This window comes from Macaca nemestrina, chromosome 1 (genome assembly GCF_043159975.1).
Source record: "Macaca nemestrina isolate mMacNem1 chromosome 1, mMacNem.hap1, whole genome shotgun sequence".
Classification (NCBI taxonomy): domain Eukaryota; kingdom Metazoa; phylum Chordata; class Mammalia; order Primates; family Cercopithecidae; genus Macaca; species Macaca nemestrina.
The window spans coordinates 300171-444349 of NC_092125.1; the positions used below are offsets into that span (position 1 = coordinate 300171).

The following is a 144179-nucleotide window of genomic DNA, read 5'->3' on the forward strand; positions in this document are numbered from 1 at the left end:
TTTTCTGTTCTTGCGATAGTTTGCTGACAATGATGGTTTCCAGCTGCATCCATGTCCCTACAAAGGACATGAACTCATCCTTTTTTAATGGCTGCATAGTATTCCATGGTGTATATGTGCCACATTTTCTTAATCCAGTCTGTCACTGATGGACATTTGGGTTGATTCCAAGTCTTTACTATTGTGAATAGTGCCGCAATAAACATACGTGTGCATGTGTCTTTATAGCAGCATGACTTATAATCCTTTGGGTATATCCCCAGTAATGGGATGGCTGGGTCAAATGGTATTTCCAGTTCTAGATCCTTGAGGAATCGCCATACACACAGTGCAATTTCTAAATCTCTGAACACCTGTCCTGGAACTGAATATGACATTACTCAGGCTCTAACTCCCAATCCAATTGTCTCCAACATTCCTAACCCCTACTCCCATGGCAGCCTATTATAGTCTATAGTGTCTCAACTGTTTTTCATCAATTCTCCCAGAGAAGTTTTTAAAATATATTCTTTTCCCAATTGACCTCTCCTCCATTAAATTGTAACACTGCTGATAAACTGTTTATTTTGTTTGTACATTGTGATCTCTCAGAGGACCACAAACCATTGTAATACCTAAGATTTCTCCCTACCTCTCCCCCTTAAAAAACTCCAATTTTTGCCCTCTTAGGGATGATATTGTCCCCATTGAGAATGCATGCCCTAACCCAGTGATTCTCAACAGGAAATGATATTGTACTCTGGGCTACATTTGGCAATATATTGAGGCATTTCTGGTTATCACACTGGAAGAGGAAGTGGTGTGCTACTGACGACTAGTGGGTAAAGGCCAGCAATGCCGCTAAACATCTTATAATACAACCTTCCCCCAACCACAGCAAAGAATTATTTAGCATAAAATGTCAATAGTGCTGAGGCTGAGAAACCCTGTGTTAGCCTAGGCAACTAAAGGCCATCAAGGACAAATCTGTAGTTTGATATATCAAAATTTCTCATTTTGTGGAACTGTGGGGCATCACACCAAGGACTTATAGGATTTAGGGGAAGGGTAAATCATAGATTCTCCTACTCTTCTCAGGAGAAACTTAAATGAAACTCAAAGCAAAGCACAGATGTATGTAAATAAAACCATGTCGAGTCTGAACTGTCAGGTACAGTTTCCTAATGAAAAAGTTTAGACACAAATGTTCCTGGAAACTCCTTGTCTGTACCTCTGCTCCTGGGTTGGAAAGCAAGGCTGCTTTTCTGACAACATGTCTGATTCTCTAGGCAGGTTCACAGTGAGTAAGAAGGCAGTAGTCAAAGAAGGGGACCATTAAGACATTTTACAACTCAAGACTGCTCTTGGGAGAAACACTGTTTCTTGTTAACTCTGCAAGGAGAGTTATCTGGTGTCTGTTCTCCCAGCTTGACCAATGTCAGAAAAAATTAGAGCTCATATTTAAAGCCCCATCAATAACTCAACTTGTTTGAACCTTTTTATAACTTCCACTGAGTAGTCCTTTTTTTTTTTTTTGAGACGGAGTCTCTCTCTGTCGCCCAGGCTGGAGTGCAGTGGAACGATCTTGGCTCACTGCAAGCTCTGCCTCCCGGGTTCACACCATTCTCCTGCCTTAGCCTCCCGAGTAGCTGGGACTACAGGCGCCCACCACCATGCCAGGCTAATTTTTTTGTGTTTTTTTTTTTTTTGGTAGAAATGGGGTTTCACCGTGTTAGCCAGGATGGTCTCTATCTTGTGACCTCGTGATCCTCCCAAAGTGCTGGGATTACAGGCGTGAGCCACCGCGCCTGGACTTTCACTGAGTAGTCCTTTTATTTTCTCCAATGATTGCTGATCTGGTCTAGACTCCAGTTACTATCCCGTGTACCCTTGCTGCTTTAGTGTTCTTCTCCTGTCAACTGACTTGAAAACATTTGACTCTGGAGCCATACAGACATTCAAACAGAATTGACAAAATAAAACAGACAAAAATCATGCAAGCAAGCAGGGAAAAAAATATCTCACCCGTGTAGCTACATGCTACAACAACTTTATGCTTGTTACCCTCATTTGAGCTCCAAGTTAGCTCAGCAATCTTTTTACTCCTCTTCCTCTATTCCCTTCTGAGAGACTTCTCTGCCCAAAAGGCACAGCCACCTGCTATGAGATGCACACACTCATTCACTTATTATATTCAGTCTCCAAGTATTTGTTAACGTCTTACTATGTGTCAAATCCTCTGGCAGTGTGCAGAAATGAAAAGCACACAGTTTCTGCCCTTGAACAGTCCAGTGCGAGAGAGAGATTTATTAGTAAACCAACAATTACTATATAGCAACACACATGTTTGTAAATGTCTGGGTGATCTAGGTGGCTCCTGGCTTCGATTACCAATGATAGAGTATGCATCAGGCAGGATGAGTCTGGGTTTGTTGTAGTAACAAACCTCATTCTCTCTGTCGCCAGAAGGTGGCAGAAGCTCTGGTCCAATCAGAAACCAAGGCTGCTAGAAGCTGTAATCTCAACAAGAGCTTTCCTTGCCACCATATCAGGGAAGAGGATGTGGCAAATCATGTACTGGTGCTTCAGTGTTCCTCAGGTCACATTCCACTGAGTGGTTGAAACAGCTGTGCTGACTATGCCTAACTTCAAAGGGATGGGGCAGAGTGATCCTACCGTGTGCCTTGAAGGAGAAGAGTATTTGTGTAGAGACCTAAAGACTAACACACACTAATATCTCGTAACATCAGTAATGATTTGAACACTGAGATCCCTTTGTTTCCTCCCTCTAGAAAGAAAGGAGAGCTTTAAACTTTGTTTAAAAAGAAAATAAAAATGAGGATAAATAAACTGATAAGCAAAAAAAAAATAGTGTACCACTTTACAAGGAAGAAAATATAAAACATTTAAGGTAAATATCTTACTGGACTATCGATAATCTACACCAGTGCTATTCAATAGAAATTCGATGTGAGCCAAATTTGTATTTTTTATTTCTTTGGCAGTCTCATTATGAAAAGTAAAAAGAAACAGGTGAAATTAACTTTCGTAATATATTTTATTTCACCCTATACACCCAAAGTATTACCATTTCAATATGTAATCAAATACAAAATATTAATGAAATAGTTTACGTTTTCTTGCTCTTTTTTTGTGCCAAGTCCTCAACATTGAGAATGTATTTTATTCTGCCTCAAAAACAACAAAAAAGAGAATATATTTTATACTTTTGGTACATCTTGATTTGGATATTAAGTTTTCATTGGAAATCCCAGATCTGTATTTTGATTTCACAAAATATATAGTTGAAAAAGGGGAATAACATGTCCAACTTGTTCCAAACATATTAAAAAGTCTTCCAATAACTGACTCAAGCATCGATTTTAAAAATTAAATTAATTAAAATAAAGTTAAATTAAAAGTCCAGCTCCTCAGTCGCACTAGCCACATGTGGCTAATAGTTGCCATATCGGGCAGCTCTGCTCTACGTTGGCAGTTTGTGGGTAGAAATTCCGTAGGTAATCAATAAAAAGTGGAAATACAAACATCACCTGGAGAGACTGGGATTAAATAATTTATGGAGACTAGAAGGCCACAGTTGGGGCAGTGGGGCCACAGTGTCACCCCAGCTTCCACATCCCTGCTGGATTCATCCCCATAGGAGGAGACCAGGGATCATGCCTTCATCCCAGCTTGAAGTCTGAGCATCACATTGACTCTGGTTGAAGAGTATGATGGTTGGCTCCATTTATCCCACTGGATGTGTCTTCTCTTGACCTGTGATTGTCCTTACTTCTTTCCAACTCCCCAGTAAATCTGAGATTAACCCTAAATAAGATTTTAGTGTCTATGTTCCCTATTCCTCACCATTTCATAGTCTCATAATCCTGGCTTTAACTGAGAAAACCCAGGTAATACACTGCACTCTGGGTACGGTTCTTCAAGACATAGGTGACGCTTGAACTCAAGCATCAGGATATTAGGGGGAAAATATGAATTGAAACGAAACCTACAGATTGTCAAAATGGACTGTGCTATGACTTGCAAAGCGGATACACTATACCAAAACATTACGTCCATCGGAGACTATCCAGGCCCAGTCTTTTAACATCACTTAGTTCAGACCCATATGTTTCAAGATAACATACCAGATAAACAGATTGAAGAGTCACTGTATTCAGATGTTCTAAACATATGACCATTTACTGTTTTAGCAATTCTCTGGTTTACAAGCTCTGACCAATCTCAGGCAGCACTATCCTATGACTAACTCCAGCCCTCAAACTATTAATACTCTGTCCTTAGTTCATCCTTTTCGAGACTTCCCATGGTTCCTTATGGCGGCTGTCTTCCTTGTTGCAGGAAGTAATAAATAAACGTATCTCTGTTGGCTCCCAATGTGTCCTGGTGATCTGTGGCCGACGGACATCAAATTAGCTTTCCAACTGCCATGTTCCTCCTGAAGTGCCCCACAGCCTCTGAGCACACTTCTGCTGGACCCTTTCTGATAATAACAAATGCCTTAAATATCGTAGTTCTATTCAAACCAAGAACAATCACATTGAATGATTCTCATTGTATTACAGGTAGCATGCACACTATTCCATTTGAGGATATTTAATTCGTTTAAAACAGGACCAAGAATTGTGATTGAACATCTCTATTGGCAAGTCAGACAACTCATCAGGTGATCTATGGCCTTCTGAGAAGGGAGACTGTTCCCTGGTTTTCTTCATAGGTAGACAGGTAGTCCACTGTGAGTTCACCTCTCCAGCCCTCTTGCCCTTATTCTTTTTTGCTTTATGTCCCATCTGAGATTCTCTTAGGCACTTAATTGAACAAGGTTAATCTTTTATTCAAAAAACATTGAGGACCTAAAAAATGTGCCCAACTTGGAAGCAACTTGCATCCCGTGGATCTTGGTAGTAGTAATTTCACTGGTCCAGTGCTGCCAATACTTAATTGTTGTGTGTTAAAAACTGCAAGCTAGTCGAGGAAGTAGAGGCTGTTAATGTAGGTAAACCGGTGCTTCTCAATCCGTTTATCTCGCTGAGAATGAAGTATGGATGAGAGGAGATACTGACCTTTCTCCTCACCTCAGTGCTGATTCTCAAACTTAAGTGTACATCAGAATCCCATGAAGGGCTTCTTAAACATGAATTATTGGGCCCTGCTCCCAGAGTTTTACTCAGTAGTTCTGGGTTGGGTCCACAGAGCCTGCATTTTTAACAAGTTTCCAGGTGACCCTGATGTTTCTGGTCCAGGGAACACACATTGAGAACCACTGCCATGGAGTGTGTGGAGCACCCAAACTAGTTGTCTGTATCTGTGAACAGCCCCAAACCTTATCTCAGTATATACCAAACAAATTCTTTAACTTTATACACGTTTCACGATGGGGAAGATGTTGACTCTATACTGCCGAAATTTAGGAATCTTGAAAAAAATGGGATTGAAGTAGTTTTGTGTTGAAGTGCAGAAAATGGTGTTATGTTTAAATATTTGTCTGAGAAAACCTATGAGAAGTATGGAAAGAAACATACCTTTTATTATAGCAGGAGTATGGGGTTAAGGGAGGAAAACCAAGAGACTGAAGTTGAAAGTTTAGTGAGAAAAAGTAAAAGAGATTCCTGTTTCTGTAGACTACATTCTGTAAAGCAGAAGGTATGTCTTCTGTTCTAGTTTTCTATTAATGTGTAAAAGTTGCCAAAAAATTATTGGCTTAAAGCAACACACGCTTATTATCTCATAATCTCCATGGGTTGGGATTTTAGCATGAGTTAACTGGGTCCTCTGCTCAGGGGCTCACCAGGGTAAAACACAGGTGTTGGCCAGGGCCTTAAACTCATCTGAGGCTCTAGGTTCTTTTCCAGGCTAATTCAGGTCGTTGTCAGAAATCAGTTTCTTGCTGGGTCTGAGGCCCATTTTCTTGCTGACTGATGGTTAGGGGTTGCTTTCGGCTCCTGGAGACCACGCTGATGTCCTACCTGTGTGGCCCTCTCAAAAATGGCAACTACTTCTTCAGAGACAGCAGGAGAATCTCTTTTCTGCTATGATAAAGTCTTATAAAGTGTCACATAATCACCTTGCTCAAATAACAAAACCTAATCAAGGTATTGACTGCCACATCCAATTCAAAGGTGCCGTCTGCACTCAAGGGGAGGGTATTTGGCAGGGTGTATATACAGGGGTGTAGGAATCTCGGGACCATGTTTTACAGGGAGCTGGGAGATGGTGGAGTTGAAGGTTTAAGTAGGGTATCAATGAGTCAAAACAGCCCCCCTGTAGAATGGGAGAGAAAGCTAAGAAAATCCAGAAGCCCCATGAAGCAATGTTAGATTCCCATTTGAAGTTTCATGCTATGGCTATTTAATGCTCCAGTCCAGAAATCTGTGTGGCTTTTCTCCAGTGGAACTCAGCATCCAGGTGAAGTCAGTAGGAAGGTTAGCACGTTGTTTGATTCAGGGTTGCAGTTTTCCCGGATGTGTGTAACTTAAAGGCCACCAGTCAATGTTGTCTATGATATGACCTAGAGAACTAATGGAAGGATTGGCTTATGGGGTCTAAACTGAGTAGGTAAATACAAGAAGCAAGAACAGTGGGGAGGGAGAACGTTTCTGAAAACACCATGTCTTTGGACAGATAGGTGAGGTGTCTGAAGTAAAGATTTCATAAGGAAATAATTCTTGGTGATGACACAATTCTTAGCATGACCACAGAAGAGGACAGCTGAAATGAACTATAAAGATCATTTGGGATTAAATTGAGATGTTTGATGGAACATTTAAAAGGACCCTAAATCAGATTTCTAGAATCACTGTAGGACTTTGGGTGGAAAGGAAAAGCATAAGCAGGTGCTGTGGCTATCAGTAAATTAGGTCAATAACTGATATTGACAAGGGTTTGCAGAGGGTGGAAGAGTCAATCACTACAGTCTCAAAAAAAAAAAATCACAATTTTACACAAGTGGAGGAAAGACGTTATGGTCTAGGAGTATCCCTGGGGAACATGTTGCAAGATGACCCACTCTCCTATCCAGGTGCTCAGAGCCTTCCCCAAAGCTAACCTCTTTTGATCTCTCCTCTCCACAGCAGGCTGGGTATAGGGGGAGATATTATTCTCTTTTGTTCATTTTGACTACTTATCTTCAGTAAGTGCATCTATTTTCATAACTAGCCTCATGTGCAACATGCGGAAAAGTCACAGAAGTGCAAGTCACGTTCACTGAGTCTTGCCTTTTCTCCTCAACTAGACTGTGAACCTCTTAAGTTTCTTTGATATTCTCCCAAATTTAACCTACATGGCAGTATTTCTCAAATGCAAGGTCAAGACCCAGTAGATGGCTGAGAAATCTATTGAATGCATTGAGGTCAACATTTTTTTTCAGTAAAAGAGAAGAAGATAACAGAAGAGTATACATTTAAAGGGTAAAGATTGTTATGTAAAATTTTCATTTTTGCCATATATAAAATATACAAACACAAATATATGAAAACAAATATATAAGCACAAACATACACTATATATGTATACTATACAGACACGTATATATGTATATGTATATGTATATAAATGAAAGATACACTCATCTACATCGATGTGCTGGATTGCAAGGTAAAATATACTGACTGAGATTTGGTCAAAAAATTATGAAACACATTGCTCCTTGATATGGAACATATGCTAGGTGCTCACCACTGGCCAACTAGACATGTAAGATGAATGAACAATAGAATTGGACAATTTCAAGAACTTATGAACCAAAGATCGAAAGATACCCACATACACACACATAGAGTAAGAGAGAGAGAGTCTAGGTGGGTGACTCTGTGTTGGCCTCTGAATTTGAGACTGCGCTAAATCCTTTCATCGTGACTCTAAGAGAGCAACCCTGCATGTACAGGAAGCTTTGTTAAAACATTCTTTAACAGCACATCTCTTATAAGCAAGATTCAAAACATCCCTGCCTACAGAGAGGGAAGGAAATGAAAACATTTCTGAGAGTTTTCCTGTATAACAAGTCCCCTGACCTGCAGCAAGGTCTGTATGAGAGTATAACTGGAGCTTCACAGGGGAAGAGTAGACCACATTTCCTTGGTAGAGAGAGGTCATGTGTGTAAAAGATTTGAGAATCCCTAAACCCTCTAGGTGGATCTAAAATCCTGCTGAAATCTATTTCTATTCTTTCTGGGCCTACTTGAGGGATCCTGAGTTTTAAGTTAAAAGCTACCTCTTTTAATAAGTAAGGAGAACTCCCAGGTTTAGCATCCTGGAATATGCCGACTAAGTCTGCGACCCTCATCGCACATGCTCACATGCTTATGGGTCTGTGTTTTCTAGCTATCAGCGGCAGAAAAGGACCAGGCCCGAAAGATTTAGCCAGTCAAGAAACAGGCCTTTTAAAATTCAGTGTATGACCTACAGAGACAGCAAGAAGGTGAGCCAAAGGTGTTGGCTCCCTGTGGTCCTTCCAAAGGTGAAGAGGCAACAAGAAAAGCCAGAGAACCGCAACATGAATAACAGACACTCCTTTCTGCTGAGGAGTCAGCTCCATCCTGCAGACAAGCAGTTTTACAGCCTGCAGCCATGCTGTAAAGAGGGTAAGATAGAAAGCCTTAGGTCTCATCAGCACTCAGAAGGTGATAAGAAATTATCACCTTCCAGAAGAGACGAGGTGAGGTGAGGTGAGGTGAGGTGAGGCCTCCAAGGAGAGATGAGGTGAGGCGAGGTGAGGCCTCCAGGAGAGACGAGGTGAGGTGAGGTGAGGTGAGGTGAGGTGAGGTGAGGTGAGGCCTCCAAGGAGAGACGAGGTGAGGCGAGGTGAGGTGAGGTGAGGTGAGGTGAGGTGAGGCCTCCAAGCAGCTCCCTGTAGGTCTTTCATGCTTTCATGTCCCAGGACGATGAAAAGGAATTCAGTCGAAACTCAGCTCCAGGATGTTATGTGGCCTATGTGGATACAGGCAAGGTGGCCAGGACATCATGGCAGAGCCACACCCTACACACACGAGGTGTCATCTCAGTACTCCCCATGCTACTGCTCTCCCTGGTCTTCTTGAAATATAACCACCATCTGCCATGGCCCACGGTCCCTCTTCTTACCTCACTGGAAATACAAACCAAATTCAAACACCGCCTGCTATGGTTTGGGTAGGGTTTGCTTGACTCCTCCAAACCTCCTGTTGAAATATGATTCTCGGTGTTGGAGGGGTGGCCTCATGGGAGGTGTGTGGGTCACACGAGTGGATCCCTCATGAATGGCTTGGTGCCATCCTCATGGTAATGAGTTTTCACTCTATTAGTTCCCATGAGAGCTGATTGTTAAAAGGAGCCCAGCACCTCTCCGTTCTCTTTCTCTTGCTTCCTTCCTTGCCATGTGATCTCTGCACAGCTGGCTCTCCTTTGCCTTCCTCCATGAGTGGAAGCATCGTGAAGCCCTCACCAGAAGCAGATGCTGGCACCATGCTTTTTGTGCAGCCTACAGAACTGTGAGCTAAATAAACCTCTGTTCTCAATAAATTACCCAGCCTCAACTATTTCTTTTTTAAATTTATTTATTATTATTATACTTTAAGTTGTAGGGTACATATGCATAACGTGCAGGTTTGTTACATATGTATACTTGTGCCATGTGGGTGTGCTGCACCCATCAACTCATCATTTACATCAGGTATAACTCCCAATGCAATCCCTCCCCCCTCCCCCCTCCCCATGATAGGCCCCTGTGTGTGATGTTCCCCTTCCAGACAGCAACACTGAACAGACTGAGACACCGCCCTAGCCCTCTTTACAATTCTCCTCTTAAATGTAACCTATGGATCGGAAACAGAAACCTTTATTTCTTTTTAAATTTGTAATAGCATTTATCCTATCCAAACTATTATTGTTAATTATATAAGTAAATATACACTTTTTTTTTAATGCTTCCACTAGACACAAGGCTCTAAACCATGAGGGAAAATGCTGGGTTTGTGTCCATCTTTCTCTGTCCCTGAAAACAGTTTGGTGCTGCTGGATGCACAAGCATGGTGCTGGCATCTGGCAAGGCCCCAGGGAGCTTTACTGATTGCAGAACGTGAAGCAGGAGCAGGCACATCACAGAGCCAGAGCAGGAGAAGAAAAGCTTTCTCAATAACAGAAGCTTCCTCCTAATAGAGGAAAACACCATATCTGAATGTTCTGGAAGTGAAGAATCCCTGTTAGAATGTACAGCATTCTCACATTCCCTACAGGTAAGAAACATCCTAGTGTGATGAAACACCTCAGGACTGAGCCTCAAGAGAAATACATTTTCACCCAAGTATTGCTGCCTACTTAATGGGTGGCACTAGAAGGCAATGACTGTTTTAAGCCTGTTTCCATAACTGTAAATGGAAGTACAAAGCTGTCTTTAACATGTGTGATACCCTATTATTATGAACTTTCCCTGACAACAATCATGAATAAGGCTGATTTCAAGAAGGGAGAATGAGACAAAGGGATACCTAGGGATGATTTCTGAAGCATTATTTCCTGCAGATAAAAACCTAAATTTCAGATTAAAATAATGCAATTGCTATCAAAATCCCTATGGTAACTTTTTTTTTTTTTTTGCAGAAATATAAAAACCTAATCTAAAATCCATATGGAATTTCAAATGACCCCGAGGAGTCAAAACAATCTTGAAAAAGGACTAAGTTGGAGATCTCTCATTTCCTGATGTCAAAACTTACTAAAAAACTGCAATAATCAGTGTGTGGCACTGCCATAATGACAGATATATAGACCAATGGAATAGAATAGAGAGCCTGGTACAATTGTGTACATGGTCAATTGATTTTTGACAAGAATATAAAGAGTATTCAAAGGGAAAGGAATAGTCTTTACGACAAATGGCATGGAGAAAACTGGATATCCATCTCAAAGGAATGAAGTTGAACCTTTACTTTACCTCATGTACAAAAATTGACTCAACATGGATCAATGACCTAAACATAAGAGCTAAAATGATAAATCTTTTAGAAGAAAACATAGAGAGGCTGGGCGCGGTGGCTCACACCTGTAATCCCAGCACTTTGAGAGGCTGAGGTGGGTGGATCATGAGGTCAAGAGATCGAGACCATCCTGGCTAACACGGCGAAACCCCGTTTCTACTAAAAATACAAAAACTAGCCGGGCGAGGTGGCGGCGCCTGTAGTCCCAGCTACTCGGGAGGCTGAGGCAGGAGAACTGCTTGAACCTGGGAGGTGGAGGTTGCAGTGAGCCGAGATCGTGCCACTGCACTCCAGCCTGGGCGACAGAGTGAGACTCCATCTCAAAATAAAACAAACAAACAAACAAAAAAAAACAACAAAACAAAAACAAACAAACACATAGGGAGAAATGTTCATAACATTAGCTTTGGCAATGAGTTCTTGCACATGACACCAAATATACAGACAACAAAAGAAAAAATAGATAAATTGGACTTCATCAAAATTGAAAACATTTGTGCATCAGAAAACATTATTGTCAGAGTAAAAAGAAAACCCATGGAATAGGAGAAAGTATTTGCCTGTAATATATCAGGATCAATATCTATAATATGTAAATAAGTTCAACTCAGCAACCACAACAATAAAACAACCTAATTAAAAATGGGTGAAGGACCTGAATAGATATTTCTGCAAAGAAGATGTGTAAGAATAAATACACGAAGAGATGCTCATCATTAATCATCAGGGAAATGCAAATCAAAACCACAATGAGATACTACTCATTGGATGACTCTTCAAAAAAATAGAAAATAACAAATGTTGTCAAGGATGTGGAGAAATTGGAACCTTTGTGCATTGCTAGTGGAAAAGTGAAATGGTACACCTACTGTAGAAAACAGTTAGCCAGCTCCTCAAACAGTTAACATAGAATTACCATATCATGTAGCAATTCCACTTTTGGCTATATATCCCAAGGAACTGAAAGCAGGGATTCAAACACATATGTGTATGCTAATGTTCACAGTAGCATTACTCACAATAGCTAAAAGGTTGAAACAACCCAAATGTCCATCCATGGATGAAAGGATAAATGAAATGTGGTATATACATACAATGACATATTATTTTGCCTTAAGAGTGAAATGCTAGTATATGCCACAACATGAATGAACCTTGAAAACTTTATGCTAAGTGAACTAAACCAGACACAAAAGGACAAATATTATAGAATTCCATTTATATCAACAATCTAGAGTACTGACAAATTCACAGAGATAAAAAGTCGAACGGTGGTTGCCAGGGGCTAGGGAGTGAGGGAATCAGGAATTATTGTTTAAGGGGTGGAGATTCTATTTGAACGATGAAGTAGTTCTGGAAATGAATAGTGGTGATAGTTACAACATTTTTGAATATACTTAATGCCACTAAATTGTGCTTGCAATGGTTAAAAGGGTAAATCTTATATATATTTCACCACGATTTAAAAAAACCTTTTAAATATGTGACAGAGGAGTTTTGAGATAATGTGATAAAGACAGCTCTGTAATGTAGATATGCAAAAATCTATGAATATTAAAAAATTCTCACATAAAAGGCAAATGGTCTAAAAATTGGAGAGCAATGTAGATTTTCTACTTTGAAAAGTTCCCAACCCTTCTGAGAGAAGAGAGATCCACAGTTCCTGTTCCACCACTGGCCAAGAGCCTTCTGTGCATCTTAAGTGATCTAGAACTTAGCCCATATCAATTTGGCTCCCAACTGATGTTTGATTCACATCCACACAGAATGGAGAGGAGAAAGTCCTGAACCTATTCTCGTTGCGACTCACTGATTGAATAAGATAAAGGATCAGTTCTCTAAACTAAACTGAGAGGAATCTGGTATTCACTATTCGCAAAAAAAGAAATAAAAATAAGCTTCCAGGGTTGACTTGACCCATTGACTGGAGGACAGTAAACATCTAGACACCTCTTTCTTTAGAAAGTGTAAGGATATTTTTGCTCTTATCTGGTCACTGCCATCTCCACCCCAGAATGTTCATCTTCTGTTGTTCTCCTTGGAAAGCTCATCCAGTTGTAACTTTAGATTGTTCTATTCAATTGTACCTTTTAAATAAAGTATAAAAAATACCCAATGTTATACTGCCAATGAAGAGTACATAGCACATATTATGTTTGGGTGGACAGTGGTTGAGTTTTTCTAGGCAGCTGTCTACTCCTAAGACTTTGCAGAAAAGGCATCATTTGCCATTGGACATTTCTTTGGGTACATCCACTTTGCCTTCAAATAAAGGGAAGGTAGATGATTGTGTTGTTATAATAAAATAAACAAGAATAAGATCCTGTGGTAAAACTGGTGCTTGGGTACGATCATGTGAGGAATTTGAGTCTATTCCTGTTGCTTTTGGGTTCTTGGTCATGTAGTCTTTGCTTAAGCCAATGGCTAGAAGGGTTTTTCCTATGTTATCATCTAGAATTTTCATGGTTTCAGGTCTCAGATCAATTTAATCTCTATAAATTATACAAATGTATTAAATTGTCACATGTGCCCACCAAATATATATATCTATTATATATTAATTTAAAAAATGTATACAGAAAACTTCTGATGAGGATAAAATTAAATAAAGAGCAAGTTTGTAATATGTTAGGGATAAGGTAATTTAATCTTGGGAAGTCTTCTGTAATTGTTCAAGAATTTGTCATTTTTTCCCAGTTTGTCATTATTCCTCCCTCATTTTCTCCTCAGGCAAAAGTATATTCCCTGAAGCTTGAGGTCTGTCCTTAAGTTTTTCCTGAAATTTAGCTTTGTGCTTCCACACTTTACCTTGAAATGTTCCATGTACAAGAGAGCTAGTCTTCGTCATGTCACCTGGCAAATATCACCTAATTACTTGGTTTTTACATCTTTCCATTTTCATGTTCTATTAAAAGACAAAAAGCAAATGGCCTACATTATAAATTGTACATAGTGGAAATACTATGACATATTTCTTAAGTGAAGGTCAAGTCTAATCAGGGCCGGCCACTTTTTCCATGTGGACATTAAATTCTCACAGCTACTGATTTTCTTACAGTCCCCACATTGCTTTCTGATGTGTGTTTTCTAGTGCGGTTCATCTACTTTTCAGCAAGGTTTTCCTGGCATTCTACCGCATGAATGATATAGTTATTCTTCCCGTGCCTTGAAAGGGGGTCTGCTCTCTATCCATCACTTCTTGGTGTGAAAGGATGTAGGTAAAATTAGGTTCACTGCAAATGCCCAGCAAGGCAAGTGGCTGTGATTTACTCCATGGTTTCAGAAGCTTCCTTTTATATTTGCTTCACATTCTCATTTCCTGGCTTCTGCCTCATGCTGCAAGATGTCTGCTGAAGCTCCAGCCGCCATGACTACACACCAGCCAGCAAGAAAGGCGGGTGATGTCGAGAGGCATGTGATATTACCCTGGCTTCTGAGGAACTGCTGGAAAGCACAAACCTTTATACCTGTAGTCCACTTGCCAGAGCTTACCTAGCTGCGAGAGTAACTGGGACACCTGTTCTTGTTTTTCATTTTAACATTTAAATTTTACTTTATTTTAAAATGTATTTTTAATTGATATATAAAATTATATGTATTCATCATGTACAGCATGATGTTTTGAAGTATATTAAAATATACATACATTGTGGCATGATTAAATCAATCTGTTTAACAAATGCATTACCTCACATAGTTATCACTGTTATAATAAAAACACAATGTCTACTTTCTTAGCATTTTTCAAGAATACAATATATTGTCAGTAACGGAAATATGTTCTTTACTCCAGTTAGTATCTGCTCAGATGAAATTGGAGTATAAAGAAGGTGAGGAATATAAATTATTCTACCATACAGACACAAGCACGCATATGCTCATTGCAGCACTATTCACAATAGCAAAGACATGGAATCAACCTAAATGCCCATCAAAGGTAGACTAAACAAAATATGATACACCATGGAATACTATGCAGCCATAAAAAAGAATAAGATCATATCCTTTGCAGCAACATGGATGGAGCTGGAGGCCATTATCCTAAGCAAACTAACACAGGAGCAGAAAACTAAATACTGCATGTTCTCACTTATAAGTAGAAGCTAACCTTTGAGTACATATGGACGCAAAGAAGGGAACACGAGCGTGGTGGCTGGGAGGAGCAAGCAGCATCTCAACTAGCAGAATAGCTCCAGAATGGGAAGCAGGAAGGTGCAGGAGTAGAGTATTAAGGAGGAGAGTGAAATGAGACAAAGAATGTTGGACTTTGTAGAACTTTGAAGGCAACGAAAAAGTTTGTTTTATCCAAAGAACTATTCAATAACAAATAGTTATTCAATATTTAATAAATGTCTACTATGTGCCAAGTGCAAGGACAAAAACATCTGCCCTCATGGAGCTTAATTTGTGGTAGGAGAAGACACATAGTAAGCAATGTAAGTTATTAAAATATATCACGTTAGATGGCTATATGTGTTAACAGCAATTAATATGTGTAATGAGAACTGCTAAGGGGATTGCAGGGGACTTTCGGGAGTGGGGTTGCTATATGTAGTTAGATTTGTGTTTAGAGATCCCTTTGGCTACATCTTGGAACATAAGTTGTGAATGTATATGTGGGGGTGGGGCAAGAAAGGGGACAGGGAGGTCTGTTTGAAAATTCCTGCATCGTCCAGGTGAGAATAATTTAGGTATGTTTGGACCACAGTAGTGGTGGCAGTGGTGACCCAGAGGCCATCTTGTGGAGAGGTGAGGCAGGAACTGGTGAGGGACTGGATATGGGTGGTGACAAAGACTCATTGTTCTCGTGTGACAACACTCAGTTACCAGCCCTGGAAGAAGCTCAGGCTTCAGGGTGAGATTATGACTTTGTTTCCTGACATGGTGAATTTGAGGTGCCTTTGAAACATCCAGTGGGAGTACTGAGGTGGCCCTGGGTATGTGGTGAGGAGCTTGGAAGAGACATCTGAGTGGCCTATAGTTATGTATCTCAGGCTTTGGTATCAAATGGTAACCGAAGCCAAGAATGGGAGTAACTAGGGAGTGTAGACTGAGAAGAGAAGTATCTAGCCGCACTGGGTTTTGAGGGCCTTCATCACTTAGTAGGAAAAAGTGCACCAGAAGCAGGAGGAAAACAAGGAACATGGTATTATTGCCCAGGGAAGGAAGATTTTCAAGAAGGAGGAACTAGAAAAGGGAACAACACTGTTGTGATTAGACAAGAAAATGTTCTTTGGATTTAATTGTTCATCCAAAAGTTATTTTTTGATTGACTCGATATGCCAGGAACTCTTCTTGGAGCTGAGAATACATTAAAGAGGAAATTCTGTGCTCTCCTGAACTACACATTCTAATACACAAATGGGATTAGAGCAAGATGGTGAGGGGGGGTGGGAATGCTATTTTGGAAAGGGTAATCAGTGCAGGTGTCTTTGATATGGTCACATGTGAAAGGCAAGGAGAACTCCATGTAAAAATGTGAGGAAAGCCCCCAGGCATCGGGAACTCAGCATTGAAGGATGCTGAGGTGGGATTGTGCTTGGGAATTTTGAACAAGGGGGCCAGTGTGGCTGGAGCAGAGTGAAGAAAAAGAGGTATGTCAACACAGAAGATTGGAGAAATAGTCAGGTATCAAGGGCTTGGTGGGACCTTTGGCTTTTACTGGGTAAGAAGGGAAGCCCTAAGACATTCAGTGACACAGAGAGGATGGTTTATCGCTGCACTGCCCAGTGGATGGCTGAAGAAAAAGCCTGACTAGAGTTTGTTGAGATGGACAGGGGGAATGATGAGTGGAATCAGATGTTCTGGACACCTCTCTGAAAAAGTAGAAGTGTGGTGGCTTGAGGGGAATCATTTCACTTCCTTGCATGTGGATTTGGGACTCTTCCTCTCATCCCAGAAGGGAATCCTAGAACAGGATCCTGGAGCCATAAACACATCCCAGATATGGAAGGTCATATGCAATAGATGTCTGTCTATCTTCAGACTCAATGCCTATGAGTGAACTCAGATCTCATACGTGTGTCTCCTAGCCCTCTCTCCTGGGTCTCAAGCATTCCTACAGACACCACACTCTCCTATGACCTTCTTCATTGCCCCAGTCACTTCCTTGTTTCTGAGGCTGTAGATGACAGGGTTGAGCAAGGGTGTGAGAACAGTATAGAAGACAGATACGACATCATCCTGGCCAGGAGAGTGGTAGGATGCAGGTAACATGTAGGTGTAGACAAGGGGCCCATAGAAGAGGTTGACTACTGTCAAGTGGGAGGAACAGGTGGCCAGGGCCTTCTGACGCCCCTCCACAGAGCGCATCTGGAGCACAGCCACCAAAATGAAGGCGTAGGAGGTGGTGATGAAGGCAATGGGCACCAAGAGGACCACCACACCTGTCACAAAGAGCACCTGCTTATAGGCCTCTGTGTCTGCACAGGCCAGCATCAGCAGCGAAGGCACTTCGCAGAAGAAGTGGGTGACCTTTCGTGAGCCACAGTAGGGGAACTGCAGGGTTAGCGAGGTCTGGATGGAGGCATTGAGGGACCCTCCCAGCCAGGAGCTCACAACCATGAGCAGGCAGACGCGACGGCTCATAAGCACTGGGTAACGCAGAGGGTTGCAGATGGCTACATAGCGGTCATAGGCCACGAGGGCCAGCAGGAGACACTCTGCAGCTCCCAGGAACATGAAGAAAAACATTTGTGCCCCACAGCCCCCAAAAGAGATGCTCGTCCAATCAAAGAGGAAGGCCACTATCATCTTGGGGACAGTGACTGAAGAAAAGAAGATGTCCAGGAAGGACAGCTGGCTGAGGAGGAAGTACATGGGCTTGTGGAGCTGGGCGTCGGCCCAGATCAGGAGGACCATGGTGGCATTGCCAGCCATGGCGAGGATGTAGACCAGCACCACCATGCTGAAGAGGAACAGGTGCATCTGGCTGTCATTGAAAAGTCTAGTGAGGACAAAGCCAGTGGTGGAGGGGTGGTTCCAAGGCCCTCTGCCTGCCTCCTGCCGAGCCTCACTGTGGAGAGGAAAGCGAACCGGCTCACCAGGGGCTCAGATACATTCACTCAGAGACGGAAATGGGGCAAAGATGGCAAAAGGGCAACAACTAGGAAGGTCGGTGAAGAGGCAGCTGATGAGCTTTGCAGTGTCCTTATAAATTTTTTGTAGGGTCAACATTATTTCACAATGAAAAATTATTACAAAAAGCATGGTGTGCAGCCAAAGTAGTACTCAGAGGGAAACTCATAACTCAAAATACATGTGCTAGAAAAGAGAAAAGTGTAAAAACTAGTGATCTAATTTCTGTTTCAAAAAGGTAGGAAAAGAACAACAGCAGATTACAACGTCCCATGTTTTTGAAAAATGCATAGTTAACAATATTCTTAACACTTCAACAAACAAATATGTGCACAGGAAAACATTGAAAACAAAACCATTTATTCTTATGCCTAACTTGAGGACTAGACCTACCAATACGTGAATTACGTGGTTCAAAGTCCTTACTTGAGCATCCACGTGATATATTTCTTTGAGAAATAGGTTAGAGTCGCTGGGTACAGTGGCTCGCGCCTATAATCCCAGCACTTTGGGAGGCCGAGCCGGGTGGATCACCTGAGGTCGGCAGTTTGAGACTAGCCTGACCAACATGGAGAAACCCCATCTCTACTAAAAATACAAAATTAGCCGGGCGTGGTGGCACATGCCTGTAGTCCCAGCTACTCAGGAGGCTGAGGCAGGAGAATGGTGTGAACCCGGGAGGCGGAGCTTGCAGTGAGCCGAGATCGCCCCACTGCGCTACAGCCTGGGCAACAGAGTGAGACTCTGTCTCAAAAAAATCCAAAAAACAAAAACAAAAAAACCTAAAACAACAACAACAACAAAAGAAATAGGTCAGAGCCCGTGTCTGTTGCTGACGTGTTGCATTTTATTAACTAGTGGAGCTGTGCAGGCATCACAGTCTTTTGTTACCTTGGCCCTAAGGAATTCCAGACTTGGCACCTTTGCTCTTCTGGAATTTTGACACTATGTTCTCATTCCCTTACTGTTGTTCTCTTATCTTGATTTCAATAGTTTCATGATAGCTGAGTCCCATTATGTTAATTAAGAAGATTTTTAAATAAACTTCTTGATAAAGATTGGGCCTCTTTTAAAATATAAATCTATGGAGTACGTGTTAGGAGTACGTAAGCCAGGTCAGTAGTTTCCTTTGGGAGGGATCTGCACCCCTAAAGGGCTCCCTTCTGAAATTATATTTATTCAGGTAAAGTCAAATCTCAAGGAATTATGAGGTAAGCGATGATAGGAAATAAGTCACCCAAAGGCAGTTTTAGGAGCTGAGGATGAGGGACAAATTAGGATTAACGACGCTGCTCCAAGGATGAGGTTGTGCTGGACGTGGTGAAGACCCGTTACCTGGCAAGTTCCCTGAGCCAGGAAGCTCTGCGGAAACCCTGGTCCCAGACTCCTGAATCCTAGGGAATGCCTTCAATTTTAGCTTTTATTTCTGCGTATGTCTGATGGCAAATGGCTTAAATGGAGGGATTGAAGGGAAATAAAATGAACTTCCCAGTATGGTATTAAGGAGTCGAGAATATGAGAGAATAATGGAGCTGGGGGATACCACAGGGTCACCGGGACAGAGTGCGAGGGGCAGCAAGTGTCCCAGAGGGACAGCACATCAGAGAGGTGACAAGGCTGTACAATCTATGGATTTCTCCATGGGTGCCTGTGCTTTTCAAAGCTCGAGCTCCCACTGTTCTGAAGTGTGGTACAAGCTGACACTCACTGACTAGTCTACTGCCCACATCTCACCACTGTATGGTCAAAGGTCAAAGGATCTTAGAAACTGGAACTTGCCGAGAGAGCAGAGAGAGCTGTGCCAGGAAGTGGCTCTCTCGGCGCTTGTCCTGGTTCTTCTTGCTATGCCAAGGGGCCTCCCTCATCTATGGCCTTAAACTCCACCACTCTGAGGCTGCTCACAGCAGACACACAGATCCCTTAGATGTGAGTCAGACGTGTTCGCGGTGCGTAGCAGGGCCCACTCCAAAAGCCTGTCTCTGGAGCGGAGCACAGAAATTAACGTGGTTAAACTCAAACTTTTGAGACATGACTTTGAGTGGAGCTAAAATATACACTGCACCTATTTTCTGTATTGTATGATGCGTTGCCATCTTGAGGACTCGTGGACCTGGGGAGGGACTGCACTTCCCAGGGTTAGCTAATTCCTAGAGATGGTGAATACCTTGCTTGTGAGCATGCCTTTGAGAAGCAAATCAACCAATTCCCGAGTCTACAGCCCCACCCACCTCCTTTTATGAGGTTCCCACAGTCAGGGACACCTTCCTGTGCTCAGTTATGATTCACCAGGTCCAGCTCCGGGGCAGTTAGAGACCACCCATAGAGCCCAGAGCCCACCCAAATTATTCACACTTTCCAGTCCTGAGCCTGCTCAGCTGTTTACCCCGTTTCTTCCCAGGGAAGACACAGCGAAGGCTTGGTCTCTGTTTCCTGCTCACTCCTTCTGCCTTCCCCGTGTGGCCCTGCGTGGTGTGTGTGCTCCTCCCGGGGACGTGACAAGCCACCGTTTCAATGCCAATCACTTCCCGATCCACTGGCCTTGCCATACACGAATTAAAACGAAGCCTCGGGTACATTTAAAAGCTTTCCTCTAAAGATAGTTTTCTCACACGGTCCCTGTTTCGGTGTCCTGTAAGCTCAGCTTGTCTTGTTTGGTGTCTCAAATGTCTCAGACCACCGTATTTTACATCTGGAAGGAGCTTAGTCCAATATCTGTTATTGGTGAGAAGTGACAGCCTTGATCAAAAATCTCTTTTCTAAAGTTTACTTAATTATTTTGATGCTTATTTTTGGTTAACAAATACTTGATCTTCTAGGCCAGGTCCAAAATAACTCGTAACTGTTCTGAAGTGGTTTTTCTCAGCCTCGGCACGGTTGGTATTTTGGAATGGATACTTCCTTACTGTGGGGCACGGTTTTGTGCATTGCAGGACATTTAGCAGCATGCCTGTACCTGACCCTGCAGATGCCATGGCAACCCCCTTCAGTTGCAAAAACCAAACGTATCTCCAGACATTGCCAGATGCAGGGACACAGTCACCCCCAACTGAGAACCCCTGCAGTAGAAACTTATCATCAGTTACCGTTTTTCCCCTTCCCTCGCTCTCCACCAAGGCAAATGAAAAAGGACAAGAACCTACATGTTTAAAATCTGCGATAATTTGACTCTGACTTGGCTGAATGTTCTTGTCTGGTTTTATCCAGTATAAGGCATGTGGTTGAGTACCTGGTCTCTGGAGCCAGGCTGCTTGGGTTCAAGCCCCAGCTCCACAGTTTCCCAGCTATGTAACTGGGACAGGCTACTCAGCCTCAGGTTCCTCATTTCAAAAATTATTGGGACTGTTTGGAGCATTAAGTGGTTTTAAATGTAGAGTGCTTAGAACAGAGTTGGCCCAAGGAATGTGACATTTTGAGTTCAGCTGCTACTAACATCAGCACTGTTACCACTTTTATAACCTCAGACCTCTGCTCCCCTCTGTAACTTAGGATTATCATGCCCACTTCCCAGGGTTATTGTGAGTGTGGAGTAACGAAAATGGTGAGATCATGCCTTTTCCAGAGGAGGTATTCAGTGAATGTTAGCTGTCTTCTTCCTTCACTTAAGCAAATCAGTTTTGCAAAATCATCAGAGTTAACTCTGGTACTCACCGGCAGGAGCTCCTAGTCCCTCCCACTCAGAGGTTCCCCTTACATGCGCTTCGTATTGTGAAACCTTGCAGGCGGATGCATTTGTTGTAGTTAAGTGAACTCCTCTGTCACACTCCAGATCTCTCCACCTAGACTGAAAATTACCTGTGACCAGGGACTGTGCCCTTTCTGTTCTATTTCATGACGGATTGTGGTTCATGATGGCCCTTGGTCAATGCTGGTGGGCCAAAGGAACGTGTATAATGGATAGATGAAAGAAGCATATGCTTGCTCAAGAAAACACTGCTATCCCCACGCCACCTTCCATCACGGCCATCTGAAGTCGACATCCCTCCGGCTGGTGGGGCTGTGCATGAGTGCCTGCTCCCCGGAATGCATCCTCGGTTGTCTGGGCACTGCTGATTTATCTTCTCAGGCAGTTTCTCAACATGGCAATGAATGCAGCACGTGCATGTGTGTATGTGTGTCTCAGAGTAATATTCAGGGAGATTTATTTCCTTTCACCCTGTTTCCCAGGAGAAACAGATCTATTTTTCTATTCCGTCCACCATACCTAGATCATAAGTGGTACACAACAGGTCTTAAAGAACTACTAGAATGAATGAAAAACGAAATCCTGGATGCAACTGACACATTTTGTGTTGTGGGCTACATCTAGCCCAAGTTTTTGTTTTGTTGTGTTTTTATTCTCATTGGTTTTTTGGTACTGATGTGACTTTTTAACTTCCCCTACAGTTTTACAGATTTTTTTGTTTTTACACAGCCTTGGTTTTTGCCATCTAAGATAGGCAACTTATGGAGAAGGCCAGTGTTAATTCCAAAAGTATGAATGCTTATGTGCTTTGCTGGGGACTGTGTGTATGATAGTAAAACAATAAATTATATTATCTCATTTAAAATGACAGTAAAAATAATAAATTATATTATCTCATTTTGTTTTAAAAAAGCAAAATTCCAGATCGTTGAAAATCTTAAATGTGGGAAAGTTTGACAGAGAAGTTATGGAATTGTGTTTTTGTGACTTTTCATAATAAGCTTATTGTAATAAGCTAGCTGGGGCTGCATGGATGGGTGGAGGGTTTAAATTATTTCCTCTTATACTTCACATTGCATACTCACCTCGAATTGCCCTGATCCACAGTCTCCATGGGCGTCTCGGTCTCTTGTTGACTTTTTTCCTTCTTCCTTGTCCTTCCTGGGCTCCAGGCTGTGGCTCAGAGCCTGAAGCAGGTCCCTTTGGGTGTCTACATGAGGGGTCATGAAAGCTGAGGTGTAAAATTTGTCTCTTTTCACACAGGGCACTCCTAAAGGCTCCCCATTTTCCCATAGGGCCCCTTTTTCTAAAGTATACTTTATCCACCTTTACCGCAATGAGGGTGAATTGCTGCCTATTCTTGGTGCTCTTCCAACTTCAGAATGCTGTGATTGCAAAGCTTCTGTCATTGAATTTTGCCCCATATTCCTACCCACAGAGACTCAGATTGCACAGTCCTGTGTAGCACTTAGGAATTAGTTGTGCTGTTGAGACTTATAGGACACGTATGCTGGGAGGACATAAATTGCTCAGCCCCAAGCCTTCAAATTACAGATGAGATAATGGCATTTAGAGCAAGGTCTCCAGATTTGCCTGCATACTGGAATGATCTGATGAGTTTCAAAAAAGACTAATGCCCGTGCCTCACCCCCGAAGTAGTGATTGAATTGATCAGGGATATAGCCTGGTCTTTGGAAGGTTTAAAAGACTTTCAAGTGATTCTACTCTGCAGAAAAATCTGGGAACCGACGACTTAGGGATTTCACAGACAGAGGAAAGACAGATATGCCAACTGCTCACACCCCCAGGGCTCCTTAGGCCAAAGGGTCGTCTCTGGATCGGCAACGCCAGCTACTTGTTCAATGTGCAAAATCTCAGGCTCCACTTTGGACCCATCAAATCAGAAACTCTTTGGAGGGCTCAGAAGTCTCTTCTGACAAACCCTCCGGGTGATCCGCTGTTCTCAGCCAGCAGTGATTTTGCTTCCAAGGGGACATTTGTCAATGTCTGAAGATATTTTTGGTTGTCACAATGAGGAGGTGAAGGTAATAATGGTACCAAGTGGGAAGAGGCCAGGGATGCTGTTTAACATCCTACAGTGCACAGAACAGACCCCCACAAAAAAATTAACCAGAACAAAATATCCACAGTGCCAAGATCGGAAAAGCCTACTCTCAACATGCTTGTTTCCTGTGGTAAATCCGATTCTCCCAGACACGGCAGAGTGGTGGGTTCAAACTCATTCTCAGGCAAAGCTCATACTTATTTTGACAACATTTCAACTGTTCTCCAAAATCTCACATCTCCAAAATTAATGAATAATTAGTCACTAAGTCTAGTTAAAATAATTAAACACATTACAGTTAGTATACCTACTTCCATGCCACATAATTTATATGTGCTGCTCAAATAAAACCTACATAGAAACCTCTAAAGAAACAGCATACATACTGACAAGGGAAAAACAGGTGTCTCTCTAGCCCCGCAGACTAAACCCTTGGACAAAGGTCCGTGGTTAGCGAATGTAAAGTGAGACGGGTTTACTGGGACAAGAACATCCTGGCAGAGGCAGAGGGTGTTGTCTGTCTCTAAAAAACTGATTGAGGAAGAGCGTGGCTCTTTAGGATTCTTTACAGTTGGGAATGGGGTGGTCTATACTTGTGCAGACACCTGAGGCTCTGTACTTGTACACGATACATTTTCCAAAACTAAAAGTCAGTGATTCTCTATCTGCCAGCTCCTAAGTATTTTCCAGGTTTTCTGTGCAGGCAGTCAAGTGACTTCAGAAAGAAGACACAATCTAGATTTTAATGAATTCTATATAAGAGCAAGTGTCAAGGTCTGCGATAAAGCTTCTTGTTTCCAGAAAGCGGGGACTGCTCCAAAAATCACCTACATGCTTCCTCAGCTGTAATGCAGTGTATTCAGGGGCTCCAGGGCCCCCAGACTATTGTTCCAAACCATTATATACACAAGGTACTTAATTGTGGGGCAGGCTTGGGCATAGACAAATCAACACAGCGTCATCTTGGTGTCTGGGGAAACTTGGCAATTAGAGACATGGAGGTCCTTTCTTTCCTCCCTCCCTCTCTTCTTTCGTAACATCTATTAAAGTTGGTTTCACTTCTAGCTTTTTGTTTCGGTCCTATTGTTCTAATGAGCTTTTATTCCTTAATTTGAATGGAATCAGAATGAGAAGCAAATGAATATTTCTTATCTCCCATTTTATGTTAGACATGTATGATATTATCTCATCTTATCATGATAATATATAATTGATTATGATTTTACACATGAAGAAACAGAAGTTCAGAAGGTTAACCAGCTTAGTGCTCAAGGTCACCTGCCAAGCAGATGGCAGATCTGAGATGTGAGCCACGTCTGGGTCACTACAAAGCCTATGGGCTCCCTGGTCTACCATGTAGCCAGTGTGTACGACACCAGCTCTAGATTCATGCTTGGGAATTTAGGTCATGCCAACATGCACAGGTGCCCACAACGTGACTATTTGGTGGTTATATATACACAGGTCTAATAAACTGTTAGTTTGGATTGAGTCAAACAGTTAATTCAGTGAAAACTATGACCTATTTCTTAACAAGATATGCCTAATTGTTTTATAAATAATAAGTCACATCTTACATTTGAATGGTATAAAAAATTACAAAATGTGGCCTACTTTCAATATCTCATTACTTGATCAGTTCACTCATTCTTTAGGCAACTGTACATAAGACAGGCAAATTTTTATTGCTACTGGGTGAATACACCCAGATCACCAGGATAAGACTGTTGTGCTCTCAGAATTTATAATCTCAATTAACACTCACAGCAATGGTGTGAGGTGAATATTGTTATCTTATTTTGCAGAGGTGGAAATTGAGATTCCAAGAGGAAATAATTTTGTCCAGGAACACTAAATTTGGAACCACTAATGATTCCCACATCAGCCAAGTATATTCATTTTTTGAAAAAATTTTAACATGTTTGGTTGCTGTAGAATTTTTATTCATTCATTCGTATTTGTACTCACTTGGTGTTTATTTATTTTTGATACGTAATATTTTACATATTTACTGAGCATCTGTGATATTTTGTTGCTTGCATAGGTTTTATAGTGACCAAGTCAGGGTATGTGGGGTATCCATCATCCTGAGTATCATTTGTATGTGTTGGGAATATTTCAGATTCTCTTTTCCAGCTACTTTGAAATGTATAATACATTGTTGCTGACTATAGTCACCCTACTCTGCTATCAAACATTTGAACTTATATTTAGCTCCCACATATGAGTGAGACATGTGAAATTTGTTTCTGTGTCTGGCTTATTTCCTTTAACATAATGACCTTCAGTTTCATTCGTGTTGTGGCAAATGACATTATTTCATTCTTTTTTAGGGCTGAATAGTATTTCAATGTCAATACATATTTATTGACCACTGTCCTTATGCTGTGTGATGTTGAACTTCTGACTCTTAGAGCAGGAAGCTGCTTATGGAACTCTCTCCTTTTGATTCCATGCAATCTGTTAATAACCATCTTGTTTCTCTTCTCACATTCGTTTACAGAGATCCCTGTCTTGATTCCATGCAATCTGTTAATAACCATCTTGTTTCTCTTCTCACATTCGTTTACAGAGATCCCTGTCTTGATTCCATGCAATCTGTTAATAACCATCTTGTTTCTCTTCTCACATTTGTTTACAGAGATCCCTGTCTTCTCCAAGGTTCCAGGTGCCCAAACAATCCTGGAAAATGTGTAAGCCGAAGGCCAGGGAGAAAGAACCTCTCCTCCTCACCGAGCATGGACTTGACCAGGGCTGCCTTCTGTAGTTCACTGACCACCATGGTACTGTTCTGTCGGAAAGAGTAAAACCAACTTGTGTTGCATCTGTGCACACTGATGTCATGAATTCAGAGTGATAAATGAAAGGAGTTTCTTTTTAAAATGTGTATTATGGCCTTCTGTTCAATCTATTTGTCAAAATTTCCTTTATATTTAAAATGCTATATATTTAAAGGCAAGACCAGTAAGTCTGATTTTTTTATTTCTTTTTTCTTTTCTATTTCCTCAATTTTCTTCTGATCCTCACTAGTTCTATATTCAGCTCTCAGCTATCTTCAGTCTCTGTCATCATTACCTAGTTTCAGATCCCAGGAACTGAGGTGACCAGCAGGGCTGCACAGACACCCTGTGTTCAGGAGTGTGGCGTGTGCACCACAGTCAACCCCACTGAGTCGTCCACCTGCACTCGACTTATGTGTAGGGTGGCCTGCTGTGAAAGCGAGGGAGATCTCTGGTTGCTGCTTTGTACTTGATTGTCTGTGTTTCTTTGTTAATTATGTATGATCTCACTCTTTGTCCAGCCAACAATACATGCCATAAATATGAGACTGGAGAATGTCTTAGGGATTTATCAATGGGTTTACATTTACTAAACAAAATAGAAAAACATTCACACACCACCACCACCACCACCACCACCACCAGTGAAATAAATTTATTCAAACCACCAGGGAGGAACCTGGAGTTCTCAAGAACGATTCTTCTTGTATTTCGACTGCAGCTGGCTAGGTTAAGAACTAGCGTGATCAGATCCAGCAAAGCCACTTGTGCCAGAGAGCTAAATGTGTTGGAAGTCCTGATTTTTCAAATAAGCCCACAGATAGCTTCCTTTTTAACTACTGGTTTATTTTATTTTTTAAGAACATGAAACTACAAATTGTGCATACACAAATTTTGTGTCCACATTCAAACTTGTAGCTATATAAATTTAGACAACATTTAGAAAACATTTTGACCCTGGAGCTTAATTTTTGGAAATTTACGCTAAAGCAATTGTTAACAAGGATAGTAAAGATGTACACACAAATATCTTCCATGCAGCTTGGAGGCTACATTAATACAAAGAGGGGAAAGAAACCAAATGTCTAGCTGTAGGGAAATAGGTTAAATTTTACTAGGTCCACCTGAAAGAGAATCGTTAATCCTTTGAAAATGATGCAAAATTAAAATATGTAGCAACATGGAGGAATGCATATGAAAATAATAAAACCATAAAGCAGAATATAAGACTATACCATGATTACAATAATAAAAAGTGTACATTTTATACATATGGAGAGTAAATGGAAGAATATTTGAAGCTTGAGATGGTGGATAAGGGGTGATTCTTTTACTTTTTATTTGTATTCTTAATTACCATAGTAATTCTTGAATAATATATATGATAACATTAAATTGATTATCTACAGTCAATAAACTGTTGACAAAATTCAAAATGTCAGACTGTTTAGTTGGACTTAACTAATGTTGTAATCTACCTAAAAACGTGTTTTGCTCTAACTCATTCTTAAGAAAATGAAGAAAACTTAAAGCTTGTTTCCATATTCCCACATTGGTGAGAGCAGAGGCAATTATTTTTGTTTATTTGTATGAAATCATTCTCCGCACTTTGAATTAATAGTAGGGAGGACCCAGTCCCAGAAGGGTAATGCAACTTTCCACAGATGGTTCAGACTATTTCTAGAGAGAACTGAGAACCCATCACTTTCGTCTGGTCTCTGCTGAACTGAGTGAAGGAAGATAAACCAAACTACGGACCACATAGACCTGTGGACATGTCCCACTTTTCTCAACCATGTGCTCTTGGGGGAAGTCGTGAGGTGACTTCAGGACTGTCTGCCCCGGACACTCCCTGCCAGAGCCACATTTGGTGGGCAGCCCTGAGCAACAGGAATGGTCCCGAGGCGCACAGCACCGCTTGGAGGTAGTCACCTCCAGTTGATAATCGTGCTGTTGGTGGGGTTGTTAGGGTGAGCCCTTGGGATCTGCCACCATCAGAGACTGTGGGGATCCCAATGCAGAACTCCAGGGCCCCCTGGGGTATCTGCGCAATTGCAGAACTCGCTCCATGTCAGCACTTGCATATAGATAATTAAGTGATCTTTCTTAAAAAATAGTCCCTTAGATGGAACTAGAGGTCATTATATTAAGTGAAATAAACCAGGCACAGAAAGACAAATACTGCGTGTTCTCACTCATATGCAGCAACTAAAACATTGATCTCATAGAGGTAGAGAGTAGAATAATAGACACCAGAGGCCAAGAAGGGTGCGTAGGGGTTGGGAGGTGGGAGTGAAGTGATTTTGGTTAATGAGTACAAACATACAGTTAGACAGAAGGAGTAAGTTCTAGTTTGATAGCAGGGTAGGATGCTATAGTTCACAACATATTGTATATTTAACTAGAAAAGAAGACTTGAATGTTCCCAGTACGCAGGAATAATAAATAGTCAACGTGATGGGTATCTTAAATACCATGGCTTGATCACTGCACACTCAATCCATGTAACAAAACATCACTTGTGCCCCATAAATATGTACAGATATTATGTATCAATTAAAAACTGTTTAAAAACAACAACAACAAAAAACCCAAACCAAAACAAACGTTCCTTAACTTGATTCTCACAGAGACACCCATTTTGCCTTTGGAGGTTTCCATTTTCAGGCTCTCTCTGCCTTGGATGGAGTGGTGTAACTCATGGCTGGCCAGAGCATACCCAGGGATCTCAAAGCAGGACACCCAGAATAATTCCGCATTCTTTACTGGTCTGCTGCTTTCTTCCTGCATGTTTAGTTTTTCAGACCTGTTATCCCGCTTTACTTGCTAAATATTTCCCTGTAAAGACAAGAAACAGACAGTATTACATGTTTCTAGAAGACTGGAGAATTTATGCAATTTGTCCTGGCAACGCAAATTGTTTCAAGGATTTCTAGGGTGACATTTATTTGTTTGGCTTAATAACACTTCCTTCTGCAGAGTTTAATAAACTTGTTGCATGTCTCACTTTGTCCTAACTCCATCAAATGCCTGTGAATTGCTTTGTGTGTTTTCTTCTTGGTATAAGCTAGATGAGAATTTAAGTCTACTAAATCTGATCATTTTTCCTTCTAGCAAAATATCACCTTCAACCCTCTAAAAAGTCTTAGTTCTTCATCGCTTGTTTAGTTACATAAAGTTCTTGTAGTTTACCAGTAAGTTTTTGATTTACTAAATTATGTATAACCTTCTCTATCTACTACTCTGAATGGCTTTCCTGAGAGATTCAGCTCTCTGTGAGTGACAGATAATCATCTTTTGTTGGAATACAGTTTGGGATAAAATTAGATATTTGGATAATTTTTATGAAAATTACGTATATTATCTTCCTTGATTCCTACTCAGTGATGTGTGTGACGTGCTGTTCTGAGTGGGTGGCATTCAGATTGCGTGGATGAGAGGAGATATGAGAAATGTGAGATCATATAGAACACATGAATACATTACTTTATAAAGCATTTTGCAAATTAAATAATGGGATTTAATGCTTTAAGGTTTTGTCTAAATGATGCAAAATCCTTGAGTAAAATTAGGCAATTAATATGGATCATCTAGAAGCTACTGCTCTACTTAGACTCACTCTTTGTTTGTTCCACTCTTCCTATTCCCTTTAATGAAAATCCAGGTCTTTTGGAATTATGCAGGAATTTCACAGGTGACAAACCAAATGCTGATGAGCACCTAGACTGACTCCTCCTCATAGTAGCACCTTAAATACTTGGTACATATGCAAATGATTGGGTTTCCAGAACATTTCATTGTGGTCTGACTGAATTTACGTTCTTTATATGACATAAACAAGATTTACGTAAACTGAATCTAAGAAAGTTGAGGCAGAGTTGTCTGCAACTCCTGGGCTGGAAATCTCAGGTACACGTATAATGAGGAATGACCGTCCCATTCCCTCCATGCCAAATGCAAGTGCATTGAGAAGAAGATTGCCTGTTTGATTTTCTGTGGGAATTACACGGAGTGAGTATCGTAGTATTGTAAATCTCAGGTGTAAGGATGCTATTGAGTGTAACAGTCCAAAGAATCTTTTCTTAAATGGTTGCTGCTTGTTTTTTAAAAGATAATTTAAGCAAACCTTAGTCTTATGAATTAGATAGGATAAGGACAATACTGTTTGAAAGGCGCGAAGCCCTAAAGGAAACACCTGTACTTACTCTTAGTTTCTAAAGTGTAGATTACGAACCAGGCTTCCTGAATCTCTGAGTGGTGCATTGTCTTTGTCTTCGTGCCTTCCTTTTACAGAGAAGAACACTGATGACTGGAGAGTCGAAGGTGCTTGCATGAAAGACACAGAGCTGACATAAGGCAGACTCCTACAGGCATTCTCGTCTCAAACATAGACTTGTTGCCTGACTGTCAAACGTGCAAGCATTTTAAAAATCCTTTCTTCCACAATGATTTCAAAGAATGTGCAGACACCTGGATTTCTCAGGTCCACTTTGCCAGTGATTCACAAGCAATATTTTAGTGTCCACCACACGAAGGCATAAAATAAACTCTCATCAGGGATAACAGGTCTCTCTAGTTGAGGGTTTCTAGTGTGTAGTCTCTCTCCAGGTCTTGTCAGGAGGTGTGTGTGAGTTGAGGAATGTGGTTCTTACTCTAAAATTGTCAGAGTACATTAGTGCTTTATTGTCTAATAATTGTATGATTATTCTTTCAATATGAGTTCATTCTTAATGATTCCAACTTTTTGAGATACTAAACAGAATTTAGGAACACAGAGAAAAATTAGGAACATATATTTTTGTATTTAGTCTCAAAATTGCACAACGCTGTATTGACCTGTCTTGAGAACTTCTCATGTGAAAAGATAACTGTAAGTTTGAGTGTGTATATAATGAGTCAAAGTGTCTGGGATAACAACAGAAAAGTAATGTTGCCAGTGTATTCTGTACAGGAAAAACTGCACCTAGAGTAATCTGTTGAAATTGAGGTATTATATTCTAAAATAGACCTTGCAAAAGCTATCCCAGGTAAATACCTGGAAGTGGAGCACTTTGGAAAATTCTTACATGAATGCATAAAATAACTGGAGAAGTGTGACTGGTACAGAGAAGGAGGAAAGACAAGCTTGCAGTCATATTCACATTATGAAATGTTGAATGTTGCCAAGAGAGAAAACTGGTTCCAAGCAGGTTCAGAGGGCAAGGAAGGAAACCGCATGAAGCAGCTTTAATCGAAGCTATGGCAGAGCTTCCTGACAACAGGCTGCTGCTTGAAGGAGCGTGGAGCAAGCTCTTTTCTTTGGCAAAATCTTCACCAGTGGTCACACGGAAGCAGGCAAAGGCTGCAGCTTACAACTTAGGGATTACCTCGTCCCTCGATTTAAAGGATAGGCTGGGTGATCATCACAGTCCTGGGCAAGCGTTGTGTCCTATGTTCCAATAGTAGTGATGTGGGAGGAAAATATTTGCAGCCATCCCTACTCAACCAACACGTACCCCTTATAAAATAGTAGAGAATATTTACAAATGTCAGGATAACATAAAAGTGTTGATTTATCCCTTGGTGTATTGTATTGTATTATGCAATAAAAAATAGTGTAAGTAAGCCTAGAAAATTTTATTCACTAAAATTATGTCTATTTTATCGATTAACTTTTTTTTCTAATTTTCTCAAAATTTGCAGGCTAAGCATACTCCTGCTCTTCAAAGGTGTTTAGATTTTCTGCAAGCTTAATTGCGATGCACACCTTTTTCTGAGAATTTCTACTAAGTAACGTTTCTTTCAAGTCAAAGGACATCTGGGGGAAAAGACAGACTTTAACTGCTGATGTAACTTCACTGGGAGCGCCTGGGTTTACAGACCTTTTCTGAAGATCAGGAGGTATTTGCAATTTAAATTCATAGATTTTAGTTTAATATGTATATTGCTTAAATGAGAGATTGAGAATTCGTACCAATAGTTTACCAATAGTTTTGAAATAATTTGCGGTATCTTACGTTTTGCCTTGTATTATATAAAATATTTTTACTTGTAACTATACATTTCTTATTTGATTCTTAAAGTAACCCTGAATGTTTCATTATCTCAATTAATACAAGCAGATACTGAGGCTCAGGGTGTTTAGGAAGAGAATCCAAGGTCACAGAATTAATTAATGTCCTGACCAGAGGAAAAACTCCATTCATTTAATTCTAAATTTTGTTTTACAGTATGTTGCCTTCATCATTTCAGAAACAAATGCCTATATAAAGTCACAGAATCATTCCAGACATTTTCTGATTATTTTTACGTGTACTAAACCATAGCAAAGCTGTGTGATCTATGCCCAGGAGAAATTCAACAAGTATAGTTACTGTGCTCACTCTAGTGAGAGAGCAGATAATAAATTTAACAAAACGTTTACTTAAAATCATAATGTACTTTGAGGAGGGCTTGTTCTCTGATAAATTAGAACTTTTGTTGGCAGACGGGAAAAGTAAGGCCAGTTGGCTGCAAAATGGAGTTGACTTTAGAATTTCCCTTTGTATTGCTAGGTCTACAGGGCTAGCTGGCCATAGAAAAAGCTAAAACCACCGAAGAATTACATACATACATATTTAAATCTATAGGAGGAGATTATGAATATATATACATATATATATATAAAATGGATAAAAGATCATCCTTTATGTTCTTGAAGTTTGTTGTGGATTTTATTGTAACCTGAAATTGTGTAAAACAGTCACTCAGTTTTTCTTAATTAGCAGAACTATGGAAAAATTCCAATTTCCAAAAATAATCGGTGAGTTATAGCTCAATATGTACGTCCCTGTGCTATTGCATATATGTGAGTGTGTGTATAAAATGGGAGTAAGCATGAACAGAGAGCAGAGACCACTATTACATATACGTGTGTGTATATAAAATGGGAGTGAGTGTGAACAGAGCAGAGACCACTATTACCTATACGTTGTGTGTGTAAAATGGGAGTGAGCGTGAACAGAGAGCAGAGACTGCTATTACATATACGTGTGTGTGTGTAACATGGGAGTGAGCGTGAACAGAGAGCAGAGACTGCTATTACATATACGTGTGTGTGTGTAACATGGGAGTGAGCGTGAACAGAGAGCAGAGACTGCTATTACATATACGTGTGTGTGTAACATGGGAGTGAGCGTGAACAGAGAGCAGAGACCACTATTACATATACATGTGTGTGTAACATGGGAGTGAGAGTGAACAGAGAGCAGAGACCACTATTACATATACGTGTGTGTGTGTAACATGGGAGTGAGCGTGAACAGAGAGCAGAGACCACTATTACATATATATGTGTGTGTGTGTAACATGGGAGTGACAGAGAACAGAGAGCAGAGACCACTATTACATATACGTGTGTGTGTGTAACATGGGAGTGAGTGTGAACAGAGAGCAGAGACCACTATTACATATACATGTGTGTGTGTAACATGGGAGTGAGCGTGAACAGAGAGCAGAGACCACTATTACATATACGTGTGTGTGTGTAACATGGGAGTGAGCGTGAACAGAGAGCAGAGACCACTATTACATATACATGTGTGTGTGTAACATGGGAGTGAGCGTGAACAGAGAGCAGAGACCACTATTACATATACATGTGTGTGTGTAACATGGGAGTGAGCGTGAACAGAGAGCAGAGACCACTATTACATATATGTGTGTGTGTGTAACATGGGAGTGAGCGTGAACAGAGCGGAGACCACTATTACATATACGTGTGTGTGTGTAACATGGGAGTGAGCGTGAACAGAGAGCAGAGACCACTATTACATATACGTGTGTGTGTAACATGGGAGTGAGCGTGAACAGAGCGGAGACCACTATTTGACTTTGCGAAGCAGCACGATTTTCCCTGTTTCTGTTGTCTTATCACATAATAAAAGTCAAACCCAAAATGCAGGAAGTGTGGAAGTAGCTGAAATACTGCTAATATTTAAGCTACAACATAAACTGGAGATCAGTTTCCCTTTAGAAATATATTTTAATAGGCTCCATTAATGAAACCTAAGAAAAGTAAAAGTAAAATGAGGGAGGTTGTAAATAATGCTGACATTGTACATAGTATCAGAAAAATGTATAAAACCTGACACCAAAGATTCTGAATTGGCAAAATATACCTATACATAATATATAATATGCATATGATGTATATATGTGTACATTTTTATATATGTGTGTATATCTGTGTACATAGTTTACACCCATAAAACAGCAATCCTGATTCTAATGATTTATGGATCTACTCTCAAGTATGACTGATTTTCAGTAGTCACATTAATCATCACACAGTGTTAATAATTTAGCAGGTTCCCACGGTTGGTACATTTTATTTGCTAATTACAGGAACTGTCCAGCTGCTGTTCCCATATAAAGCCTCCCATATACACAATGGATGTGTATGAACATATAATGAATCGAGAGTCTCTAGTCCAGACACTCGTCGCACGAACAGACCCTGTGACCACAACACATTACCCTCGATGCTGTCGCTGGTGAACGGGCTTTTACAGCTCCTCACTTCTTAGTTCTATCGTGAATATCAGGGAGTCAATAGAAACAAAGCACTTCTTAGCCTGACACTTGGCAAAAGCAAACTCCATGATGTCATCATCATTATTCTCAATAGTAACTTCGTTTTATGGGCAATGGACTAAAACGCTAATGTTTTTAGAATATTTAGAGGAGCATTAGACTAGTTTGACAAATTTTACTCCCAAATATGTTGGTAAAATGTCTGTCTTGGAACACGTTTAGCCTTAAAACACGTGAAACATCATCCTTTACTTTCCTGAAGTTTGTTGTGGACATTTGTTTTTTATTGTAACCTGAAATTGTATAACACGCACTCGGTTTTTCTTAATTATCAAGAACTATGAAAAATTCTAATTCCCAAAAATAATCAGTGAGTTATAGCTCAAGGTTTATGTCCCTGTGGTATTTCCTCTGAAAATGAATTGCTAATACTAGTTTCTAATTGTCATGCTAATCATAATCCTAATACTAATTCCTCATCATGTTAAAATTAAAAATAAATAAAATTCAGTAACACTGAATGCTTCTTGTATTGAGAATAATTTTTTGTGTCTAAATTTGCAAGAGTAGTTTCCATTGAGTTTCTGTTGCCCTTTTTATTTCATCCCTTATAATTTATCTGGGACATGGATAAATTAACACCAAGTATACTCTCATGACGTAGACAGTGACTTGTGATCCAAATGGTGGATAACCCATACTTGTAGCTAAATGGAAGACATGAGCTACTCACAGCCAGCACCAAAGATGTTTTGAAAGTGGTGGTGATGCCAACCACTGAAAGACGCATTAAATAATAATACAAATTTAAATGCATCTAAGGTAATACACACACACGCGCACACACACACACACCAGACCATGGTATGTTTAACTGCTGTGTAGCATGGTATGCACCCTTAGGCATTATTACGTATGTCATTGTAATACAGTATCATCTGCTGACATCATCTTCTCCAATGTATTTAAGCAACTATTGATTAATAATGACCAATTTTATTTAAAAACCCTTTGGAATAGATTAAATGCTAGATATCAGTCCCAGTGTGCCAAGAATACTATTTTTAAAATGTTTTCTTCCCAGTTTTAAAAGTTTGCTACCTAATAATTAATTCGAGTGTTGTTATTTTACTGCCCTGGGAATGCTGTCATCTTATTCAGAATATATTACCTCATATCAGCACGATTGTAGGATCAATGGAAGAGCACAACACATCCTCTACGGACTTCACTTTCATGGGGCTGTTCGACAGAAAGGAAACCTCAGGTCTTCTTTTTGCCATCATCTCTGTCATCTTCGTCACCGCACTGATGGCCAATGGGGTTATGATCTTCCTGATCCAAACAGATTTGCGCCTTCACACACCCATGTACTTCCTCCTCAGCCACCTTTCCTTAATGGACATGATGCACATTTCCACCATTGTGCCTAAGATGCTGGTTGATTACCTGCTGGATCAAAGGACCATTTCCTTTGTGGGGTGCACAGCTCAACACTTCCTCTACCTTACCCTTGTGGGAGCTGAATTCTTCCTGTTGGGCCTCATGGCCTATGACCGCTATGTGGCCATCTGCAGCCCTCTGAGATACCCTGTCCTCATGAGCCGCCGGGTCTGTTGGATGATTATAGCAGGTTCCTGGTTTGGGGGCTCTTTGGATGGCTTCCTCCTAACCCCCATCACCATGAGCTTTCCCTTCTGCTAATTCCCGGGAGATCAACCAGTTCTTCTGTGAGGCTCCGGCAGTCCTGAAGTTGGCATGTGCAGACACAGCCCTCTACGAGACAGTGATGTACGTGTGCTGTGTTTTGATGCTGCTGACTCCTTTCTTTGTAGTCCTTGCTTCCTATGCGTGAATCCTGAGCACAGTTCACCGCATGAGCTCAGTGGAGGGCAGGAAGAAGGCCTTTGCCACTTGTTCATCCCACGTGACTGTGGTGTCCTTGTTCTATGGGGCTGCCATGTACACCTACATGCTGCCACACTCCTACCACACGCCAGCCCAGGACAAAGTCCTCTCTGTGTTTTACACCATTCTCACACCCATGCTGAACCCCCTCATCTACAGCCTTAGAAACAAGGATGTGACTGGAGCTCTGAAGAGGGCCTTGGGGAGGTTCAAGGCTCCTCAAAGGGTGTCAAGAGGTGTCTTTTGATAGTCGATTCCTTCCCATGCGTGTGGTAAAGGGGAGACTCTGTGGTCACTGTGGCTGTGCTTTCACCGGAAGATGAAGCAAAAGGGGAGGGAGTGATATGATTACAACATTGGTTTTTTTGTCTAGGGTTTCTGGTTCATAACTCCCTAGTTATGTTCCAATGTTGTGGTTCTTGAGGCCTCAGAAAACCGAATCTCTCTCTGTGATCTTTGCCTTCCCTCTTTTCACCTGCTTCTTTTTCTCCCCAAAGAAAGCCTTAGAGACTAAAAATATAATCCAATCTTTGCCCACTTTTGGTCACAAAGAAATTATCTGACTACCTTGTCTGATTGCAGGTCACAAGACCTCTGTTTCGAAAGAGGCTCTTTCCTACCCTGGAGGAGGGAACGCTACCCAGAGGGGCCAAGAAGAATCTGATCAGACAGGCCTTGATGGGTGTCCCCACTCACTCTATCAACACTAGGTCATACTCTGTGTCCAGTCATATTTCTGTGCAATTGCCCATGCTTCGATCATGACCATTCAATAAGGTCTCCACATAAAGGCCGAAAGGAGAGGACAGAAAACTGCCGGACAGCTAAACTCATGCAGCTGAACAGGAGGGTGATAAGAACCCACCCACCTGCCTGGAGGGGCCATGCCCCAGCTCCACAGAGACAGAAGCTCTTCTGCTCTCCTAGACCTCACCCTGGTGTCTTTTCATCTGGTTGTTTCTATGTATCCTGTGTAATATCATTTATAATAAATGGTAAACATAGATGTTTCCTTGAGTTCTGTGAGCCTCTATAGCAAACTAACTGAACCCAAGGAAGGGCCCTGGGATTCCCAATTAACAGTCACTTGGTCAAAAGCACAGGACAACTTGGGGCTTGTGATTGGCACTGGAAATGGAAAGCAGTATTAACAGACTGAGCCCTCACCCTGTGGGATCTGATACTATCTCCAGATAGATCGTGGCAGATGGTCGTGGGAGTCTAGCTTGGGCTAGAGCATTTGACTGTGGACAGTGGCAGAATGGAATTGAATGGAGGCCCCCAAATGGCGTCCACTGCAGAAATAATTGTTTTGTTTTCTCGGTGCGTGTCGACGGTCTCCACTCATTGTGTCCGGTACATCTTGTATGTTGCTTGTTGTGTGGACGGAAGCAGAGGAGAAACAGTTTCGGTGTGTTTTTTTCCTCAAAGAGGGTTCAACTTGGTGAAAAAGAAAACTAGTGTAAAAAACATGTCCTCTTGATCTCTTTTCCTTCTCTTTTCTTTTTTTCTTCTATCTTCCCTTTCTCCTACTGTGTTCACATGTCTTCTAAATAAATACAAAACGGTTCCAAAAACACAGAAATATGTTTCCATCTGCGCACTGGAAAGAGTCATCGAACATAGTCTTCTTAAACGGGTATTGTACTCACTACAGTCAGGTGCCCATTACTGTCAGTAAAGTACGGTATTTATCTTTTGTTTGTTTGTAACACATTAGCGAAAACTGTTTGTCAGATAACTTAAAATCAACGGATGAAAGCAGAGGACATTGCCCAGAAAAGACATCACGAGAACATTGTATATCTGAGGGGTGAGGGAATTTCTAAAACTCTGGAGAAACATACAGGGGGTTGGGTTAGGAAGGTAGTAAAATGCTTTTCAAATATCTCATGAGATCATCACAATTAAGCATATATCAGCCATGTAATAGTATTAGGGCATCGTTAATATTTGTGTTCCATATTGATCCAGGAATTGAGGACAGAAAGCATGTGCCAATACATGGTTAGTGTCCCAATTATAAAAAGAGTTCACTCATCATGAAAAGGGTGACTTTATCAAAATTATAATTCACCACGTGGGGTTATCATTATGCAAACATCATCTTGGTCATAATCATAATCACATTCATGAATCTCTGTCTGAAACTTAAAAATGTATGTGCCTTGCCAGGTTCATCATCCTTTAACAACTTCATAACAAAGGAAGCAGAACTTGTTATGAGTCGTAGTTTACATGTAAGAACAGTGAGTTTCAGGGAAGCAAGAAAATTCTGTAGGAGAATACTTTTAATTAGTAGACTAGATGGCAAAATTTCAAGAAATGTGATTGATAGAACACCGTATTCTTCAGATACAGCTTCCTCATTTACTCATTCAGGTTTTATAGCTGTGACCAAGACAAACACAGCAATTGCACTTGAGAAATTTGCATTCCAGTGGGGAAAAGACAATGAACAAAAATAAATACAACAAGCAAGCAAGCAAGCAAGCAGAAAAACACATATGTCCACTATGTTGTGTGTGGTAACTGTGATGAAAGCTGAGCATATCCATACCCTGCACCCCTGCAGGTCCATTCGCGAGTGAATTCTTAATAGATATATTATAGTTTGAACGTGGTTTATTCGCCCACACGAAAACTCATGTCGAAATTTGATCCCCAATATGGTGTTGCTGGGAGGTCAGGCCTAGTGGGAGATGTCTGGTTTGTGGAGGCAGGCCCTTCGTGAATGGCTTGGTGCTATTCTTGTGTTAGTGAGTGATTCTTCACTCTGGCAAGACCGAACTACCTCTTGGAGGAATTGATTCATTTCTGGGAAAGTGGGTTGTTATAAAGCCAGTACATCCTTCAGGTTTTGCTCTGCCTTTGACCTGCATGTTTTGAGCTAGCATTTTTCCCTCACCAGAAATCAAACAGACGCTGGTCCCATGTTTCTCATACTACTCAGCCTTCAGAACCATAGTCAAAATCAGCTTCTTTTTTTTTTAAGAAATTACTCAGTCTCCGGTGTTCTTCTATAGCAACATAAAATGGACTGAGACAGGAAATTGGTACCAGGGAGTGGGGTGTTGCTGTAAAGATATGTGAAAATATGGAAGTGGCTTGGAATTGGGTAATGGGCAGAGTTTGTAAGAGTTTGGAGGAGGGGACTAGGAAAAAACTGCACTACCATGAAGGGTGCATTAAGGATAATTACTGTGAGGGCTTAGGAAAAGAGAGGGCTCAGGAGAAAATAAAAAGACGAGAGAAAGTTTGCAACTTTTTAGAGATTATTTAAGTGGTTCTGGCCAAAATGCTGTTAGAAATATAGACGAGTAAAGGCCCTTGTGATGAGTTCTCAGAAGGAAATGAGGAGTATTTATCTGGAAACTGGAGCAAAGGTCAACCTGGTTGTACAGTTGCAGAGAATTTGAGTCCATGAGGTCTATGGTCTAGGGCTTTATGGGAGACTGAATTTAAGACTAATGAAATAGAGTATCTGGTGGAAGGTAATGTTTTCAAAACTTTAACATTTTCGAAAGCTCTGTTTTATCTGAATCCAATGATTTTATGCAGAGATATTCTTTCTTATGAGCATGGTCATCTGCAGGGGAATGTGGGGTGTGTGTATAAGATTAAGAGCTTCAAGCATCACACAGTACCCCATAAATATATTCAATTATTAAAAAAAAGAGCTTCATTATAAGCATGTTAAGTTTGAAATATCTATTGAATATATAAATAAAAATGTCAAGCAGCTAGATATTTTAGTCTAGATGTCATTTGAGGTGGTAGAAGTGAAGATAGGTTTCAGAATTATTGATACGCAGATTGTGTGTTAAGAGAATTAAAGAAGGGGACAAGAGAATTTCAATATTTAAATGTCAGACCACAAAAAAGGTGACAAGAAAGGAATAAAAAAGATATAGAGCACCCAGAGGAGTGTGGTGTGGTAGAAGCCTAGAAAAGAGAGTCTTTTTTTTTTTTTTTTTTTTTTTATAGTTTAATGTATTTTAATAGCAAACTTACAGGAACAGCACAGAAGACAGACAACATTAGAAACATGTACTTGCATGTAGGACAACTCAGTTAGAAAAGTATAGTGAATGGATGGAATCTACTGTATGATAAAAATGCTACAAACACCATTTAGTTGCCGTCAATAAGAAATTTACTTGTTTTAAAAAAATTCAAATGCTGGCATTGTCAAGAAAAATTTAACAGGTTTATTTATAATTATTATAAAGTTGAACCGCTGAAACTTGTTCACTGAAACATTTTAACTTGCATTAATGCTTTATGCCTCTGCATTTATATTAAAAATTCACACACAAATGAAAATGGAAAAACTGCCAATACCTGATTTCTGTCCCCTATTTTTCCACTCGCAATCATATACTTAGGTACCTTTTGACCCAATGGAAAAAAAATATCTAACGTTCAGAACTACCAATAACAGGAAGAAGAGAATTTTTTTTTTTTTTTTTGAGAATGAAATGTTTCCCATCATAGTGGATTCTTAAGCACGTTCTCCACGTATGCGGCGTGCTAGCTGGATGTCTTTTGGCATAATTGTTACACGTTTGGCATGGATAGCACACAGGTGGGTGTCTTCAAAAAGGCCAACCAGATAGGCCTCACTTGCCTCCTGCAAAGCACCGATAGCTGCGCTCTGGAAGCGCAGATCTGTTTTAAAGTCCTGAGCAATTTCTCGCACCAGACGCTGGAAGGGAAGTTTGCGAATCAGAAGTTCAGTGGACTTCTGATAACGGCTAATTTCACGGAGCGCCACAGTACCAGGCCTGTAACGATGAGGTTTCTTCACCCCCCCAGTAGAGGGCGCACTCTTGCGAGCGGCTTTTGTAGCCAGTTGCTTCCTGGGTGCTTTACCACCGGTCGATTTGCGGCCAGTCCGCTTTGTACGCGCCACGGTGCAGAGACCTCCTTCCTTACCCCCTTCTCCTTCGGCTGGAGCTCGGCGAGCGAGAGGCGGCGCTGGCGTCAGAGAGCGACGGCGGCGCGGCGGCGGCTGCGAACACAATTGCGAAAAGAGAGTCTTTTTAATAGAAGGGAGGAGTCTACGTGTGAGTTCTTGGGTATAGTTTAAGTAACGTGAAATAGAAAGTTGATTGCCTGAGAGTATAAGATAATAGTCATTCCTATCCTTCATAGAGGGGCTTCAGTGGAGTGATTGGACGGAATATCTTATGAAGTAGACTAAGGAGAAAGGAGGCTCAAACATGGAAGAAAACCATAAAAGCTTGCTTTGAATAATGGAAGAAATATAATGCCATACATGAATAGTGACATGGGGTTAGGAGAATGTTTTTTATATATGTGTATATACATATGCGTGTATGTATATTTTATATATGTATATATTATGTATATGTATATGTATATATAATATATATTTACATTTTATTTATGTTTTTATATATGTATATATACGTGTGTGTGTGTGTGTGTGTATATATGCTGTTGACAAAAGCCAAACTCTCTAAAGTATTTGAAGAGGTTTATTCTGAGCCAGATATGAGTGATCATGGCCTGTAACACAGCCTCAAGAAATCCCAAGAATAATCCTACCAAAAGAGGTCAGGTGACAGCTTGGTTTTATACATTTTAAGAAGACAGAAATTATAGGCAATATACATTTTTAGGAGAGGACAGAAATTATAGGCAAAGACATAAATCAATGCATGTAAGATGTATATTGATTTGGCCCAGAAAGACGGGATTTCTTGAAATGACAACTTCCAGGTCATAGGTGGATTCAAAGATGTTATTATCAGCAGTTGGTTGAAAAAGTTAAGCCGTGTCTAAAGACTTAAGGAATCGTTAGAAGGAAATGATTCAGTTAGGATAAGATGGTTTTCAAAACCACGGTTCTTGTTGTATACACAAAGCCTCTGAGTAGCAGGCTGCAGAGAGAATAGATTGTAAAATGTGTAAGGCTCTTAGTGAACTATCTTCTGGATCCATAACAGACCTAGAAAGAGAAGGAGATTCTCTACAGAATGCAAATTTCCCCACCAGAAATGGCTTTGCAGGAGCATTCCAAAATGTGTCAAAAAATCTATTTTGGGGTCAAAGACCTTGATTTCCTTCAGGACCTGCCATCTGTCACATGATACTATACCAGAGTCAGGTTAGAATCTGGTATCTTGTTGCTGCAGAGAGTCTGTTTTGTCAGTCCTGGGACCTCTATTTTAATGTTACTGTTGGTCGGTTGTGCCTAGACTCCAAGGAGAGGGGGTATAAAGAGTCATGTCTGGACTTTCTTCTAGTTGTTAGGTTTCTTTGCGATCTCCTCAGCCTGCAGAGTGTCAGTTAGCGGGGGCGGGGGGGGGGGGGCTTAGACTTTTATTTTTGGTTTACATTATTCTCCCTCAGGTCAAGATTTTCCAGAGGCAACACTGATGGCCAAAGTTTGATTTTGTCCTCTCTTGTTGCCAGAGTGTGTGGCGATGGCTATCTGCCCCAGGTGCATTGTGTTCTTTGGTGGGATTTGTATGGCCAAGGGGCTTAGAGCCAAAAGACTTATAGCCAATTTAAATGTTGTAGGGCCAGACGAGAATGCAGGTGGGCAGGCATTTATCAGCACTTAAGTTTTTTAAGCTATATAAGAGCCCAAAACCAAAAGCCAAAAGATAAGGTTACAAAATTGACTTATCAATATATTCTATGCATTGAGCAATACTATAGTCTTGATTTTTGTTACAGACTTCTAGCAATTAGCCGTAAATATCAAAAGCATTTTGTCGAAACCATTTAAGCTGAAGAACTCAGAGCTTTTTTTGTGCTGCAGTGCTTTTTCCTGGTCTTTTTAGTAATTTGTCCTGAGGTGGCTGATGTAAAAAGTTACATATATCTGCGTAAATCTCACAGCTGGGAGCACTATATCCAGGAGGCTTTGTCACGAGGTTTCTTGTTATGCTCTTGGTAATTTTCTTTTAATCCTGGGACAAGCATAAAATTCTTTATAGTTGGGATGGATGGAAAGCAGCCATGTAATAGCCCAGGAGGAAAAGGCGCCTACGTTGCCAGCTGTTTAGGCATCTGAATGCCTGTCCTTGATTTGGAGGCTCTGAAATAATTCTCTCTCACATTCATCCCTTATAAGTTCACATGCCCAGCTCTTCCACAACAGCCCCTGGGTCTAGAGGGAAGGTGCCTATGTAGCCTTAGCAGCAGGGTGTTGGCAATGAAAACAGCTCAGGCCCGGTGAGATTCTAAGTAGTTTTTACGTTTTGCAGATATTAGGTAGAGAGACAAAGGTAATCTGTGTTGTTTTATCCAATTTTTGTAAGATACATATAGCTCAAAAGGAAAAGGCCCTTTTTTTTTTTTCTTTTTTTTTACTCTGGAAAACAAAACATAAGGAATTAGCAACATTTTAAAGAAAAAGAGTTTAATTCCTGCCTTGCTCTGACAGAAGAAGGAAACTGAGGTAGCTAAGCATTTAAATTATCTAATATTAAGGCATAGAACAAACTATATTAATTTAGATAGAGAACAATTATTAAATGAGTATTCATGCCTTTGTATATAAGCCCGGTTTAGTGTCATATAAAAGCAGGTTTTTTTTGACTGTTGCCTTCTCCCAGGCGTGAAGATGAGGCTTTTGTTAACTCACATTTGATGTCAGATACTGATAGCAACAGAAAGCAGAAAAATCCTGGGCCGAAGACAGTGGGTGAGGGCCCCACCTTCAAACCTGTACCCGTGACCCAGAGTAATGACATACGTTCCTGTTTCCTACTCTAATGTTGCCTTTTCCAAAACTACCAATGGCCTGTCCCCACCGTCATCCTGTGCTCATAAAGTCTCAGCTGGCAAAGAAGAGAAGCAGCAGGACGTCACTGACTATGGTCGGATGCTGGAGAGAATCAGCTTCACTTCAGAGGGAAGGCTTGATGGTGTAGCTTCAGAGCTTTAGGGGAAGCTTACCTTCCCATTCCTTCCCCTTTTCTGCTCCCCTTCCCACTGAGACCCACTTTCATCAGCAATGAAATCCTCTGCATTTACCATCTCCAAGTTGTTCATGCGACCTCATTCCTCCTGGATGTCAGAGAAGAACGTGGGTGCAGGTGCAAAAGGCTGTCATGCTTACCCTCCACTAAGATGTTAACAATTAAGCCATCTGTGGATGGCAAAGCTAAAAGGGCACTGACTGTAACACTCCCTCTGGGGCTTCAGGGATCACAGGCACCTCCCTAGATGCTGTCGTGGGGTCAGTACGAAGTTCGTTCCTGCCAGCACTCAAAAGTGCCAGCTCCAGCTCCTGCACCTGCTCATCTGCATGCTCCCTCCCATGAGGGGCTGATCACAGCAGGTTTGAGTGGAGTTTGTTCCTGCTGGCACCGTGCACTCCAGTTCCTGCCCACAAAGGGGTCAGGGAAGATTTCTCACTTGAGTATCAGCATTGACATTTAAGATTCAGTAGGAGTCAGTGCTCTTTTAAAATGAGATATGTGTACCCAGAAGTCAATACCCTGCAACCTAACAGCACAAGGGTTAGTTAACAATATTTAATAAAGACCCTTTTCAATGAGGCTGGAGGGAGTTTCTTAGGTGACGTCTTATCATCAGTCTGGAGGTGGTGATAGTGGAGTTTATGACTTAATTGAAAACTGTAAAAAGATGGTATAGCCTTGGGGTAATTAATTTGTATAGTTTTGATGAGCCTCCAGCAATAAGTCTAAGTCAGACTTAGAATTTGATTTTTGAGGATGTTTGGTCAAAAGATATTGAAAGGCTCAAAACATTTGATTAAAATGAATCATAAGTCATTATAAAATAATAGTTATTTGTTTAACCAGAGTGGTAATCAAAAGAATTCAAAAGCAATATAGAAAGTTACATGAATGTAAAACCCTTAACCCGTTTTAAACCTAAACTTTTAGGTTTTAAAATGGTTAAGGGTTTTATAACAACACAGCAATTATCTTAAAATCTGTATTTCTTAGGCCAGTTGTCAAAAAGTAAAGGAAAACCTTCTGCAGGGTGATTGTTTTGATTTGTCGGAAGCCCATTTGGATAACCTGAAACCTGATGAGAAGATAATGTGAATTAATCAGACCTAGGAAGAGTGTGTTCCAGGTCATGAGTGAACACTGTTATAGAGACCTTGAGCAGGGGAATATGTGACTTTTAGCAACAGTGTGGGAAGTCGCCTGGGTATTCTGAGACTTTTAAACCTATGTTGGATATCAGAAAACAACATCCCAAAATGAAGGATTTAGAAGCAGCCACAGAAATGAAAGTTTTTCTTTGGCCTTCTCCTGCCTTCCTGTTTCCAAGTCCCAAGTTTCCTCAAGGCAGGTCATGGCAACTAGAATCTCTCTTCCCCAAGATTAGTCCTCAAAACTGAAACTGCTTTTACTCGAAGCCAGCCACAAAACCTAAAAATGTTACTCTGATATTTTCTCTGCCTTTCTGGGTAAGAACATAAGGAAATTATCTGATCTTCCTTTTGAACTATAGACTATAAGACTCCCATACGGAGAAGGAAGAAAATGAATGTTCAAGGAGGTTAAGAAGAATCTAGACAGACAGGCCCTGCTGGGGTTTCCCTAAGCAGTCCACTGGCATTGAATTATACCCTTTTTCCATCATGTGTTTACATGGATGTCCATACTTTGTTGAATCTAAGCATAAAAATGCACAATTTCCCCCATATATTTGATCTTTGTTCTGAGCACTCCCATGTATACGTGCCCAAAAAAACTGCATATCTGCTTCTCAAGGCATCTGTCTTTTTTGAGTTGATTTTTCAATGAAACTACAAAGGGTCCCTGGCCCCTATACATTTTAAGAAAAGTCAAGAGTACCAAATTAAGTTATAATGGAGGAAGACACCGCTTTTTTAAATCTTCGAAAGAAAACATTTTAGTATCAGGCTATAACACAGTTAGAACTGAAGGAAAAAAAGTTATAGGAGACAACGAAAATTAAAAGAGGGAGTTACCATTCCAGGCCTTCTCAAAGGGAGAAAAGCTGAAAACAGCAGGAGCTGAAGTTCTGAAATATGAATCTGAGAGATTTTGAAAAGAGATTATAGAAATAAAAATTTAAAGTTTTTTGTAATTTCACCAAAAGTAAATCAACACTTTAAGAAAATATATTTGTTGCAACCAATTCTTCAGTTTTATATTCCTGTATTTTATTTACTTAACTTTTATTTTAGGCTCAGGGGTACTTGCGTAGGTGTTATATAGGTAGTAAGTTGCTTGTCACAAGGGGTTGGTGTACAGATTATTTCATCACCCAAGTAATAAGCATAGTACCCAATAGGTAGTTTTTCTATTTGTCTATTTTTAATATTAAACCCTAATCTCTAGAAACACTAATACAAATAATTCTTTTTAAATTATGGCCAATTTAATCACATACAAAATTGTTTCACAGTGAGCAGGTCTATACAAATCTACCCAAAGTTGGAGGAAGCTGAGATGCTGAATAAAGAGGCTGATAAATACAGTTTCTTAGGCAGAAACAATTAATAGGGACTTATGAACAGAAGCCATGTCTGTGTTTCAGGCAGCAGTGAGATGAGATGGCAAATTCCTGTGCCATTATCCCCAAAACCCAGGGCTTATATGCCATAGGGAAGGAATGATTCAGAAGCCATGTGTAGGACAACTGAAGTATGATAACATTAAAGTTGTTTGAACTAAGGGTGGGATTTATAATAAGTACCTGTTCTTACACAAGGCACAATAAATAAACTGGAAATCTTACAGGCCTTCCCACATGGAGTTAATCAGAAACCAAAAGGGCAGATCACCACTTAGGATGGAGTTACTCGAGTCTCCCATCTAAGAAAGAGTAGCTTCAGCCTCCAATAATTTTCTTTCATAAATTCTCTTTATAAACCTTATCATATCTTACACAGACTATTTATGACATATTTGGACTTTCTGGTTTGTCCAAAATTTCCCTCTTTCTTAAATAATGAGTTGCTTTATTTTAGGACTAAATTTACTATACAAGACTCTTTCTCATACAAAATTATTATTTTAACCATTTTTTAAAATAAATACACCTTTGGATTTGTATAGTAGCCTTTGAATTTGACAAAGATTATTTTCCTTTTAACAAGAACATATTTTTATGTCTTTATTATAATTTCTTTTTCATAAAAAAACTTACTTTGGCACTCTTTAAATACAGAATTATATATTAACTAGAATTTTTATTCTTAGTAACCTTAAAATTTTATGAAAACCTTGGAAGTAGTAAATCTTGAATTATCTGTCATATATCAGTATTTTATAGATGAGAACCATTTTATATTATTTTAGAAATATGTTTTCCTGTTTTTTAGATTAGAAATGATCCAGACACTTAATAAGTATTATTTAATTTAAGATTTTAAATTATAGGATAAATTCATTTATAAGCATTTATCCCATTAAAGTTATCTAATTTATTTTTTAAAATAGTTTTCCTAGGTTACTTACAAAAACTGACATATTAGGCAAAGCTAGTCATCATTAAAGTTATTTTTCAGTTTACCATTCTTATAGACTGTGAATATTTCAGGTGTTTACATACGTAAGAACCTAAAGATTAAATACATGTTTATTTGATTTTTTTTTTTTTTTTGCCAACAATGAAGGTTTTACCTATTTTCAATAAATCAACAATATTAAATGTCTTATTTATTAAAAATTACACAAAGATCATTAAGGGATGGGTTTTATGTTTTACAACCTTCATGACAAAGTTTGGTTCCTTATAATGTCTAACACAGCTAAATATAAAACTATTTCACTAATAAATACAGACAAAAATGTATGCTGACAATTCTGAAGGCATTTCAAATTTTATTTTACCAATAATTATAAAGCCAGCTTACTTATGGAAGATTTACTTGTCATGTGAACTTGAAGAGCATTTGGGCTTTATTACTTTATTTATGAGTAATCCTTTATTTTTAAGCCCATTTGATACCTTGTAATTACAACATATAAGAAAATACATGTACATGTAACATAGACACAACTCATCATAGATACACACATACAAACAAAGATCCCACAGATTTTATTTCAGAACTCTAGTCACAAGACAGCAATACAGATTCACCAGCTTGCAAAAGATGTTTTAATTTAAACAGTGGGTTTTATCTCAATACCAGTAGAAAAGCAACAGTACATTTAAAACAGAAAAAAATAGAGAAATTGAGAACTTAAGAGATGCTATATTTAATTCTATAGTTGCAGGTCAACTTTTGATCTCTGAGTTTACCCATCAGTTTTAAAATGCGCCAGAACAGACTATAATATATGACCAGCCAGAGTACTAGAAAACCTAGCCTGCTCTCAAACCTTCACATTTACACAAACACTTGCAAGTAGAGTGCCATAAAACCCCCAGGGGTGCCCCAAGGGAGGTCATCTCCTTGTCTTTTCTCAATCTTAGAGGATTTGCTTCCCAGGTATTTTTTTTTGTTTTTGTTTTTTTTAATGGAGGAGCCAGACTGTAGTGTGGGTTTCAGTGCAGTGAGGCTCAGAAGCTGTCTCTCATTCATTTACACAAAAGTCAGGTTTTTCAAGCAAATGCACAGATGAACTAATTTTTGGAGAAAAAAACAATGGAGAAGACTCTAGGATGAACTTTGGAATCCAAAATTAGAATCTGAAACAACAAGTTCCCAAGAAAAGGACCAGCTCAGAATAAACCAAAGTAGTATTAAGCAAGTGAGGGGTCTGTGGCTCAGGAGGACTTGCTTAGCAGTTCCACCTATGGAGAAGCTCAAAGTCAGGAGGCTTTCAATGAGCCTGTGCAGGAGAATGTGATCTGGAGACCTGGAGACAGGGAACTTAAGGCCAATTGATGCTAACTTCCTAAAAGAGAAAACACCAAGGTCTGGGGGCAGGACCTGGACAACTTGTAGTCAAGACCCTCCACTGGTAACAAGCCACATTGGTACCTTATTTTCAAGTTTACATGACTCCTTTTGGGGAGGAGAGTCCTTAGTCTTCTCGGAGGCCCTGCATTGGGCACCAAATAATGTTGATGAAGAAAATTCTAAATGAAACTCTAAAATATTTGAAGAGGTTTATTCTGAGCCATAAGTGACCATGGCCCAGGACACAGCCCCTGATGGTCCTGAGAATATGTGCCCAAGGTGGTTGGGTTATAGCTTGGTTTGATACATCTTAGGGAGACAAAAGTTACAGTCAAAGAGATAAATCAATACATGAAGGGTATACATTGGTTCCAGAAAGTTTAGACATCTTAAAGTCAAGGCTTACAGGTCAGAAATCACTTTGTTAATGTTAATGTTAATACTGGTTAGTTGTGCCTAAACTCCAAAGGGATGGGGAACAAGGAGTCATATCTGACCTCCCTTCCTGTCATGGCCTGAACTAGTTTTTCAGATTTCTTTGAGATCTCCCTTGGCAAGAGAGTTTCCATTCAGTCAACTACAGGACTTGGGATTTTCTTTTGCTGAGGTTGCAACACAGAGCCCAAGTAGGAGGTCTAACTTTGGATAGGGGCAGAAACACTGTCTCATGGAATGCAAGTGTAAATACAATCAAATGAGAGAGAATGAAAATAGAGTACACTCAAGTATGTTACTTCGTTTTCAGTCTTCTGATGCCTAATCCCTCATTGTTTTGTAGTCACATGGTTATTTCTGGTTCTTTTATAACATTTTTGACCACTGTATTGCTAAGATTGTACAGGCACTGTCTACCAGAGTCAAATTTTGGTTTGAAATAGTTCATTATTTTATTTAATTGCTTAAACTAGTTTAGTCTCAGGTGAGTCAATAGACAGATGTGAAAAATTTTAAACCCCTCTGTCAGGGTTCAGAACATACTTCCAAATACGGCTTCTTGATGAAATCTAAAAATAAAATCCTGATTTCGGGGGGGGCGGAGCAAGATGGCCGAATAGGAACAGCTCCAGTCTCCAACTCCCAGCGCGAGCGACACAGAAGACCGGTGATTTCTGCATTTTCAACTGAGGTACTGGGTTCATCTCACTGGGGAGTGCCCCACGATCGGTGCTGGTCAGCTGCTGCAGCCCGACCAGCAAGAGCTGAAGCAGGGCGAGGCATTGCCTCACCTGGGAAGTGCAAGGGGGAAGGGAATCCCTTTTCCTAGCCAGGGGAACTGAGACACACAACACCTGGAAAATCGGGTAACTCCCACCCCAATACTGCGCTTTAAGCAAACAGGCACACCAGGAGATCATATCCCACACCTGGCCGGGAGGGTCCCACACCCACGGAGCCTCCCTCATTGCTAGCACAGCAGTCTGTGATCTACGGGCAAGGCAGCAGCGAGGCTGGGGGAGGGGCGCCCGCCATTGCTGAGGCTTAAGTAGGTAAACAAAGCTGCTGGGAAGCTCGAACTGGGTGGAGCTCACAGCAGCTCAAGGAAACCTGCCTGTCTCTGTAGACTCCACCTCTGGGGACAGGGCAATAACAAACACAGCCGAAACCTCTGCAGACGCAAACGACTCTGTCTGTCAGCTTTGAAGAGAGCAGTGGATCTCCCAACACGGAGGTTGAGATCTGAGAAGGGACAGACTCCCTGCTCAAGTGGGTCCCTGACCCCTGAGTAGCCTAACTGGGAGACATCCCCCACTAGGGGCAGTCTGACACCCCACACCTCACAGGGTGGAGTACACCCCTGAGAGGAAGCTTCCAAAGCAAGAATCAGACAGGTACACTCGCTGTTCAGAAATATTCTATCTTCTGCAGCCTCTGCTGCTGATACCCAGGCAAACAGGGTCTGGAGTGGACCTCAAGCAATCTCCAACAGACCTACAGCTGAGGGTCCTGACTGTTAGAAGGAAAACTATCAAACAGGAAGGACACGTACACCAAAACCCCATCAGTACATCACCATCATCAAAGACCAGAGGCAGATAAAACCACAAAGATGGGGAAAAAGCAGGGCAGAAAAGCTGGAAATTCAAAAAAGAGGAGCGCATCTCCCCCGGCAAAGGAGCGCAGCTCATCGCCAGCAACGGATCAAAGCTGGACGGAGAATGACTTTGACGAGATGAGAGAAGAAGGCTTCAGTCCATCAAATTTCTCAGAGCTAAAGGAGGAATTACGTACCCAGCGCAAAGAAACTAAAAATCTTGAAAAAAAAGTGGAAGAATTGATGGCTAGAGTAATTAATGCAGAGAAGGTCATAAACGAAATGAAAGAGATGAAAACCATGACACGAGAAATACGTGACAAATGCACAAGCTTCAGTAACCGACTCGATCAACTGGAAGAAAGAGTATCTGCGATTGAGGATCAAATGAATGAAATGAAGCGAGAAGAGAAACCAAAAGAAAAAAGAAGAAAAGGAAATGAACAAAGCCTGCAAGAAGTATGGGATTATGTAAAAAGACCAAATCTACGTCTGATTGGGGTGCCTGAAAGTGAGGGGGAAAATGGACCCAAGTTGGAAAACACTCTTCAGGATATCATCCAGGAGAACTTCCCCAACCTAGGAGGGCAGGCCAACATTCAAATCCAGGAAATACAGAGAACGCCACAAAGATACTCCTCGAGAAGAGCAACTCCAAGACACATAATTGCCAGATTCACCAAAGTTGAAATGAAGGAAAAAATCTTAAGGGCAGCCAGAGAGAAAGGTCGGGTTACCCACAAAGGGAAGCCCATCAGACTAACAGCAGATCTCTCAGCAGAAACTCTCCAAGCCAGAAGAGAGTGGGGGCCAATATTCAACATTCTTAAAGAAAAGAATTTTAAACCCAGAATTTCATATCCAGCCAAACTAAGTTTCATAAGTGAAGGAGAAATAAAATCCTTTACAGATAAGCAAATGCTTAGAGATTTTGTCACCACTAGGCCTGCCTTACAAGAGACCCTGAAGGAAGCACTAAACATGGAAAGGAACAACCGGTACCAACCATTGCAAAAACATGCCAAAATGTAAAGACCATCGAGGCTAGGAAGAAACTGCATCAACTAACGAACAAAATAACCAGTTAATATCATAATGACAGGATCAAGTTCACACATAACAATCTTAACCTTAAATGTAAATGGACTAAATGCTCCAATTAAAAGACACAGACTGGCAAACTGGATAAAGAGTCAAGACCCATCAGTCTGCTGTATTCAGGAGACCCATCTCACACGCAGAGACATACATAGGCTCAAAATAAAGGGATGGAGGAAGATTTACCAAGCAAATGGAGAACAAAAAAAAGCGGGGGTTGCAATCCTAGTCTCTGATAAAACAGACTTTAAACCATCAAAGATCAAAAGAGACAAAGAAGGCCATTACATAATGGTAAAGGGATCAATTCAACAGGAAGAGCTAACTATCCTAAATATATATGCACCCAATACAGGAGCACCCAGATTCATAAAGCAAGTCCTTAGAGACTTACAAAGAGACTTAGACTCCCATACAATAATAATGGGAGACTTCAACACTCCACTGTCAACATTAGACAGATCAATGAGACAGAAAGTTAACAAGGATATCCAGGAATTGAACTCATCTCTGCAGCAAGCAGACCTAATAGACATCTATAGAACTCTCCACCCCAAATCAACAGAATATACATTCTTCTCAGCACCACATCATACTTACTCCAAAATCGACCACGTAATTGGAAGTAAAGCACTCCTCAGCAAATGTACAAGAACAGAAATTATAACAAACTGTCTCTCAGACCACAGTGCAATCAAACTAGAACTCAGGACTAAGAAACTCAATCAAAACCGCTCAACTACATGGAAACTGAACAACCTGCTCCTGAATGACTACTGGGTACATAACGAAATGAAGGCAGAAATAAAGATGTTCTTTGAAACCAATGAGAACAAAGATACAACATACCAGAATCTCTGGGACACATTTAAAGCGGTGTGTAGAGGGAAATTTATAGCACTAAATGCCCACAAGAGAAAGCAGGAAAGATCTAAAATTGACACTCTAACATCGCAATTAAAAGAACTAGAGAAGCAAGAGCAAACACATTTGAAAGCTAGCAGAAGGCTAGAAATAACTAAGATCAGAGCAGAACTGAAGGAGATAGAGACACAAAAAACTCTCCAAAAAATCAATGAATCCAGGAGTTGGTTTTTTGAAAAGATCAACAAAATTGACAGACCACTAGCAAGACTAATAAAGAAGAAAAGAGAGAAGAATCAAATCGACGCAATTAAAAATGATAAAGGGGATATCACCACCGACCCCACAGAAATATAAACTACCATCAGAGAATACTATAAACACCTCTACGCAAATAAACTGGAAAATCTAGAAGAAATGGATAATTTCCTGGACACTTACACTCTTCCAAGACTAAACCAGGAAGAAGTTGAATCCCTGAAGAGACCAATAGCAGGCTGTGAAATTGAGGCAATAATTAAGAGCCTACCAACCAAAAAAAGTCCAGGACCAGATAGATTCACAGCTGAATTCTACCAGAGGTACAAGGAGGAGTTGGTACCATTCCTTCTGAAACTATTCCAATCAATAGAAAAAGAGGGAATCCTCCCTAACTCATTTTATGAGGCCAACATCATCCTGATACCAAAGCCTGGCAGAGACACAACAAAAAAAGAGAATTTTAGACCAATATCCCTGATGAACATCGATGCAAAAATCCTCAATAAAATACTGGCAAATCGGATTCAGCAGCACATCGAAAAGCTTATCCACCATGACCAAGTGGGCTTCATCCCTGGGATGCAAGGCTGGTTCAACATTCGCAAATCAATAAACATAATCCAGCATATAAACAGAACCAAAGACAAGAACCACATGATTATCTCAGTAGATGCAGAAAAGGCTTTTGACAAAATTCAACAGCCCTTCATGCTAAAAACGCTCAATAAATTCGGTATTGATGGAATGTACCTCAAAATAATAAGAGCTATTTATGACAAACCCACCGCCAATATCATACTGAATGGGCCAAAACTGGAAAAATTCCCTTTGAAAACTGGCACAAGACAGGGATGCCCTCTCTCACCACTCCTATTCAACATAGTGTTGGAAGTTCTGGCTAGGGCAATTAGGCAAGAGAAAGAAATCAAGGGTATTCAGTTAGGAAAAGAAGAAGTCAAACTGTCCCTGTTTGCAGATGACATGATTGTATATTTAGAAAACCCCATTGTCTCAGCCCAAAATCTCCTTAAGCTGATAAGCAACTTCAGCAAAGTCTCAGGATACAAAATTAATGTGCAAAAATCACAAGCATTCTTATACACCAGTAACAGACAAACAGAGAGTCAAATCAGGAATGAACTTCCATTCACAATTGCTTCAAAGAGAATAAAATACCTAGGAATCCAACTTACAAGGGATGTAAAGGATCTCTTCAAGGAGAACTACAAACCACTGCTCAGTGAAATAAAAGAGGACACAAACAAATGGAAGAACATACCATGCTCATGGATAGGAAGAATCAATATCGTGAAAATGGCCATACTGCCCAAGGTAATTTATAGATTCAATGCCATCCCCATCAAGCTACCAATGAATTTCTTCACAGAAATGGAAAAAACTGCTTTAAAGTTCATATGGAACCAAAAAAGAGCCCGCATCTCCAAGACAATCCTAAGTCAAAAGAACAAAGCTGGAGGCATCACGCTACCTGACTTCAAACTATACTACAAGGCTACAGTAACCAAAACAGCATGGTACTGGTACCAAAACAGAGATATAGACCAATGGAACAGAACAGAGTCCTCAGAAATAATACCACACATCTACAGCCATCTGATCTTTGACAAACCTGAGAGAAACAAGAAATGGGGAAAGGATTCCCTATTTAATAAATGGTGCTGGGAAAATTGGCTAGCCATAAGTAGAAAGCTGAAACTGGATCCTTTCCTTACTCCTTATACGAAAATTAATTCAAGATGGATTAGAGACTTAAATGTTAGACCTAATACCATAAAAATCCTAGAGGAAAACCTAGGTAGTACCATTCAGGACATAGGCATGGGCAAAGACTTCATGTCTAAAACACCAAAAGCAACGGCAGCAAAAGCCAAAATTGACAAATGGGATCTCATTAAACTAAAGAGCTTCTGCACAGCAAAAGAAACTACCATCAGAGTGACCAGGCAACCTACAGAATGGGAGAAAATTTTTGCAATCTACTCATCTGACAAAGGGCTAATATCCAGAACCTACAAAGAACTCAAACAAATTTACAAGAAAAAAACAAACAACCCCATCAAAAAGTGGGCAAAGGATATGAACAGACATTTCTCAAAAGAAGACATTCATACAGCCAACAGCCACATGAAAAAATGCTCATCATCACTGGCCATCAGAGAAATTGAAATCAAAACCACAATGAGATACCATCTCACACCAGTGAGAATGGCGATCATTAAAAAGTCAGGAAACAACAGGTGCTGGAGAGGATGTGGAGAAATAGGAACACTTTTACACTGTTGGTGGGATTGTAAACTAGTTCAACCATTATGGAAAACAGTATGGCGATTCCTCAAGGATCTAGAACTAGATGTACCATATGACCCAGCCATCCCATTACTGGGTATATACCCAAAGGATTATAAATTATGCTGCTATAAAGACACATGCACACGTATGTTTATTGCGGCACTATTCACAATAGCAAAGACTTGGAATCAACCCAAATGTCCATCAGTGACAGATTGGATTAAGAAAATGTGGCACATATACACCATGGAATACTATGCAGCCATCAAAAAGGATGAGTTTGTGTCCTTTGTAGGGACATGGATGCAGCTGGAAACCATCATTCTTAGCAAACTATCACAAGAACAGAAAACCAAACACCCCATGTTCTCACTCGTAGGTGGGAACTGAACAATGAGATCACTTGGACTCAGGAAGGGGAACATCACACACAGGGGCCTATCATGGGGAGGGGGGAGGAGGGAGGGATTGCATTGGGAGTTATACCTGATGTAAATGACGAGTTGATGGGTGCAGCACAGCAACATGGCACAAGTATACATATGTAACAAACCTGCACGTTATGCACATGTACCCTACAACTTAAAGTATAATAATAATAAATAAATTAAAAAAAAATCCTAAGCCCCCCAATCAACTGAATGGAACCCCCTTATTGGCCAGTGGAGCTGAGAGCAATCTGAAAAAGTAAATTTCAGGCCATGAGGGAAGGGAGATTGGGTGCACCTTGTTGCACTCCTTCCATTTTGGAATTAACACTAAAATAGAGATCATAGGGCTGACAAAACAAGAAGATACCCCATATAGCATCATAGGACTCCCATATAACATCATAGGACAGATAGTAGACACTGAAGGAAATAAAGTATTTTACTACAAAATATATTTATATGACAGACGTATAAACTCCACATGTATAAAGAGCCTTGCATACCTCATGATTATCCATGTCACTCATCTTAAAACACAGCAAAGACCTAGCCGTGGGGAACCCCCAGAGAACTGTCCTTCCAGTGCTGTCTCCCTAGTGTTAGAGAATAAGCCCTTAACAAAGCCTTGTCTGCAAAACTTGCTTCGTCTCATGTCCATTTCTATTGCAGAGGAGCCCAAGAACCTGTGGTTAGTAATACTTCCACATTTTGGCCTGAATGAATCAGGTACTCTGTGTTTAGCTAATAGGGGACTAGTTTCCTTTATTATTTTCATAGTTTTACATCTTATGTATCAGTATGGTTTGGCTCTGTGTCCCCACCTAAATCTCATGTTGAATTGTAATTCCCAATGTTCAGGGAGAGGTAGCTGGTAGGAGGTGATTGGATCATGGGGGTGGATTTCCCCCTTGCTGTGCTCATGATTCTGAGTGAGTTCTCATGAGATCTAGTTGCTTAAAAGTGTGAAGCACTTCCCCTTTCACTCTCTGTCTCCTGCTCAGCCTTGTAAATATTGTACCTGCTTCCCCTCCACCTTCCCCCACGATTGTATGTTGCCCGGGGCCTAACGCAGCCATGCATTCGGTAAAGCCTAAGCAACTGCGAGTCAATGAAACCTCCTTTTTCCATAAATTACCCAGTCCCAGGTATGTCTTCATAGCAGCATGAGAATGGACTAATACGGTATATATCTCTAAACAACATAGTTTACTTTTGCCTACTTTTGAACTTTAAAAATGAAGTGACTTTGAATATATTATTTTGACTTTTTAGCTAAATATAATGTTTGTGATATTCAGCTCATTATCTTGTATAGTTTGCTCATTTTCCTTAGTATATGGAATGTCATTGAATGGATAGCTTATTAATTGATATATTTATTCTGCAGTTATTAGGTATACATATTATTTTCAGCTTGGGGCTATTATGAATGCTTTTGCTATTGACATTTATGTCCTAATGTTTTCATATATAAATGCAAAAAATATAGTGCATATACCGAGGTAGAACTGATGGGTATGTATTTTTCTGACTTATAATGAGGTTGAGTAACTTTTCTTTGACTTATCAGCCATTCAGAGTTTCTCTTTTGTAAAGTACCTATTCGAGTATTTTTCTCATTTGCTATCAAATTTTGGCCTTCTGTTATAGACACATAAGATTTTTTTATACATGTGCTGGATATTTTGTTTTCAGTTTTGTTACACATCTGCTAGTTTGTGACCTATCCAAGTGTTTAAATTTTGTTTATTTGTAAATTGAATTACCAATATTTTACTTCATATTAGTTCTTTTTGTGTCTTAAGTGATCTGCTCATAACCTGAAGTCAAGAAAATATTATCCTATCTTATCTTGTAAAAGCTCATAGTTTATTTTTTTCTTTCTTCACCTTTTGGTTTTTAACTCACCTAAAACATATTTGTGGTACAGTATGTGACCTTAGGCAAATGTTCCATTTTCCAGATGAACAAACAGTTTTCCTAATACAACTTGATGAATTTATTTTTCCCCGCTCAGCAGTGACATCTCTGTCTCCTTTATAGTCACATTCTCCAAAAACTTTGCCTGTTCTTAGTCTCCCCAGTTCCTCCACTGTCCTCTCTATTCAGGATGTTTACCTCTCATTTCAATGATCTTTATGTGGATAAATCAAACCTTTCAGGCCTTCTTGTACTAGGGCCATCAACACAGTTTTGTTTGTCTGGTTTTTTCCTTGTTTTGATATAACTGTCTATTCCCTCAACTGAAGATGTGTGTTTTGTTTTGTTGCATTTTCATCTGTCTTCAAGTCCACCAAACTGTGATTGAGTTTCCTAACCCACTGTTTTGTTTTTCCTTTTAATTTTTTTTCTCCTTGTGTCATTTCTCCAGGCTCACTTCTTAATACTGGAGGGATCCTAGCTCAGTTACTGGTCCTCTTCTTTTTTTTCTGTACCTTTTCTCTGTTAAGCTCATTGGGGTTCTTAGCTGTAACCATGTATCTATATAGTATCTATGTATTAATGACTTCAGTTCAAAACAAACGTGGCATTCACCAAACTGAACTGATCTGTGCCTCTTTCTTCCCGCCCTAAACTTCCTGCAACTGTGTCTTTCCTTAGTCCCCCTGGTAGGAGGTCCCCAATTTCAGTCGCTCAATCTAAGCCCTTAGAGTTGCCCCTGGTGCTTCTCTTTCCCTTGAAACCGATATCCAACTAGTAAAGGAATCCTGTTGGCTCTACCTTCAGAATACACCTAGGTTCCAACCATTTCTACGGTATGTTCCTGCTTCACCTAAATCCTCTAAGGCTTATTTCTAAAGCAGCAGTTGAAGAAACATCAGATCATGCCACTTTGGTGATTAAAACCCCATTGTAGCTCACTGTTTATTGGGAGTAAAATCTAAAATTCTTACAGTAAGGTATAAGGGGCCCTTTCCATGCTCCTCTCCCCATTACCAGACATAGATGTCTGCGTGTACCACTGTTTCCCTCACTGCTCCAGTCATCATTGCTTCTTGTCACTCTTTGAATAAGCTGTGAACACTCTCACCTCAGGGCTGTCCTACCAGTTTTTTTTTTTTTTTTTTTCTCCACGTGGGATCCCTCCCACCCCAACACTATCTTCAGGGCTAAATTCTTTATCTCCTCAAGACTGCTCCAATGTTATCCTTCCAAAGAGATCTAGACTATCGATGATGTTGTAAAAAGCAACAAATATGACAACAGCTCCCGCAATTCTTTCTGTCCCTCAATCAACTCCACTTTTCTCTTTCTCTCTGTACCATTTGACATTCACAGACTACAGAGTTAACTTACTTATTCTGTTTATTATTATTCACTGCCTCTGGGCTACATGGGCAGCTTCATGAGGACAGGCACCTGTTTTGCAAACAAATATATCCCAAGGGTCTTAATAGTTCAATAGATGGCTGTACATAGTATAAATTTAACAAATATTTGTCAGACAAAATAAGGCTTCATAAAATTTCTGTACATGCATGGACCTATTTCTGAACTCTTTATTCTTTTTCTTTGGCTTATTTTTCTTATGATGTGTGAATTTTATACTGTTTAACAGTTTAACTTGAAAGTAAATCTGAATTTCTGGTATGACAATCTATCTTCATTGTTCTTATTTAACATTATCTTGGCTGCTCTTCTTGGCTCTTTGATCATCTTTTAAGAATCAGCTTGCCAAATTGTATTCATATCCTCTGGCTGGCTGGCTGGCTGGCTGGCTGGCTATCTATCTATCTATCTATCTATCTATCTATCTATCTTGAGAAAGAGAGAGAGAACATTGAATCTGTATCTCTGTTTCTAACTCTAGTTCTGGCTCTAAGTATCTATCTTCATTAATCTCTGTGTCTGTTTCTATTTCTTCAGTATCTCAAGCAATCAGTTCCTTTATAAACTCCCTTTATTATTCTGTTAAAGTATTTCAAGGTAAATAGCCAACGTTTTGTCATGTCAGCCCTAAACATATTCCTATGCACCCATAAAAAGTGAGAACAGTGCACCAGCCTGCATACACTGAGTCCTTCATAGGACTCACATACAACACCCCAAAATCTCAGGGACTCACACAACAAATGTGTATGTCTCAACTTATTGAAGATACCATTCAACAGAATTTCAAAATTATTTTTGAAATTCAAAAGAATTAAAATCATGAACTCAGAAAATTGTGCAACAGTGTTCACAGCTCCATTATTTACAATAGCCAAAAGGTTGTGTCCATCAACAGACAAGTACATAAGCAAAATGTGATATATACACACAATGTGATCCTATTCCACCTTCAAAAGGAATGAAACTCTGATATTTTCTGCCACATGAACGAACCTTGAAAACGTTATGTGAAGTGAAATAAGCATAAAGGCAAACATTGTACGATTCCATTCATATGAGATACCCTGTTGGAGGCCGAAAGAGTGAGGGTCATCATCGACTCAGGATACCACCGGAGGCTGAGTGAGCCGCAAAACTGCTTCTCATAAATGCAGAATGTTGGCAAACGGACAAACTGCGTTTGCTGTGCAGAGGTTATACTGAGGGCAGCCACGCCCCAGGCATGAGTGTTTGTCATTAGGTATGTCTGAACGTCTGATGGCAATAATGTGAACCTGTGATCAATCACGTAGTTGACCAATCGTGATATCCTCCTCCCTGCTCTTTCTACTCAATAAATACGGAGGGTTGTAGACGCTCGGGTGGCTGCCCTTGCTCACTGGAAGCTGGGATCTCTCTCCTTCCCTCAAGCTAGCCTTTCCTTCAGACAGTTTTCTTTTGTCTTTTGTTACTATTTCTACGTTCATTGCTCCTTTCAGTCCTGTAATGACGGTCTCAAGCGGTAACAGTAACTGCTGTAGTGACGGTCTCAAGCAGTAATAGTACGAGTCTGTCACAAGTGGTGCCTGAGCAGGGACGTGAAGGGACCCGAAGAGGCCTGGGGGACAAATAGAGATAAGTAGGGATAAAGAGATAAAGACAGAGTATGGGTAGGGAAAGACAGGAACTAGCAGGGACCATGGGGACAGATAAGGATAACGACTAGCAGGGACTTGCAGGGACAGACAGGGTCCTACAGGGACTTGAACGAGGAAGGTCGGCTGGAACTTTTCTGTTCCTAAAACCAACCAGACAAACGAGAAACCCCGTTACAAGTCTGCCAGCAGCAACATACGGCCAGTGCTCTAGAAAAGTACTGGTCAGTGCCCCAGAGGTATGAAGAATGGGAAGTTCTTGAATCAGGGTAACATGGGGAAGAATTTTTTTTTTTCCTTTTGTTTGGAGTTCGGTGCATGCCATCTTATTTCAGGGCCCGAGAATTTATTCCCCACTTACAGCACCTATCAAAAGTGGTAGACGAGAGGGAGAATGAAAATTGGCTTGTGCCATCTTCTGTGGCTACAGAAAGGCTCACTTTGACTGCGGCTCATGAGAAGACGAATGTGGGTTGTGAACGTGCAGTGGCGCCTGTGAGGTGTGCAGGAAGTTTGGGTTTTCTTAGAACTTGCCAAGATGTGGGAACTCAGCCTCATTGCTTTACGATGTTGACTCGGGCAACGGCTAATTCTGGTAGTTGACGGATCTGAAAGGAGCCCAGGGTTGAGCCCTGGAGTGGGAAAATGTAAGTGTAGAAAAATAGGACGTTTCAGAAGAGAATGGCATCAGACCTCTGGGCGGAAGGGATCTCAACAGTTCTCGCTACAGAAAAAGCACCAGGACGTTGCCCTTGTTGCCATTAGGGAAATCACTGGGCTAATCAGTCCCACTGAAGATTTCATCAAAACGGCACCTTCTGTTGTGAAACAAGCAGGCCTGGACCTGGGCACCTCAAACAAGGGGGCGTCCCCAGGCCAGGCCACGACTCCGTTTCAGGGGGGTGGTTCCCGAGGTGCCTTGACTCCCCCTCAAACACCTGGAAGCACAGGATTAGATCCGCCAAAGAATGAGTTAAGTTAGAGAACAAACTTGACACTGGCATTTGGGGATCTTTGCCAACAGGGATAGATGGGATTTTAGGCAAAAGTCATGTGAACTTTCAGGGCATTCCTGAAGTCCCAGGAGTTCTTGCTCCGGGTTATGGAGAAATTCGGGTAGTGGTAACGTCACGAGATCTCTGGGTTTTGAACCAGGAGAATATCACACAACTGTTGCTTATTCCCCGTAAATCGTGCCCCTCTCTACGTGAGCAGCGAGGTGGTCAGGGATTCGGAAGCACACACAGGAGAAAGATTTTATCACAGCCCAGAGCGTCTGATAGACCCGCCTGTGTAAGTGCGAATTGAAGGTTCAGGACGGCTTTTTTGCTGTACTGTTGCGTGAGAAGGATAAGCCTCAATTTGCTTCTGTTCATCGGAAAAAGCTTGTCTTTAGTTATCAACAAAGTTTTACCCCCCAGCAATTCTGCAAAGAGGCAGAAGCTGAGCTGCAGCTCGTGGAGCGGATGCTTCATCCAGGGCGTTGCCTCCCGGCCGCAGCCACAGAAAACCTTTGCTTCTGTAGATTTGTTACTAACGTGGGACAAGGGCTGCCTGTGTCTTTACAGGAGACGAACAAATCGTGTTGGGTGTCCTCGGGACCGAGGACCGACTGCGAGTCACGCTGACATCAACCCCCATGATACAGGGACAGATCTTATTCAATTGAAAAAACAAAAAGGAAAGGTTGGAGGCCAAAAGAGGATAGTGATCAAGTCAGTAACTCGGTATACCCCGGAGGCTGAGTAAGCAGCAAAACTGCTTCTCAAAGGCAGAATGTTGGCAAACAAACTGCGATTGCCACGCAGCGGTTATGCTGAGGGCAGTCACACCCCAGGCACCAGTGTTTGTTATTAGTACGTCTGAAAGTCTGATGGCAATAATGTGAACCTGTGATCAATCACGTGGCTGATCAATCGTGACGTCGTCCTCCCTGCTATTGCTACTCAATAAATAGAGGCCTGAGAGGCTGGGGGCGGCTGCCCTTGCTCACTCAAAGCTGGGATCTCTCTTCCCTCAAGCTAGCCTTTCCTTGAAAGGTTTTTTTTTTTTTCCTTTTACCATTTCTATGTTCATTTCGTCATTCAGTCCTGTAATGATGGTCTCAAGCAGTAATAGTACAAGTCTATCGCAAGTGGTGCCTGAGCAGGGACATCCAGGGACAAGCAGAGGCCTGGAGGACAAATAGAGATAAGTAGGATAGAGACAAATAGAGTATGCATAGGGAAAGGCAGGAACTAGCCAGGGACTATGGTGGACAGATAGGAATAAAGACCAGCAGAGATGAGTAGAAACTTGCTAAGTGACAGACAGGGTCCTATAGGGACTTGAACGAGGAAGGTCTGGAACAGAAAACTAAAACCAACCAGACGAACGAGAAACCCCATTACAAGTCTGCCAGCAGCAACACAGGCCAGTGCTCTAAAAATGTACTGGTCAGTGCCCCTAGAGGTATGAAGAACGGGAGGTTTATTGAATCAGGGTAACATGGGGGAATTTTTTCCCCCCTTTTTGGAATTTGGTGCATACCATCTCTATTTCAGGGCCTGAGAACTTTTTGCCCCAGTCACAGCACCTATCGAAAGTGGTAGACGAGAGAGGGAGAATGAAAAATTGGCTTGTGCCATCTTCTGTGGCTACAGAAAGGCTCACTTTGACTATGGCTCATGAAAATACGAATGTGGGTTGTGAACGTGCAGTGGCACCTGTGAGGTGTGCAGGAAGTTTGGGTTTTCTTAGAGCTTGTCAAGATGTGGGAACTCGGCCTCATTGCTTTACAATGTTGACTCAGGCAATAGCTAATTTTGGTAGTTGACAGATCTGAAAACCCAGGGCTGAGCCCTGGAGTGGGAAAATGTAGGAAAATCGGACGTTCCAGAAAATGCTGCCAGACCTCTGGGCCAAAGGAATCACTCAACAGTTCTCGCTACGGAAAAAGCACCAGGATGTTGCCCTTGTTGCCATTAAGGGAAATCATTGGGCTAATCAGTCCCACTGATGATTTCATCAAAACGGCACCTCCTGTTGGGAAACAAGCGGGCCTGGACCTGGGCACCTGGAAGAAGGGGCGTCCCCAGGCCAGGCCACGACTCCGTTCTGTGGGGGGGGGTTTCCGGAGGTGCCTTGACCCCCCCCTCAAACACCTGGAAGCACAGGATTAGATCCCCCAAAGAACGGGTTATGTTTAGAGGAAACAAACTGGATTGACACTGGCATTTGGGGACCTTTGCCACCAGGAAGATGGGATTAATTTTAGGCGAAAGTCATCTGAACTTGCGGGGGCATTCCTGAAGTCCCAGGAGCTCTTGCTCCGGGTTATGGAAAAATTCAGGTAGTGGTAGGCCAGGGATTTAAAAGCATGACTAGGAGAAAGATTTTATCACAACCCATAGTGTCTTAATAGACCCGCCTGTGTAAGCGCGAATTGAAGGTTCAGGACGGCTTTTTTGCTGTACTGTTGCGTGAGACGAATTAAGTCTCAATTTGTTTTCTCTGCCTTCTGTTCATCAGAAAAAGCTGCCTTCATTATCAATAGAAAGTTTTTACCCCCGCAGCAATTCTGCAGAGGCAGAAGCTGAGTTGCAGCTCGTGGAGCGGATGCTTCAGCAACGGCGTTGCCTCCTGGCTGTGGCCACAGAAACCTTTGCTTCTGTAGCTTTGCTACTAACGTGGGGACAAGGGCTGCCTGTGTCTTTACAGGAGATGAACAAACCGTGTGGGTGTCCTCGGGCCCGAGGACTGACCGGAGTCACGCTGACATCAACCCCCATAATACAGGGATAGATCTTATCCAATTCAAAAAACAGGAAAGGTTGGAGGCGGAAAGAGGGTTGTGATCAACTCAGTTATACCCCTGGAGTCTGAGTAAGCAGCAAAACTGCTTCTCACAAGTGCAGAATGTTGGCAAACGGGCAAACTGCGTTTGCTGCGCAGAGGTTATGCTGAGGGCAGTCACGCCCCAGGCACCAGTGTTTGTTATTAGGTACGTCTGAAAGTCTGATGGCAATAATGTGAACCTGCCATCAATCACAGCTGACCAGTCGTGACGGCCTCCTCCCTGCTCTTAATATATGCAGAGGCCTGAGAAGCTCGGGCGGCTGCCCTTGCTCACTCGAAGCTGGGAGCTCTCTTCTTCCCCAAGCTGGCCTTGCCTTAGAAGTTCTATTTTTTCTCACCATTTCTATGTTCATCCCCTGTTCAGTCCTGTTGTAATGATGGTCTGGAGCAGTAACAGTAACCGCTGTAGTGATGGTCTCGAGTTAGTAGTTGGACAAGTTTGCTACAGTACCTAGAATAGAAAAATCCATAGAAACAAAATAGAATTAGATGTTACCAGAGACTAAGAAAAGGAGAAAGTTAATGTTAATGAGTACAGAGGATTTATTTGGGATGAGAAAGTTCTGGAGATGAATGGTGGTGATGGTTGTCAACATAAAGGAAAAAACGGAGGCAAAAATCAACGTAAGTAGAGTTTATTTTGGGCCAAGACTGAGAAATATAATCTGAGAGATTCTAGTAGCCCTAAATAAATGCTCCAACTAACAGCAGTTATGGGGCGTTTAAGGGAGGAAAGGAAGTTCTAAAGCCAACATGAGCTATTGATCAGCTATACTTTGTGTTTATATCTCAAATTCCCAGAACATGAAGATAGTTGGTAAAGGTCACTGTACAACTTGTAATATTTTTAGGTAATTTATCAGCTAGTCTGGAAACCACGGGGTGGGGGTAAAAGTATAAAATTCCTTTAAACAACCCCCCAGGCATGTGCATTTGAGCAGGGCTGGGTAGGGAAGTTATTCTCATGCTCGCGTGTCTCAGCCTAAAACATTTTGCAAAGCTCATTCTTCAGACTGCTCAATCATTTTTCTTAGTTTCAAATATTTTCTAAAGTCAACTCTTGGGGGGGAAGCTAAGGCAGGTCATACAAAAGTAATTTAACAGTGGTTTTCTCAGATTGGACCTCAATCCTAAACAAAGTGGAAGACAATTTTCTAAAGTACCAAATTTTAAAAATTTTCAACCAACCATACTAGGATTGAACCATCTCTTGCTATAGAAAATATATTGGAGTACATAGTATGTAGCCATTTGGGGGGAAAAAATGGGAAGTGGTGTGTAGGTCAACCAGTTAAGATAGTGTTACGTATTTGTGGTACTCATCAGCTTTTTTTAAAGGTGTAATTTGGTTTTTCACTGAGGAGTATTTATACCCATGCAATCATGATTTGTAGCCTTTTAAGCCCCAGATTGCATAAGCTTCAGTCTCAGAAAACCTGAATTGCAACCCTCACTAATTCTTAAACACCAGTGAGGTAAATAATGAATTACATGAAAGGAAGATCATGCAGGCACAGACTGCAGCACAGGAAGACTGCAGGGTCTGGGATCCCCCCCCGCCCCCACCAGGAATTGGTGTGGGCCCTTGTGATGAGAGTACTGGAATGAGAAAAGGTCTTGATATTTTGAAGTAACTCAGATCAGCTTCTCTTATTTTACTTATCTGTGTATATATTTTTAAATGCTTGCAATGCTGAAAATTTTCTTATTACAAGTTACAAGAAAGACAGGATGACATATTACTTGGAGATGGGGAATGGCGCAAAATGCAAGACTACTAATACTTAGAAACACTGGATTTCTATTTTAAGAGAAATGCCTAAAAGTTGGAAGTGTGGGGTGGGAAAAACTTTTAAAACAATGTCATGAACCGAAGTTAAAAGCACTTTAATTGCAGCTGCCTGCAACCTAACTTTATCTGGGTGTTTAATTTGTAAACTGAGGTTACATTTTTCTTAAGGTGAAGTTTTGTCACATTTGCATGAACAGTGTAAATTGCAGGCTTAGGGACAAGGACCCCAGAGACATACTGATGTCAATTATCTCCTGAGTGGGAGTACTAGCCATCGCCATGATGCAAGCTCTCCTGTGTAAGTCGCTGGATCTCGATCTTAGCAGCCTGCATATAATGTAACTGCTGTCAACTTTGCATTAGTTATTAGGCATTTACAGATTCAGGCTGGTCCGTTGCTAGATCTTCAAAGTATTCACCTATCACTGTATTCTAAATCTTAAAATAGTTAGGGACTGACCCTTATCTTTCTGCCAACAACAAGACGTAATTCCATGCCTAATCCACTGTACCTTGTTTAAATTCGGACACTCCCTGCCTGCACTCTTCTGTTTCAGCTCAGAAAACAAGTTTGAAATACAGAATATAGAATAATGGATGCCTCTTGGTTCTCCACACTTACTACATAAAAGGAAATGCTGAACAACTGTTTACTACCTTAGTTCTGTAAGGTTTTTCTCTAAATATTCAGATCATCGTGTTTGGGGAAGATAGTGTGTAAGGTAAGTTTGCAGTCTTGATGCTGATCAATCGCAGGATGCTTTAGATTCTGGACTTACTAGAAAGTTGGTTCAAATCAAATACTGGAGAATGCTGAAGCTGATAGGTCTGACTTTGAACTGGAGATACTTGTGGATAGTGCTACTGTTAAATAATTTGATCCTGTTTCTTCTCCGTTACGGACTCGGTTATCTTTTGTGTACATTAGAATGTAGCAGATTACTTGGGAATTCTAGACAGATTTGTAATGATTCCAACAAAGTGTTTATTGCAACATATATTCACCTATACAATTTTAACATATTTATAAAGAGCTTATCTAATTTGTAGTATGCCACCTTCTTAGGTACCTCATAAGTATCTAAAAATGGTTTAGGAAGACCCTCCCTATCCTCCAAGAAACCGTTGCCCCATACTTAGAAATTCCCAGAGGCTGATAGAACAGAATGTGAGTGGCTTGCCAGACATCCAGAAGCTTATCAATGAAGATAGGATTACAAACCTGGCTTTCTGATTAAAAATTGTTTAATGTTCACAATGCTACATAGCAAATGCCAAGAATAAAGTTTCAAGGGTAGGAATAGACAGGGGAAGAACTCAGTTCAACTTCTCTAGAGACTGAAGGTGATCATGCCCTTGGTCCGCTTCAAGACAATCTCTCGGCCTTAAAACTTCTTGACAGTTCTAAAGATTCCCCAAATTGACCTTAATTTAGAAAATACTTTTTCCACAATTAGAAGTGACACTTCATGTGAAGAGACTTCTGGGGAGGAAACATAATGAATCTCATTATACAGAGAATTTAATGTCTTACAGTCTGGGTCACCATTGCCCTGTTCTGTTCTCTCAAGATATTCTTTCTTATGCCTGTTGTCCTCATCTCCTGTCTAGCTTAGCCTTTTAGCACTCAAACATATTCTGAGTTAGATGGTCACCAAGAATTGTTGCCAATCTTTGATGCAGAGCAAGAGTCTGACAGAACAACATCAAAAATGAAAAAGTAGAAGAAAATTGGCTACCTGCTGTTGGATCTGCTATTTGAGAGAAACATATGGACAGCAGAGGGTGAGATCCCCAAAGTTAATTGTTGCTGCTATTACTATCTTAAGGCTAACCCTGGCACTCACTTAGTACCCACTTATACCAGAATTTACACACGCAACGAGGGTGTTCCCACATCCACAAGGAGAACTGTTGGAACTTAGGTCATTCCTGCTCATCACACTTGGACTTGTGCTTATTTGAACTACAATTAGATAAACTCACTGGCATGATCTTAAGGTACAAATTCATTGATTGACCTCATAAACCAATAGTTGCATAATTTTTAATGTCTAGACCAAAGATTTTAAACGCATAAAAATACGCATTTTAAAAATTCAAGTAAAATTGTACAAATAACATACCTGGATGGAAAATATTTTTCAAATTCGGCATACAGAATGATAAATGTCTTTAAATATTTCAAAACTTTTTGGCCTAAACATCAAAGTTACAATTATAAGTAACTTTTGGGGGCAAAATAGCTGCACTAAATAGTACATCAGAATATTACTAATTATTAATGTTCTTGTTCTATAGAAAACACTAATTTTAACAAATCACCTATATAGAAACGGTCATGAAAAATCAATAGACAAAAATATATGTTCAACTTAGTAATCAAAGAAATCCCTATTAACGTGAGTTGAGATACTAGTGCTAAACACGGGCAAGCACGATGCGGCCGTAAGTGTGCTCTGTTACTGTTAAGCATCTAACGATCTGGTTGATGGGCTTCTAAAGCATCGTACACTTCTCCATGAACTACGCCGGAGAATCAACCTCACAATATTGTATATTATAAGCAAACTTGGTTTACGTTCATGTTTCTAAGTTGAGTGTCATTATTCAATCATAGCAATAGTCTATATAAAGACTACGTGGGAAAGGTGCTAAATATTAAGTATATATAAAATTAGAAGTTTACCAAAGCTTGAAATTACACATAGACATAAAAAGTTATTACATGGGGGCATGGAGTAACCCAGTTGATTCCTTTTTTCTTTCCCAAGTATTAAATGTTATACTGGGTAATTTTTAAAATACAGAGAATGAATCAACACTGACAGAGAGGAAGATGGTTTTAAAATCTGAGTGGTTACGGAGCCACTCGCATCTCCCCTTTCCCTTTGTGAAGAAAGCTGGGGAGATCCCTGGGGTCTCTAACAAGTTTCAGGGCCAGGAGTATTCGTGGTCAGGGTTTGGGACACAGCTGTCCTGAGAAGCATATTTTTGGACCCATTTTTTTCTCTTGGGCTGTAATATTCCCAGTGGACCAATAGCAGTCACTGTGGCTGGTCTCCAGTAGGTTCCACCATTCTCTGAATTTACTGTGAAATAATGAGCATAGCCCTCCAAGGATCTTGTTCTTAAATTGTGGACAACCAGGTCTAGGTGAGCATTAACCTCTCCATCATACGACTTGCTGCTAAATGTTTGCCTTTAATTTCCCCAATGGTTTAACACAGTTTAAAAATAAATAAAATAAAACAGCTGGTGGAAAGCTCTGGCACAAAGCTGGTAACATTTCAAGAATGAGAACTGAGAAATGCATAAGGATATAATGTGGGTGTCATCAGTAAAAATCTGGCTGAGAATTTAGTTTTCATCGTTTTCCATCCGTCCATTGTGGCCTGGTTGTGGTGGAATGTACCGAGGGGCCCTGGTGTGAATTTCCTGTCTACCAGCTAGTGGGCTGCAGCTTCCATTTTTATTGTCCTTTGTTCACATACCAAATAAGTCAACTGCAGAGGTCTTAAAATCATTCTGAAAGTGTACCTGTGGTCACACATACTGCACACGTTCATGTGCCTTGATTCTAGGCTCTCTGAAGACAGATGATGTCTTACATTCTTTCAAGTCCTTTTTGGAATAGCAAACTTTGGCTTACCCAGTGTGCCTCTCAGGAAACGTTTGTGGGAGGAATGAATTGATGTCTTTGTCCTGTTGAACAGCATAGAACAATTACACTGTCACTGTTTGAAGAGAACCATGTTCCTCTGGGGAAGTTTCCTTAAGCCTCGTTTTCAACTGTAGAATGGTCTAGTATCTTATAAGGTTGTTCAGAAATGTAAAACTTATGAATCAGTTATTACTATTCGCAGGTGAATGCACATACAAGTAGACGTTTTTCTAATTTGGTATCACACCTAAATTTCTTGGCTCAATTCTAATTTGGGTTTAATTCTGGAGAACTTGTTTGGATGAAGGTATTTGGAGCTGTCATATTCTCAGAAAGGGATGATACCTCTAGACCAGTGCTGTCTAGTAGAAATCCTAGGGGAGCCACAGAGATAATTCTAAATTTTCTAGTAACCACATTAAAAATAGGTGAAAATTTTAATCTAGATCCAAATGTATCTAAAATACTTACCACATAATCAACAAAGTTTTAAGGAGCTGTGCTGCATATATTTTAAACAAGATTTGGAATTCTTAATGTAACTTGTACTGATGGCACATCTTGACTTGGAGCATCATGTCTCGGGCTCCACACTGGACAGTGCAGCTCTGTACGATGCAGAGAAGCGATCTACATAATTCATGTGTCCCTAAATGGGTAAGATATTAACTGATATGGATATACATGCATAATCTAACTTCGAGTTTGAGATCCCTTTTGGGATACACTCTCTAATATTCATAAAATGTTATACTACCATTTAACTTAATTGTTAACGAGTCGTATGTTAACCAGTAGTTTTCTGCTGCAAGAAGGAAAGCAAACACTGCTTGACCCTAAACATTTTCTCCCGTGAATTTCTTCCTATGAATTTTCGGATGACTTCTCAGAATTCAGCTCTTTTTATTCAACACAGGCTCATTTTCAAATATGCTGCCTGATAGAAGTTGAGCAGTCGCATTTGACAATGTACAAACGTGTCCAGAATGGTAGAAATTAGGTCAGCTCAATGCAGTTATTCAATAGGCAACACATATACTCTTGGTGATATTCAAACTGTGAGAACTCGAGTCTAGTATAAGGAGAGCAGTCTAGGACAGGGGCAATCCTCCTTTCCTCCCACCACCCTCTCCTATTCAATCAGGCTGGTTCCTTAAGTGCATCCCCCCAATGTAAGGTGGTACTCGAAAGATAGAAGTGAATGTGGTCATGAACAGAAAGATTGTTTCATCATGAACTCTAAATAGTAGTCACCAAATCAAGAAAATCATCCTGAACTATGATATGAGATTGAGCAGGATTGTGCTATGGCAGCTCTCAGGAAATTATGAGCTTCAGGAAGATGACTTGACCTTGGTTTGTTCATGACTGCTTCATAATGTTTTAGGTAAATCGGATACCTTTCCCAACCTAATCGTTATGTCTCTCTTGTGTACCCTACAGAGCTATGGAGCGGGGCAATTATTCCGTGTATGCCGACTTCATCCTCTTGGGTTTGTTCAGCAACGCCCGTTTCCCCTGGCTTCTCTTTGCCCTCGTTCTCCTGGTCTTTGTGACCTCTGTAGCCAGCAACATGACCATGATCATTCTCATCCACATAGACTCCCGCCTTCACACCCCCATGTACTTCCTGCTCAGCCAGCTCTCCCTCATGGACATCCTGTACATTTCCACCATTGTGCCCAAAATGCTGGTGGACCAGGTGATGAGCCAGAGAGCCATTTCCTTTGCAGGATGCACTGCCCAACACTTCCTCTACCTGACCTTAGCAGGGGCTGAGTTCTTCCTCCTAGGACTCATGTCCTATGATCGCTACATAGCCGTCTGCAACCCTCTCCGCTACCCTGTCCTCATGAGCCGTAGGGTCTGCTGGTTGGTTGTGGCGGCAGCCTGGCTGGGAGGGTCTGTGGATGGTTTCCTGCTCACCCCCGTCACCATGCAGTTCCCCTTCTGTGCCTCTCGGGAGATCAACCACTTCTTCTGTGAGGTCCCTGCCCTTCTGAAGCTCTCCTGCACGGACACGTCGGCCTACGAGACAGCCATGTATGTCTGCTGCATTATGATGCTCCTCATCCCTTTCTCTGTCATCTCAGCCTCGTACACAAGAATTCTCATGACTGTTTATAGGATGAGTGAGGCAGAGGGGAGGCGAAAGGCTGTGGCCACCTGCTCCTCACACATGGTGGTTGTCGGCCTCTTCTATGGGGCTGCCATGTACACATACGTGCTGCCTCACTCTTACCACACCCCTGAGCAGGACAAAGCTGTGTCTGCCTTCTACACCATCCTCACTCCCATGCTCAACCCACTCATTTATAGCCTTAGGAACAAGGATGTCACAGGGGCCCTACAGAAGGTGGTGGGGAGGTGTGTGTCCTCAGGAAAGGTAACCGCTTTCTAAAGAAACTGCATATGCTGCTAGAGATTTGAAATGAAGGATACAAGACTTTGTCGTTGCCCTTGAATTTAAATATTCTCTGCCTGGAAACAAGTCACCCCCATGCCAGCAACTGTGGGGCATGTGAGGTTTGGAAAGCTGCCTGGGATTTTAAGGATTTCATTTTTGAAAGGAATGAAGGTTCTGAACAACGAACAGCTTGGGATGGCGTAGGCCTAAAGTTGGGGTTTAGTAGTTACCCATCAGCTTTTAACAAGGTTGTGCATTCCAGTAAAAATCACGGAGTAGCCTGTTTCTGGCTCTGCTCAGTCACGACAAAAGAAACGGTCATCTTCAGCTGCTTCCCTGACTTCTCCCGACTTCTCCCCTTTAGACACTGTCCACTGACCATTATAAAGAATCAACTCATCAAACACCATATTTCAAACATAGCAGTCACCATCTTATCCTCAGAGGCTGTGTTCTAAGACTCCCGGGGGAAGCCCGAAACCGTAGTATAGAACCTGATGTCGGTCACAACACATACTTGCTCATCTACCATAAATGTAATGCGTTTTTTTCTTACCCTAAACACATCACACACCGTGGCTATAAGTTTTGCAGTTTATGGTGTGACAGCAAAATTACCACAAATGTTTTTTCCTTCTACACAATTCCAAAGATTAGAAGATGATTCTTACTGTAGATCTCAGCAACCTCAGCATATAACTATTTCTTGACAGAGCCTCCAGTTAACTTATTGGAATGTGTCTGATAAGGGTTGGCTGTGTCCCCACCCAAATATCATCTTGAATTCTAGCTCCTATAATTCCCATATAGTGCGAGGGGCCTCGTGGGAGGTAATTGAATCCTGGGGTTGGGGGGAGGGGGTTTTCTCATGCTGTTCTCATGATGAATAAGTCTCGTAAGATCTGATGGTTTTACTAAGGGCTGCTCCCCTGCACATGCCTCTTGCCTGCTGCCGTGTAAGACATGCCTTTGCTTCTCCTTCACCTTCCAGCATGGTTGTGAGGCCTCCACAGCCATGTAGAACTGAGCCCATTTAACCTTTTTCTTTATAAATTACCCAGTCTTGGGTATTTTATAGCAGTGTGAAAATGGATTGTCTGTTTTTCAGACATGAGCAGAGGGCCCATATCTTCAGAAATTTAGAAAGAACACTTAAAAATTCTTATAGTAACTAGCAGGGTTTTTCCAAATAGATTCACCCTAAATGTCAAGCGGCACTTTCAGAATGGAATGAGAGTGAGCAGGCAGAATTATTTGCAAATAAAACACTGCGAATCTAAACTCCAACCTTTGGGAGTCGCTCTCGGCTTGTAGCAACAAAGTCTATACCTACTGATATAAAAAGATTACTTCTTGAAAAGTTGAAGGAAGAGAAGCAAAAAATGAAAAAAACAAAGGAAGATTGAGATGCCACAAAATACCTTTTATAGAAATAATGTAGACTCTATTTTCACAAGATAACTAAATTCAACACTAGACAAAACATTGTGACATGTGAGTTAGAAACTAATACCAATCAATACCTTGTTCACAGGTCTTATTTTTCCTCAGGTTGGGCTTGTATTAACTTTCTTAATTGATACAGCAGCACTTCTCAAACACTTTCATGACAACTGTAAAAAGTTTTATGGCACATTGAGGAAAACTGGCTGACAGCAAAATCAACTCCCCTGTGGCTATAGCCAAATTGGGCACTGAGACCAATCCAGGGTTGCAGAGGATCAATATTGATCATAACCCATTTGTGGCTCTGTAGAAAGACACATCACACCAGAGGGAAGAGTCTATCCAATCCGATAGCTACTTGGAGAACTTTATGGATGACACACATTTTTAGGAAGAATTATTGAATCACATTCTAAAGGCTGAAGAGGTATAGGGTTTTCTGTTTTTCTGTAACATTAGGAGGACATAAGGTATGTGTCTAATGGATTTGTGATGACTAGAAATGATCATGTGCCCATTAGCTGACTTAAATCATGAAAAGTATTCCATGTTATTACCCTTACGGAAGTTGTTCTGCTCCCCAAACAAGACCACTTTTCCCCATTAGAGAAACAAATGTTAGGAAGTTCAATTTTCCTAATCTTTAAATATCTTGATATACTCTTGTGAAAAATTTTAGAAAACGTATAACTTGTTTTACCCTCACTTCTCTACCCATTGCATCCTTTCCCTCATTCTTCTAGTTTCTCATGTCTCCTTTATTCCTACTGAATTCAACGTTCTTCTGTACTATGCATAAGACAAATTAATTCTGAAGAACACTTAACCTGTGTGACAAATGCCACTTTTGTGAAAATAGAAGGTAGGAGAAAGTAGAAGGAAAATAACTCTTGGGACCCAAACTCAGCCAAAGGAAAAAGTCAAGCTTGGGAACTGTCATGCAAAAAACTATTTCATATTGTTCCTGACTGGATAGCTACAGACTCCATACTGTTCCCAAATGGATAGCTACACAGGTAGAAGGCTACATCCCTCCCCAAGGAACCTCCCTCACAATTTGCTCCCAAGGAAATTCCTTGCCGGCCCAAAGATCTTTACCCTTAAAACCATTCTGTTGAATGTTGTACTGACAATGTAAATGAACGGCTTATCTTCAGAGGCAGTGGACAGACAGGCCTGGGGGTCATCCCTCCACTTCCCTGAAAGAAATGCGTATTTGACTCTTTCCTCTGTGTGCCTTTATATACAAATCCAGATTGAGCAGGAGATGAATGCCCAGCTTGACTGTTCCTCTAAACCCTCTCCTTTCACATCTAAAGTGCGAATTCAGTGAACACTGATCAACGCCTTGAAAGAAGGCAACCGCTTACTCCATTTACCCACACTTCCCCCCCTTTTTTTCTCAAATGTCCACTGTTTCACTTTTAAATATTGGAGTCTCCCAACCCTCTTTGGAAGAAGCACAAATCTCAGCTACTCCTGTCATTTTGTTCCTTTTTCCCAGGTGCATCCTCAACCTTGGCACCAGAAACCTCTACACGGAGACTTGGCTCCAAGGCTCTTTGGTTCAGACTTATATTTATAACTTTAAATATTTCCCCCCAAACAAAATAGGCCAGTGACGGAGAGTTTTGTCATAGCTTGTATTTCTAAAGATTTAAAATCTAATTTTCAATTTAGAGCAAGGCTCTTATCCCCATATCACTTCTCCATCTCTGGAGAGATGCCAAGATTCAGTAAGACATTTTCATGATGAAATAGCAAGAAACAATTCCAGTCCTTCACTTGGGAAAACAATGCACCCTCTGCAAGAAAGGATGGGGCTGCTTCTAAAATTCATGGTAAGCCCAGTCAACCTGGATTAATTGCTAACCCAGGAATTCTTCCTGGGGGATGTGGGAATCTATTGGTGAAAAGACTTTCTGACCTAGCCTCACCCCCACACACATGTATTTAAGTCTGACTTTCCACTGCTGCTTTAGAAAGACGTGGACCCAGATTCTGAGGTAGGATCTTAGATTTCAAGAAAACCAGAACATTACCCAGATATTGGGATGTTTTCTTGAGGTATTACTCTGTAACTGTTAGAAGGCCACCTTACTGTGAGCTTATCTGCTGATAACTGAGGGCAGTGGTCCTTCTCAGGATTAAGAAGCATAAATGCATATATTCACTAATCGGCAAGCAGATGACTGAAAAGGAGCATTTAGCATGAAACGTGGGAAGCTAAGGGAAATCTAATAGTTTAGAATAATATGAAGAGATTTACTGGAGGAAAATGGTGTGTGAGAGCTGACAGCTGGAAGAAAGTTTCAGACTTTAACTGGTAGCAAGGGTGCATATTACTGGATAAGCATAAATTGCCCTCTGAATATTTTGTTAAAATTTTAATTTACATTTTAAGTTAAATGACAATTGCTGCCTTTCATATGTATTTAGGTGTGACTGAAGACTTTCTGCATGCTTGGAGAAAAATTTTGATTTTTTCCTTTTTTTTTTTTCCCCTAACCTCCTTCCTCTTTTATTTACCCTATAAGGCATCCACATGTGCCTTAAGATAAAATCCTTAAAAGTATGCAGGTAGAGTGGGATATCTAAGGCAGTATGTAATTAGAACTGGAGATATAAGGTAAAGGGAAAGAGAAATTCACATCCTTGGATACTAGGTTGCTGTGGAGAGACTAAAACTGCTAGATCTTTTGTACGTACCTATTTCAGCATATGTAACTTACTGAAACAATTCCCATTTACACCTTATTTCTCAACACTGAGCTCTGGTCTCTCCACCTTCACTTTCCAGCTGCGCTCCACCCCACACACCTCAGCTCTCCATGGGCTCTTCAGCTGTGGTTAGACTGGACTCTCGCCTTTCTTTCACCCCAGGTGCCTAATTCCTGCTTTCGAGCCTTTTCTGACATGATTTACACTGTCTTTGACCATGTCCTCTTGCAGTCTCGAGTTTTGGAATCAGACCGGTTTCCCTCTCCAGTGTTGCACTGTTTAACTGGACTGACTCCTGTCTTCTGGTTCTTGCAATACACTGTCTTCAAAGCAGTGATCACTTATTCTCTTTAAAAGTTTTGTGCTTTAAGATCATTTCAGTCCCTCTAGCCCTTGGGTGAACCTTTTGAGATAAGAGGAAATCTCGGGATTCTTTTAACACTTTCATTTCCAGTTTTAGTTACCTGCAATCTGCCAGGTTCCTGCTATCTACCATGTTTAAAAAAATATTAAATGAAAAATCTCAAATTTTAAATTGCATACCATCTTGAGTATGATGAACTCTTGTCCTGCAGAGGACACGGATCGTCCTTTGGTCTGGCTTCTTCACGCTGTCTGTGCTACCCCAAGTCATTCAGTAGGTATCTGGGTCATCGACTGTGGCGGGCTCGCAGTGCTTGGATTCAAGTAACTCAGTAATTTTTCTTAACGGCCCCGAAGAGATGGAGCCGTGAAGCAACTTAGGTGTGCCGGAGAGAGGCTAATAAGGTGCTTTAAGTAAAAAGGTGAAAGTTCTTGACTTAAACCTCATAAGCTGAGTTTGCCAAGATCTAGGTTAAGAAAAACTTTCTTTGAAATCATGAAGAAAACTGCAAGTTTTGCTGTGACACATCAAACTAAGTTATAGCCACAGTATATTGTCTTAGGTGTTCTATTTTATTAATCCCTTCCTTACTGTGCCTAATCTATAAATTCAACTTGATCATAGGTATGTATGCATGGATAGAATATAGTGGATGTATAGGGCTCAGTGCTGTCTGCAGTTCCAGACATCCATGGTGGGGGGGTCTTAAACTGTCTCCCACAGATAAGGGGAATCTGTACCTCTGTCCACTACTCAAGCTGATGTGTAGCATCTTCTGATTTGCTGTGACTTCATGTATGTTGTAAAACTAAACTACCCGGCACATGTAAAGCCCTGTTCTTTATGGTTTGGGGAATATCACAACTTCCTGTTTCTCTTCCTCTATCTTCTTAGTGCCTTTCACACCATTATCTTCTCTTTACAAGCTTTAATCAAAGCAGAAAGACCCCAATGTACTCGGCCCCCTTTTTCTCATTCAGTGACAAATGATGACTTAGAGCTATGTGGCACTTTGACGTGTCACCAGCATGTTACTAACCCATTCTTTTACTGAAAGAACACTGAGGTCTGGAGAAGTAACTATGCATGTCATCCCCAAAGCGATTTTGACAGCTGAGTAAAGCACAACGGCATTAGCTATTTGTGGTTAAACACCTTTTAAAATAGTCCCCAACATATTTTCATTTTTAGAAATCCCCACTTTAGACCTAAAAATGATTTGCTTTTATGAGGCTTTTTGATATGATACATTAATCGAACTTAGCTATATACCCCTTAAGAATATTGTCAGTTGCTGTTAATCTTAGCTCACACAGTACTAGGTGAGGGTCCTGAACACGGAATGTGTTTGCACTTGAGGCGTTCTGTCTCCAAGGATGGAATGGAAAACCCCTCCCTTTAAAGCTCTGCAGGTAAATTGTGTCAAGTGGAGAAGGTCAGTTCTGGTTAGCAGCTGGATTGCCACAGAAGGGACACTGGCTGATTCTTCTCGTAGCTCTCATCATGCTGAATTCCCGGAAAGGGGTGTCAATGAATTGCACGAAACTCTTCCTGGTAGAATAACATCTGACCTCCCTTGGAGATCTCTTCATACAATTTTCAGTGAGTCACCAATTGTGCTTGATTTCTATGGCTTCTCCCAGAACAACCCCAGGACTGTTGTCCTGAAACATCCAGCTTTGATCGCCTGGCACCCTGCAGGGAGATTCTCCTCATTCTCTTTCCCGCTTCTCGCCATGTGGCAGACCGCAGGTAGAATAAATGCCTCTTGGTGAGCTCACTCATCCCTTACCCGTCAGCCCCAAGTGTGCAGATAACAGACGCAGAGCTCCTGTGCACGGTGTCCTCCACCTCTGGGCTTGATCTTCCCACCCTCCTGTTCCTGCCAGATAATTATGCTGCAACACTGGGTGACGTTATAACTGGTCCTGGGGGTCAGGGTTTCTGGGTTATGTTCTAACCTGCACTGGGGACAAAGCGTTCCCCGCCTTGAACAGCAGAGAGGCCTGAAGCTTCGATCATGGAAATAAAAGCTTTCTTTTTTGTCTTCCTCCTTTCTTTCAAAAGCCTTTTTTTGGAAAGACTAGTTGATGAGGGAAATAGGAAAAAACCTAAGGGTCTTAGAGTAGAGAATAATCATAGTGGAGGAAAGATGACCTGATGGGGAATGGAATCTAGGATCTTGTGTGTGTGAATAAGCCAAACCACACATCATGTTAAATAGCATCAACTCAAATGTTAACATTTAGATGCCCGGAACTGACGTAAACAGAAGTAACTGATACATTTTTTCATAATGCAGATACTTTCTCTGCCTACTTGCAATGCCCAGTATCCTATGGAACAATATCAGGCTCGCATTTGAACATGTCACATTTGGTTTTCAATATTGGCTTCATTGAAATGGGTGAATTGCTCGTTTGTGCCGAGCAGTGTAGTGTTCTGCTCTTCAGCGCGGCTGCTCCCTACACACATCCCTACCCATGCCATGTGCACCCCGCGCATGCCATGCGCACCCCGCCCATGCCATGCGCACCCATATGAACACTCTACACACATGTACACACAACACACTCAAGCAATCTCTAATCTTTTTTAAACAGTCTTGGTTGTATAAAAATAAGGGAGGTTGGCTAAAATCATATTTTTCTATTTCAGCTTTTTTACTCTCATCTTCTGGGATCTACAATGAGATAAGATCTGGGAGTTGAAAATGGTTTACTCTATCAGACATTTGAGGCAATAGACTGTTTTGCCTCCCCTTTGAATACCTTGTGAAGTGGAGTCTGATTATTTACATGAAACGAAATGCTCTGGCTCATGTTCTGATCCAAAAGTAATTATTTTAAGTCACTTTCGTTTGCCTCATTCTTGCCTGTTTCAGTTTCTCAAAGTGTATTTTTAAAGGATGATTGTAAGCTAACACTATAGTAACTAATGTATAATATCCATAATGCATTTAAGTGAAACAATAGATATGGGTCAAGATAAACTTATTGTCTGCCAGATTAATACTTTTCCAACAGGCTGTTGCAAAAGCCACTATAAATGGAATTTTATATTTAAATAGTCTCTTGACCCATGACTCAAAGCTGTGGCTATCACAGGAAAATCTTACACCTATTAGAGAAGGCAAAAGTAACTGACTCTTATCAAGCTTGACAGGAGTTAATATTTGATGCTCATATATATTTTTTCTCCTCAACCAAGGTGTGATTAATTGAAGTTTCAGCACAGACCAACATAAAAATTGCTTTTCTTTTTCTATTTGAAAGTTTACTCATCTTTTAGGTCTATTACGCACATCTCCATCTTTGAGCACTAAGAAGGAAAACTGTCTACTGTTCCTATTGTTTTTGCTTCAACGTAAGGGGAGTTTATTCTTGATGCTTCAGAGACTATAAATTTGACTATTCTGGAACCAAAAGATTCAGATATATTGGTAGTATTGGTGGCCAAAACATTTTACAGAAACATTTCTTCAGTAATCCTGTCACTAAAATGAGAAGAGGTACACCATAATCTAAAAGGAACAATTCATCCCTCAATATCCCTGAACATATAAAAAGAACACGCATTCACGTTACTCAAAGCATGAGAACTCATTCCATTTAGTTCAAGGAATGCTTGATAGTGCTGTCTGTCTTCTTAGTTCAGAAATGTCTTTACCAGCTATAGATTCTGTTATGTTTTGTTTTTTGAGACGAAGTTTCGCTCTTGTCCGCAGGCTGGAGTGCAATGGCATGATCTAGGCTCACTGCAACCTCCGCCTCCCCCGCCCAACCGATTCTCCTTCCTCAGCCTCCCGAGTAGCTGGGATTTTACAGCCACCTGCCCCCAAGCCCGACTAACTTTTGTATTTTTAGTAGAGATGAGATCTCACCATGTTGGCCAGGCTGGTCTCGAAGTCCTGACCTCAGGTGATCTGCCTGCTTCAGCCACCCGAAGTGCTGGGACTACAGGTGTGAGCCACTGCAACTGACTAGTTATTTTTAGAGACATGAAGGAGCAGCAAAATGGTAGAGAAATTTGAGGAAAAAACCCAACTAGCAGTGGATTCCTGGGAAGATATTACACTAGGACAGGTTCAGAATGCCACTCTGTCAGAAACGCTAACGTTTTGGCTAAACAAGATTAAGTCCATCAAGTGATATGATGCAGTATCTAGTCATCAAATTTTAGCAGAATTCATCAACCAGAAAGACCACCATGATAAAGAAACTAAAGCCTTGCTCTGAAGCAGTTTGTGGTGGTCCTTCCAGATTTATGATCCCCGTATTAGTCTGTGAGAACAAATAGACACAAGGTCTCACAGCAATCCATGACTAAAACATGAACTCCCTTTGCAGAACAAGTCTAACCACAAGACAGTGGCTCCTGACCTCAAATGAGGTCATCTGTACTGCTTTGAGGTTGCAGACTTTCAGAAAGCTGTTTAGTAACAGCAGCCAAAAAAGTTATCTAGATATTTTCTACCAATTTCATAAGTCACAAGTTAGATATGTGTATGATCTTAATACAATCATCTTAATGGAGATGCAGAGAGCAATTTAAACCCAAACCATGTATTAAGGCACGGTAAACACCCTCAGAAAACTTTCAATCTAAAGTGAAGATTATAAAATGTATTCAGAAGATGGTTCAAAATAAGCCGATTCTAAACCAGGTACTGTATGAATTATTACATTTACATCTCACATCCAGCCTGTATAGAACTAGGATGAGCTTTCACAGTTGATGAAATTTAGTTGAGAGATTTTCTGTCCAATATCATACAGATCATTAACACTGAAACTGGGATTTCAAATGATCCTGAAGTAGGTGATCTTTGCTTTATCACACGCTGCTGACATCCTATTCCTGGTGGGCTCTTTCTACATGTCAGGTCGTTAAATAAGCTGCCGGATTTCTGCCTCGACAGCCCACGGAGCTCTTATGGACCATGGGCATGGAGGGCCTTCTCCAGAACTCCACTAACTTCGTCCTCACAGGCCTCATCACCCATCCTGCCTTCCCCGGGCTTCTCTTTGCAATAGTCTTCTCCATCTTTGTGGTGGCCATAACAGCCAACGTGCTCATGATTCTGCTCATCCATGTGGACTCCCGCCTCCACACTCCCATGTACTTCTTGCTCAGCCAGCTCTCCATCATGGACACCATCTACATCTGTATCACGGTCCCCAAGATGCTCCAGGACCTCCTGTCCAAGGACAAGACCATTTCCTTCCTGGGCTGCGCACTTCAGATCTTCCTCTACCTGACCCTGATTGGAGGGGAATTCTTCCTGCTGGGTCTCATGGCCTATGACCGGTACGTGGCTGTGTGCGACCCTCTCCGGTACCCTCTCCTCATGAACCGCAGGCTCTGCTTATTCATGGTGCTCGGCTCCTGGGCGGGCGGCTCCTTGGATGGGTTCATGCTGACTCCTGTCACTATGAGTTTCCCCTTCTGTAGCTCCCGAGAGATCAATCACTTTTTCTGTGAGATCCCAGCCGTGCTGAGGTTGTCGTGCACAGACACGTCGCTCTACGAGACCCTGATGTATGCCTGCTGCGTGCTGATGCTGCTCCCTCCTCTGTCCGTCATCTCCGTGTCCTACACGCGCATCCTCCTGACTGTGCACCGGATGAACTCTGCTGAGGGCCGGCGCAAAGCCTTTGCTACGTGTTCCTCCCACGTCACGGTGGTGAGCATGTTCTACGGGGCGGCCTTCTACACCAACGTGCTGCCCCACTCCTACCACACCCCGGGGAAGGACAAAGTGGTGTCCGCCTTCTACACCATCCTCACCCCCATGCTCAACCCACTCATCTACAGCTTGAGGAATCAAGAGGTGGCCGCAGCTCTGAGGAAAGTGCTGGGGAGATGTGGCTCCTCCCAGAGCATCAGGGTGGGGACTGTGATCAGGAAGGACTAGCGGGGACTCTGCAAACATCTGCGGTGCTGCGGCCAATGACGCAGTTATTCTAGAAAATACGGTATTGGTTCTGAAGCTCAGGGTGGCGACTGTGACCAGGAAGGACTAGCGGGGACTCCCAGGGCATCAGGGTGGCGACTGTGACCAGAAAGGACTAGCGGGGACTCCCAGGGCATCAGGGTGGCGACTGTGACCAGAAAGGACTAGCGGGGACTCCCAGGGCATCAGGGTGGCGACTGACCAGAAAGGACTAGCGGGGACTCCCAGGGCATCAGGGTGGGGACTGTGATCAGGGAGGGACTAGTGGGGACTCTAACATCCGCGGTGCTGCAACCAATAACGCAGCTATTTCAGAACATACGGTATTGCTTCTGAAGAATGTTGTCACTTAGCTAATTCAAAATTATTAACAGGCAAAATCATCCTGTTGCGATGATTACTTGGCAACAATAGCAAAGCTGGGGAGCATCTCTGCATTAGCCAACTTGTTCAACTGGATTCACCAAGAAACCTTTCCAGAGGGGATTCTCAGGCAGGCAGCCCTAGAAACCGTTCCTGGCAAGCCCAGCCGCCCTCTGGAGTGCCCGTGTTAACCTGTGATCATGATCCTTCTGTCTGCATTGCTGACCAACCTCTGAATGGAAATTGGAGCATTTGCCACCTCCTTGATTTACTTTCAAACATTCAATACAAGTAAAATATTTTCCAGTGCTAAACGTGTAGCAGTTTTATTTAGAAAACTTTTAGGTGATACTATCGTATTTTGATTCTTTATTCTTACATTTTATGAATGTTCTTAGTTCAGAGGTAAGTGATAAAACATTATAAATACTTGCCCTGCGTTTATTCCCATGGAGTCCAATATATTCCTGGAAATATTCATTTATTGAAAACTGACTGCCATTAAGATTGTTACACGGCCGAAAACCTACAAAACGGCCATTTACACTTAAATGGTAATAGATAAAATGTCTTGGTTTATTCATTCTACTTAGTTCCCTTGGAATAAGTTGCTCAATTTTCTTATTCTCAACATCTTCACTGATATGCTAAAGACAAGTATTTCTGTAATGAGTTGGAGTTAAGTGTGGTGCTTTGATAGACGTGTGACTTTGGAATACTAAGCCAAGACTGCACTCACCCCACCATTTAACTTTAGCTGCTTCTGTGTGTAAGGTCCTGAAATAGGAGAAATAAAAAATATTGAGGGACCTGGTGTTTTTCTTTGATACCACTTTGTCCAGTGTTTTCTAAATCTTGTTACACAGTTGAAGACTAAGCAAAGGTTCCTCAGTCTTATGTTCTAGTGTCAACACAGGTGGAAGGAACAATGTTTCCTCCATTGTTGATGTAGATAAAGAATATTCCCTTCAATATGCTAATCCCTAGGTTTTTTATTCAGAATGCTCCTAATCATTTGATCTTGACCCTGAAATCAAACGCATGGAAAAGAGATGGAAGAATGTCCTGGAGGGATTAAGTGAAGAAACAGACCAGGATTCATCTGTGAAATATCCTCAGTGTTATTTCAATTCAGCTCCATTCACATTTAATTCCTTTGTATCTGCACTAGTGCCCTCCCCCTTCTCCATTCTCCTGCCTTAGCTAGCACCCCCTTGATCTATCTTCCCTCTACAACACTCCTCCAATTCACACTGCCTCTGTGCTCTATCCTGGGACATTTGTGTTTTTTCCCATTTCCTCAGTTGCTAAATATTAAAAAATAGGACTTTTGTTATTTCCAAGATTAATTCTCTGCACATTTAACTAGAATATTTAACACTGACAGACATTTCAAAAGTATTGCTGAAGCAATAAGTGAGGTGCATTTTGACAAGTTTCTAGGGATATCATGGACTTTAGTGATAGGGGCATGGAAGGAGTGACTTATTCAATGTTTGAGTCTATTCAAGCAATTCCGTGGTGGTTACATCAACATGTTCTTATCCTGGTGATTTATCAATCTTTCCACTGTTGACGTGTGCACTTTTCTGTTGTAGGCTCTACTTCAATACAACTTAAAAAAAAATTAAGTCTCATTTTACACATGGTGGGTACCCACTCTCCTCACACATACAACTAGTCCCACTGTAAAAGGGAGTGACCAAGGATTTTTCCCCAGTCATCTCACCAAGTTCTTCATCAGGTAATTTGTGGTCACCAGATTTGCTTATTAAAATATATGAATTATTAAGTAATATACATAATTTAGTAACTTAGTTAATATTAGTTGTATACCTGAAACATGACATGCACTAATCCAAGTTATGAGGAAAACATAGACTGTCCCCAGGACTGTCCCTAGTTTTGAAAACATTTAACTACATTATCTGATTTTTGATTCTGATCTTCACAAAATATTAAAGAATCGGCCCCATGGGAGATGAAGAAGCTGATGTTCACAGCAAGTTATTTCCCCATTCAAGCGAGAGGCAGATGGGCCTTCAGAACCACATCTTCTAACCTCCGGTCTGGTGTTTTGTGCCAAGCCACGATACTGATAATTGACAAAGGGGGGAAGCGGCCGGGCACGGTGGCTCATGCCTGTAATCCCAGCATTTTAGGTGGCTGAGGCAGGTGGATCACTTGAGGCCAGGAGTTTAGCCTGCCCAACATGGCGAAACCCTGTCTCTACTAAAAATACAAAAAATTGGCGTGGTTGGCACATGCCTGTAATCCCAGCTACTCGGCTGAGGCAGGAGAAATGCTTGAACTCAGAGTGGAGGTTACAATGGGCCGAGATCGTGCCCACTGCACTCCAGCCTTGGCAACAGCAAGACTGTCTCAAAAACACAAAGTGGGAGAAGCACATGGCATGATGATGTGCAGCTGCCAGCTTAACCCTCATACGACCTGGGGACAAAGGTCCCTTCAGAGCAACATGCTGGTGAAAGCCATGTTCATTTGCTGTTGGAGGCCAGTTAGGCTGGTCTAGCGAGGACCTGATGACCCACGTCGAGGGGTAATCAGATTCCCTGTGGGGTCTTTCTGCAGGTGAGGGATATGGATATAAAGTTAACTGAACGCTTGCTTCTACAGACTTTTTATTTATACAGCAAGCATCTATGCAATATAAAATTATAATAGAAGAAAACATACAGTCTACTTATTTAAATACCTTATTTAACTGCCTTATTCAATACTCAGGAAGATATCAGGCAAAAAGGAATGATCAGAGAAACTGAAGATAATTAGATAACTAATGATAAATAATTATTTAGCATTAAAGAAAAGAATGCAGACCTCTGTATCCACAAAAATTAAAAACTGAAAATTGAAAAAATTAGTGACAGAACATCCCTGTCAAGTTAAACAACTGACTTTAAATGAAGTCTGAGAATTCTGACAATTATGTGAAAGCAAAATGACCAAAACGTCAGGTCCTGACTCTACAAAGTTCCATACATGAAACAATTGTATTAATAGATAATCGTATGGCATTGATAGGTTATTTAGTTAAAACAATAGGCTGATTCTTACACAAATGATAAAAGCCAGATGCATTTTTAAGCTTTTTTCCAGTTGGATTGTATTGAGGGTAGATTTCTTAAACCTGGGTGACTCCCGTGACCATGCACACTTTCCAGCATTTCACTGTGTGCTTCCTTCTAAATCCCAGGTCATCAAAGGCCAAGAAAACATTTAATCTTGACTACATTCCCTTGGTTTATACAACTAGTTAAGAATATAAAATGGTAAATAAATGACCTGTAGCTTCAACACTGGTTATTTCACATTGTATTTTTATGAGCACTTTAAGCTTCTTTGGTTTTATTAAATCATCACAAACCTAAAAACAAGGATCTTTATTTTGTGATGCATCCCAAGGACCTAAAAACTTTCCTGATAGAGAATCTGCCCTTAATAAATGAGTCTAAGAAACGAATGAAAACTATTTCACAAATTTGCCCTTAATAAATGAGTGAATATGAGTGTAAGAAACGAAAACTTTCATGAATTTGCCCTTAATAAATACGAGTGTAAGAAATGAATGAAAAGTATTTCACTTTAGAAGGCGTAGTTACCCCAAAGTACAAACTCTAGTTTCTAAAAATCCTTAAAAAAAAAAACAAAACAAAAACAAAACTTTCCTTGGCATCTCAGGTTTGAAGAGACGTCATGGAAACTGGAGTTTAACAAAGTTAGGTGACTTGTACAGGCTCACATAGAACTGCATGTCGGGGTGATGCTAGAAGCAAAAAAAAAAAAAAAAACCCAAAAACTGTACTTAAATTATTTCCGGATTCACTAAGTGATTTCTAACTATTTTTAAATTGCAGCTTATGTTTTTAAAAAAAAAAAAAAGTCATTGGCTTTTGCTAGATTCTTCATATATTCTTTCTTTGAAGAAACAGGAGGTAAGTTCCATTAGGGGCATTTGCTCAAGGGTGGAAGCAGAAAACTCGTGACTGAATTTAATTGCAAGGTTTAGGATTACATGTGTCAGCTGATGTCATCAAAATTCTTTCCCTGGAATTCCAAAGTGCTTAACTGAAAATGATCAGTGATGTTAACTATGACACAAACTTGGAAAAATTAAAATCAGAAACATGTTTGAATGTAGTTAAAACCATATCTTTGGGCCTCAGCTTCTGAATATGAAGGTTTAATGAAAACTGCTTTGCTGTCTCCCTGGATCAACTGTGGAAACAACTTCAAAGAGAGAAAGGATATAATTTTGGCCCAAGGCAGGGATGCTCGCAAGTAACGGCTTTGTGTAATTTGAAAGACTAAAAGTCTTCCTTTGGATTATTTCTAAGGACAAGATTATTAATACATGCTGTGTATGTATTTAAGGGATTTCAGTTCAAAGGTAGAGAGTAGAGTTGTAAGGAGATTACATACATATAGACACACATACACACACGTACGCATGCATATGTATATATATTATAGAGGTGGAAAATATGCCACCTTTTCACTTAAGAATACAATGAACCTGCTATATGGTGATGAATGTAGATCACCTTACATTCCAGTGGTCACTTAGAACTCTATTATGTACTAAAACCTAAAATTATCTAGTATGTGTCCAGTTGGCAGATGCTTAGGTTACTTCCACTTTCTTATTGCAAAATAACACCAGAATGGGTTTTTTTAAATAAGTTGCCCACTCATCTGATTATTTCCATACTACACTTTCCTAGGAGTGGAAGCTTGTACATATTTTTTAAACTCCTGGCATTGACTTTAGTGCTCTCTCAAAAAACGACAAAAAAAAAAAAAAAAACCCCAGAAAACCCATTCTAATTCCCACCAGCAGTTTGAGGTTCCCCCTTTATCAACATTGATACAACCCAGCTCTCATGTAGAAGTTCGTTGAATAAGATTGACAAACTATTTCTGCATCGTGGCCTTCTACATTGCTATTGAGGAAGCTTCATGGTTGCATGCTCTAGGAAAGAATAAAATTAAGTTCAAGCCCCCTGCCTCTGTGCTAGCGCCCAGCTAAGTGTATTCACGTTTCACTGTATTTCATCGCCTCTCAAGAGTAAGAATGTGACCCTAACTGCGCAGTGATAGACACGTATTAGGAGGGAGTGGTGAGTTTTTATGACTCCACCTGAGAGGCCTGAAAAGACCACTTGATTGGCAAAAGAGGCCATCATGAATAATTATATCAAAAATGGTCCCATGACTGTCCTCGATCCATAGTAGGGAGACTGTCCTGTAACTTAGTTCCCTCATGCCCCTACCTTTAGGGAACTTCTCAAAAAGTGATCTAGTATTACAACAAAGTTAAACATAACCATAAGAATAGTAAAGTCTGACTACAGCGTTGGCCCTTTGAATTGTCTTTTAAAACTTTAAAAAATCTCTCCTGCCCATTAGCGGTCTTCAGTACCTGGGAAAACATTGTATACAAGGGCAATTATGTTGAAAAAATGTTTCATAAATCATTGATAGGATCGCTGTAGTACCATTTCAGTGTATTACACAAGTATTTAAATTCAGTTCAAAATTCTGTAATTTTTTGGAAATGAATTTATTTCAATTGTAATATTCAAGGGTCATTCTTTTTTTGTAAGGTACATATAATACATTCATATGATTTGTAAAGATCAATGTAATTGAGATATCTGTTACCTTAAATATATTTGTCTTGTCTTTATGCTAGGGACGTCGGAATTGTTCTCCCCTTAGGTGAACTCTGCCACATTAGAGATCTTCAAATCTGAAATCCCAACAGGGCATAGAACGCACAGGGCTGCGTGTTAACAGCGGCAATGCTGTGTGGGACTGGAGACGTGCCTGTCGAATGGGGCATTGTCCTCCGCAGTCTCACAGCAGTGACACGTGTGAGGGGCATTGGCAAGACCTTTCTCGGGGTACACCCAAGATTTTTTTTTTCATAGACCCCAATATAAAGCCAGACACCTGCAGGCAGGCGTGTAATGACTGAGAATTGCCCAGGAGTTAGGGAGAATTTTGAGTTTCTGGAAAATTAACTTCATTTTTGTCACTTTGATTACTTTGACAACTTGTGATCAGAAGTTCAAATTTCCCTTGAGTGTGTTTATGGCCTTGTACCCTGTATTCGTTTAACTTCTCTTAAGTGATGCTCAAAGGGATATTGTCTTTGGGGAGTAGCTAAGGCAGAGAGAGCATGAAAAACAAAAGCTGAGTCCTTGAGCCTGGGTCCAGCTCTCCCACCTGACTTCTGAGCCTCAGTTTTACCAGCTGTGAGATGGGGATAAGTCCAGTGATGGACCCGTGGAGGTGCTGTGAGGAGCAGGTGGAAACATTGGCACCCGTGCCGTGGTGCCTGGGACCCAGCAAGCACTACACAAGTGCTGGCGCGTTTATTGTTGCAACACGTCTCAATTTTGTCTAAAAACTAAGAAAATCATTTATTGGCACAGAAGTTCCCTATGGCTGTGGTACCAAATGACCAAGTTTTATAATATCACAGCCTGGAGGTCAGAAGTTGGAAGCTGGTCTCACTGCATTGAAATCACAATGTTGGGAAGGGACTACCTTTTCCACGAGGTTGTAAGAGAGTCTTATTTCCTAGCCCTCTCCAGTTTCTAGAGACTGCCTACATTCCTTGGCTTGGGGTCCCCTCTATCGTCAAACCCGGAGACCGACTGAGTCCCCCCGACCCGACCTGTTTTCATGTCACGTCTGACTCTCCTGCCTCGTCTGTCCCGTGTAAGGCCTTGGTGTTTACATTGACTCCAACAGCAGAATTCAGAATAATCTCATCTCAGAATTCTTAATCACACCTGCAAAGTCTTTGCCACTTAAGAGAGCATATTCATTGGTTCCAGACGTTAGCACATGAGGACCTTTGCTGGAGGCGGAAGATTATTCTGCCCATATGGTTTATATTTAACATTAAAGTAAGTATTACAGCATCATTCAATTTAAGTAGCAAATTAAGCCCTATGGCGTTATTTAAGACAACTATTCTAATCATAAAAGGCAGATGGAATTCTGCAACAAATCATACACAATGATTTTTTTTGTCTGTTTAACGTAAGGTGAATTCTAACTATTAACATCTACAGTACAATCTCTGGATGTGTAATAACACTTGAAGCCAAAGTTATTTCAACCTATTGGTACCTACGTGAGTGAAGACCTGTCACAGCAAGGACAGATTCAGAAGGCAGAGGAAGTGGGGAGTAGTTCCTCCTTTTTTGTGAATTATGCTGACATCTTAGTTATTCTAGGTATATTTATTTTAAACCACAGCATAATTCTCAAATTTTCTAATTTAGAAGTAAAAGTTATATTGCTGTCTGATCTTAGAAACTCTTGATTTCTTTGTTTCCTAGAATGAAGTTTCTTATCAAATGTGGGTGGATCCCATATTTTTGTCAATTTTGTTTTGCATTGAAGATAAACACCAAGTGCCTGGCATGAAAATTATTTCTTCAGCACATTTTATAAAATCGGGGTGTTTTGAAGGAATTCTAGAGATATATCTTAAAAAGCATAAAAATAATTTGCATTTTTTGCTGGCTGCATGTGTTTAAAAACGATTTATTCAACCAAAATTTACAATGTGCCAGTTGTTTCTTTAGATGGTGAGACTTCAGTTAACAATCGGCAAAACCCCTTATTCACATGAAGTTTACTTTCCAGCTTGAGATAAACACAAAACACAGCATAGTGTGTCAGATGGTGTGAAGAAAAGTGAAGAAAAAGTCATAGGACCAGAATAGGCCCCTCTGACCAGGTGGCTTTTGAGCAAAGCCCCGAAGGACAGGAGGGGGGGTGGCCTTGCATGGATGGAGGAGGAGCCCAGGCAGGGCAGCAGCAGACGCAAAGGCCTGGGCTCCGGGCTCTTGCAAAGTGGGGACAGAGGACAAACAAGGAAGCGACCGTCGCTGCAGCCTGGGGACAAACAGGCCGGAGTCGGCAGGAGATGATTTCAGAGGATGAAACGTTCAGAACATGACCGGCCTTAACGCATGATGTGAAGCACAACAGCAGGTTTCAAGCGGAAAGTGGCGTGGCGTGATGCGGGTCCCACTGTGACTCTGGTGGCGTGATGCGGGGTCCCACTGTGACTGGTGGTGTGATGCGGGCCCCACTGTGACTCTGGTGGCGTGATGCGGGTCCCACTGTGACTCTGGTGGTGGTGGTATGCGGGTCCCACTGTGACTCTGGTGGCGTGATGCGAGTCCCACTGTGACTCTGGTGGTTGTGCTCAGACTAGACGGGGGATTCACGAGACAGCAGGGAGATCGTGGGAAAGTTCGTGGAACAACCAGGTTAAAATGTCACGATGGATTAAGCCAGGCACCTACGAGCTATGGACACGAGAAATGCTCTAGATGTTTAATTGTTATAAATGTTTTACTTATTTTTAGAGACAGGGTCTTCTCTGTCACCCAGGCTGGAGTGCAGTGGCACAATCCTAGCTCTCTCTAACCTCAAACTCCTAGCCTCAAGCAGTTCTCCCAGCTCAGCCTCCTGAGTTGCTGGGAGACAGACGTGCCACCACCACGCCTGGCTAGTTCATGTTTTCATAAAGACGAGCTCTGCTGTGTTGCCCAGGCTCATCTCAAACTCCTGGCTTCAAGTGATCCTCGGCCTCCCTAAGTGCTGGGGTCACAGGCATGAACCACCACACTGGCCTGTTTTTAGTGTTTTATACATTTTGGATAAAATGTTTGAATTTGTTTAATATGACAGAGATGTGCTCTCTTCTCCTTAATGTGGGTTGATTCTAGGAAGTTTTTGGAGTTATGTTTCATATTTTTGGGCTTTGAATTAGAACATTTTTAGACAATATTTGTGTTCAGTTATCCTTGGGAAATGGAATAGAATTTAAAAGATCAGGAGGTTAAGACTCACTGACCTAGACTTAGTTTTGACCAGAGTATTTCTGGGAGGCCTGACAGAGGAGGCCAGTCCTCAGCCCCTTTCACAGTAATCTGAATGTATCGATCACAGGGAAATTGGGAGTAAGCCAGTTTAATTTTGATGTTAGTATGTAACTTTTTTAGACTCTATTAATTTGTACAGATTCTACTGGTCACTTTTCAAGGTCATTACAATTCTGGTACCTTTGTGAAACCAGGTATGACTTCTGCATGGTAAAGGACAACCAGATAAATCTGAATTTCAGATAAATGGTGAATGCTTTTTCTGGTTGTAAGTACATTATGAACTTAAACAGATTTTTTGATTATCTGAAAGTCAAACATAGCTGAGTGTCCTGTATCTTTATTTGCTAAATCTGGCAACACTAGATAGCGGAGCCAAGGTGTCCAGCAACATGTGAAAGGGGGAAAAAGCCTTGCGGCGTGCCCCTAGGCTCCCCCTTTAATAAATGTTTGAGACTCAAGCCACTGAAGCCTGCCATGCGGGGGCGGGGGGCTAGTTGGGCAGAGGGTGGTAATTTTTACATGTATGGTTCTTTTTGTCTAACATTTGAATCTTTCACCTGATATAAGTTAAAGATAAAATCCCTCCTTAAACTGGCCTGTTGCTGTCACATTCCCATACATCTCCATAGCTTTCTAAGCCTGCGTTTAGCTCTGGCCTCAGTTCCGGTAAACGCTGGCAGACATGTAGCTTGGTGAACCCTGCTCCTGTGTCTCCTGGTGACAAAGCTTCAACCTGCCAACACTTTCCTTGTAATTTCCTTGCCATTTCCCAAACCTACAGGAGCAGTGGAGAGCAATGCAAGGAGTGAGCTTAGTGTCATAAACCGCTTTTTAAAAATTTAATTCTGGAGTTTTTGCAAATAGTTTTCTTCACCCTCTAACTTACCTGAAGAAAGATCGTCAAAAAGGTTAGCAAAACAGCACAAAGAACACGGAGGAGTCCCAACTTTAGACACACGGTGGCATAATAGGCATCGAAGACTTGGAAGAGTAGGGGGTGAAAGGGGACCGAAGGGTGAGAAATGAATATGAGCACAACCTACGCTATTTGAATTACGGTTACACTGAAGGACAAGACTCCACTATGCAACATATCCATGTCATGACACTGCATTCGTCCTTAAACTTATACAAATAATAAAACATAGGGAACATTTTATTCACGAAGCCCCAAAAGTTATCCTAACCCTTCGTTTCCTCAGTGATTTACTTCACTCCACTTTATCCATTTGCCAATCAATGAAATCAAGCATCCTGCTTTTCCAACTAGCATTTACTTAACCCTACTAAGGGCTAGATAATGTCCTGGATACGAGAAATGCAGCATGGACAGAACAGACATGGTTAAAACCCCGTTCTTGGTGTAGGACACAGCAATTGTATCATGCAGTTACCGTAACCTCCAGCAGCATGAACAGACACAACACAGAAGCAGCAGTTCTGACGGGGAAATGAAGCCACGGGTTCCGCTTTATGATGCGCATGTCGGTCTGCTTGTTCTTTTCTAGCCTCTACCCTGGGAGCTTCATCCTGACGGTACCCTCAGAAGTGTCACCTCCACTGCAGACCTTTCCCATCTTGAACGTGTTCTTGCCTCCTCCCTGGGCCTTGTCTTCCCGCTGCCCTGGGACGCTCGTGGGGCCACATCAATGACGAACACGTCATCCTGACTTCACCCTCCCGGGGCTTCTGGTGAAGGGTGAGGCTACGGGGATCGTATTCACACTGATCTTGGCTGTTTTCGCAGTGGCTGTAACTGCAAATTTGGTCATGATATTCTTGGTTCGGGTGGACTGTCGCCTCCACACCCCCATGTGCTTTCTGCTCGGCCAGCTGCCCCTCATGGACACCCTTTTCATCAGCACCACTGCCCCAGAGCTCCTGGTGGACGTGGTTCCTAGAGAACCATTTCCTTTGTGGCCTGTGGCATCCAGATCTTCCGCTACGTGACCATGATTGGTCTGAGTTCTTCCTACTGGGCCTCATGGCCTATGACCGCTGTGTGGCTGGCTGTAACCCTCTGAGATACCCAGTCCTGATGGACCACAAGATGTGTTTCTTGCTGGCTGCTCATGCCCTGTTTGGTGGCTCCCTCGCTGGCTTTCTGCTCACACCCATCACCATGACTGTCCCTGACTGTGGCTCCTGCAGAATCGACCATTTTTTCTGTGAGATCCCGGCGATTCTCAAACTGGCCTGTGTGGACACGTCCTTGTATGAAACTCTGATGTGCAGCTGCTGTGTCCTCATGTTGCTCATCCCCATCTCGATCGTCTCCACCTCCTACTCCCTCGTCTTGTTAACTGTCCACTGCATGCGCTCTGCTGAAGGTCACAGACAGGCCTTCACACCTGTTCCTCCCACTTGACTGTGGTTAGCATCTTCTATGGAGCTGCCTTCTACACATACATGCTGCCTCGGTCTGTTCCATGCCCCCGAGCAGGACAAGGTAGTGTCAGCCTCTATTCCACTGTCACACCCGTGCTCAACCCTCTCACCTACAGCCTCAAACAAGGACATCACAGGGGCATTAAAAAAGTGCTTGCAGGTTCCTCATCTGCTCAGAAAGTCACCACAAGTGATGCTTAGAGAGTCACTGCCAGGAGGGTAAGGCTCCGAAGACCTTCCTCCGTGTGCCCTGTTTTCCTGGAGATTTGGTCAGCTGTCAACGTCTCCTTACTATTGGCAGTTAGGATGATTCACTCTCCTCAGGGGAGCAAGGGAAAGATGTGCTGTTATGCAGAGACCTTTCAGTGTGAAGTATCAAGAATGGTTTATTCAGTTAAATAATTGTTTATTTTCTCTAGGGAAGAAAAACCCCAGATATTAGAGTTCACAGCAAACTTTCACTCTGAACTAGATCTGTTTCACAATAGATGTTCATGTTTAAACAACACAAAATGAAAGAATCTACAAAAGCTATCAAATGTTTACAGTCAAATTCTGTGATTAGTTTTGTAGCAATAGAGTAAAAGAATGTCAATACACAAGTGGCAAAGAAGATAAAGCACACACTTTAGTCGTGTTTCTTATTATAGTATTGACCCCAAGTAACCATAAGCTCTAATATTATCTTTGGATCTCTGACCCTCTTGAGTACAGACAGCAGCTGTCAAATACTAGGCCACAAAAAATGCTGGTGAATTGCACAGAACTGAGTATGAATGGGTGGAGGCTCAACATGACACAGCTACGCGCAGGGAATAGACTCGAGTACTTAGCATCAAAGAACACGGCTGCCACTTTCCTTGAGAGTATTCACAGGACACCAGGTTCGTTAACATCCATGGCCAGAAACTTCACTTTCCAAGTTGTGTGTGATTCAACAACAACCCTTAAGGCACTTTGAATTAGGCTGAGTGGGGTGGGAAGTCCTTGGAGTTTTTCATGTGGGTGTTACGTGATAACAGACACGTGTCTAAAAGCATCACTGTGCCTGTGGTGTAGGAAAATACAACAAAGTGAAATATGGAAACAGGAAGATAATTCAGGAGGTTTCAAAGATGAGAAACAAGGATGGCTTGGGTAGGGTGGACACCAAAAAGGATTTAGCTCATGGATTTGGCATATGTCAGCAACAGATGTAGAGTGAAGGATAACTTATTGGTTTGGGCCCAAGTGAATAAAAAAATGCAATTTTTGAGATTTGGAAAACTACAGTGGCCTGTAGCAGAAGTCAAGAATTCACTTGTCAAGATAATTTGGTAATATCTATGAGGTATTTAAGCTAGGCCGGGTGCACTGACTCACACCTGTAATCCCAGCACTGTAGGGGAGGCCAAGGAGGGTGAATTTCTTGAGCTCAGGAGTTTGGAGACCAGCCTGCCAACATTAGCAAAACCCCATCTTTACCAAAAATACAAGTATTAGTTGGGTGTGGTGGCACCCACCTGTAATCCCAGCTACTTGGGAGGCTGAGGTGGGAGGGGATCACTGGAGGCTGAGAAGTTGAGGCTGCAGTGAGCTGTGATGGCACCACTGTGCTCCAGCCTGAGTGGCAGAGTGAGACCTTGTCTCAAAATAAATACATAAAGATATGGAAGCTATATGTAAAGCCAATTGCAGTTCATATCAGTTCTGAACATAGGTATACATTTAATAATCCTCAGAGTACAAAGTGTTTAAAAAAACATAGGTTTTTTTGAGAATTTTCTTAAAGCTTGACATCTGAGGCAGCTGGTGTCACATGAAAAATTAGAAAAGAGGGTTTTATGAGGTAAGAAATAAAATCTAAGACAAAATGTTTAAAAAGACAGTATCAGTAACTGCAACAAGTACAGTTTATGGTTGAAATGAGATTTGGTTATGGTATTTAGCAACACGAAGGTTATTTGTAACTTGGACAATTTGTAATGGAGATATGCTTAGAGATTCAGAGTAAAATAAAGGGAGAGGAAGTAGATAAGGTAAGTTTGAGTACAAAGTTAGATTTTTTTGTAAAGTGGAGTATAACTAGAAGAACATGTGATACCAATGTGTTAATGTTGCTGTCATTGTGATACTGAGTATAAAGTTCAAAGGAATAATTCAGTACAAAAAGAAAATTGATATGAGAAATGGAGGAAACTTTCAGAAAGATGGCCTTCGAGAGTGGCCGAAAGCACAGAAACAGACTGACCTTTTGTGAGAGCCATGGCCAAGTCACTGACAACAGCAGGAGGTCAGGCAGAGCACATGTGTCACCACTTGACTCCCTTCCCCTGGTTTGTATCTTCTCAGTGCAGTTAGAATCAATGAGAGCTTCTGAGTAAAGATCAGGGTGGTCCTGTCAAAAGTGAGAGGAGAAGAGAATCATCTTGGAGAACAGGTAAGTTAACAAGCTAGTAGAGCTATCTGGGTTGCAGGACAACCTTTAGGACTCCCCCTCGTTTGCATTGAATATATGAATTTAGCACGACATGTTTGTCAGATAATTCATGATGTGTGTCCAGCATAGTGCCTAGAAAATAGTAGACACTCAATGTTAACTAGAATTATGTGAAAAACAAGGACAAAATAACATCAACTGCTGTCGTTACTACAAACTTACTCCTTTGTGAACAAAGTATGTCGTATTTATGCTTCTCCAATGCATATAATTTGCAGCATGTAATAGATGTCCAGTAGCTGTTGATTTCAATAAATTTGTCTCTTTGGGCAATTAAAAGTTGTAGTGAGAATTCCTCATGGTGTGGAGTTCCTTGAATAATGTGGCATGATTTTGTTATAAGGTGACATTCTGTCACTTCATTTCAAAGTGCAAATTATTTGTGTTTAGAAGTTAAAGTCCACCGTACTCCCAAAACATTCTCTCTGTAATCTTGGCTTTGTGGTGGCTTCTCTGGTGATGGCTTCCCGTTTAGTGTGGAAAAATGTCCCTGCTCTGAGTGTACTAGTTGTAGTTTGTGCATCTCCTCTTGGTGCCCACAGATTTCACTAAAATACTGTGTGATACGGGCATATATGTCCAGTTACAGATTGTTCAGGTGTTGAATAGCTTTTTATAAGGTTGTTTCCCCATGAATATTTAACTGTTTTTTAATTATTTCCACCCCATCTCCCAATTTCAAAGGCAATTTGAGGGTGATAAGGCCATATGCTTGGAGCTGAACCCATTGGAGTCTGAATATTGGCCTGTTTATCTCTGGGCTGTGTGCCCTCAGCATGTTACCTAACCTCTCTGTGCCATAGTTGACTATCTTGCTTAGAGTGGATCATAGTTGAAGAATGAGAGGCTTCTTAGAGCGGACGTTTTCTAAGCCTGTAACTGTTGCTCCTTCAGGCGATGGCGGCTGTGCCTTAGTGATCCAGCCAGGCCGTCTTCTGTGGGTTCTCTGGGCAAAGCTCTCATCAGGAGTTTCTCTTGATTGGTTGAATAGATTCTACCTCAGGCGCTGCACTCAGACATTTGCGATTGCATCTAAGATAGATATCGCCCCACTTTCCCTTGGCTTGATCTCTCCGTACAGGAAGGAGAAATCTAGACATGAAGACACAGTCCCAAGTGATTATCTGTAGAGTCTATTAGGCATCCTGCAGGTGCGACTATGGGACAGCGTGGCCTCATCCTCCTGCCACCTGGTGGCCGGTTAGTAACATGACATCCTCCTGAAACCCCATGCGTTCTGGATTCTTTAAAACCGCCTGTGTCATTAGGAGAATAAAAAATACAAAACAAAAATGAATAATGTCTCATAGGCACCTCGGATGGACTGATGGTGACATTTTTCTATTTGCTATTAAACATTTTCTGCATTTTAGCAGCTATTTTGTTGTCTTGGTGCTTTACATGCTATGCCTCATTTTTACTCTGCAATCTCCAGAATCAATTGGAAAAAATGAATTGTATAAAAGCCTTGAATCTATGATCATTTATTGCCAAATAATTTGCCAAAAAGTTTTCTCCATGTATATTTCTGTAATTATAGATATAATAGTTAATAGCTTTAAATATTGTAGTTAACATCCCTCATTTGATTTGGTAAAACATAAAGGGAAAAGTGATTGAAAGGCCTACAACATAAGGGAAAGAAGTCTGCTTGGGGATATTTAATTCCAGCTACTTTGTAATTTTAGGGAGTAAACTGAATCAGCACTTGACACGGGCAACAGCAGGGCTTCTAAGAAAATTACATCATAAATCAGTGTTGATCTCTTATGAAATATATAACCCTAGAAATGCCAATGCAAAACTTATTCTTAATCATCTCAAAAGAGTTGTGAAACCATTCACGAAATAATCCCCGCACTCCATCAGGAAACAGAACATAACCAGCATCCAGAGCCCTCTTGTGCTTTGATCACCACACATGCCCCAGGGCAAAGACAGGCATTATTCTAAATGTCTTTTTCATTTGAACTACTTTAGACAAGCAAAAAGGTGGCAAAATTAACACGATGAGCTTCCAATGTAGCCCTCACTCAACTTCTCTTAATGCTGACATTTGAGACAGTTTTGCCCCTGCTGCCCAGGCTGGAGTGCAATGGCACGATCTCGGCTCACTGCAACCTCTGTCTCTCAGGTTCAAGTGATTCTCCTGCCATAGCCTCCCAAGTAGCTGGGATTATAGGCACCCACCACCACACCTGGCTATTTTTTTTTTTTTTTGTATTTTTAGAGACGGGGTTTCACCATATTGGCCAGGCTGGCCTTGAACTCCTAACCTCAGGTGACGATCCACCCACCTTGGCCTCCCAAAGTGCTGGGACTGCAGGTGTGAGCCATCATGCCTGGCCTAATCTTGACATTTCAATAGCCATAAAACAATGATCAGAATGAGCAAATTTACATTTCACCAGTTTTTCTACTCATGACAATTCCTTTTTCCAAGATCTCATTCAGGATCCCACACTGAATTTAGTTTTTATTTTTGCCTAGTCTCCTGCAATTTGTAAAGGAAATTTCAAACTCTCAAGACCCCTAAACTTTTATGCAGAAGTAAAGGTTAAGCTTGGAGGCTGTCACTCAAACATCCTCTCCCAATACAGAGCTGTGACTATTAAATAGCATTATCCATCAGCCAGATCCCAGGGAAAGGTAAGAGTCTCAGGCATCTGTGAGGGACTGCGTCTAATTCCTAAAATTAAAGTCTGCTCCATTCCACACTGATAATGTTGATGACAAGCTGCTTTCCAGGAGCAGAACAAAGACCCGATGAGACAAATCATTCCTCCACCTACCCAGGGACTTTTACAGAGTTAACTCCTCCTTGGCTCCTTCTTTCTCTTCAAACATTCACCTTATCTTGTGTCAAATGTACATTGACTGGGCACTAACTGAAGTCTCACAGAAATGCAACCAACTGACCTTACCACTAACCTGCCCGTCTTCCTATGTGCCTTCCCCTGCCCTGAGAAAATGGATACATGCTGAATGTTCTAGAAACCTCTTTGGAAAAATGGCCACAGGTGTTCGTGTGGCTCCTTATCTTTCTAGGCATACTCTAATGTTGGCTTAATAAAACTTGACTGAGAAATTATCAGTCACAACATTACAGTTAAGTTTCTAACATTTCTTTTGTTGGGCCTTGACAGCGAAGAATATTGATCAGTTATTTTGCCAAATGAATTTCATAGTAATTATTCCCTGGACTTTTTCTTGCATTACTGGATAAATATTCCTAAATACTACAGTTTAATTTTTACTATTCATTGAAAATTATGTAAGTAGAATTGTATACTTTAACCTGCGAAAAGAGTCAAACCCTGTAAAATATTTTAAGAGATTTATTCTGAGCCAAATATGAGTGACCCAATGGCCCATGGAACTGCCCTCAGGAGATGCTGAGAACATGGGCCCGAGGTGGCCGGGCCACAACTTGGTGTAACATATTTTAGGGAGACGTAAGACATCAGTCAGTATGTAGAAGGTGTACCGTGGTTTGACCTGGAAACACAGAACAATTGGAAGTGTGCGTTTCTAAGTCAGAGGCAGATTCAAAGATTTTGATTGGCAATCAGCTGAAAGAGTTATCAGTAGAAAGAAATGTCTGGTTATGGTAAGAGCTTGTTGTGGAGACCAAGACTTTGTCTTGTAGATGAGGCCTCCAGCAAGCAGGCTTCAGAGAGAATATAGATTGTAAACTTTTTTTTTTTTTTTAAATCTTTATCAGACTTAAAGAATCTGTTCTATCAGTAATTCCACAAGGGAGGGGGGAGGGTATCGTGAGGCATGTCAGACTCTTCCTTCCCATCATGGCCTGAACTAGTTTTTCAGGTTAACTTTGGAATGCCCTTGCTAAGAGGAGGGCCCTATTCAGATGGTTAAGGGAGCCTTAGACTTTTGTTTTTGGTTTAAAACCCTTTAGTATTTAGCCGGAATTTTAGGAAGGGGGACCCTGATTTTTGTAGTGAGAAGATCCCATATCAATGTACATGGACATAAACGTGCACAAACAACAAATACACAAGCAATTCAAGATGAGATAAAAAGATAAACGACATTGAAAGATGCTTCTGAACCCTGTGTCCGAGGCCACCAAACAATCCAAGCAAAATCATTGTGACCTGGTTACAAAGATGTGTGTTTCAAACACGGGTATATCCCAGATTACTCAAGACAAAAGACACAAAAACGGGAAGATTAAAATAATTTTTAAAAAGAACAGAAAACAGATTCCTTATCAGCCTTTCCATCAGAATGAGCTTATTTCCAGAGTCCCAGCCATTAATGAAGAGTGTAGAGGGTTATGAACAAAATGTGACTTCACCTCACAAAACCTGACTTGGTGAACAAGGTCCCCAAACTAGTTGCCATCAGTGACGTGCAGAAGAGCAAGTGCAGAGGGCAAGCTGGGGCACAAGCAGGCTGTGTGGTGCGGTCTCCTCTGAGCATGCTCTGAGAGGCAGATAGATCTAAAGAGCATAGATGGAAGACCGACACTGATAGAATACCATGTCAGAAGTTAAAGTTGTGATCGCTTTGGCGTGGGGACAGGACAGGAGTTTTGAGGGTTGGTCATCTTTGACAAGCTGGGTCAAAGAGATTGAGCTCCTGGTCTTAAGCAATCCTCCCACCTCAGCCTCCCCAGTAGCTAGGAGATACATATATGTGTGTATATATACGTGTGTGTGTATATATATATATATATGAATATGTGCATATATGAAAGAAAACTGACTAATCTGTCTATATGTATTTCCTTCTGATAAATATCCTGTTAAAATTGTGACTGCTTCAAGAAATCTCACTGTGGTCTTCACAGGCCCTGCCTTCTACTGCCTCTGCTGCTTCCATCCAGACTGTTTGCCCCAGGGCTGCACGAGGTCCTCCTGGGATGCTGCCTCTTCACCAGGACCCTCTGGATTCTTGACTGTCTGTACCACGTCTTCTACTTTAGAACTCCCCCATTGAGGAGCATATCTTTCAACAGGTTTATAAACAAAATACGTGGGAGGAATTTTTTTTGAGGCCTTGTATGTTTGAAAATGATTTTCTTTTATCCTCCCACTTGACAGTAGACTTGGTGAGGTGTCAATGTGTAGGTTGAGGAAAGCTTTCCCTCATGAATATGAGGATGTCCCTCCATTGTCTTCTAATGTTCGGTATTTCTACTGGGAGTTCCGTGCTCTTAATTTTAGATGTGTTGTGTGTGAACTAATTTTTCACCCCCTTGGAGGCCTTAGGCTCTTTGGCAGTTGTGTTAAATGTTCATAGTATGTCTTCATAAGGGCTCTTTTTAACAATTGTTGGACAATTGATGAACTTTTTAGTCTTGAAATGTCTTTCAGTTCCAGAATTCTGGAATAGGTGCTTTCCTTCCATTTAAAACATTCTTTTCCTCTGGAATTTGTTACTTGATTTGCCTCCTGACTCTAACTGGATCTTTTTCTACCTTCTTTTGCATCTCTGTCTTGTCCTACTTTATGGTCTACACTGTCATAATCTAAATGTTCAAGAACTCCCGAAACACCCTGTTCTAGTTTAATATCTGTTCTTGTGTTCTTATCTCTCATAGCATATTAGTCAGTTATCTTTTGTAGAAAGAGTTTCTCTACTTGCTGCATACTGTATTTTCACTGATTCTCACTGATTCGTATGATTTCTGCCTTTTATTTTAGAAGTTTTCCTCAAGTGGTATAATCCCTGTCTTTCTCCTAATGTTAAAGTCTCTGGATAAGGACCAGTCTTTGATAACAAGTGGGATTCACTAAACTATGATGAAAATGATTTATTTTGGAAACCTCAAATGTCGGTATTGCTAGGTGTTTTCTTTGGTGTGGTCTGCTTCCTCTGCAAATCCTTCTGGGGGCTGCCAGCATTCTGAGAACCCACGCTGGGGAACGAGCTGGTGTGCTTCACAATGCGGGGCGCAGTCTTGCCACTTAACCCACACGTCTGTTTTCCAATCCCAGAGCCCCTCGGGCACAACACCTCCCCAGCTAGCGTTGTCAGGTCAGGGAGGAAGGGTCGTCTAACTGAAGTGGGTGTGTAGCGGTTTGTGTACAAACTTTCAGCCAAGCCTCCCGTCTCAGCGTTACCTGTAGTATTTAGCCCTGATGAGTTCTTCCAATAGGAACCAACTTGCTTCTGAACTTCTTCAGTCACCAGCTCAGTGTTCTACTTTGAGATTTTTATGTCAGAAACGGTTTCTTTTGGCTTTCCAGCTTCTAAATCTTCATTGCTGGTTTTTCTCCCAACATCTCGATTCTTCTGTGTTTATGCTTTAAACGTAATAGTCCATTCACTGAGTGGTAAACACTCGTGTTTCAAAACAGGCCGGAAAATATCTTTTGTTAATTTGATCTTTTAAATTTCTTACCATTTTGTTTCAAATTTTTAAACTTATATTTTAATTGACAAATATTGCATATATGTATGGTGTACAACAGATTGTTTTTATATATATACATATATACATTTTGGAAAGACAAGCTAATCAACATATCAATTACTTCACATACTGTAATTTTTGAGTGGTGGGAATATTTAAAACCTATACACTAGCCATTTGAAAATTCATAATACATAGATATAAACTGCAATCATCATGTTATACAATAGATCTAAACTTATTTCTCCTGTCTGAGTACCCTTTTGAATGATAGTATAGCTGAGTTGACAATTCAGGATTGGTAGTTTTCTAACAGCATTTGCCCTTGAGACATTCTTTTTTTCTTTAAGAGTTTTTTTAACTTCAGGTTGAGGGGTCTGTGTGCAGGTTTGTTATACAGGTAAATTGCATGTCACTGATTATTTCACCACCCAAGTAATAAGCATAGTTCCTGATAGGTACTTTTTCAGTCCTCACTCTACTCCCTACCTTCACTCTCAGCTAGGCCCGGGGGGTCTGCTATTCTTTGTGTCCATAGGTACTCTGTTTAGCTCCCACTCATAAGTGAAAATATGTGGTTTTTGGTTTTCCATTTCTGTGTTAGTTTACTTAGGATAATGGCCTCTAGCCCCATCAACATTGCCACAAAGAACACGATATTGTTTTTTCTGGCTGCATAGTATTCCATGATGTATATGTACAGGATTTTCTTTATCCAGTCTACTCTTAATGGGCATTTAGGTTGATTCCATGTCTTTGCTATTGTGAAGAATGCTGTGATGAACGTGTGTGTGTGTGTGTGACTTTATGGCAGAATGATTTATATTCCTTTGGGTCAAAAGGTAACTATTTGGTGATTCGGAAATCACCAAACTACTTTCACCAATGGCTGAACTAATTTACGTTCCCAACAGGAGTATATAAGCATTCCCTACTCTCTGCAACCTAACCAGGATCTGTTATTTTTTGACTTTTTAGTAGCCACACTGACAGGTGTGAGATGGTATCTCATTGTGGTTTTTATTTGGACTTCTCTAATGATTGGTGATATTGAGCATTTTTCATATCCTTGTTGGCTGCATGTAAGTCTTTTTTGGAAAAGTATTTGTTAATACGCTTTGCCCACTGTGCAAAAGCTCTTTAGTTTAATTAGATCTCATTTGTCAGTTTTTGCTTTTGTTGACCTTGCTTCACCTTGCTATTGGCATCTTCACCATAAAATCTTTTCCGGGTCGTATGTCTAGAATATTTCTTAGGTTACCTTCCAGATGTTTTATGGTTTTAGATTTTACACATAAGTGTTTTATACCATATACAAAAATCAACTCAAGATTGATAAGGAAGAGTTCCAGTTTCAATCTTTTGCATTATGGCTACACAGTTATTAGCAACATTTACTCAACAGGGAGTTCTTTCCCTATTGCTTGTTTTTGTTCACCTTGTTGAATGTCAGATGGTTTTAGATGTGTCATTATTTCTGGGATCTCTACTTTGTCCCATTGGTCTATGTCTGTTTTTGTACCAGTACCATGCTGTTTTGGTAGCTGTAGCCCTAGTTGTATGATTTAAAGTTGGGTAGTGTGATGCCTCCAGCTTTGTTCTTTTTGCTTAGGATCGCCTTGGCTATTTGGGCTCTTTTTTGGTACCATGTGAATTTTAAAACACTTTTTTCTAATTCTGTGAAGAATTCCATAGGTAGTGTTAAATGAATAGCATTGCATCTCTAAATTGCCTTGGGCAGGATGACTATTTTCATGATATTTACTCTTCCTATTCATGAGCATGTAATGTTTTTCCATTTGATGTTTCATCATTTCTTTGAGTAGTGTTTTGTAATTTTCATGGTATCGATCTTTCACCTCTCTGGTTAGCTGTATTCCTAGATATCTTATTTTTGTGGCAATTATCAAGGAGACTGCATTTTTTATTTGGCTCTCAGCATGAATGCTATTGGTGCATAGGAAGTCTGAGTTTTGTACCTTGATTTTCTACCCTGAAACTTTGCTGAAGTTACCAGATCAAGGAGCTTTGGGACAGAGACCATGGAGTTGGCTAGCTATAGTATGTCTGCAAACAGGGATAGTTTGAGGTTTTTTCTTCCTATTTGGATGCCTTTTATTTCATTCTCTTGCCTGATTGCTCTGGCCAGAACTTCCAGTAGTATATTGAGTAGGAGTGGTGAGACAGGGCATCCTTGTCTTGTGCTGGTTTTTAAGGAAATGCTTCCAGCTTTTGCCCATTCCAGTATGATGTTCACTGGAGTTTTCATAGAAGGCTCTTGTTATTTTGAGGTATATTTCTTCAATATCTAGTTTAATTGAGAGTTTTTAACACAAATGGGAGTTGAAATTTATCAAAAGCCTTTTCTGAATGCATTGAGATAATCAAGCGGTTTTTGTTTTTACCCCTGTCAATGTGATGTGATGTTGAACCAATCTTGCATTCCAGTGATGAAGCCTACTTTGATCATGGTGGATAAGCTTTTTGATGTGCTGTTAGATTGTTTGTATTTTGAAGATTCTTTCATCTATGTTAATCAAGGATATTGGCCTGAAGTTTTCCTTTGTGTGTGTGTGTGTGTCTGCCAGGCTTTGGTATCAGGATGCTGCTGGCCTTATAGAATAAGTTAGGGAGGGGGTCTCTCCTCCTCAATTCTTTGGAATACTTTCAGTAGGAATGACATGAGCTCTTTCTCTACATCTTGTAGGATTTAGCTATGAATCTGTCTGGTCCTGGGCTATTTGTTGTTGGTAGGCTTTCTATTACTAATTTCAGAACTTTTTATTTGTTCAAGGATTCAGCTTCATCCTGATTCAATCTTGGGAGGTTGTATGTGTCCAGAAATTGACTTCTAGATTTTCTAGTTTGTGTGCATAAAGCTGTTGATAGTGGTCTCTGAGGGTTTTGTTTTTCTGTGGGGTTCATGGTAATGAACCCTTTGTCAATCCTGATTGTACTTATTTGTAGCTTCTCTTTTTTCTTAGTCTATCTAGTGGTCTATTTTTAGTCTTTATTTTTTTCAAATACTACTGGATTTGTTTCTTTTTCATATGGTTTTTCACATCTCAGTTTCCTCCCAGGAAGCTCTGATTTTGATTACTTTCCTAGTTTTGGAGTTGGTTTACTCTTGTTTCTCTACTTCTAAGTGTGATGTTAAGTTGTTAATTTTAGGTCTTACTGACTTTTTCATGTGGATAGTTAGTGCTGCAAACTCCTCTTAACACTGCTTTAGCTACATCCTAGAGATTGTTATGTTTTATCTTTGTTCTAATTAGTTTCAAATAATTTACTGATCTCCGCCTTAATTTTGTTGTCTACAAAGGTCACCATTAGCATATTGTTTAATTTTCATATAACTTTGTTTTGAGTGATTTTCTTAGTATTGATCTCTGTTTTTATTGCACTGTGATCCAAGAGTATGGTTGCTATAATTCAGTTGCTGAGGGTGGTTTTGTGTGAGATTGTGTGGTCAGTTTTGGAGTATATGCCATGTACAGGTGAGAAGAATGTCTGTTTTGGGGTTCAGAGTTGTGAAGATATGTTAGGTCCATTTGGCCAAGTGTTGAGGTTAGGTCTCAAGTATCTTTGTTATTTTGCCTCAAAACTGTCAGTGGGATGCTGAAATCTTTCTTATTGTGTTGGAGTCTAAGTATCTTTGTGTAGGTCTCTGCATAACTGGCTTCATGAACCTGGGTGCTTCTGTGTTGTATGCATAGATATCTAGGATAGTTAGATCTTGTGGAATGGAAACCTGTACCATTATACTATGGCCATCTTTGTCTTTTGTGACCTTAGTTGTTTTGAAGTCTGTTTTGCCCGAAATTAGAATTGAAACCCCTGCTTTTTTGTTTCCATTTGCTTGGTAGATTTTTTTCCATCCCTTTGAGCCTATTGGTGTCATTGCACGTTAAATGGGTCATTTGATGACAGCATATCTTTGAATCTTCTTTACCCAGCTTCCCACTCTGTGCCCTTTAAACGAGGCATTTAGCTTGTTTACATTCAAGATTAACATGGATACATGTAGATTTGATCCTGTCATCCTGTTCCTAGGTGGTTTTTCCGCAGGCTTGTTTGTGTGGTTGCTTTATATTGTTAATGGTCTATGTATTTAAGTGTCTTTTGGTAGTGCCTGGTAATGGTCTTTTCTTTCCACATTGAGCACTCCTTTCAGGACCTCTTGTAAGGCAGGTCTGGTTGTAATGAACTCCCTTAGCATTTGCTTGTCTGAAAAGAAACTTATCTTTCCTTTGCTTATGAAGCTTAGTTTGGCTGGATATAAAATACTTGGTTGAAAATTCTTTAGGAATGCTGAACATAGGCCCCCAACCTCTTCTGGTTTGTAGGGTTTCTGCTGAAGGATCTGCTGTTAGCCTGATAGGGTTTCCTTGGTAGGTGACCTGTCCCTTTTCTCTAGCTGCCTTTAACATTTTTCTTGTTTTCCATCTTTGATAATCTGATGACTATGTATCTTAGTGATGGACGACTTGTGTTGTGTCTTGCAAAAAAGAAGTACTGAAATGTGCTGAAATGACACCTCAGTTAAAGGGATATGAGCCCACACAGATGAGAACAAACCAGTGCAAGAACTCTGGCAACTCAAAAAGCCAGAGTATCTTCTTTCCTCCAACCAACCACACTTTACCCCACACGAATATGGAGAAATGCAGAGCTGCTACCAATAGGTGTGACTGACCCAGAGTGTTCCAGCTGTGTCATGGGCCTACACCAGGGGCCCTTCCTGGTGATGAGCAGGGGACCAAAGGGCTCACAGGGGAGACCAAATGTGTTCTCACTCAGTGCTCTCAATTTGAATATTGGCCTCTCTAACAATGTGGGGGAAATCTTCATGGGCAATTTCCTGAAATATGTCTCCTAAATTGCTTGTCTTCTCCCCCTCCTCCAGAGATACCATATAAATCATAGATCTGGTCTCTTTACATAATTCCATATTTCTCAGATGTTTTCACTTTAATTTTTATTTTTTCTGAGTTTGGAGTACATCTTCAAGCTCTGAGATTTTCTTCAGCTTAATCTGTTAATATTTGTGACTGTATTAAGAAATTCTTGTGTTTTTCAGCTCTCACAGATCAGTTTGTTTCTTTCCTATAATAACCATTTCATCTATCACTCCTCTATTGTAATTCTTAGATTCTTTGGGTCTCAACTCTCCCGAATATTGATGATCTTCATTCCTATTTATAACTGAATCCTATTTGTCATTTCAACCATTTTAGACTACTTAAGAGCCCTAGTTGGGGACTAGGGCAGTTGTTTGGAGAAAAATGTTCTGGCTTTTTGAGTTGCCAGAGTTCTTGCACTGGTTCCTTCTCATCTGTGTGGGCTCATGTCCCCTTCACCGTGGTGTAACTTGAGTACAGTCAGTTGACTTCCAGATGTTTTCAGAGGCCGAGGCTTTGTGCAGGGTCTTTATTCATAGCTGAGTTCTTGGCCTTGGTTTCACAGGGAGGTACATTAGAGTATTTTTGATGTTGAAGTTTGGGCTGTGATCCAGTAGATGGTGCTTAAGCATAATGGCCAGTAGATAGGCCCTTGTTCAGCCCCGTGGCTCCTCTGTATTTCCTCACCATTGCAGCCATGCTCCCTCTCAGTGCTCTGAAAGTGTGGGCTCCTTTTCCTGGGCTACAGGCCACACCTCTGGGGTGACTCAGGCTTTGTTCCCTCAACCTGGAGGCAGCGTGGGGGGGAGGGACCTAGCAGGGTTGTAGATGAGGGGCTTTCACTTGTTTCTTGGACCCCAGCCCAGAGAGATGCAGAGCTGCTACCAATAGGTGTGGTCAGCCCAGAGAGGGGCAGCTGTGTTTGGGCCCAAACCAGGGGGCCCTGCATGGTGACCAAAAAAAAAAAAAAAACTCATGTCAATAATATTTCTTGTGATTAAAATTATATAAAATTACCTTTTTCCATTCATTATATTGGTTTAATTCTGCAGCATAAACGTATCAAAACGCCACATTGTACTCCAGAAATATGTATAATTATTAATTGAAAATAGATTATCAGAAAAGAAAAAATAAACGTCATTTTTGAAGTATAACATTCAGAAAAATATCTCTGAATTTTTACAAATTTAATGCATCTAAATCAAGACTCAATACATCTATCTCTGAAACCTCTTTTGGAAACGAATATGAATAGCATTGATTAGTTTACTTTTTTTCCTTTATATACCTGGAATCATAAAGTATGAAGTCATTTTTGTGTGTGATTTTTTTATCTTAAGTTCTAGGGTACATGTGCACAACATGCAGGTTTGTTACATATGTACACATGTGCCATGTTAGTGTGCTGCACCCATTAACTCATCATTTGCATTAGGTATATCTCCTAATGCTATCCCTCCCACCACCCTCCCCACAATAGGACCCGGTGTGTGATGTTCCCCTTCCTGTGTCCAAGTGATTTCATTGTTCAATTCCCACCTATGAGTGAGAACATGCAGTGTTTGGTTTTCTGTCCTTGCAATAGTTTGCTGAGAATGATGGTTTCCAGCTGCATCCATGTCCCTAAAAAGGACACAAACTCATCCTTTTTTATGGTTGCATAGTATTCCATGATGTTGATGTGCCACATTTTCTTAATCCAGTCTGTCACTGATGGACATTCGGGTTGATTTCACATCTTTGCTATTGTGAATAGTGCCGCAATAAACATACGTGTGCATGTGTCTTTATAGCAGCATGATTTATAATCCTTTGGGTATATACCCAGTAATGGGATGGCTGGGTCATATGGTACATCTAGTTCTAGATCCTTGAGGAATCGCCATACTGTTTTCCATAATGGTTGAACTAGTTTACAATCCCACCAACAGTGTAAAAGTGTTCCTATTTCTCCACATCCTCTCCAGCACCTGTTGTTTCCTGACTTTTTAATGATTGCCATTCTAACTGGTGTGAGATGGTATGTCATTGTGGTTTTGATTTGCATTTCTCTGATGGCCAGTGATGATGAACATTTTTTCATGTGTCTGTTGGCTGCATAAATGTCGTCTTTTGAGAAGTGTCTGTTCATATCCTTTGCCCACTTTTTGATGGGGTTGGTTTTTTCTTGTAAATTTGAGTTCTTTGTAGGTTCTGGATATTAGCCCTTTGTCAGATGAGTACATTGCAAAAATATTCTCCCATTTTGAAGGTTGCCTGTTCACTCTGATGGTAGTTTCTTTTGCTGTGCAGAAGCTCTAGTTTAATTAGATCTCATTTATCAATTTTGTCTTTTGTTGCCGTTGCTTTTGATGTTTTAGACATGAAGTGCTTGCCCATGCCTATGTCCTGAATGATATTACCTAGGTTTTCTTCTAGGGTTTTTATGGTTTTAGGTCTAATATTTAAGTCTCTAATCCATCTCAAATTAATTTTCAGATAAAGGAGTGAGGAAAGGATCCAGTTTCAGCTTTCTACTTATGGCTAGCCAATTTTCCCATCACCATTTATTAAATAGGGAATCCTTTCCCCATTTCTTGTTTTTTGTCAGGTTTGTCAAAGATCGGATGGCTGTAGATGTGTGGTATTATTTCTGAGGGCTCTGTTCTGTTCCATTGGTCTATATCTCTGTTTTGGTACCAGTACCATGCTGTTTTGGTTACTGTAGCCTTGTAGTATAGTTTGAAGTCAGGTAGCTTGAAGCCTCCAGCTTTATTCTTTTGACTTAGGATTGTCTTGACAATGTGGGCTCTTTTTTGGTTCCATATGAACTTTAAATCAGTTTTTTCTCCAATTCTGTGAAGAAGAAAGTCATTGGTAGCTTAATGGGGATGGCACTGAATCTATAAATTACCTTGGGCAGTATGGCCATTTTCACGATATTGATTCTTCCTATCTATGAGCGTGGTATGTTCGATTTGTTTGTGTCCGCTTTTATTTCACTGGGCAGTGGTTTGTAGTTCTCCCTGAAGAGGCCCTTCACATCCCTTGTAAGTTTGATTCCTAGGTATTTTATTCTCTTTGAAGCAATTGTGAATTGGGAGTTCATTCATGATTTGGCTCTCTGTCTGTTATTGGTATATGAGAATGCTTGTGATTTTTGCACATTGATTTCGTATCCTGAGACTCTGCTTGAAGTTGCTTATCAGCTTAAGGACATTTTGGGCTGAGATGATGGGGTCTTCTAAATATACAATCATGTCATCTGCAAAGAGGGACAATTTGACTTCTTCTTTTCCTAACTGAATACCCTTGATTTCTTTCTCTTGCCTGATTGCCCCAGCCAGAAGTTCCAACACTATGTTGAATAGGAGTGGTGAGAGAGGGCTTCCCTGTCTTGTGCCAGTTTTCAAAGGGAATGCTTCCAGTTTTTGCCCATTCAGTATGATACTGGCTGTGAGTTTGTCATAAATAGCTGTTATTTTGAGATATGTTCCATCAATTCTAAATTTATTGAGAGTTTTTTTTAGCATGAAGGGCTGTTGAATTTTTTCAAAGGCCTTTTCTGCATCTGTTGATAATCATGTGGCTTTTGTCTTTGGTTCTGTTTATATGCTGGATTAGGTTTATTGATTTGCATGTGTTGAACCAGCCTTGCATCCCAGGGATGAAGCCCACTTGATCATGGTGGATAAGCTTTTTGATGTGCTGCTGGATTCGGTTTGCCAGTATTTTATTGAGGATTTTTACATTGATGTTCATCAGGGATATTGGTCTAAAATTACCCTTTTTTTTGTTGTCTCTGCCAGGCTTTGGTATCAGGATGATGTTGTCCTCATAAAATGAGTTAGGGAGGATTCCCTCTTTTTCTATTGATTGGAATAGTTTCAGAAGGAATGGTACCAGCTCCTCTTTGTACCTCTCATAGAATTTGGCTGTGAATCCTTCTGTTTCTGGACTTTTTTTGGTTGGTAGGCTATTAATTATTGTCTCCATTTCAGAGCCTGCTATTGGTCTATTCAGGGATTCAACTTCTTCCTGGTTTAGTCTTGGGAGAGTGTATGTGTGCAGGAAATTACCCATTTCTTCTAGGTTTTCTAGTTTATTTGTGTAGAGGTGTTTATAGTATTCTCTGATGGTAGTTTGTATTTCTGTGGGGTTGGTGGCCATATCCCCTTTATTATTTTTTATTGCATCTATTGGATTCTTCTCTCTTCTTTAGTAGTCTTGCTAGCAGTTTATCCATTTTGTTAATCTTTTCAAAAAACCAGCTCCTGGATTCATAGATTTTTTTTTTTTTGAAGGGTTGTGTGTCTATTTCCCTCAGTTCTGCTCTGATCTTAGTTATTTCTTGCCTTCTGCTAGCATTTTTGAATGTGTTTGCTCTTGCTTTTCTAGTTCTTTTAATTGTGATGTTAGGGTGTCAATTTTAGATCTTTCCTGCTTTCTCTTGTGGGCATTTAGTGCTATAAATTTCCCTCTACACTGCTTTAAATGTGTCCCAGAGATTCTGGTATGTTGTATCTTTATTTCTGCCTTAATTTTGTTATGTACCCAGTAGTCATTCAGGAGCAGGTTTAGTTTCCATGTAGTTGAGTGGTTTTGAGTGAGTTTCTTAGTCCTGAGTTCTAGTTTGACTGCACTGTGGTCTGAGAGACAGTTTAACATTTCTGTTCTTTTACATTTGCTGAGGAGTGCTTTACTTCCAACTATGTGGTCAATTTTGGAAAAAGTGTGATGTGGTGCTGAGAAGAATGTATATTCTGTTGATTTGAGGGTGGAGAGTCTATTAGTTCCACTTGGTGCAAGAGTTGAGTTCACTTCCTGGATATCCTGTTAACTTTCTGTCTCGATCTGTCTAATGTTGACAGTGGGGTGTTAGTCTCCCATTATTATTGTATAGGAGTCTAAGTCTCTTTGTAAGTCTCTAAGGACTTGCTTTATGAATCTGGGTGCTCCTGTATTGGGTGCATATATATTTAGGATAGTTAGCTGCTCTTGTTGAATTGATCCCTTTACTGTTATGTAATGGCCTTCTTTGTCTCTTTTGATCTTTGTTTAAAGTTTTTTTTTTTTTTTTTTTTTATTATCAGAGACTAGGATGGCAACCCCTGCCTTTTTGTTTTCCATTTGTTTGGTAGATCTTCCCCCATCCCTTATTTTGAGCCTATTTGTGTCTCTGCAAGTGACATGGGTCTCCTGAATACAGCAAACTGTTGGGTCTTGACTCTTTATCCAATTTGCTAGTCTGTGTCTTTTAATTGGACCATTTAGCCCATTTACATTTAAGGTTAATATGTGTGAACTTGATCCTGTCATGATATTAGCTGGTTATTTTGCTTGTTTGTTGATGCAGTTTCTTTCTAGCATCAATGATCTTTACATTTTGGCATGTGTTTTGCAATGGCTGGTACCAGTTGTTCCTTTCCATGTTTAGTGCTTCCTTCAGGAGCTCTTGTAGGGCAGGCCTGGTGGTGACAAAATCTTGAAGCATTTGCTTGTCTGTAAAGGATTTTATTTCTCCTTCACTTATGAAACTTTGGCTGGATATGAAATTCTGGGTTTAAATTCTTTTCTTTAAGAATGTTGAATATTGGCCCCCACTCTCTTCTGGCTTGTAGAGTTTCTGCCAAGAGATCTGCTGTTAGTCTGATGGGCTTCCCTTTGTGGGTCACCTGACCTTTCTCTCTGGCTGCCCTTAATATTTTTTCCTTCATTTCAACTTTGGTGAATCTGACGATTATGTGTCTTGGAGTTGCTCTTCTCGAGGAGTATCTTTGTGGCATTCTCTGTATTTCCTAAATCTGAATGTTTTCCTGCCTTGCTAGGTTGGGGAAGTTCTCCTGGATAATATCCTGCAGAGTGTTTTCCAACTTGGTTCCATTCTCCTAGTCACTTTCAGGTGCACCAATCAGACATAGAATTGGTCTTTTCACATAATCCCATATTTCTTGGAGGCTTTGTTCATTTCTTTTTACTTTTTTCTCTACATTTCTCTTCTCGCTTCATTTCATTCATTTTTCAATCACTGATACTTTCTTCCAGTTGATTGAGTCAGTTACTGAAGCTTGTGCATTTGTCACGTAGTTCTCGTTTCATGATTTTCATCTTTTAAAACATCTTTTTCACTCTATACATTTGTGAGTGCTATAGATAATTTAAGACATAGATGTAACTGAAAGAAATAAAGGTATCTCTAATCCCACCACATTTTATTTACTGTAAAGTTTTGTTTTCTTTGTAAAATTTAAGTTTTTGTTTTTAGTCAACTCATAACAATTGTATATTTTTACAGGGTATGGGGTGATGTTTTGATACAAACATACATTGTATAATCAGAATAATTAAAATTTCAAAATAGCTAAAAGACAGGATTTTGAATACTGTCTTTAACTGACAAATGTATATATTTGGGGGTTACAGTGAGATGTTTCATTACATGTACACATTGTGGAATGACCATGTCATAATAATTTACATATCCATCATCTCACATACTCATCTTTTGTGGGAGAACATATTTTTAATATATAGATGGATACATAGATATAAAAATACTAGAGTCATGCTGTATATAACTCTACATCTGCATAAATATTGTGCTTGTTATCCATATTTTCAGTGTTTAAATACTTTTAGAAATATTGTTTTGAATATAACTTCATAATATTTTACCTTAACAGAATCTGAGTTTTCTTATTTCCAATGTAGATTCTTCCGATTTTTTTACTAATCTAAAACAATACTATAATGAATCTGTGTAAGAAATTCCTTTATGAGTTGTTACATTTTTATTAAACAGTGTCCCTCTCATATTCATATATTTGCATTGTACCCATCAGGGAATGACCCTGACATACCACAAAAGGCAGCACTTGGTGTTTCCACTGTACTCACAGCAACACTGATAATCATACATTTTTGCCTCTGTTATTCAACAAATTAAAAAGCACAAAAATGTCCATTTTTTATCATTAATGTCTTATTTTGTATGTACAAGTCTTCCACAAATTCTTTACTAATATGTTTTTTAAAAATTGACATGTCTCTCTTCTGATTAATATGCAAGAGAATCTTACACATTACCGATCCTTAGCCTTTCATTTGTCATATGAACCATAAGTTTCCTAATTAGAAAAAAATTGTTTCATTCAGATTTTCATTTTCCAAAAGCTAATTTTACTTTCCATGTTTTCTTCATTGCCTTTGCTCATAGTTCAGCTAGATCTTTACCCATTCATGTGTCTTGTTTTATATTTGCACTTTCCATATCTAAACATTTAATTAATTTGATACTTTAAATAATGTGATAACAGGATCTAGGTTCACCTAACTTTTTACTAAATTTTCATAATAATTTACTGAGTTAATGCTTCTTTAGTTCACTGAATTGCAGTGGAAATTTTGAGACTTGTATTTTCCCAGAATTGTGTTGCAATTGTGCCAAGGAACAACACATTTCATTGGTTAATTTTTTTTTTTTTTTTACCATAACCATTGACAATCTATTGAGGAGAAACATCTCTCCTGTTTTCATCAGATTATGGCACTAGAAACCTTCAGTGACTTCGTTGAGTAACATTTAATAGCTTAATATGCAGGTTTCTGTTCTAAGTAGACCAAAGCTTCATTAAGGCTGACCCTGATTAGTATATATGAGATGTTCAAACTTGTAAAATACACTTTTGAATGTCTTTTAAAATGATACTTTAGTAAACAATTCACTACCTAACTCTTCATGCCTTTGAATGTTGAGATATTTTTAAAAATTCACAGCTGAAATATGAAAAATAAAAATGTATAGTAACATTTCTGCAACAAAAGTCACAAATACAGTAATGTGGTGGCTTGAGTGTGGGTGTGTTTTAACATGCAAATTCTACAATAAATTTATAGCACAAGATCCTTGTGGCTGAATAGAGCAGCACAATGATAACTTAAGCATCTTAAAATATTCAAGTTCTGTAGAACTTAGTATAGTTCCCTTCAACTCCAGGGAAATGTCGTGCCTCCTAAATTTACACAAGTCTATTTTTTTTTCTTAATTTTCTAACAGTTTCACCTTGGAAGTTGTAAGTAGCTTACCTGGATGGGAAAGCAGGTCAGTGGCAGGGCTGGCCAGGTCGTGGGCCGGCCTGCCCTGAAATCCCCTGCACACCTTGTCTCGATCTCTTATCTCAGGCTCTCCCACTCTGAGTAAGTCTCCAGCCAAATGCAAGGCATTATGTAGGATTAGGAAATGGAAAGAAAGGTGCAATCACTTTTTTTTTTCCACAACGGGAACACACAGGAATTTGGGCTTCCTTGCAGGTAATTAGGGGCTAGTCCTGAAAGGTTATGAAGACGAAGATAATTTGTTTTAAATGCTTCCTTTGTATTCAGTAAATGAACTGAGCTATCATTTTAACTATTTTCAGGTGATTGTTTTAATCCTCTCAATATAATGAAGTAGTCGATTTGCCCATTATAAATTATAAATGTTGCCAGGCATTGGTTTATTCACTCCAGTCAAGTGCCTGCTTTGTGCCCCTTCCTATGCTTGTCACTGGGGGCACAGTAAGGACAAAAGAGGCAAAAAGATTAAAGACAAGATCCTTTATCAGTCTGAATTAAATTGCGTGTGTTATTAGATAACTAAACACAGGGGACACTGAAGAATTCAAAGCAAGGTTTGCAGAAAAATTATGGAGATGAGGATGAGGTTCTGATGTTTAAGTATAAGAGAAATGATAAAAACAGCCAAATTTGGTCTCAGACATGTAATGATGTATAGGACAGAATATACAAGGCTTTAAAACATTTCATCACTTACTGTCTTGTGAAAGCTACATAGGATACATAAAGGATCCAAAAGACTTTAAACACATTTCAAAACTCATATGCCTAAAACACATAGGTAGCTAGTAATGGAAACACATTTAAATAAAGTATTTCATTTTAGGCAACATAAAAAGAAAGCAAAATAGAAAATGTACAAATCTAAAATTATGAAAAGTTGGTTCCCTTGAAATGAAGTTGCAATGAAATCTGATATTTCTTTGTAATAGAATTCAAATGGTACATATTAGGGTCAAAGGAATCAGTATCAAGCAAAAATAGAAATTAATATTGAGGTGACAGATGTTAGGTAATAAATAGAAGATAAAAGCAAAATAAAAAATGTTAAGAACAAATGAAGAGAAACAGCTTAAAATAATGAAAGACCAGGAAGAGGCTTAAAAGTCTCTTTTAAGCTGGGGGTGAGTCGATGGGGTTTTCCAAATACACAATCGTGTCCTCAGCAAACAGACAATTTGACTTTCTCTCTTCCTATTTGAATACTTTTTATTTCTCTTGCCTGATTGTCCTGACCAGAACATCCAATATTATGTAGAACAGGAGTGGTAAGAGAGGCTGGACCAAGTGGACTGAACAGACACCTACAGAACTCTCCACCCCCAATGAACAGAATATACATTCTCAGTGCCACATAGCATGTATGCTAAAATTGGCCACATAACTGGATGTAAAACACTCCTCAGCAATTCCAAAAGAATGGAAACCATAACAGTCTCTCAAATCACAGTACAATCAAATTAGAACTCAGGATTAAGAAATGCAGCTGGAATCCATCATTCTTAGCAAACTATCACAAGAACAGAAAACCAAACACCGCATGTTCTCACTCATAGGTGGGAACTGAACAATGAGATCACTCGGACTCAGGAAGGGGAACATCACACACCGGGGCCTATCATGGGGAGGGGGGAGAGGGGAGAGGGGAGGGGAGAGGGGAGGGGAGAGGGGAGGGGGGAGGGATTGCATTGGGAGTTATACCTGATGTAAATGACGAGTTGATGGGTGCAGCATAGCAACATGGCACAAGTATACATATGTAACAAACCTGCACGTTATGCACATGTACCCTACAACTTAAAGTATAATAATAAATTAAAAAATAATAAAAAAAGAAAAAAAAAATGCACTCAAAACCGCACACCTACATGGAAACGAACAACCTGCTCTTGAATGACTGAGTAACGAAATTAAGGCAGAAATAACTTATTTGAAACCAATGAGGACAAAACACAACATACTGGAATCTCCAGGACACAGCTCAAGCACTGCTAAGAGGGAAATTTATAGTACTAAACGCCCACAGCAGAAAGCTGGAAAGATCTGAAATTAACACCCTAACATCACAATTAATAGAACTAGAGGAGCAAGAGCAAACACACTCAAAAGCTAGCAGAAGACAAATAATTAAGATAATAGTAAGACTGAATGAAATAGAAACACGAAAATTCCTTCAAAAACCAATGAATCCAGGAGCTACTTTTTTAAAAAGATTAACAAAATAGATGGACCACTAGCTAGACTAATAAAGAAGAATCAAATAGACACAATGAAAAATGATAAAGGGGATATCACCACTGATCCCACAAAAATACAAACTACCATTAACATTTAGAAACCAAGATCTAGGCACTCCATGTGCTCATTCATTGCTGCTGGGATGTCACTGCTTTCAGAACATTCATTCCTTTATGTGAACAATTGAATATGACTGGTGGTCCCACAACTCTCTACTCAGCCTTGCACAGGTCATTAAAAGCGAAACCCTAAAGTTCATGACTATGAATACATTTTCAAATTCTGGAGAATCCAAATCTTCAAATTCATCTGCTGACTCCTTCACAAAGCACACTTTAATTTCCATATTAATAACACTTTGTATGATTTTTTCATGTGAATTTCCAGGACAACTTTGTTTTATCTTCCTAACAAAGACTTCCATTATATTAAGTCTTTAAACCTCTTATGTATTATTCTTGTTTTCCAGGTTCTTGAATCAATATCACTCACTTCCATCTGAGGCATTTATTCTTCAAAATATGAAGTAAGAGTTTTCCTTGGAGGTTTCAGTAAATTTTAGAATTGAAAATGGAAGAGTCAGCCAAGTTAGTGTCCCCAGTGGTGGATGTTAACACATTATTTCCAGCCATTGTTTGTACTCTTCTAAATTAGCACTCTCAAACACAGCCCTGGGAGTTCCTCCTCTTCAAATGCCAGCTCCTCTCACAGATACCACCATTCCTTGCTGGTGGCCACCACAGCCAATTCCCGTTTGCTTGCTGTTAAAAATATACCGATTTATGTGGGATGGTGTCTGTGCAAATGGTCAAATGAACAGATGGAACAGAAAAAGCCTAGAAATGGATCAGCACCTATACGTACATCAGGTTTATGACAAGGGCAGCCATTCAGATTGGGAAATGGAGTATGCTTTTAATAAATAGTTCTGACTCCACTGCACATCCACATGGAAAAAATGTTGATCCCTATATTACAGGATAAGAAAATATAGTTCAGATGGGCTGCAGATTGAAATATAAAAGGTAAAATAATCTTAGAAGAAAATGTAGAACACATTACAATCATGAGGTAAACAAGTATTTCTTAAACAGAAAAGTGCTAACCCTAAAGGAAAACAGAGCAAATTGGACTTCATTAAATTAGAATTTATTTTTAAAAATATTCATCGTAAAAAAGTAACCCACAGAAAATAAGAAAATATTTACAATAGATGTATCTATGAAGGATTCATATAGAACATAGAGGAGAAACTCCTACAAATCAATACGGAAGCAGAAAAATCCACTTACAAATGACAGAGTAGAATGGGCATTTACGAATATGATAGCCATGATTCCAATAAATTCCCATAAATGCACGAAAAGGTGCTCAACTTGGCTAGTTGTCAAAGAATGACACTTTAAAACCACAACGAAATAGCACATCTGTCAGTGTGGTTATGATGATTAAAATAACTGCTAATGAGACTATACATTGATAAAAGCTCTGGAAAACAGTTTGATAGTATCTGATAGAGCTGAACATGTGCCCATCTATGACCCAGATATCCCACTCCTGGTTATATATGCAACAGAAATGCAAATATGTGTTTACCAAAATACATGTTTTAAAATGTGGGTGAAATATTTTACTGAATGAATTTGTTGTGGTGGTTAATATATATTTTTAAAAAGTTTTATAAAATTTAAATGATTGCAATAAATTTCTCCAATTAATAAAAATAAAAATGGTCAATTTAGCTGCTGTATTTTTATGTGTTATCCTTTTAGCTTGTACTATGCAATTTGTGTTTTATTAATGGATGTAAAGGTGTGCTATTTCATTAGGTTATGAGTTTCAACTTAAAAATGATCATAGGGTATTATTTATAATAACCATAAATAGAAAACAAGCTGCCGTGAACAACAAAACAAATTGGTCTTTATTGTTATAGTAGCATACGTACAATACAGAGTAAGAATGAACAAACCACCACTCTAACTACATGTAAATGTGGTTGAATCTTACATAATGTTTAGTAAAAGCTAGGCATGAAAGAGTGCATATTTTGTGACTTTATTTACATAAACTTCAAATCCAGACAAAACTAATTTATAGGAAGGCAGAGTCAGTTTTCTTGGGGAGGGTATTGGGATGCAGGCTGGGGTCTACTTGGGGGCTAACCCACTTCTGATTGTGTATCTTTGGGCAGGCCGTGGTGAGTTCAGTTCGCAAGAACTACTTGAGCTGTACACTAGTGACTTTTGCATTTTGGGTCTGTTTATTTTCTAAAACGTTTACTAAATACAGACTACAGTATAATCAGAATATCCTTCAGCTGTTACCAGGAATTGCAATTAGGAGTTAGTGCAGCATCGTGGTTCTAGGGGCATGTTCTTGAGTCCAGCTGCCCCATTACTCATCTGTCTTGAGTCCAGCTGTCCTGTCACTCATCTGTCGGACTTGGGGAAATTCCCTGATGCCCCTTGTGTCTCCGTGTCTGCATCCTCACTCGGGGTAGGGTTGATTAGCACCTACTCTGCATGACTCCTGATTGGATCAATCACTGAACACATTCCGTGTGCTTGGAATGTATCTGCATGTGACATGCACATAGTTTTTGGAGGTGGATTTATGTTAACGCTGACACGGTAAAGTATGCTTGATAAACTTTTCAGTATAAAACACTACAACACTCAATGGCACATTAATTTTCTGTAGATTATTCCTTCCTTGAAGTTTGTATCTGTAAATTTTTTATAACGAATGTGTTGTTTTGGGACCGTAAATAACCATAAAACTTTTAATAGTGGTTACATTTTGGAAAGTCGTTTAGTGGAGTGTTCTAAGAGGTATAGATCCTCTGACCATCACACCTGGAATTTCAAATTTGTAACTCCACCAAAATAAACACATTGAACAGAGAACTGTTTATTGAAATATCACTCAGGTTACAAAATCTGACACACTCTGAAGACTTAAGACACAGGGAGGTCATATAATTTGTTTACTCAGCCAATGTTCTACATGAATTATTTCAAAGTCATATGCTATGGTGTAAAGAAGACCATTCTATAATCTGCTTGAAATGCAAAAACCAAATTTTTGGATATATCGGTTGTCTCCAAACACATCCTGGAGGGAAATGCTACATTATTCCTAAATTTGTGCCTCTAAGGGTTAAAAGTAAAAAATGTTATTTTGTATTATCTACATAATTCTATGCTTTTCAAATTCTCAGAAATAACCCTTTCATGAAAATTTCAATTAAAAGGGTTTATACATTTAACAAAGCAATTTCAATTACAAATATCCATTTTCATAATTTAAAAAGTTTCTTATGTGCAATTGTTTGGGTTAAATAAGAAAAATTAGAAATAACACAAATCTCTAATAGTTCTACATTTTATGGACACTCAAATACACACTTTGGTTTAAAATGTCATATTTTCAAAGACAAATGGATACAAAATTCTATAAAGAAAATCATGAAAATGCCTAAAAGCAAGGAAAATTCAAACTAGTTATCTTTGGCTTTCTAGAGTATATATTATTTCTCCTTTTTTGTAATACTTAGTTTTTAAATTTTCTACAATTATTACTATGAAAACCAATAAACATGGAATAATATACTCTATTAAATGTGTTAATTGTCTAATTCGGGTTTGTGTCACTCTTTTCGCTCATGGCAACATGCAATGATTTGAGCTGTGAGAGGAATGGTCTTCAAGGAAACATTCTGGTGAAGTCTGTGTGCCATTAGTAGATGCTTATTTTCCTCTGGAGGCTTACAGGAGTTAGGCAATTAGAAAAGTCTAGAGAATCAGGCCCGACAACTTAAAGGCCGAGGAGTCTCCTCCCGGGCTGCTCCCATGGAGGCCACCACAGCCCTGGGAGGGTCCCTGAGGAGAGCATCGTTCTTTGAGTTTGTCGTCCCAGGACTGCACATGTGAGACTCGGCAGCATCAGCTGCTCTTCAGGGAGAGTCATTGAGTTTGTAAGTGTCTCCTTCGCAGAAAAGCAGGCTAGTGTTTCACTGACAAAGTGGACAGATCACAGTGAAAATGACAAGGCTGTAACTCAAGACGACTGTACTTGGAGGTACCTTCTTGGAAATCGAATTCCTCAGGGTATCACATTTCTTCCTTTGCTCCAGTAAGAAAAATAATTTATTAAATAAAAGGTTATTTTAACTTTTAATCCATAAATATATGCATTATAGAATTATCAGTTGATATTAATCACCAATATAACATTACAGCAAATATAATTGATAAAATATACTAATATTGTGTTATATATTGTTACAGATTACATAAAATAACTTGTATTTATTATAAGCATATTTAACTTAATACTACACACAAAGCTATAACTTAGAAAGTACTTGCTGTGCATATTATCTCTGAAACTCTCTGCAATCCTATTAGGCTGTAGAAATAAGTAGTGAGTATCCCTACAGGTATAAATGGAAAAAAAAGATATTCAAAAGTTTTAGGTGACTTGCAACGTACCTCAGAAAAGAAAGAAACTCAAACATAACTGATTTCAGATCTTGAGGCTTTTCCTCCTGGTGATATATTTTTCCAGGCAAATCTGACTTAAATTAACATTTTTTTCTCTGAAAATTGGAGCAATGTTGAATATTAGTTTTCCTCTTCCTTTCTTCCTTTTTTCCCTTTTTCCCTTTTCCCCTTTTCCCCTTTATTAAAAAAAAAAAATGATCTCGAAGACCCTGAAAGAGGAACACATGGATGAGTGGAAGATGTCTGATAGAGGTTTAAGCTTCATGGTGAGCAACATAATTCTTCCTGGGTGAAGCATGACCATCACTTTGGAGTAGAATGCCCACTCAAGAAGGAGGGGTGCTCTCCTTCCTACAGTGCAGATGTTACTACTGGGAAGCCTGTCACAAGTGGTCTGCTTTGTTTATGAAGGTTTACTTTTGGCAAGAGCAATTCTTCTTTAAAATATTTTATTGCTTTGAAGGAACCTAATTGCTGTTCTTGGCTTGCATGGCTGTCTGTGCTGGTGTCATTTGTTTCCTACAAGTGGACAAATTAATTGATTTGGTTAAGGAGAGTTTTTACTCTGCAGCTTTATGGACTGAGTTCCCCGTGTTTCAGTGTCTGTGGAAGAACAGTAGATTGAACTATATGGCCAAGAAATGCAATATCCACTCTCACTTGTTCTCCTGAATAAACCTGAGACATGCTTACCCTGACTAGCTCATGTCCATCTCTCTACTGATTTGCATAACTCTACTCATTGTAAACCACCTGTTCAATTTGGAAAAGGGCCTCCTTACGTAGACCTAGAGTTAATTAGCTCTGACAGGCACCAATCTTATCATGGACACTGTCCCTATAAGAACTCCATTTTTGGGAGTGGACATTAAATATACTTATTTCACTGAGAAGCCGGGCAACAAGTGAAAATACTTACCTCCTATGTTGTGGAAATTCCATTGAGTCTTTTCCCTATACCTTTTCCGTCTACTTCCCGATTTTTCTTTGAGATATGATGTGATACAGATGGATGATTATCATTCAATTTTTCAAGTTTATTGGGAATTCTTTATTTTGCCTTTATACTTAGAAAATTACTTTCTGCTCCAGGAAAAAATAGTTTATTAGTCTAATAATTGATTGACTAAAATCTACCATTTGTTATGGCCAATGATACAATGTTTATTTACTGAAAATACCTTCAGTCACTTTGGTTTTAAATCTCTTAATATAAGCAATTTGTTAAAAATTGGCATTACTTTACTCTTATGCTTTCTGTGTCCTCTGTGCTAAGTATCTCCAAAACAAAATGAAAACCCACGAGATTAGCCTTGGCCAGGGCAAAATATTTGAAATAAAAAAGGAAATAATGGTACCAATTGCAATAATTCTTATTCATAAATTTTAATGATAAAGAATAAAGTGTAAGTTGCAATGTAAAGGTTACATAAGAGAAGTTGCAATATAAAAAGGATGAATATGTGTTTGATTTAAATAAACATTTGACACGTTAATATATTGAACATTAGTATCTAAAACTTCATTTTATAAAGGATAGATAGGCATTTTCTTTAGCGAATAATAATAGCATCCACATGTAAATCACAGAATTCTGAACAAGAGAAAGAGTGCTATCAATGGAAAAGGGCTGACCAGCACCACTGATCCCCAAAAATAACCAGGTAGAATTCTACAGTCTATTACAAGGTGATTAACTGACTAGATGCTCTGAGAAGAAACTGGAATTTGGAAGATTTGAAGATAGTGAGTTATCTCGATTGTTCACAGCCAGTTACAGGTAGAATTCCTTGTTCTATGTTTTCCTCTCTCTCACTAATATGCTCGAGTAGTCTTTAAAATATTGCAACTTCAGGGACCCCTGAGGATATAGCCATAATTTTTTTGATATCTTAAAAGATTGGCAGAACCACAATGGATCAGAACATCTTGATGGAAATCATGAAAATATGAATAAATAAATCACAAGATTAATGTCTTTGTAAGAGGATAAGTGGAAGTAAAAAAATGTATTTTATAAATCACATGTGTGTAAAAGCATTTAAATCATTTAGAAAAATTGACAAGTTGTACTAGTGTCTTTAATACATTTAAAGAAATTTGACTAAATTTGTACCTGTTATAAAGGTTTGGAATTTTATGTTTAAAATGTCTACAATTACTGGTTGCTTAATATATTGCTTTTAAATATTGAAAAATTGTTCATAGATTTGTAACAAGATATTTAATAAGAAACAAGTATTACTAATCCTTTTTTGCAGAAATGACTCTTGAGGGTCAAATATAGAAATATTTATATTGATTATTAGCTGTAAAATCCCATGGGAATGGAATTCGGGCAATACAGGCACATGCAACTGTAAGATACTAACACACAAAAAATAACCAATGTGAACATATACAAGTAAAAATAACATACTAGTGACTATATCATCTCCTATAGGAAGTATTTTAATGTCAGCTGTATGGACCTCTTCACTGAGAATATAATATTTCATTCCCATTCTAGATGGGAATCAGATTCACAATCTAACGTGCTGTCTCTCTTTTTAGTGCAAATTCACAGCTGATGTCAGAAATAAACTCTGATTTTTACATGGAATTTTAAAAGTTGAAGTGAAGCAAATATAGTTTGTGGCACACACAGGATTATAAATAACATAAAGTTTACTTTTGTCCTCCAGGTAAAGCCACTTCAAGCGATCATACCACATGTGGCTGGCCAACCAGACCCTGGGTGGTGACTTTTTCCTGTTGGGAATCTTTAGCCAGATCTCACACCCTGGCCTCCTCTGCTTGCTTATCTTCAGTATATTTTTGATGGCTGTGACTTGGAATATTACATTGATACTTCTGATCCACATTGACTCCTCTCTGCATACTCCCATGTACTTCTTTATAAACCAGCTCTCCCTCATAGACTTGACATATATTTCTGTCACTGTCCCCAAAATGCTGGTGAACCAGCTGGCCAAAGAGAAGACCATCTCGGTCCTTGGGTGTGGGACCCAGATGTACTTCTACCTGCAGTTGGGAGGTGCAGAGTACTGCCTTCTAGCTGCCATGGCCTATGACCGCTACGTGGCCATCTGTCATCCTCTCCGTTACTCTGTGCTCATGAGCCAGAGGGTATGTCTCCTGGCATCAGGTTGCTGGTTCGTGGGCTCAGTGGATGGCTTCATGCTCACTCCCATCACCATGACCTTCCCCTTCTGCAGATCCCATGAGATTCACCACTTCTTCTGTGAAGTCCCTGCTGTTTTGAAGCTCTCTTGCTCAGACACCTCACTTTACAAGATTTTCATGTACTTGTGCTGTGTCATCATGCTCTTGATCCCTGTGACAGTCATTTCTGTGTCTTACTACTTTATCATCCTCACCATCCATAAGATGAACTCAGCTGAGGGTCAGAAGAAGGCCTTCACCACCTGCTCCTCCCACATGACAGTGGTCAGCCTCTTCTATGGAGCTGCTATTTACAACTACATGCTCCCCAGCTCCCACCACACCCCGGAGAAAGATATGATGGTGTCCTTTTTCTACACTATCCTTACACCTGTGTTGAATCCTATCATTTACAGTTTCAGGAATAAGGATGTCACAGGGGCTTTGAAAAAAAAGCTAAGAATGCAGAAAGCTCCATATTAAAGTGTGAAAGAACGTAGGTTGGTCCTCTCTTCTTAGGGTCTCTCTCTTCACTTTAGGTGTCCTTCCTATAAAACAATCAGCATATTGTGGTGGTGTCTGACTCCCTGAGTTGCCATTCAGGGGGTTTCTGTCCACTCTTCTTCTCTCCTATAATCACACTTGAGAGGATATTCACTTATCCCCCTCTTCCCTCATAGCATTGATCTGTAGTCCAGTCCTTCAGGGCCAACAGTCCTTTTTTAGATTGGAGTTGAGAAATATGAAAATAAATGTGTTTACGACCCTTGAGCACCTTCTACCAGAGAGAAAATTTGTTTTGATATCATGGGCTCACTGAATATGAAATAACCCCATATTCAGATTGTTCCTCCACATCCACTCTGTGCTAAAGACTTCATTTTACCACCTCATTAGACCCTCACCCTCTGTGGTTGAAGCTAAGGTCATCCACATTTCACAAGTGACAAAACAGCCTTTGAGGCTTCCCCTGACTTGCCTCAAGGAGGAGATCCTCAGGGGAAGGAGGTTCATTCATCTATAGGCATTTGGGGCTAAACACATTCAAGACCTCAGAGATGCTAAATGTACAGTTGAGATTTTTCTTCCATCAGAATTTCTAGAATGTTCTCAAGTTATTTTCTGTGAGCATAAGAAGTCCAACCTCAAATTAGACCAGACACATGGGCTATCCAGAACACATTTGTTTGGAGTAGAATTGGTTCATTTAGACTTTCTTAACCAGAGAAATATGGAAGTTTCTCACACTTCTGCCCTGTTCAAGCCAATGGTGACATATACTTAGAATATAATTTCGAATCAGTTTTATGTATGCACATGGTTGTATTCGTATTAACTTATTTAACAATGATAACACCTTGTGTGCTTATGATCCGGCACCATTTTTAGTGTGTGACATGGATGGAACACTTTTATTTTCACAGCCCAATATTAGCTTTATTCTACAGTTGATTTAACTGAGATTCTGTGGGTTTGAGAAACTTGAACAAGGGTATGCAGCTTAGAAAGTGCTCAACAGGGATGTAAGTCCAGGCAAGCAGGCTGGAGTCCCTGCCCCTGACCACTGCATGTGCTACCTCTTGTGGAGTCTGTGGCCTTTTCCACACTGCGTCTCTCCATCTGGGAGGGCCATACTCCAATCCTGGAATCACTAGTTCTTTCTATATCCAGTGTTTTCACATAGCTTTCCCTCTCTTCAGAATGCTCTTTTTCATCTGTAAGTACAAGGATACAAAGATAACTTTCCATGACTGTTACATTCCTTTAGGCCCCAAGTCATTCTGTCATTCAACCAATACCTACTGAGCCCCCAAAGTCTGCCAGGCCCTGTTCTACAAACTGAGGATGCATTCATGAGCAAAACAAATAAACTTCATCTTTTTAGCACCTAAAGGAGGGTGTATACAGAATATAAATTTGGTAATTGGTAAGACATGGCGTATTAGAAGAAGACTGCATGCAGTGGGGCTCCGGCAGCTGTGTAGGTGTCTTCCGCCTGCTTGGTGTCCTCATCCTCCTCCTGGGGCTACAGCGGTGCTATGGATGGATCTGACGGGCTGATGGCGGGGAATGAGAAGCTCACGCAGAACCTCAGCACCGCTTGGCTCCTGCCTGGACAAGGTGTGTGCCCTGAATGTGTGGACCATGGCGAGCCGGAGACGAAGATCTGCGACTGGTACCAGAAGCAGGGGCCTGGGCCCGGGCCCTCCTGCGACTCCAGCAGCTCCTACAAGACCATCGAGGACCCTGTGGGAAAAGAGATTCTTGGGGCCACCACTGAGAACTGCAGGACTGTCCTGCAGATCGACAACGCCCGTGTGGCCGCAGAGCACTTCCGGGCCAATCCTGAGACGGAAAGCTCTGCGCATGCGCTAGGCGCCATCAAAGTGCGCAGGCGCGGGACGAGCTGACCTAGGCAGGACCCGCCTGGAGATGCAGATCCGTGGCCTGAGAGAGGAGCTGGCCTCCCTGTAAAAGAACCACGAGGAGGAAGTTGGTGGCTGAGGGGCCAAGCGGGAGGCCAGGTCAGTGTGGAGGTGATTCCGCCCCTGGCACTGATCTCGCCGAGATCCCGAGTGACCTGCAAGCCAATGTGAGGTCGTGGCGGAACCGGAAGGAGCTGACGTCCGGTTCACCAGCGGGGCTGAGGAGCCGAACCGGGAGGTCGCTGGCCACACGAAGCAGCTCCTGATGAGCAGGTCCAATGTCACCGACCTGCGGGGCACCCTCCAGGGTCTTGAGATTGAGCTGCAGTCGCAGCTCGGCCTGAAAGCTGCCTTGGAAGTCACACTGGTGGAAACTGCGGCGCGCTTTGGGGCCCAGCTGGCGCAGATCCGGGCGCTGAGGAGGCGTATTGAAGGGCCGGTTGGCCACTGTGCGAGCTGACGGCGGCAGAATCAGGAGAACCAGCGGCTCGTGGACATGAGGTCACGGCGGGGGCAGGAGGTCGCCACCTACCGCAGCCTGCTCAAGAGCCAGGGAGATCATTCCAACAACCTCTCCACCTCCAAGGGCCTCTGAGGCGGCAGGCTCCGGGGCTTCTGCCCTTCTTCAGAGGGTGTCTCCTGGGTTAGGGGGACAGGAAGGAAGGGCTCTTCCCCTGAACTGGCAATAAAATTCTTTGGCCCAAGGGGGGGGAAAAAGAATGAAAGATGTAGCAGGCAATAACCAAAGAATGAAAAATGTTTAAAAAAAAAAAAACAATGTGAAATAACGCAGCATTTGAGACAATAAACACTAGTAGAGATAGTCATGACTGGAACCAACACACCAGGAAAATATTGCAAGTCTAATCTTGCATAGAACTAATATCAAATCTTCACAATACATAAAAAATGAAAAAATGGAAATCCATAATCACAATGGCAGATTTTTTTTTTTTTAATGTGTTTCGTCTGGCTTGTTTTCAACCTGATTGAGGTACAATTGACGAATAGAAATTGTATAGGTGAAAGCTGTACACATTGATTTTATGTATACGTTGTGAAATCATGACCACCATCAAGCTAGTTAACATTTCCATCACCTCACATAGTTTTGTTTTGGGGGGTGGGGGTGGTGTGGTTAGAACACTTAAGATATCCTCTCAACAAATGTCAAGTGTACAAGATTTATCCCCTTAACAGATGTCAAGTGTACAAGACTATTGCTAACTGTAGTCACCATGCTGTACATTAGCCCTCTAGAAATTATTCATTTTTGCATGACTGAACTTTGTACCATTTGACCAATCCTTATTCATTTCCCTAAACTCCTAATCACTGGGGACCAACATGCTACTCTGTTTCTGTGAGCTAGCCTATTTTAGATAAGTGAGAATATATGGTATTCATCTTTCTGTGTATTTTTTCACTTAGCGTAATATTCAGGTTCATGTTGTCCCAAACGGTAGGAGTAACTTTGGGGCTAAAAAATAAAGAATATTTCATTGTGCAAATATGTGTATGTATATTTTCATTCATTCATTTAGTTATTTTTCTATTTTTGCTATTGTGAATAATGCTTCAATAAACACTGGTGTGCCGATACCTCTTTGAGATCCTGATTTCACTTCTTTGGGTGAACAATGACCTAGAAGCATGATTGCGAGATCATACAATAGTACTATTTTTAACTCTTTGAAGAAATGCTATGCTGTTTGCTTATAATTGCTGTTTTCATTCTCACCAACAATGTTCAAAGGTTTCTCTTTCTCCACTTTCCCTCTTGTTTCATCTGTAATGATGGCTATTCTAACAGGTGGGAGGTGATACCTCGTTGTGGTTTTAGTTTGCATTTGCCTGATGCCTAGTGATGTTCAGCTCTTTTTATTTACCTGGTGGCCATTTTTATGTCTTTTAAGAAAGGCCTACCCATGTCGTTTGCTTATTTTAAATCAAGGTAATTGGTGTTTGCTACTAAATTGTTTAAGCTCCTTATAAGTTTTGGGTATTACCTCCTTTATAGATACATGGTTTGCAAATATTTTCTCCGATTCTGTAGGTTGTCTTTTCACTTTGTTGATCAGTTGGCCAAATATGCTCGGGTGAAATATGCTTGCTTTCTGTTCTCCCTATTGTTGTTTCATTGGTCTATATGTCCATTTTTCTTTTTTATGACAGTTCCTTACTGTGATAATTCCCATAACATTGTAATATATTTTGAAATAAATGTGATGTCTCTAGTTTTGCTCTTGTTTGAGATTGATTTGGCTATTTAAGATCTTTGGTTCTAGATGTAAAGAAATACCACTGATATTTTATAGATTGCCCTTTATAGATTGTTTTGCTTAATAAGGACGTTTTTAACAATGTTAATTCTTCAAATCAATGAATACAGTGTCTTTCCGTGGATTTGTGTCTCCTTCAATATCTTTGACTAATGTATTATGATTCTTAGTGTACAAGTTGTCTGCCCCATTGGATTAAGTATTCCTAAATGCATTATTTTTTGCTATTTTAAATGGGATTGCTTTCTTATTTTCCTTCCAAATAACTCATTGTTTGCAGAAATATCACTGATTTTTGTGTGCTATTTTATGTTCTACAACTTTACTGAATTTGTTCATTCAAATAGTTTTTTGGTATCATCTTGTATATAAAAACCCTAAGGCCATATCATCTGCAAATAGAAATGATTTTAATATTTTTCTAATTTTGATGCTTTTTTGTCTAATTGCTTTGGTTAGGACTTTCAGTACCATGTTAAACAGAAGTGGTGACAATGGACATCCTCGCTTTGTACCATATAATAGGAGAAACATTTTCATTTTTTATTATGTTAACTGTGGGCTTTTCATATATGGTATGTTGTGTTGAAGTAAGTTCCTTCTATACCTGTTTTCAGAGTTTTGACATGAATTGTCAAATGCTTTTGCTGCAAATTTTTTTATTCTCTTAATGTGTTATATCACACTGATTGATTTGCCTATGTTGAAGCATTGTTGCATCCCAGAGATACATTTCAGTTGGCCATGGTTTATTATCTTTTTAATGGGCTATTGAATTTGGTTTGTTAGTATTGTGTTGAAGATTTTTACACCTATGTTTATCAGTGATATTGACCTGTAGTTTTATTTTCTTGTGATTATCTTAGGCTTTGATAAAAGTGTATCATGGCCTCATAAAATGAGTTTGGGTCATTCTTTCTTTTGGGTTTTGAAAGAGTTTAAGAAGGATTGCTGTTCTTCAAATGTTTAGAATTCATCCATGAAGCCATTTGGTTCTGGTCTTTGGGAAGTTTGTTTACTAATTTAATCTTGTTTGTTATTGGTCTGCTCAGGCTTCCTATTTCCTCTTGATTTAGTTTTCGTAGGTTGTATAAAGAAGTTTGATTTCTTATAGATAATCTAATTTATAAGTGCATAATTTTCATAATAGTCTTTTATAATCCTTTTCATTTTGAGGCATTTGTTCTAATGACTCCTTATTTCTTATTTTAGCTATTTGAGAGTTATTTGAGGATACTCTTTTTTTTCTTAGGCTAAGTTTTATCACCTTTTACTTGAAAAAAAATTTAGTTTTGCTGATTTTTCTAGTTTTTCTAGTCTCATTTATTACTACTTTAATATTATTTCTTTATGATAACTTTGGACTTAGGCTTTTCTGCTTCTAGTTTCTTGAGGTATGAAGTTGGCTAATTTGAATTCTTTAATATAGCTATTCATTGCAATCAACTTTTAGTACTAGATTTGGTCCATCTCATAAGTTTTAGCATATTGTATTTTTTGTCTTGAGATTTTCTCTTTTGATTTTTCCTTTTGCCCAGTCATTGCTCAATGTAATGGTATATATGTTAACACACCAATATGTGATAGAGTACATAAACCTCCAAATCACTAAAGTTACAGAAGATTTATACAACATAATGGCCACAAAACTTGTACATATGGAACAATGCTTGCAACAATAATAAAAGTCATGTTCTTTTCTAGTGCACATGGGATTCTCACCAAAATCAAATACAGGTGGGCCTTTGACAGAACAATAATATAGACATGACATAAAATGTGTAGGATGGACTGGGTGCAGTGGCTCACACCTGTAATCCCAGCACTTTGGGAGGCCGAGGCGGGAGGATCATGAGGTCAGGAGATCGAGGCCATCCTGGCTAACACTGTGAAACCCTTTCTCTACTAAAAAATACAAAACAAAATTAGTCGGGTGTGGTGGGGGGCATCTGTAGTCCCAGCTACCAGGGAGGCTGAGGCAGAAGAATGCCATGAATCCAGGAGGTGGAGCTTGCAGTGAGCCGAGATCGCGCCACTGCACTCCAACCTGGGTGACTGAGCGAGACTCCGTCTCAAAAAAAAAAAAAAAAAAGTGTAGGATGCAGCTAAACCAGTGGTTACAGAAAAATTTATCCCTGTAGATCATTAAGAAAGAAGAAAGGCTAAATATTGACGAGTCTATTTCAAGAAGACAGAATTTAAAAGTCTCAAATTATGTCTACAAAATGTTGAAAGAGTAAACAATGAAGTAGACACCATCTATTTATTTATAAATGTATGTAGAAATCATAGGTTAATATCCGTGTTTGATTTCAGTTCCACATCAAAAGGTCTATAATCATTTTTCCACTTTCGTGTTCTTATTGCATTATTTTCAAAAATATTTTTAATTGAAATACTAAAATACATATTTTATGGGGTACAATGTGATATTTGGATATGTGTATATTTGTAATGATTAATGAACATTTTACCAATTTTTGTGGTGAGACATTTAAAACGTACCCACTTAGCCATTTTGATATATAACACATATATACTACATGGGTAATTATAATTTTGTATTATATATAATATAATATATTACATATAATACATATGTATATATTATATATGCAACTATATAATTTTGATATATACAATAACAATATACAACATTGACACAAATGAACAAGATTTTCTTCTATTTAAAGGCTGAATTACATTTCACTGTGGATATGTCTTGTTTTCTGTATCTATTCATCCATTGATGGATACTTAGGTTGATTCCATATCTTGGCTATTGTGAATAATGTTGCAATGAACATGGGAGTGCAGATATCTCTTTGACATACCCATTTAAATTGGATACATTCTTAGTAATGGAATTCCTGAATCACATGGGGTTCATACTATTAATGCCTACATCAAAAAGTCTGAAAGAGCAGACAGACAATCTAAAGTCACACCTCAAGGAACTAGAGAAACAAGAACAAACTAAACCCAAACCCAGCAGAAGAAAAGAAATAACAAAGATCAGTGGAGAACTAAATGAAATTGAAACAAAATATACAAAAGATACATGAAACAATAAGTTGATTCTTTAAAAAAATAAGTACAATAGACTTTTAGCAAGATTAATCAAGAAAAGAGAATACCCCAGTGAGCTCAATTAGAAATGAAACAGGTGATATTACAACCGATACCACAGAAATACAAAAGATTATTCGTGGCTACTATGATCAGCTTTATGTGTGTAAAGTAGAAAACCTACAGGAGATGAATTAATTTCTGGAAATATACAATGCTCCTAGATTAAACTAAGAAGAAATAGAAACTCTGAAGAGAGAACAGTACCAAGCAGGAAGATTGAAATGGTGCCAACAAAAAAAGTCTGGGACCAGATGGATTCACAGCTGAATTAATTGGCATCAATCCGATTGACACTATTCCACAAGAGAGAGAGGGAAACCTTCCTAAATCATTCTATGAAGCCAGTATCGCCCTGATACCAAACCCAGGAGAGGATATAACAAGCAGAACTGTAGACCAATATCGCTGATGAACATACATGGAAAAACTCTAAACAAAATAGTAGCTAACAGAACCTAACAGCATATCAAAAAAAATCATCATGATCAAGTGGTTTTCATAACAGGGATGCAGGGATGGTTTAACATATACAAGTCAATACATATGATGCATCACGTAAACAGAATTAAAAGCTAAAGTCACATGGTTATCGCAATAGTTGCAGAAAAAGCATTTGACAAAATCCATCCCTTTATGATTGAAACCCTTAGCAAAATCAGCATACAAGGGACATACTGTAAGGTAGTAACAGCCACCTATGACAAACCCACAGCAAACATTCTGAAAGGGGAAAAGTTGAAAGCATTCCCTCTGAGAACTGGAACAAGACAAGGATGCCCATTTTCGCCACTTCTATTCAATATAGTTTTGGAAGTTCTAGCCAGATAAATCAGACAAGAGAAAGAAGGTAAAGGGCATCCAAATCAGTAAAGAGGAAGGTGCACTGTCGCTGTTTGCTGATAGTATAATCGTCTACCTAGAAAACCCTAAAGACTCATCCAAAAAGCTCCTAGAACTGGTAAACAAATTCAGCAACGTTTCAGAATACAAAATTAATGTACACAACTCAGTAGCTCTGTTAATACAGCAATAGCTACCAAACTGAGATTCAAATCAAGAGCTCAACCCAATTTACAATAGCTGCAAAATAAAAATACTTAGGAATACCTAACCACGGAGGTGAAAGACCTCTATGAGGAAAACCAGAAAACACTACTGAAAGAGATCGTAGATGACACAAACAAATTGAAACGCATCCCATGCTCTTGGATAGGTAGAATCAACAGTTGAAAATGACCATATTGCCAAAAGCAATGGACAAATTCAATGCAATTCCCATCAAAACACCACCATCGTTCTTCACAGAACAACAATCCTAAACAATCCTAAAATGCATATGGAACAAAAAAAAAGCCCACATAGCCAAAGCAAGACTAGGAAAAAAAGAATGAAACCAGAAGCATCACATTACTAGACTTCAAACTATATTATAACGCCATAGTCACCAAAATAGCTTGGTACTGTCATAAATATCAGTCTATAGACCAATGGAACAGAATAGAGACCCCAGAAATAAAATGAAATACTACAGCTAACTGATCTTCAACAAAGCAAACAAAAACATAAAGGTGGGGAAATGACACCCTCTTCAACAAATGGTGCTGAGAAAATTGGCAAGCCACATGTAGAAGGATGAAACTGGAACTTCATCTCTAACCTTATAGAAAAAGCAACTCAAGATGGATCAAAGACTTAAACCTAAGACCTGAAATTATTAAAATTCTGGAAGATAATGTGAGAAAATGTGATCTTGCAGACACTGGCTTAGGCAAAGATTTCATGACCAAGAACCCAAAAGCAAATGCAACAACAAAAAATAATAAATGGGACTTAATTAAACTAAAAAGCTTCTGCACAGCAAAAGACATCATCAGAGTAGACAGACAACCCATGGAGTGGGAGAAAATCTTCAGTCTATACGTCCAACAAAGGACTGATATCCAGAATCTACAAGAACCTCAAATCAGCAAGAACAAAACAATCCCATCAAAAAGTGAGCTAAGGACACAAATAGACAGTTCTCAAGATAAAATATACAAATGGCTAACCAACATGAAAACAATGCTCAACATCACTAATTATCAGGGAAACGAAATTCAAAACCACAATGCAATGCCATCTCCTGCAAGAATGGCCACAATCAAAAATTTTTTTAAAAACTAGACATTGGTGTGGATGTGCTGAAAAGGGAACACTTACACTGTTGGTGCAAATGTAAACTCGGACAACCACTATGAAAAACAGTGTGGAGATTCCTTAAAGATCTAAAAGTAGATCTACCATTTGACCCAGCAATCCCACTACTGGGTATCTACCCAGAGGAAAATAAGTCATTATACGAAAAAGATACTTGCACGTACATGTTTACAGCACCACACTTCACATTTGCAAAAATATGGAAGTAGCCCAAATGATCATCAATCAATGAGTGGATAAAGAAAAAAAAATTATACATATATGAATACTACTTAGCCATGGAAAGGATGAAATAATGGCATTTGCAGCAAACTGGATGGAATTAGAGACCATTATTCTAAGTGAAGCAACTCAGGAATGAAAAACCAAACATTTGTATGTTCTCACTCATAAGTGGGAGCTAAGCTATGAGGATGCAAAGGGATAAGAATGATACAATAGACTTTTGTGGACTTGGGAAACGGTGGGAGCAGGTGAGGGATAAAAGAATACGCATTGAGTAGTGTACACTACTTGGGTGATGAGTGCACCAAATTCTCAGAAATTGCCACTAAACAACTTATTAATGTAACCAAACACCACCTGTTCCCCAAAAACCTATTGAAATTTTATATATCTATCTATATATATATCTTTATATATATAGATATATATGCACACACACATATATATATACACACACACATATATATAGGTACATCATCCAGGAGCAGTGGCTTCTGCCTATAATCCCAACACTTTGGAAGGCTGAGGTGGGAGGATTGTTTGAGGCTAGGTGTTTGAGACCAGCCTGGGTAACATAGTGAGACCTCATTCTTACAAAAATTAAATTTAAACAATTAGGGAGGCATAGTGGCATGTGTCTGTAATCCTAGGTACTCAGGAGGCTGAGGTGAGAGGATCACTTGAATCTGGGAGATTGAAGCTGCAGTGAGCCACGATTGCACCACTGCACTCCAGCCTGGGTGACAGAGCAAGATCCTAACTCAAAAACAGGAGGGTATCTATTTTACAGATACATCAAAGTCTTATCTGTGCTCTTGAATTCCCTGTCTTAATCTCCTCAGACTAATTTTTTCGACAGTAGGTGTCTGTCTAAAAAAAATCAATTTTTAATATTTTTATTGCAGATATGTGTCCAAATGTAATATTTTAGCAGGATATATTTAAATGGTAGCACACTGATCATTCTACAACATATATTTTTCTTCAACTTATTGAAATGTTCACAAATTGGTATTAATATTGATCATATGTGCATTTTCTTTATATGAATACTTAGGTTTACCACTTTTTTCATGCTTTATAAAGTACCAGAGTGTCTATCCTTGTATAATCTCCTTGGAAGTCTTAGGTAGTGAAGAAAGAACATCTTCAATGTTATGAGATATTACTAAATTCATCTCTAAAAGAGTTGCACTAATCTTTCTAACCATTTTCCCTTCTTCCTTTATTTAACAAATAATCAATTTTTACTGTTAGGTTGGTGCAAAAGTAACATATGCCAGGCACAGTGCTAATGTTAGGAAACAATAGAGAAGAAAATGAATATATTTTGGACTCCTCGTGCGATAACAAAGCCCCAAACAGTGAATAGGTAAAATGTATGACATGGTCATGCCAGATGATATGTTATGAACATAAAATAGGGAGCACTGTTGCAACTTTATAATTATGGATTGGAATGGACAAGGTAATGCCATAGTAACATCTCAAGCTGCACAAAAACATTGTGATGTTCACACTGTAAATCTGTCAGATGGTACTTGGGGTCCACACATCAAAAGTCCCTCAAGGACCTAAGATGATGGATAAATTTGACCATTTTGTCATTTTATGTTCTTGAATATGTTTATATTTGTGGCTATACATGAAGTTTATACAACTATTGAAGTCTATCCATAAAAAATCATAAGTGTACAGCTCATTAAGAATTTCATAACAGTACCTAAAATGTATCTAGAGAGAATTTTGCAATTTTACGTATTAACCCTCCACCTGTGATTTTTAAACACTTAGTTTTTTAACTTTCATACCTATGCAGCATTTAGATAGCCCATTAATTTTTAATTATACATATACATATTATGTGGAATTTTCATTGAAACTTAGAAATAAAATAAAAGAGTAAGTGAGTTGAGGCTTGTGTGAAGAGTACAAAAGGATTGTGATGTCTCAGGTGTGAGAGTTCTCACTGATTAAGAGTAGAGCAAGCCTTCATACAGAAATTGTCATATTATCTGAGCATTTATGACTGGTAGAGTTTATACAGAAATGCATTTGGTAAATTCACAGCAAGGAAGCAGGATACGAGAAGTTATGAAGGAATATGAAAGTGTGTGGTTTAAAGATACTCGGAGATATTGGAAGAAGCAATGTTGGAAGACAGGGTGGTTACCAGCCAAGGAGAGAATACGCTCATTCTGTTTCCTGGTGTCTGTATTTGCTTCTACAGTTGGGCTTATGTGTTGGGTTCTGCATCTGAGGATTCAACCAATCATGGACTTAACCAATGATGGATTGAAAATATAATTAGGCTTATGATGGTCACATTGGTACAGACTTTTCTAAAAATTTTATTTTTTTGTTATGTAGTAGGTCTATACATTTATGGGGTACATGAGATGTTTTGACACGGGAATGCAATGCATAATGCATGATGGAAAATGGAGTATCCTCTCAAGCATTTATCTTGTGTTACAATTTTATTATACTCTTTTAATTATTTTTAAATGTACAATTATTATTGATGTCACTCTATTATGCTAGTACTTATTCATTCTAACAACTGTGTTGTATCCATTAACCATCCCCACCTACCCCTTCATCCCCCCCAGTGACCTTCCCAGTATCTGCTAAGCATATTTCTAATTTATGTCTCCATGAGTCCAATTGTTTTGATTTTTAGGTGCCACAAATAACTGAGAACAGGCAATGTTTGTTTTTCTGTGCCTGGCTTATTTCACTTAGCATAATGACCTCCAATTCCATCTATGTTGTTGCAAATGACAGGATCTCATTATGTTTTGTGACTGTACAGTACTTCATCATGTGTAAGTACCACATTTTCTTTACTCATTCATCTGTTGGACACATAGGTTGCCTCCAAATTGTAACTATTGTGAACGGAGCTGCAACAAGCATGGGTGTGTAGGTATCTCTTCAGTATATTTTTTCTTTTGGGTACATACCCAGCAGTGGGATTGCTGGATAATATGTTAGCTCTGTTCTTAGTTTTTTGAGGAACCTCCAAACTGGTCTCTGTTGTACCTTTAAATACAACTTTAAATGCAACTTTACATTCCCACGAAGAGTTTATGAGGGTTCCCTCTTCTCCATGTCCTCACCAGCATTTGTTATTGCTTATCTTTTGTATAAGAGCTGTTTTAATTGGGTGATATCTCATTGTAGCTTTGATCTGCATTTCTCAGATCAATGTTGAGCACCTTTTTATGTGCCTATTTTTGACTTTTGTCTGTCTTCTTTTGAGAAATGTCTGTTCAATCTTTTACCAATATTTAAATCAGATTATTAGATTTTTTCCTGTAGATTTGTTTGAGCTCCCTATGTATTGTGGTTATTAATTCCTTGTGAGGTGGGTAGTTTGCAAACGTTTTCTTCCATTCTGTGGGTTGTCTCTGTTGATTGTTTCCTTCACTGTGTAGAAGCTTTCTAACATAATGTGCTCCCATTTGTCCATGTTTGCTTGGGTTGCCTGTGTTATGGAGTATTACTCAATAAATACTTGCCCAGACAAATATCCTGCAGATTTTCTCCAATGTTTTCTTGTGGTAGTTTCATAGTTTGAGGTCTTAAAGTCTTTAGTCCATTTTGACTTTATCTTTGTATATGGTGAGAAGATGGTACTAGTTTCATTTTTCTTCATATAGATACCCACTTTTTTCCCAGTGCTGCTTATTGAAGAGTCAATCTTTTCCTCAGTGTCTGTTCCTTGCAACTTTGTAGAAAATGAGTTCACTGTAGGTGTGTGGATTTCTTTGAGTTCTCTATTCCATGTCATTGGTGTATGTATCTGTTTTTATGCCAGACCCATGCTGTTTTGGTTATGGTAGCTCTGTAGTATAATTTGAAGTCAAGCAATGGGATTCCTCCAGTTTTGGTGGGTTGGTTGGTTGGTGGTTTTGCTTAGAATAATTTTGGCTATTCTGGGTGTTTTGTGCTTTCATACAAATGTTAGGATAGTGTCTTCTAGATCTGTAAGAAATGTCATCGGTATTTTCATAAGGATAACGTTGAATCTATAGATTGCTTTGAGTACCATGGATATTTTAACAATATTGATTCTTTTGGTTCATGAACCTGGAATATCTTTTCATTTTTTAGTGTCTTCTTCAATATTAATGTTTTATAGTTATCATTATAGAACTCTTTCACTTCTTTGGTTAATTCCTGTTTAATTTTATTTGTGGCTGTGCTAAATGCGATTACTTTTTCAATTTCTGTTTTAATCTATTTGCTATTGACATCTAGAAATCTGCCTTTTGTATGTTGATTTTGTATCCTGCAACTTTCCTGAATTTATTAGTTCTAATAGGTTTTTGGGGAGACTTTAGGTTTTTCCAAGTATAAGGTCCTATCATCTGTGAACAAAGATAATTTTACTCACCTTTCAAGTTTGATGCCATATATATATGTGTGTGTGTGTATATACATATATATGTATATATGTATATATGTGTACATATATATCTATATACACACACACGCATATATATATATATTTATTTATATTTGTTTCTCTTGTTTGATGCTCTAGCTAGGACTTCCAATAATATTTTGAATAACAATGGTGACAATAGTTGCACTAAAGTGCAAGACAAAGTCTCCTTTAATTTCCTTTAATTTTCTGTCCACTTTTCTCAAGCAGAAGGAGTCTTGCTCCATAGCCACCATATCTGGTAATATGCTGAGTCTCACCTGAAGCCAGCATGTCTCAGAGTGTCACCCAAGGCCCTTGATGGTAGTACCTGGGTGTCACTACTGGTTATCTGGAGCCCAAGAGCTCTTCAGTTGGGAGGTGATGAATACTGTCAGGACTGAGTCCCTCCCTTTAAGGCAGCAGATTTCCTTCTGACCCAGTGTGTGTCTAGAAATTTAGGACCTGGAAAGGGGGTCTTATGACTCTGGCTGGTGTATCCAACCTGATGTGGCTGAGCTGGTATCCAAGATGCAAGACAAAGTCCTCCTCACACTTCCCTCTCCTCTCCTCAAGCAGAAGAAAGAGGCCTCCTTTGGAGTCGCAGGCTGTGGAGCCTGAGGTTAGGGGATGAGGTTACCTGCCCTGGCTTGTGTTTTAACAGGTCAGGTGACCCCCCAGTCCACTGGCTCTGGGCCCAGTTCAGCACTAGGACTTGCAACTCTTGTGGCCTAGACTCCCCTTCAGGTTTGTCTGTGGCTCCGGAGCACTTTAGCCCTTCATGGTGAGTCTTGGGTAGCTCAAGTAAGTTCCAAACACTGGGATTGGCAATTCCCCTCTAGCAATGGCTGGTTTAAATCCTCGTTCCATGGTGGGTGTCAGCTGCATTTGGTCTGGGTTTTCTTTCTGCTATAACAAGGGCATCACTGAGTTCAGTGTCTTAAAATTGCTGGCTCTGCCTCTCCCCAGTGCACAGAGAAGCTCTCCATACCACACCACCACTGCTGGGGGATGAAGGAGTGGTAGTGTCGGTGATGCAGTACTGTTTTTCTGACTTCTTCAGGGCCTCATTCAGAAATGTGAATTTAATTCCATGTACTGTGAGTGCTCACCTGATTTTTGGTTCTTGTAAAGGTGGTTTTTGTGTAGTTTTTAAATTGGTGTTCTTGCAGGGGGATGATCCGTGGAATCTTCTATTCTGTCCTCTTGCTCCATCCTCCATCCTCCAGAACTTTTTCTTGTCATTATTTCCTAAAAAATGTAACAACTATTTACATAGTGTTCATATTGCATTAGTTGTTACGAGTAATCTAGACATGATTTCAAGCATATGGGAAGATTTGTGTAGGTTGTATAGAAACACTCTTCCATTTTATATTAGGGGCTTTAGCATCACGGATTTTGGTATTTTCAGGATGTCCCGGATACTGAGGACAGATACTGAGGGATGACTGTACAGCGGGTGACTGCACACAGGGATGAGTACACTGCTCGGTACTTGTGCATTTGACATACTGAGAAGGACTAAGCACAGCGTTGGAACGTTGTAGGCACTGGGAAAAGTGGCTCCCTTTCCCGTTCTTTTTCATTCCCAAATTATATAATGTAAATTCGATTAGACTAATATTTCAAGGGAAGTCTCTGAGCCTTTAAGGATAGCGGTGATGTGGAAGGTCACCCTGTCATGGAGAAATCTTAGATCACATTCGGTCATCAGATTCACAGATGTTAAGTTTCACAGAAGCATAGCAAGTACATAATACTCCTCCTTTTACTTGATTCTGACAAAGTGACACTCGGAGCTTTCAGTGTCTTCACTAAGATTACACAATTAATTAGAAGCAAATATAATCAATGGACAATGGTTTTTTAGAACCTCGAAGGTTGTCAGACTCAAATATTTTCTCCTGAGTCTGGGAAAGCCCCAGCTGTGTTAATGGAGAGTCTCTATAGATGCAAATTTTCCCCACAAAGGAGGGCTTTGCAGGACCATTTCAAAATATGTCAAA

At 40.1% G+C, this 144179-nt stretch overlaps 6 protein-coding genes, 2 long non-coding RNA genes and 1 pseudogene across 9 annotated transcripts; 6 read left to right on the top strand and 3 right to left on the bottom strand.

The window, feature by feature from the left end:
- Window positions 1–16997: 16997 nt before the first annotated feature.
- LOC105463351 (olfactory receptor 2Z1-like) lies at window positions 16998–19891 on the bottom strand. Its single transcript, XM_071080853.1, has 2 exons — window positions 19806–19891; window positions 16998–17964 (listed from the first exon to the last, which is right to left on the bottom strand). The coding sequence occupies exons 1-2, from the start codon at window positions 19889–19891 to the stop codon at window positions 16998–17000; spliced, it is 1053 nt and encodes a 350-aa protein (XP_070936954.1).
- Window positions 19892–20385: 494 nt separating this feature from the next.
- LOC139356379 (uncharacterized) lies at window positions 20386–23662 on the bottom strand. Its single transcript, XR_011608151.1, has 3 exons — window positions 23511–23662; window positions 22794–22918; window positions 20386–21802 (listed from the first exon to the last, which is right to left on the bottom strand). It is a non-coding gene; the product is annotated as an uncharacterized lncRNA (long non-coding RNA).
- A 148-nt stretch (window positions 23663–23810) lies between these two features.
- LOC139356380 (uncharacterized) lies at window positions 23811–26603 on the top strand. Its single transcript, XR_011608153.1, has 2 exons — window positions 23811–23935; window positions 26415–26603. It is a non-coding gene; the product is annotated as an uncharacterized lncRNA (long non-coding RNA).
- Window positions 26604–36288: 9685 nt separating this feature from the next.
- On the top strand, window positions 36289–37261 carry LOC139356384 (olfactory receptor 2T1-like). Its single transcript, XM_071070266.1, is given in 2 exon segments — window positions 36289–36807; window positions 36809–37261. Coding segments are annotated over 2 exon segments (957 nt in total). The 5' UTR covers window positions 36289–36303.
- A 3732-nt stretch (window positions 37262–40993) lies between these two features.
- LOC139358976 (histone H3.3A-like) lies at window positions 40994–42169 on the bottom strand. The gene has a single exon (XM_071080964.1). It carries the CDS (start codon window positions 42167–42169, stop codon window positions 41519–41521), a length of 651 nt encoding a protein of 216 aa, XP_070937065.1. The 3' UTR covers window positions 40994–41518.
- A 15699-nt stretch (window positions 42170–57868) lies between these two features.
- Window positions 57869–84779, top strand: LOC105463333 (olfactory receptor 2T2). Of its 2 annotated transcripts, XM_071072973.1 has the most exons (3): window positions 57869–58002; window positions 82941–83365; window positions 83510–84779. In XM_071072973.1, exons 2-3 carry the CDS (start codon window positions 82998–83000, stop codon window positions 83970–83972), a joined length of 831 nt encoding a protein of 276 aa, XP_070929074.1. In that variant the 5' UTR covers window positions 57869–58002; window positions 82941–82997; the 3' UTR covers window positions 83973–84779. The 2 variants fall into 2 exon arrangements, with proteins under 2 accessions (XP_070929074.1, XP_024642954.2); XM_024787186.2 differs by having other exon boundaries at window positions 82941–84777.
- Window positions 67932–75739, top strand: LOC139356385 (olfactory receptor 2T27). Its single transcript, XM_071070277.1, has 2 exons — window positions 67932–68175; window positions 72561–75739. The coding sequence occupies exon 2, from the start codon at window positions 72565–72567 to the stop codon at window positions 73516–73518; it is 954 nt and encodes a 317-aa protein (XP_070926378.1). The 5' UTR covers window positions 67932–68175; window positions 72561–72564; the 3' UTR covers window positions 73519–75739.
- A 10186-nt stretch (window positions 84780–94965) lies between the features above and the next one.
- Window positions 94966–96011, top strand: LOC105474778 (olfactory receptor 2T11-like; annotated as a pseudogene).
- Window positions 96012–127024: 31013 nt separating this feature from the next.
- Window positions 127025–128106, top strand: LOC139357151 (olfactory receptor 2T10-like). Its single transcript, XM_071072974.1, has one exon. The coding sequence runs from the start codon at window positions 127025–127027 to the stop codon at window positions 127958–127960; it is 936 nt and encodes a 311-aa protein (XP_070929075.1). The 3' UTR covers window positions 127961–128106.
- The last annotated feature ends 16073 nt before the right edge of the window (window positions 128107–144179 follow it).

What these genes read in the sequence shown, in the direction of transcription:
- LOC139358976 (XM_071080964.1), bottom strand. Translation starts at nt 42,169, where the DNA reads ATGAAGGATAGGAATGACTATTATCTTATACTCTCAGGCAATCAACTT.
- LOC105463333 (XM_024787186.2), top strand. Translation starts at nt 82,998, where the DNA reads ATGGGCATGGAGGGCCTTCTCCAGAACTCCACTAACTTCGTCCTCACA.
- LOC139357151 (XM_071072974.1), top strand. Translation starts at nt 127,025, where the DNA reads ATGTGGCTGGCCAACCAGACCCTGGGTGGTGACTTTTTCCTGTTGGGA.
- LOC105463351 (XM_071080853.1), bottom strand. Translation starts at nt 19,891, where the DNA reads ATGAGGGAGGCCCCTTGGCATAGCAAGAAGAACCAGGACAAGCGCCGA. An exon ending in CAGCTCTCTCTGCTCTCTCG is followed by an intron (nt 17,965 to 19,805) that starts GCAAGTTCCAGT and finishes TCCTCTCCACAG; the next exon opens with TGAGGCTCGGCAGGAGGCAG.
- LOC139356385 (XM_071070277.1), top strand. Translation starts at nt 72,565, where the DNA reads ATGGAGCGGGGCAATTATTCCGTGTATGCCGACTTCATCCTCTTGGGT.